The sequence below is a fragment of the Rutidosis leptorrhynchoides genome, chromosome 1, assembly GCF_046630445.1.
Source record: "Rutidosis leptorrhynchoides isolate AG116_Rl617_1_P2 chromosome 1, CSIRO_AGI_Rlap_v1, whole genome shotgun sequence".
Lineage (NCBI taxonomy): Eukaryota > Viridiplantae > Streptophyta > Magnoliopsida > Asterales > Asteraceae > Rutidosis > Rutidosis leptorrhynchoides.
Genome location: NC_092333.1, coordinates 77,305,644 through 77,449,822, shown reverse-complemented (window position 1 = coordinate 77,449,822; position 144,179 = coordinate 77,305,644).

Below are 144,179 nucleotides of genomic sequence, written 5' to 3'. Positions count from 1 at the left end.
ACTCGTACGAGTCATCCATCACACGTACGAGTTGGCTTCATCAGCCGTACGGGTGATCACTCACTCGTGTCTTCTCATTCAGGTTATAATTATGACTTAGCTCAGCATCAACCGTGCGTATGAGCCTGTCAGCCGTACGAGTGATGCTTCACTCGTATGTCTAACTAAGTCTAACATAGTCAAACATCCGTATCGCGTTCCTGCAGTACCTGTAACCACATACAAACACAGATAGGATAATAACAAGTGATCATGGTATCCCATAAACTGAAGTACTAATCACAAACGTAGGCAAGATGTCTAGGGACTTACAGATCATGCATCAACAACTCCCCCTAGGACCTAGAACATCGATTACAATAAAGTAAACGTTCGTGAAATACACATAAGTCCAAAAGTAGTATCAGTCTAATATCAATTACATATCCAGATTCTCTCTCTCACTCCAAAATACATCATCATCAAAAACAAAAACAAACAAAAATTACTAACTAGCATCACAGTACTCGACACACATCAGCTGGCTTGAACTTGGTTTGAGCTTTGAGCATCACTTTCTCTGTTGAGGTATGCATAGAGGACATCAATCACACGTTGATATCTCATAGCTTCCTCTTTTCGATCATCTCTGAATGTAATGTGATGGCGGTGAAGAGTCTCCACATCAAATCTCGACAAGTTCCTCAGCCACATAGGATCTAGAATCCTTACATTGTCGAACTGTATGCTTCCATCATCCTTCTCAATTACAGTCAAGATCACTGCTTCTTCCGACAACTCATCATAGAACCACCATCTGAAGTTCTTACAGATATCCTTGGGTAATGGCATCAAGGGAGATTGTTTCATATACTTAGCTGGACGGAACTTAACAACACGGATAGGTCCTCCCTTAGAATTTTTCTTTGTCGGGTGTATGGAAAACCTAGCGGCCGTTGACTTAAAGATGTCCCATTTCCCTGTCTTATACTCATATCTGAGTTTTCTTTGAAACAACCTGGAAAGGTTACAATCCTCAGCGTTCAACATCTTCAGCTTAGCAAGTTGCATAATCTCGAAGTACGGTAGAGTTTTGAAGTGACTTGGACGTGCCATATAATCAACTCCTCCTTCCCTCTTGATCGCAAAACAATTTATCTCCTTGAAATAGCCCCAACTAAAAATTTTACCCTTGGAGTACTTCTTGGTTCTTTTACCTTTCTCATAGAAACTGACAAACTGCGGCTCGAGTTCTGGCTTATCTATTTGATCAGGGTTAACAATGTTCTGTCTCCATCAACTCTGGCGATCTTCATCTTCCTTAACGTTTCTATTCACTTTAACCCTATCACTTTTGAACCATTCATTAATCTCATTCCATGTCTCGGCTTTAGCTTGTTCGGCTCGGAGTTTCTTATCTTTCAATTCAGTTTCTTTTCTTTCTTTCTCAACGAGCAGTTTCTCATGTCGGATCTTCTTGTTCCTTTCTAACATAACATCCACTTCTTTTACTTGTTCTTTGTATACCTTCCTCGCCTTTTCTAACTCAATTAAGTTCTTTCTTTTCTCCTCACAACTCAGATTGAAGAAGTCACTTAAGGTGTTGAGTGACGGATGCGAGTACGGCTCAAGCGAAGGCATAACAATCTCAACTTCTTCTTCTTCTTGTTCTTCTTCATCATCATCAGATTCTGTCACAAATTCGTCTTCAGACTCAATAATCACATCCTCTTTAATGCTATCTTCACCAACAGAATCTTCACTCTTCTCATCAGCAAACAAATTATCAAAATCACTTAAGTTGATATTTTGGATTGATTCAGGAGGGATACTTGACAATGACTCTTCTTGTGGAGCCTTGTTTTTAGCTTCAACTGACTCTGCATTCTCCGTATCATTTTTGCTGTCATATGCCAGAACAGCAAGCTGTTCCATCGGAAACTCACTTGGTGGAACGTCCCTCTTTTCTGCATCATTAAAAACATTTGAATAATTCATATAATATTCAGCAGTAAAGATCTCACCATATTCATTAAAACTTCGAATAGGTATCACTAACGGTATATCAAAAGAGGGTCCTCCAGTTCCAGCATCTTCTTCATCATCTTTTTCATCATCTTATCCCAAATCAGAAGAATACTCTTCTTCTCTCTCCTTAATCAACTTGGTTTTACCAGAGGTAATCTGTTCAATCTTTTCATTCAACTTTTTCATCTTCTCCCTGTTCGCACTCTTAATCGCCAAAAACTTCTTCTTCAACTTATCTGTCCTTTCTTTCTGACGGTCCAGTCTATCAGATAACCTCTTGTTCTCTTCCACCAACGATTCAATCTTAGCATTACTGATCTTCTTCTCCTCAGTAGCTTGATTCTCAAGATTGGTTATTTTCGTGACCAAAGACATCAACAGATTTTGCTAAGTCTTATATTCATCTGACGTGACCTGAGGTGTTGTTGTGGCAGGTTTTGGTGAGGTAACAGCAGCCCTTGCATCCTTCATGAAACCGGATGGCTTTCTCTGAGCTTGTTGCCTTGAACCTCCCTGTGATGATTTCTGAGGTGACTCATAAGAATACTTCATTCTTTTCTCCTTCTTCTTGAGTTGTTCTGCGGTCATAGGATCCTTTCCTTTCCTTTTTCTCTGAATTAAGCTGGCATCCTCCTCTGTCGCTTTATCATCACCTTCGATAATCTCATCATCAACATTACCTCCTCCTTGAGCATTACCAGCAGCTTTCTGATTATCACACTCACCTTCCTCATCGGTAACTTCGTAGTTAGAGTCTGAATCCTCATTTCTCCAAGCATTACCTGCTGGGCATCGATAGTTCTCCTTAATAAGATGACAAATGAGCTTTCTATTAAAGTCAGGCTTTAAATCAGCAATCCTTGTCTCTTCCATTCTGTGAAAAGTAATCGGATTCATCGGCTTCAGGTGGATAATATCCTCTTCAAGCTTAGGTAGATCAGGTGCAGCGTCATTAATGATTAATTGAAGAAAGCGGGCATAGATCAGGTATCTCTGAGAAGAACTGAAGTGGTTTGCCTTGAAATAGTAGAAAACAAAACCCGAAAAATCATATGGAGCCTTAAGAACAAGTGCCACAAACATACTCTGCACTTTCTCATTCAGCTTATCAAAGCCAGATTTGTGTCCACTCAAACAATGCATGATTACATGAGCAAGATATCTAAACTGTGGTGGCAGACATGTCTTCACCAGCTCAGATTTGCCAACAAGGTAACCAGAATAAGCACATCTTCTGAAACAACCATGGATTCGTTCTCTACTGATAGTCATATGGGAGCAGTTCTCGTCATTGAAACCCAAAATCCTTCTAATCACATCCTTAGAAACAGTAATATCATGACCTTGAATCTTACTAACAAGCTTATCTTGATCAACATCCAACACAGCATTTCTTCAGAATTCTCTCTGATGACTGTAGTAAGTAGTGCATTCAGTAGAAATAGCAGTGTGTATCCTTGATCTCTTAAGAAACTCGACAATCTCCTTAAAGTGAGAACCGCTTTCAAGAGTAGTATCATAAAGAGCGACTTGATTATTCAGTTTTCCCATTTCTAACGGAATCTCTTGTTGAGCAGGTGGATTGATAGGATTAGCTTGAGGATTAGCTTGTGGATTAACTTGTTGCTCCCCCTGTCCTTCAACGTTATCAACTGGAACGTTTACTTGTTGTTCTGCCATCTGATGATATCTAAACAGAAACTGAAACATTTACAGAACAGTTAGATATATAAATCAATCAACATAAAGCATTAAAACATTTGCATCAAAGTGTCATAAACATGTTAAACAGGATGAAACATACGAGTGACAGTGTCACACGTGCAGCTGAGAGATCAACCATGCGAGTGATATAGTCACTCGTGTCACTATTGACACGTTTGAGCAGTAATATGGTTTTAGACAAAGTACACGGTTGAGGCAAAAATTCTAAGCGAGTGAGTCAACTGTGTGGTGACTCGTGCGGTTAATCACACGTGTCAGCTCTTACAGACGAGTGATCAATAAAATTAAGACAAACGAGTGAGCTCAAAGGTCCACACGATTGATCATCAACCGTGCACTGACTCGTGCGAGTCATGTCTCACGCGTGCGAGTGACGTCACTTTTAATGGCCCCGTCAAAACACTTAACGGCTCCGTCACTTGGTCCTACAGCTTGATCGAACTTAAATGAATTTAATAAATGACATTGCATTCTTTTATATCAAAAGTTTTCCAAAAAGGAAAGCATACCAAAATATGTAGTTTAAAGGTAACCCAACATATTAATAATCCAAAGTTGACACAAAAACATTGTCAATAACCCACAAGTATTAATTATTCAAAAACCGAATGCAAGCCAAAGTTTCATAAATTGTTTCATAAAAATCTGCCCAAATGCATGCAGACTCTTCTAAACACAACGGAAGCATCACATAAACTCAAGTACCTGTGAAAACATGGGAGTAAACTGTCAACACAAAGGTTGAGTGAATTATAGGTTTAAATAATTGAATAAACTTTAGACAACAAGATTTAAAAATGTTAGAAAACATTAAACATTATTCATTATCAATGAGCCACCTGGTAACCACTTAACCCTTTATTTACCCTTGCCAAACACAATAAAAATATACACTGGACAGTGTATCTACAACAAAATACGAAGTACTAAACATTCCGATTATAAATTGCTAGCGCGACTAGCTCGAAATGGGGTTGTCAAACCCAATAGATCTATCCGTAGGATTCGCGTTCACCGGTAGAAACCAATGATTACAGTTACCAGACTAGGGAATATTTTTGTCCAACTCACAATGAATAATTTAAATTTAATTGTCACTTGTGTCTAAACGTGAAATAAAATGCATGTAATCATATCCCAAAAATATACTTTGAAAAGTATGTAAAAATGGGACTATAACTCACCTTAATAGTAATGAAGTAACCAACACAATTAAGCGAATAGCAAATGTAGTACAGTGATCAGGAATGATCACAACGCCGACCTATAAATAAAGCAGGTCGATATAAATAACTAACTTAGGTCAAGTCTTAGTATGATAGCTATTGTACATGTTGCAAGTAGTCATAGAACAATACTCAATATGCATCGGTTTGATTGGAACAGCTTACGGACACACACGTTCTATTTTTAGAAAGTTTCTATTTTTAGCAGGTTTCCATTTTTGGAAAGTTTCTATTTTTGGAAAGTTTCTATTTTTGGAAAGTTTCCAAATTTAGAAAGTTGCTATTTTAGGAAAGTTTATAAGTTAGGAAAGTTTCCTTAATTAGAAAGTCAACAAAAGTCAACTGAAAGTCAAAGTCAACCGAAAGTCAACTCAAAAGTCAACCTTGGTCAAACATGGTCAACATAAATTTTAAAAGTATAATTTATAGTAATAATATAAGTTATAACGTTTATTAAAGTTAAATATGTCTAATTATGTCATAACATAAGTTTAATTAAATTAAAATAAATTATTAAAGTAAATATAAGTTTAAATGATATAATTAATATAACATAAGTATTTAATTAATTAATTAAATATTAGTCATAATATAAATATTATTAATTAATAATAAAATTTAAATCATATCATAAGTATTATTAATTAATAATGAATTATTAATCATATCATAAGTTTCTAATTATAATTATTAAATCATAAGTATTTAATAATTAAATTATAATTAAATAATAACTAAGCCTTATAATAATTAAATAATTAATTAATCCTTATTATAAGTCTTATTATAATAATCTCATAATATAAGTTTAATACTTATCATAAGTATTTTTCCATTAATAATGAAGTATTATTAATCATATGTTTAATTAAAATGTTTAATTAAATCATAAGTATTATTAAAATGATATAATAAATATATATATCATAAGTTGTAAATAATAATTACTTTTTTTTATCATAAGTAATTAAATTATAATGAAATCCATTATTTATATCCTAAGTTTAATAATTAATCAAAAGTTTTAAATCAAAAGTTCATCGGGTCGTATCCTGAGCCCCGGGTGTCGGTTTTCGGCGAGCCTTACATATATCTCTGCCTAAGTAAACCACCCGACACTTTGGTACACTCAAGAACACCCCAAGAACAGTCCACAAGTCGTGTTATATAGCCAATACACCACTTGGACTTCAATTCAATCAAAAACGTGTTTTGGACGTAACGGGTGATTCGTGGCTCGGATTGAGATGACCCGAACATGAAAGTTCATCCCACCATCAGTCCTAACACACTAACACACCCTAAAGTCACCAAATATGGTCACAAAGTCGGACAAAACCTAGTTCATACCAAAATCACATTTCAATCTTAACAAAATACCATTTTGATCATAATTAGGGTTCCGGGAATCGAAACGACATGAATCAGGAGTCTAAAATTAATGTCTTGATGAGAGGAACTCATTTATATACTTTATTTTATGATCAAAATCAGTTACAATATCAGAAACACACGAAAAATCTGCTGTCCAAATTATATCAAACCGAAAACATATGTAAACGAGCAATTCTACGCATACAAACATCATTACAATAATCCACAAACATCATACTACTAAATAATCATCAAAATACAGAAAAATAATGAAAAATTGAAAGTTCTAGGGTTAGGGTTTATACCCTAATCAAGAAACGAGAAGTATAATCGCGTAGAGAACGGAACGAGGAACGCGTTGATGTATAACAATCCATGATCCAAGCTATGAAAATTGATGAAGATGATGATGTTATGGTGATGGTTGGTGACGGCAAAGAGGGAGAGGAGAGGGAGAGGAGAGGGAGAGAGCACCAAAAATAGAAAATTAGGTTTAATAAAAAGTGGGATGGAAATAATACTCCAAAAATAAAAATCAAGGGAGTTTTACTCCCCCCCCCCTTGGTGTCTCGGCTGAATGAGGGGTCATGGGGTGGGCCCCATGGCCCAATCTTTCTAAATGTGTAAAAGCTTGTGGCCCGAAAGCCCGAACAAGTCCCGAAACGCGAAAACGCACTTACGCGATTAAAAATTCGGAAAGATAACAAACGCGCGACGAAAAATAAATATAAATACACTATATAATTATATGACCTTAAATTATCATTTTTAAAATAAATAGGATTTAAATATCCCAAAAACGCGACCGTTGGTTTGAAAACCGAAAAGATTCGCCGGACAGAAATCCGCGATTCGTATAAACGTACGTTTTAAAATATGAATAAATATATTCACATAACACATAATAATTAATATATTATTACTAAAATAATAATATAGGTCATGAAATGACGTAATCCAATTAATAGTTAACGGTCGTTAAATAATTAACGGTAAAAGATAACGGAAAAAGTAGGGTCGTGACAGTACCTTCCCGTGACGGAAATTTCGTCCCGAAATTTAAGCAGGTGCATGGGTTAACTCAGCATCTGGGAACAAATGCGGGTACTTCTGCTTCATCTGATCTTCACGCTCCCAAGTGAACTCGGGACCGCGTCTGGCGTTCCATCTAACCCGGACAATAGGAATTCGGCTCTGCTTAAGAGTCTTAACTTCTCGATCCATAATTTCAATAGGTTCCTCAATAAAGTGTAGTTGCTTATCAACATGAAGTTCTTCCAAAGGAATAGTCTTGTCGGCTTCGGCCAAACACTTCTTTAAGTTCGATACATGAAAAACATCGTGAACAACACTGAGTTCTTGTGGAAACTTCAAACGATAAGCCGCCGGTCCAACTCTCTCAACAATCTCAAACGGTCCAACAAAGTGAGGACTTAGCTTTCCCCTTTTACCAAAATGGATCACACCCTTCCAAGGTGAAACCTTTAACATAACACGATCACCAACTTGAAATTCCACATCTCAACAATCTTCTCGGTAGTCTCGTGAATAATTTCTGGACCTGTGAGTTGAGCATCCCCAACCTCATTCCAACAGACAGGAGACCTACACTTCCTACCGTACAGAGCTTCAAACGGTGCGGCTTGAATACTTGCGTGATAACTGTTGTTATAAGAAAATTCAGCTAGCGGCAAATATTTATCCCACCCATTACCAAAATTAATAACACACGCTCGTAACATATCCTCCAATGTCTGAATGGTCCTTTCACTCTGACCATCCGTTTGAGGATGATAAGCAGTGCTCATATCTAATCTAGTTCCCAAGGCTTCCTGCAAAGATCACCAAAACCTCGATACAAATCGACTGTCTCGGTCCGAAATAATGGATACAGGAACACCATGCCTAGAAACAATCTCCTTTAAGTACAAACGAGTGAGCTTCTCCATTGAATCTGTTTCCCTAATCGGCAAAGAGTGAGCCGACTTAGTGAGTCGATCTACAATCACCCAAATAGTGTCATAGCCACCCGCAACTCTCGGTAACTTAGTAATAAAATCCATCGTAATTCCTTCCCACTTCCACTCGAGAATCTCGGGTTGTACCAACAGTCCAGACGGTTTTTGATGTTCAGCTTTAACCTTAGCACAGGTCACACACTTAGCCACATATGTAGCCACATCACCTTTCAAATTTGGCCACCAATACAACTCCTTAAGATCATGATACATCTTTCCTGAACCAGGATGAATAGAGTACCTAGACTTATGAGCCTCATCCAAAATAAGTTGTCGCAGTTCACCAAACTTCAGAACCCAAAGACGTCCTGCAAAGTACCTAGTACCATCTGCTAGAATCTCAAATTTCTTAGCCATACCTCTTATGTTCTCTTTCACAAAATTCTCTTCCTTTAAGGCTTCTTGTTGTGCCTCAAGAATCTGCCTTGCGAGGTTTGTTCTAATTGTCATATTCAAGGCTCTAAACCTGCGAGGTTCAGCCCTTTCTTTACGACTCAACGCATCAGCCACAACATTGGCCTTACCCGGATGATACAAAAGTTCACAATCGTAATCGATCAACGTCTCAATCCATCTTCGTTGTCTCATTTTCAACTGTTTCTGATCGAGGATATGTTGAAGACTTTTGTGATCTGTGTACACAGTACTCTTGACCCCATACAAATAATGTCTCCAAATCTTAAGTGCAAAAACAACGGCCCCTAACTCTAAATCATGAGTTGTATAGTTCTGCTCGTGAATCTTCAACTGACGTGATGCGTACGCAATAACTTTCTTTCGTTGCATCAAAACACAACCAAAGCCTTGACGCGAAGCATCACAATAAACAACAAAATCATCATTACCCTCAGGTAGTGACAATATCGGAGCGGTAGTCAACTTCTTCTTTAAAATCTGAAAAGCAGTCTCTTGTTCATCCTTCCACTCATATTTCTTCCCTTTATGCGTTAAAGCTGTCAAAGGTTTTACGATACGAGAGAAATCTTGAATGAACCTTCGATAGTAACCTGCTAATCCTAGGAACTGACGAATCTGGGTAGGAGTTTTCGGAGTTTCCCACTTTTCAATCGCCTCAATCTTAGCAGGATCAACTTGTATCCCTTGTTTACTAACAATGTGTCCAAGGAATTGAACTTCTCGTAACCAGAATGCACACTTAGAGAACTTAGCGTACAATTCTTCTTTTCTCAACAGATCAAGCACTAACTTCAAATGTTCCTCGTGCTCTTCATCACTCTTCGAATAAATAAGGATGTCGTCGATAAACACAATAACGAACTTGTCCAGATAGGGTCTACACACACGGTTCATGAGGTCCATGAACACAGCAGGTGCATTCGTCAATCCGAACGGCATAACAAGAAACTCAAAGTGACCGTAACGGGTGCGAAAAGCAGTTTTCGAAACATCAGATTCTTTAACACGCAACTGATGATAGCCGGAACGAAGATTGATTTTTGAATAAACAGATGAACCCTGAAGTTGATCGAACAGATCATCAATTCTCGAAAGAGGATAACGGTTTTTAATAGTAAGCTTGTTCAACTCACGATAATCAATGCACAAACGGAAAGAACCATCCTTCTTCTTAACAAACGGAACAGGAGCTCCCCAAGGGGATGAACTAGGACGAATAAAACCTTTGTCTAACAACTCACGGAGTTGACTTGACAATTCTTGAAGTTCAGAAGGCGCAAGACGATAAGAAGCACGTGTTACGGGAGCAGCACTGGGAACAAGATCAATTTGAAATTCTACCGCGCGTTGCGGCGGAAGGCCAGGTAAATCTTTGGGAAATACCTCGGGAAAATCTCTAACAATATGAACATCTCCAACACTCTTCGTTTCTCTTTCGGAATCAACAACATGGGCTAGAATAGCATGACAGCCTTTGCGAAGATGTTTAAGAACCCTCAGACAGCTAATAAGATTTAACTGTCGGCACCTCTTATCTCCAAAAATCATCAGCGGCTCTCCAACCACATTAGTAATACGAATAGCTTTATCATAACACACGATCTCAGCACGATTCGCAGATAACCAATCCATTCCAATAACAACATCAAAACTACCAAGTTCAATCGGTACCAAATCTATCTCAAAATCTCTACCAGCTAAACTAATGTTACACTTACGATGCACAGTCTTAGCAGTGAGTACCTTACCATTATCTATTTCAACAACGTAAGTATTGTCTAAAGGAGTTAACGGTGTTTTGATTTTTGGACTTAATTTACTCGACACAAAACTCAAATCAGCCCCTGAATCAAATAGTACATAAACTGATAAATTGTTGACCGAGAACGTACCAGTAACAAGTTTAGGATCTTCCTCAGCATCCCTAGCATTAATGTTGAACGCTCTACCATGCGCAGTCTCTGTAGTCTTCTTGTTGGGACAGGCATCACTGAAATGCCCAGGCTTTCCACACTCGTAACAAACTCTCGGATTACCACCATTATTCGACTTTCCATTACCATTACCATTACCATTACCATTACCACCTCTATTACCAGCATTATTACCATTATTACCACCTGCAGCAGGAGTAGTAGAACCCGGCAGAAGCACCGTACAATCCTTAGCAATGTGTCCCTGTTTGGAACACCTCTTGCAAGTCACGGTACAGAAACCATCATGAGCCTTGTAACAACGTGGAGACACACGCTGACTGCGGTTATTCGAACCAGAAGTATCCTGCTTTTTCTGCTGATTCTGGTTTTGATTGCGGTTATTATCCCACTTTCTCTTCCCATTATCAGCTTTCTTAACAGCCTCTTCACTGGGTTCGGTTACAGCAGCCTTGCTTCTTCTCAAGATTTTTTCATTCAACTTATGAGCCATCGACATCGTGGCCTCAATAGTCTGGGGCTCACTAGATTCAACTCCATGTTCAATTTTCTCGGATAGCCCATCAATGTAAGCTTCGATCTTAAGATTCTCATCGGCATAAACATTAGGGCACAACAAAGTCAACTCAAAGAATCTCTGCTCGTAGGCATCTAATTCGGTGCCCTTCATTTTCAAGTTTTTAAGTTCAACCTCTAACTTCTTAAGCTCACCCCTAGGACGGTAGCGGGTGATCATTCTTTCCTTGAAATTATTCCAAGTTAAACCATAAGCCACATCATTTCCCAAACTGTTAACTAAGTTATTCCACCAGGTCAATGCACTATCCTTCAAAGTGCAGCTAGCAAAACTAACCTTGTCCTCCTCTCGGACTCGACTAACCCTGAAAATAGACTCAATTTTCTCGAACCAGCGGGTAAGTCCTATGGGTCCTTCTGTACCACTGAATTCCTGTGGGCGACTAGCCATGAACGTTTTGTGGGAGCATCCCACCTGATTGTTGTTCGCATTAGCATTTGCATTTGCATTTGCATTCGCTGCTATAGCAGCAGCTATCCCTTCGGTAACAAGACGTTAGATACGGGCTTCGTTGGACTCTCTAGGAGGCATGATCTTCAAAACAGAATAACACAACTGTTAGTACTAAGAATAATACCAGTGTTATAAAGGAATAGATCGAACACGAAAAGATTAACCATTAAAATAATAGTCAGTAACCACTATGAGTAATAACATGACAGTTATGATTGTTATAGAAATAACCACCACATGCATACATATTTTATGATAACATCATACAACATACATAGAACCTAACATACATGATCTACATTACGCATAATATAACATGCCAAGAGTCACAACATCAGAAATAAAATGTGATAATGATAATAGATGTCATAAAAATAACCATCCATACATAATGAAAAACATCCCATAACAAAATCTTAATAAAATCCTCGGCAAAATGCCGTAAATAACCCAAAAATGTATGTATGAAAGGACATTAAGTTTTATGAAATAAGTAATCAATCATGAATCATCATATCACATCAGCTTAGAGCGGGTGTGATAAGCTGGGCCAGCATGAGTCTCAGCAGAAGGCTCATACTTCCGCAACTTTCCTTTCACTTCTTCCAACTCTTCCTTCAAACCACGAACTGTGCTCTCTAGAGCCTCAAACCTAGCATCAACTTCACGGTTATGCTTACGACTCTCGATCCCAACATTGTTCTTGAAGCTACCAAACGAATCCATACTTGCTCGTATCTGGTCCATCATCTCGTTATGTGGCAAAGTACGCATACAATCACTGAGAGCATTAATACGCGTCACTTCATTGTAAGCCCTGTTCATATGGGTAAAGGTGGAAAAGTAGTAGTGAACCAGATCATCGATCTCCAGTTGATCAGCACGGCGTCTGGCAGCAGCCGGAGGAGCAGGAGCAGCAACTGAGTTATCGCTCGAAGTCGACATCTGCAAACAGTAAAACCGCAAACCATATACCAAAAGATATAAATGCTAATGATATAACACATCCGAAGTGAAATGCATAATAATGCTATAGCAAAAGGGTCGGGTTGTAGACTAGACTCTAATGCACCCTAAGAACCATGGGTTGACCACATTAAGACCGCCTAGTTCCCTACAACCAGAGCTCTGATACCAACTGTGATGGCCCCGTCAAAACACTTAACGGCTCCGTTACTTGGTCCCATAGCTTGATCGAACTTAAATGAATTTAATAAATGACATTGCATTCTTTTATATCAAAAGTTTCCCAAAAAGGAAAGCATACCAAAATATGTAGTTTAAAAGTAACCCAACATATTAATAATCCAAAGTTGACACAAAAACAATGTCAACAACCCACAAGTATTAATTATTCAAAAACCGAATGCAAGCCAAAGTTTCATAAATTGTTTCATAAAAATCTGCCCAAATGCATGCAGACTCTTGTAAACACAGTGGAAGCATCACATAAACTCAAGTACCTGTGAAAACATGCGAGTAAACTGTCAACACAAAGGTTGAGTGAATTATAGATTTAAATAATTGAATAAACTTTAGACCACAAGATTTAAAAATGTTAGAAAACATTAAACATTATTCCATTATCAATGAGCCACCTGGTAACCACTTAACCCTTTATTTACCCTTGCCAAACACAATAAAAATATACACTGGACAGTGTATCTACAACAAAATACGAAGTATTAAACATTCCGATTATAAATTGCTAGCGCGACTAGCTCGAAATGGGGTTGTCAAACCCGATAGATCTATCCGTAAGATTCGCGTTCACCGGTAGAAACCAATGATTACAGTTACCAGACTAGGAAATATTTTTGTCCAACTCACAATGAATAATTTAAATTTAATTGTCACTTGTGTCTAAACATGAAATAAAATGCATGTAATCACATTCCAAAAATATACTTTGAAAAGTATGTAAAAACGGCACTATAACTCACCTTAATAGTAATGAAGTAACCAACACAATTAAGCAAACAGCAAATCTAGTACAGTGATCAGGAATGATCACAACGCCGACCTATAAATAAAGCAGGTCGATATAAATAACTAGCTTAGGTCAAGTAAACCACCCGACACCCGGGTGTCGGTTTTCGGCGAGCCTTACATATATCTCGGCCTAAGTAAACCACCCGACACTTTGGTACACTCAAGAACACCCCAAGAACAGTCCACAAGTTGTGTTATACAGACAATACACCACTTGGACTTCAATTCAATCAAAAACATGTTTTGGACGTAACGGGTGATTCGTGGCTCGGATTGAGATGACCCGTATAGTGACCCGAACTTTTCCATGTTTATATATATTAATTGAGATTGATATTTACATAATTAAATGTTTCCAACATGTTAAGCAATCAAACTTGTTAAGACTTGATTAATTGAAATATGTTTCATATAGACAATTGACCACCCAAGTTGACCGGTGATTCACGAACGTTAAAACTTGTAAAAACTATATGATGACATATATATGGATATATATATAGTTAACATGATACTATGATAAGTAAACATATCATTAAGTATATTAACAATGAACTACATATGTAAAAACAAGACTAATAACTTAATGATTTTTAAACGAGACATATATGTAACGATTATCGTTATAAAGACATTTAATGTATATATATCATATTAAGAGATATTCATACATGATAATATAATAATTTAAAATCTCATTTGATATTATAAACATTGGGTTAACAACATTTAACAAGATCGTTAACCTAAAGGTTTCAAAACAACACTTACATGTAACGACTAACGATGACTTAACGACTCAGTTAAAATGTATATACATGTAGTGTTTTAATATGTATTTATACACTTTTGAAAGACTTCAATACACTTATCAAAATACTTATACTTAACAAAAATGCTTACAATTACATCCTCGTTCAGTTTCATCAACAATTCTACTCGTATGCACCCGTATTCGTACTCGTACAATACACAGCTTTTAGATGTATGTACTATTGGTATATACACTCCAATGATCAGCTCTTAGCAGCCCATGTGAGTCACCTAACACATGTGAGAACCATCATTTGGCAACTAGCATGAAATATCTCATAAAATTACAAAAATATGAGTAATCATTCATGACTTATTTACATGAAAACAAAATTACATATCCTTTATATCTAATCCATACACCAACGACCAAAAACACCTACAAACACTTTCATTCTTCAATTTTCTTCATCTAATTGATCTCTCTCAAGTTCTATCTTCAAGTTCTAAGTGTTCTTGATACATTCTACAAGTTCTAGTTACATAAAATCAAGAATACTTTCAAGTTTGCTAGCTCACTTCCAATCTTGTAAGGTGATCATCCAACCTCAAGAAATCTTTGTTTCTTACAGTAGGTTATCATTTTAATACAAGGTAATAATCATATTCAAACTTTGGTTCAATTTCTATAACTATAACAATCTTATTTCAAGTGATGATCTTACTTGAACTTGTTTTCGTGTCATGATTCTGCTTCAAGAACTTCGAGCCATCCAAGGATCCGTTGAAGCTAGATCCATTTTTCTCTTTTCCAGTAGGTTTATCCAAGGAACTTAAGGTAGTAATGATGTTCATAACATCATTCGATTCATACATATAAAGCTATCTTATTCGAAGGTTTAAACATGTAATCACTAGAACATAGTTTAGTTAATTCTAAACTTGTTCGCAAACAAAAGTTAATCCTTCTAACTTGACTTTTAAAATCAACTAAACACATGTTCTATATCTATATGATATGCTAACTTAATGATTTAAAACCTGGAAACACGAAAAACATCGTAAAACCGGATTTACGCCGTCGTAGTAACACCACGGGCTGTTTTGGGTTAGTTAATTAAAAACTATGATAAACTTTGATTTAAAAGTTGTTATTCTGAGAAAATGATTTTTATTATGAACATGAAACTATATCCAAAAATTATGGTTAAACTCAAAGTGGAAGTATGTTTTCTAAAATGGTCATCTAGACGTCGTTCTTTCGACTGAAATGACTACCTTTACAAAAACGACTTGTAAATTATTTTTCCGACTATAAACCTATACTTTTTCTGTTTAGATTCATAAAATAGAGAAAAACCATAGCAATTTGATTCACTCAAAACGGATTTAAAATGAAGAAGTTATGGGTAAAACAAGATTGGATAATTTTTCTCATTTTAGCTACGTGAAAATTGGTAACAAATCTAATCCAACAATAACTTAATCAACTTGTATTGTATATTATGTAATCTTGAGATACCATAGACACGTATACAATGTTTCGACCTATCATGTCGACACATCTATATATATTTCGGAACAACCATAGACACTCTATATGTGAATGTTGGAGTTAGCTATACAGGGTTGAGGTTGATTCCAAAATATATATAGTTTGAGTTGTGATCAATACCGAGATACGTATACACTGGGTCCTGGATTGATTCAAGATAATATTTATCGATTTATTTCTGTACATCTAACTGTGGACAACTAGTTGTAGGTTACTAACGAGGACAGCTAACTTAATAAACTTAAAACATCAAAATATATTAAAAGTGTTGTAAATATATTTTGAACATACTTTGATATATATGTATATATTGTTATAGGTTCGTGAATCAACCAGTGGCCAAGTCTTACTTCCCGACGAAGTAAAAATCTGTGAAAGTGTGTTATAGTCCCACTTTTAAAATCTAATATTTTTGGGATGAGAATACATGCAGGTTTTATAAATGATTTACAAAATAGACACAAGTACGTGAAACTACATTCTATGGTTGAATTATCGAAATCGAATATGCCCCTTTTTATTAAGTCTGGTAATCTAAGAATTAGGGAACAGACACCCTAATTGACGCGAATCCTAAAGATAGATCTATTGGGCCTAACAAACCCCATCCAAAGTACCGGATGCTTTAGTACTTCGAAATTTATATCATATCCGAAGGGTGTCCCGGAATGATGGGGATATTCTTATATATGCATCTTGTTAATGTCGGTTACCAGGTGTTCACCATATGAATGATTTTTATCTCTATGTATGGGATGTGTATTGAAATATGAAATCTTGTGGTCTATTATTATGATTTGATATATATAGGTTAAACCTATAACTCACCAACATTTTTGTTGACGTTTTAAGCATGTTTATTCTCAGGTGATTATTAAGAGCTTCCGCTGTCGCATACTTAAATAAGGACGAGATTTGGAGTCCATGCTTGTATGATATTGTGTAAAAACTGCATTCAAGAAACTTATTTCGTTGTAACATATTTGTATTGTAAACCATTATGTAATGGTCGCGTGTAAACAGGATATTTTAGATTATCATTATTTGATAATCTACGTAAAGCTTTTTAAACCTTTATTGATGAAATAAAGGTTATGGTTTGTTTTAAAAATGAATGCAGTCTTTGAAAAACGTCTCATATAGAGGTCAAAACCTCGCAACGAAATCAATTAATATGGAACGTTTTTAATCAATAAGAACGGGACATTTCAGTTGGTATCCGAGCGTTGGTCTTAGAGAACCAGAATTTTGCATTAGTGTATCTTATCGAGTTTGTTAGGATGCATTAGTGAGTCTGGACTTCGACCGTGTTTACTTGAAAAATGATTGCTTAACAAATTTTGTTGGAAACTATATATTTTTAACATGTGAATATTATGTGATATATTAATCTCTTAACGCGTTTGATATTATGTGATAGATGTCTACCTCTAGAACAAGTCCCATTGACTCACCTAATAATAATGAAGAGTCAAATGTAATTTGGAATGATTCGTGGACTGATTCACAAGTTCCCGAAGAGGAACCGGAAGAAGAGTCGGAACCGGAAGAAGAATCGGAACCGGAAGAAGAATCGGAACCGGATGAAGAAATAGAACCGGTGGGGGAAATAATAAAACGGTTAAGTAAAAGAAAATCCTCAACCAACCAACCAAGGTTAATTATGGTCAATGGTGTTTCCGCCAAGGAAGCAAAATATTGGGAGGATTACCAATTCTCCGATGAATCGGATTCCGACGAGAATTCCGATGATGTTATAGAAATTACCCCAACTGAATTTAAAAAGGCAAAAGAAAATAATAAGGAAAAGGGCATAAAAATAGAGAAATCTAATTCTAACCCCGATGAACTTTATATGTATCGTCAACCCCCGAAGTCCTTAAGTTGTAACAATGACCCAGGAACCTCTAAACCACCAGGTTTTTCTAAACCAATGTGGAAAACGACGGCTCGTATTAGGGGAACATCATATATCCCTAGAAACTTGGCAAAACGAACCAAAACCGAAGAAGAAGAAACAAGCGAGTCAGAATAAGATAGTTGTATTCGTGTGGTGTAATATATGTAATATAGTGTGCTTATGCTTTATGATATATGTAAAAATTGCTTGTATTAATAAGTATTTTTTTTATGAATCTAACTCTTGTCTATTTTACAGTATAAAAACACAAAATGGATAGACAACCCAATATTTTAAGAGACCTACCCGGAGACATGATTGATGAAATCTTGTTTAGAGTCGGTCAGAATTCTTCGGCACAACTATTTAAGGCGAGATCAGTTTGTAAGACATTTGAAGAACGTTCCAAGAATGTCTTGGTTTATAAGAGACTTTCGTTTGAAAGATGGGGGATATCACATTGGGAAACCCATAAGTTATGATGTGTTTACTTTGACGCATATATTGCGGGGAACCCAAATGCTATTTTACGCAATGGGTTAAGAAATTATTTTGACTCAATATATCCGAATATTGGACTTCGTGATTTAGAAAAAGCGGCTAACATGGAACATAAAGAAGCATGTTATGCTTACGGATTAGTAATGTTCGCTTCTCACCAAAGTGAGAACAAGAACATCGGGCTACAACTATTAAACAAAACGTTCTCACAAGTGACGGAGTCGGTAATTGGGGTAAGAAATGAGGTTTTTAGATTGTTACGGGACTGTTGGACATTACGTAACCCTCGTCCCTTTGACGACGTTACAACACGCTGTCTTATCAACGGCCATAACGGTTATGTTCCACAAGACCAAGGATGGGAAGTAATCCTAGTAAAACCAGAATGCATGACTTGTTTCTGGACGTATGAATTACGTGTCTTTATTGCCTTTGCTGAACGACTTGTGTACTAGCTATAATAATCTTCACAACCATCTTGTATCAAATTTATTGTGTGCTATATTTCATGCTATATGTAAAATAAGCGGTATTGTAAGTTTGTAAAATATTGTGTAAAAGTTTGAACGCGAAATATTATTATAATCAGTTTTTCATATAGAATTGTAGTAGTTGAATTGTATATTAGCTACTAAGTATGAACTTAACGGGTAGGTACTACCCGAATTTAAACTTATAAAACGCTAATATGAAGAAAAAGCTTTTATAAATGAGTTCATATTATGCTACGAAATACTATTAACTACTCTTAATATTCTGTATGATTAACTTGTTCCATTTGACTATTTTGAAGGAAATGGCACCGACTACTCGACACACCGTGAATATGAATGAAGAGGAATTCCGTACTTTTCTAGCTTCAAACATAGCCGCAGTACAGGCTGCGCTACATACCAACAATAACATTGGATCTAGCAGTACAGGAAATCGTGTAGGATGCACCTACAAAGAATTCACTGCCTGCAAACCTTTGGAATTTGATGGAACCGAAGGACCGATTGGATTGAAACGGTGGACCGAGAAGGTCGAATCGGTGTTTGCCATAAGTAAGTGTACTGAAGAGGAAAAAGTGAAGTACGCTACGCATACCTTCACAGGTTCTGCGTTAACATGGTGGAATACCTATCTAGAGCAAGTGGGACAAGACGATGCGTACGCACTACCGTGGTCAGCATTCAAGCACTTGATGAACGAGAAGTACCATCCCAGAACCGAGGTCAATAAGCTCAAGACAGAACTTAGAGGGTTACGAACCCAAGGATTTGATATTACCACGTACGAAAGACGATTAACAGAATTGTGCCTATTGTGTCCGGGAGCATTCGAAGACGAGGAAGAGAAGATCGACGCGTTTGTGAAAGGATTACTGGAAAGAATCCAAGAAGATATAAGTTCACACGAGCCCGCCTCCATACAACAGGCATGTAGAATGGCTCACAAACTAGTGAACCAGATTGAAGAAAGAATTAAAGAACAGACTGCTGAAGAGGCCAATAGGAAGCAAGTCAAAAGAAAGTGGGAGGAAAACGGTGATAAGAATCACCAATACAACAACAACAGCAATTACAACAATAATCGCAACAATTATCCCAACAATCGCAACATCAATCGCAACTACAACAAACGGCCCAACAACAACAACAACAACAACAACAACAACAACAACAACAACAGCAGCAAATACAACAATCATCCCAACAACAATAATAACCGCAACAACAACAACAATCAGAAGCAGCTATGCCAAAGGTGTGAAAAGTATCACTCGGGGTTCTGCACCAAATTTTACAACAAGTGTAAAAGAAATGGTCATAGCGCGGCGAAGTGTGAGGTCTACGGACCAGGGGTTAATAGAACGAAAGGAACAAATGGTGTCGGAACGAGTAATGGCGGAGCAAGTAGTGTCGGAGCAAGTTATGCCAATGTAGTTTGTTATAAATGTGGAAAACCGGGCCACATTATTAGAAATTTCCTAAACCAGGAGAACACGTATGGACAAGGCCGCAGAAGAGTTTTCAATATTAATGCGGCAGAGGCACAGGAAGACCCGGAGCTTGTTACGGGTACGTTTCTTATTGACAATAAATCTGCTTACGTTTTATTTGATTCGGGTGCGAATAGAAGCTATATGAGTAGAGATTTTTGTGCTAAATTAAGTTGTCCATTGACGCCTTTGGATAGTAAATTTTTACTCGAATTAGCAAATGGTAAATTAATTTCAGCAGATAATATATGTCGGAATCGAGAAATTAAACTGGTTAGCGAAACATTTAAGATTGATTTGATACCAGTAGAGTTAGGGAGTTTTGATGTGATAATCGGTATGGACTGGTTGAAAGAAGTGAAAGCAGAGATCGTTTGTTACAAAAATGCAATTCACATTATACGAGAAAAAGGAAAACCCTTAATGGTGTACGGAGAAAAGGGCAACACGAAGCTACATCTTATTAGTAATTTGAAGGCACAAAAACTAATAAGAAAAGGTTGCTATGCTGTTCTAGCACACGTCGAGAAAGTACAAACTGAAGAAAAGAGCATCAATGATGTTCCCATTGCAAAAGAATTTCCCGATGTATTCCCGAAAGAATTACCAGGATTACCCCCACATCGATCTGTTGAATTTCAAATAGATCTTGTACCAGGAGCTGCACCAATAGCTCGTGCTCCTTACAGACTCGCACCCAGCGAGATGAAAGAACTGCAAAGCCAATTACAAGAACTTTTAGAGCGTGGTTTCATTCGACCAAGCACATCACCGTGGGGAGCTCCTATTTTGTTTGTCAAGAAGAAAGATGGTACATTCAGGTTGTGTATCGACTACCGAGAGTTGAACAAACTTACCATCAAGAACCGCTACCCACTACCGAGAATCGATGACTTATTTGATCAACTACAAGGCTCGTCTGTTTATTCAAAGATTGACTTACGTTCCGGGAATCATCAAATGCGGGTGAAAGAAGATGATATTCCAAAGACTGCTTTCAGAACACGTTACGGTCATTACGAGTTTATGGTCATGCCGTTTGGTTTAACTAATGCACCAGCTGTGTTCATGGACCTTATGAACCGAGTGTGTGGACCATACCTTGACAAGTTTGTCATTGTTTTCATTGATGACATACTTATTTACTCAAAGAATGACCAAGAACACGGTGAACATTTGAGAAAGGTGTTAGAAGTATTGAGGAAGGAAGAATTGTACGATAAGTTTTCAAAGTGTGCATTTTGGTTGGAAGAAGTTCAATTCCTCGGTCACATAGTGAACAAAGAAGGTATTAAGGTGGATCCGGCAAAGATAGAAACTGTTGAAAAGTGGGAAACCCCGAAAACTCCGAAACACATACGCCAGTTTTTAGGACTAGCTGGTTACTACAGAAGGTTCATCCAAGACTTTTCCAGAATAGCAAAACCCTTGACTGCATTAACGCATAAAGGGAAGAAATTTGAATGGAATGATGAACAAGAGAAAGCGTTTCAGTTATTGAAGAAAAAGCTAACTACGGCACCTATATTGTCATTGCCTGAAGGGAATGATGATTTTGTGATTTATTGTGACGCATCAAAGCAAGGTCTTGGTTGTGTATTAACGCAACGAACGAAGGTGATTGCTTATGCGTCTAGACAATTGAAGATTCACGAACAAAATTATACGACGCATGATTTGGAATTAGGCGCGGTTGTTTTTGCATTAAAGACTTGGAGGCACTACTTATATGGGGTCAAAAATTATTATATATACCGACCACAAAAGTCTTCAACACATATTTAATCAGAAACAACTGAATATGAGGCAGCGTAGGTGGATTGAATTATTGAATGATTACGACTTTGAGATTCGTTACCACCTGGGGAAGGCAAATGTGGTAGCCAATGCCTTGAGCAGGAAGGACATAGAAACCATTCGAGTAAAATCTATGAATATAATGATTCATAATAACCTTACTACTCAAATAAAGGAGGCACAACCAGGAGTTTTAAAAGAGGGAAATTTAAAGGATGAAATACCCAAAGGATCGGAGAAGCATCTTAATATTTGGGAAGACGGAACCCGGTATAGGGCTGAAAGGATTTGGGTACCAAAATTTGGAGATATGAGAGAAATGGTACTTAGAGAAGCTCATAAAACCAGATACTCAATACATCCTGGAACGGGGAAGATGTACAAGGATCTCAAGAAACATTTTTGGTGGCCGGGTATGAAAGCCGATGTTGCTAAATACGTAGGAGAATGTTTGACGTGTTCTAAGGTCAAAGCTGAGCATCAGAAACCATCAGGTCTACTTCAACAACCCGAAATGGAAATGGGAAAACATTACCATGGATTTCATCACTAAATTACCAAGGACTGCTAAAAGGACCCGTTCATACACATTATAAACGATTCACAATAGTTGATTACATCGCAAGGTATTTGACCTCTATATGATACATTTTACAAACATTGCATTCGTTTTTGAAAGACAAACTTTCTTTACAATGAAAGTTGACGGCATGCACACTATTTCATAATACATCCAACTATAATTGGCTTAATAATAATCTTGATGAACTCAATGACTCGAATGCAACGTCTTTCAAAATATGCCATGAATGACTCCAAGTAATATCCTTAAAATGAGCTAATGCACAGCAGAAGATTTCTTTAATACCTGAGAATAAACATGCTTTAAAGTGTCAACCAAAAGGTTGGCGAGTTCATAGATTTATCATAACAATCATTTCAATATATTAATAGACCACAAGATTTCCGTTTATAAATATATGTACACTCGCAAGTGTATAAAAGTATTCTATAAGTTGTAGGCACCCGGTAACAAGCCTTAACGTTCATGTTTTACCCTCTGAAGTACACCAGATCAGGTGTGTTTAAAATAACCTCGAAGTACTAAAGCATCCCATAGTCAGGATGGGGTTTGTCAGGCCCAATAGATCTATCTTTAGGATTCGCGCCTACCGTACATAGATAAATAGTTTAATGTTACCAAGCTAAGGGTATATTTCTGGTTTAAACCCACATAGAATTAGTTTTAGTACTTGTGCCTACTTCGTAAAACATTTATAAAACAGCGCATGTATTCTCAGCCCAAAAATATATATTTTTAAAGCAATTAAAAAGGGAGCAAATGAAACTCACAATACTGTATTTCGTAGTAAAAATACATATAACGTCATTTAACAAGTGCAAGGTTGGACTCGGATTCACGAACGTATCAATATTGAGATTCAATATTGCAGGAAAGTACGTAGACGCAACGGAGATGATAAACACTAGATTGACCTCACGAGCATAACCATGAACCATACCCATCACCTCCATAGCTATAACCCATAATTTCCTTAGCTTCGACTCATTCAAAAAAAACTATTTTGAAATCACTCGGACAGCACTCCGTCGTAATATTTTATGTATACTAAGAATATCTTGAAATAATACAGAGCAAATATATATATATATATATATATATATATATATATATATATATATATATATATATATATATATATATATATATATATATATATATATATATATATATATATATATAAATCGATTGAGAGAGTTTAGAGAAATATATTTTCAAGTTTCTATGAAATAATGAAACCTATTGAATTCTATTTATAATAGATTTTTGAATTATTAAAATGAATTATTAAAGTATGAATTATTAAAGTGAATTATTAAAGTGAATTATTAAAGTATGAATTATTAAAGTGAATTATTAAAGTATGAATTATTAAAGTGAATTATTAAAGTATGAATTATTAAAGTGAATTATTAAAGTATAAATTATTAAAGTAAATTATTAAAGTATGAATTATTAAAGTGAATTATTAAAGTATGAATTATTAAAGTTAAAGTAATGTAAAAGTAAAGTAAAGGTAAAGTTAAAGTATAGTAAAAGTATAAAAACTATGTATGTATAATACGCGTATAAATATATATATAATATCAATTTAAATCGTTATATATATTTAATGAAATAAAATATAAATATCGTTATATTTATTATACTGGTTAAGTAATGAGTTGTCAAAAGTGATTCTAGATATTTATAAAAGTTATATACATTTTAATAATAAAGTTCTTTTTAAACTGAAAACGTCTTTGTACGTTTGAAAATAGATTAATAGAATATTATGGAAACCAATTCTCCACTAACTTTTGTCTAACTTTCGTAAATGACACTTTTTGTTTTTATTTATAAATAGCTTTACAAATTATTCTGAATATCGTTAAGAGGAGTAGATTTTCTAAAATCATAGTGGACCTCTCAACAGAGACTTGTAATCATAATTCAATGTTTCTGATAATTCAATCATTTAATATATTTTTTTAATTTCATCGAAAATCATATTGAAACAAATACGTTCGTGTAAAGTATTATACGTTTAATACTTTATTAATATTCTCAAGTTATAATATATATATATATACATATACATATCTATTTATATATAACGGTTCGTGAATCGTCGAAATTTGGTCGAGGTTATAATGAATGTAAGAACACAGTTTAAAATTCTTGAGATTTAACTTAACAAACTTTGCTTATCGTGTCGGAATAATATAAAGATTTTAAAGTTTAAATTTGGTCGGAAATTTCCGGGTCGTCACAGTACCTACCCGTTAAAGAAATTTCGTCCCCGAAATTTGATAGAGGTCGTCATGACTAACAATGAGAATGTTATTATAACGATTATAGAGTTTTATCATGTTCAAGAAGAATGGATAAAATAATTCGATTACTCGAAGTGTGTGAGTGAAGTTATCGTAAATGAATGAAATAAGATAATAGTGATTCGTCGTATCTTTTGACGTCATCACGATTGATCTCCGAAAAGAAAATCTTTGTAATCTATATTGGATTTGATTATTCGGCGATTAAGGAAATTATGATCCTCTTCGAATTAATGCGATAATCCATTTTGATTTCTCTGTCGGATATTTCACTATAAATCCACCTCATTTGTTTTCTTACAACTCACACCTTCTCAACTCATATTTTAAAGTATTTGTCAATATGCTTCATCCAGTGCTGATTCTTGATATACTCCTCACTTTCATATCTGTTGCTCTTCTTTTTCATCTGCCTCCGGAAGAATCTATTTACTTCTACTATACTCTTGGTTTTATAGTGTTTTTAGTTCTCCCGTGTCTTTATATTGCTATATGCATTGATATATACGGTTTGTGATTTCTGGGTTGTTGTTGGGTTTTATATCTTCCCTTATATTTCAAAGTCCTTGCTTCTTCTATAATCATTGTCATCCACAGTTAATGCTCTATTCTATTTGCTATGATTTATACTCCCATTTCTAGTTCGGAGCTTTGTCCATTCGTTTCTTCTTCTTGCGATTAAGCACCGCTTGTAATGGTCCAGAATTCACAGATATAAATTTCGGAATGAACATTGTTAATGTTCTAGGAAGGAAATTGTAATGGCACGATCTTGACTTGTCAAATTACCAGAATACCTCGAAAAAGCCCGAATCATCAAGAAATATTTTCTTGATATTTAGAGATCAAAGAGAATACAAGAGTCATGTAACATAGCACATGATGACGTTATGATCTGTGAATCATCATGTTCCATTTAGAAACTCATCATGAATTACTGTAATATAATCACGTTGATCAAGTGTCATTATTTATACTAACTCATGCTTCAGCTCCCAACACTTCTTCAAGAATATTCCTATTTTAAACTCGAATGTTTCAGAATTTAGAAACTAAAATAGTTTCTTTTATGATATAATACAGATAGCGCGAAGAGGTAAATGATTTTAGATAAGAATAATTATAAAAATATCTTCAGAAGTATGGATGATATTTATAATGAAAGATGCGATGATATCTTAGAATGTCTAATATCAGAGGATGATGAAGGATATTGTCCGCAGGGGTTTAGAGTCAGGAGCAAGGTATTCGTTAATGACTTCAGCAAGTACTGAATCATTTGGATTCTTTGAAGGCAGGTTCAGCCTTTGTGATTTGTCCACAGCCTCCTTCATACTTTGCTCAATCCGTTTTCCAGTTCCAAATCTTCTCTTTTTCCGAGCTTTGCCAATATACTATCCTTTATCATCCAACTTTTTACTGTTAAGGTCGTTTACAGTTTTTGCTGCTTCATCAGCATTTTTCAAAATTTCGAGAACTGGTTCGCAGTTTAGGGTGTTTTTCAGAAATTTCTCATTCAAAGAATGTAAGTCTTGGAGGTAGACGTTGTGTGTATATGTAATTGTTGATGTAGACATGCTGCGAGGTTTCAAAATACTGATTGCTGATTCTCAATAATTGGTATGGCAATTCTTGTTATAAGGTACGAATGAGTATATGATAGGGTTTCGATAATTATAATGATTTTTTTTTTTGAAAGTCAAAGATCAGTGATGTCATAACCCGTCCTTAACCATAAGAACGAGTTAGATAACGTATGATTTCATTGCGAGGTATTGACCTCTATATGCGACATTTTTAAAAGAACAACTGCATTTATTTTACATTACAAACCATAACTCTTATTTTAATACAAGCTTTAGACAATAAAAAGATGATTATCGTTTAGCGATAATCTTAGACTTACAAACTTTACATGTGATGATAACAATACGATTTCTAGCATATTTTACATTACAAATCCTCCGATATGCAGTTTTATTTTTGACACAAATATGCATACTCAAGATCTTGTTTAAATTCAACATGTTGCAGCGGAAGCTTCTAATTATCACCTGAGAATAGACATGTTTAAAACGTCAACATAAAGTTGGTGAGATATAGGTTTAATGCCGGCAGCAATATATATATAGACCACAAGATTTCATATATAAACGTTTTAATAAAAATATTCTAAGTGGTTGAGCACTTGGTAACCATACTTAACATTTAATCACGTCGCATATTCCCTTTATTATGAAATCTTACTACACCGTACCAAGTGTAGTCACGAAACGAAGTACTGTGCAACCGTTGAATACTGGTCGTCCAGTCCGGTTGGGGTTGTCAGGCCCGATAGATCTATCAACAGGATTCGCGTTTACAATACCGCTATAAATAACAGTTACCAAGCTACAGGGAAGTATGCCAGTGGTACAACTCAACGTAGAATATATTTTTCAGTTACTTGTGTCCATATCGTAAAACATAAAATACATGTATTCTCATCCCGAAATATTTAGAGTTTAAAAGTGGGACTATATACTCACTTTCGTCTTGAAGATATATATAATTTGACTTGGTCTCTGGTTGATATCACGAACCTATCCATATATAATATATCAATACCTTTTCTTTTTAAACAACGTCACATATATATACTTGTTATACTTTTAATACTTTTAATAATTCCTTAGTCCGTAGTTAGCAGTTCGTTGTTAGTAATTCAATTTTAATGGTTCATTTTTAGATGTTTAATAAACCCCAAACGAAATAAATAAAACCCCCAACGTATATGTATTGGTCGAGATTAATCTTAACCCACGGTACCGGTGTTGTCAAATGACGTGTTGCGTACATAAAGTACCGGTGTTGTCAAATGACGTGTTGCGTACAAACATGGGATCTTATGATTAATCTTCTCGTATTGTTTACGGGTGATCCTGAACCATATAAAATTGAATTATGAGTACATATATATAAAATATCATGTTATCTTAGAAAGATGTGATTTTATTTAATTTTTCCCAATTATTTTCGTGGCTAAACTAGTCTTGGATATCCGATTTTGTTTCGGTCATAGTTTCTTCGTTACAACTCCGTTTTCGTTGATTCAACTTGCCATCTCCTTGGATCGAGTCCCTCTTTAAGTCTATGAACTGTAAATACCTTAGTTTGTATTCAAAATCACACGGCATAGGTGAAACTTTAGTGAAACTTATGAAGTTAAACATTTTTGTTACAAAAATATCATTTAATGACCATTTTTCTAAAAATACTTATACTTTGAATTAAATCATGAAATTTTTATGTGTTATCATATTCATAGTAAAAATCATTTTTCCAGAACATAAACCTCCAATTCAAAGTTTAAGATGGTTTTTAATTATCCAACCCAAAACAGTCCCCGGTTACATTCCGACGTCGTAAAAACAGTTTTTAAGGTATTCTTTGAAAAACCAAGTTTTACCTTGTTAAGTTAGCATATATTTAAGTTATATTACAGGTCTTGAAGTATTTTAAAAGTTAAGTTAGAAGGATCTATTTAGTTTGCAAACAAGTTTGAAAACTTTCAAACTATGTTCTTGTTGTTAAATTTTTATACCACAAAATAAGATAGCTATATATATATGAATCGAATAAGGTTATGAACATAGATTCTACCTCAAGTTCCTTGGACAAGGTTGCTGTAAAAGAGGAGTAAGAACCTAGAACTAAAAGGGTGATGGAATTGGATGAAAGATTGGAAGTAAGTTTGTGTTCTTGGAAGGATTTCTTGAAGTGTTTTTGTCAGGTTTTCTTATGAGGTTTAAGTGTTGTTTTTGAAGCTAAATGATGGGGAAAATGCTTGGAGATGATCAAGTATGAAGTTAAGAGTATTTTGAGAGAGAAATAGAAGTGTAAGTATGAGAAAATGGGGTGAAGAAATGGTGTGCATGCATAAAAACGTTTTTAGGTTATAAAGGAAAAAAAAAGATACCTAACTTTGTTTTCTTGCTAAATAATTCATGCTACTTGACAAATGGTTGGTTCCACATGTTTCTTAATCATTTAAGGCTGCTAAGGAGCAGATTTTTATTGGTATATACCAATAGTAAATACATCTAGAAGCTGCGTATGATACGGGTACATATACCCTAGGTATACGTATAGAAATCTTTGAGGAAACGGAACGAGGATTCAAATATAGCTATCTTTTGTAAATATACTTATATGGTTTTATGTATTTAAGTTCTTAAAAGTGATTAAATACATTACTTATACGATATATGTATAAACATTATAAGTCTTAAGTATTTATGTCAAATAACGTTACGTATGGTTATCGTTTTGAAAACTTAAGTTAGTAGTTTCAAAATATACTTATAACTTATTGTTATTAATACAAAATGAGATATTAAAACATTCTTTAATCATGTTAAATATGTATATATACATATATATACACAAACGTATAATTATCATATATTGTATAGTTCGTGATATCATCGGTCAAACTAGACGGTCAAACGTTGTGTAAAACTCATTTCAAAAACATAAGTCTCAACAATTTGGATTGCTTATCATGTTGGTAAGGTTTAATTTATGTAAATATTAATCTTATAAGTATAGAACGATCGAAAAAGTGCGGGTCGTTACATTACCTCCCCGTTAAATAAATTTCGTCCCGAAATTTTAAAATTGTACCTATTTTGCGTCATTGAGAAACAAGTGTGGATACTTTTGTTTCATCTGATCCTCTCGTTCCCACGTAAACTCGGGACCCCTTCGAGCATTCCAACGAACCTTAACGATCGGTATGTTACTCTGCTTGAGCTGTTTAACTTCACGGTCCATGATTTCGATTGGTTCTTCGATGAATTGTAGTTTCTCATCGACATGGATTTCTTCAAGAGGAATGGTGAGATCTTCCTTTGCTAGACACTTCTTAAGGTTTGAGACGTGAAATGTATTATGTACTCCGGCGAGTTGTTGCGGTAACTCGAATCGATAAGCTACCGGTCTAATGCGTTCGATGATCTTGAACGGGCCTACATATCTTGGGTTCAGTTTACCCCTTTTTCCAAAACGTATTACACCTTTCCATGGTGACACCTTTAACATAACCATGTCACCGATCTGAAACTCTAATGGTTTCCTTCGGACATCGGCGTAACTCTTTTGGCGACTACGGGCTGTTTTCAATCTCTCCTTGATTTGTACTATCTTTTCAGTAGTTTCATGTATGATCTCGGGACCAGTTAATTGTCGATCTCCTACTTCATTCCAACAGATAGGAGATCTACACTTCCTTCCATACAGTGCTTCGAATGGTGCAGCTTTAATGCTCGCATGATAACTATTATTATACGAGAATTCTGCTAACGGTAAATACTTATCCCATCCGTTTCCAAAATCGATCACACATGCCCTAAGCATGTCTTCAAGAGTCTGAATTGTTCTTTCACTCTGCCCGTCATTTTGCGGATGATATGCGGTACTCATATCCAAACGAGTTCCTAGGGCCTCCTGTAGTGATTGCCAGAACTTTGATGTAAATCTACTATCACGATCGGATATAATGGAAATAGGTATTCCATGCCTTGAAACTATTTCCTTTATATATAATCGTAATAATTTCTCCATTCTATCTGTTTCCTTTATAGGCAAGAAATGTGCAGATTTGGTAAGACGATCAACAATTACCCAAATGGTGTCATATCCCCAGGCAGTCTTTGGTAACTTCGTGATGAAATCCATGGTAATACCGTCCCATTTCCATTCTGGAATTTCTGGTTGTTGAAGTAACCCTGACGGCTTCTGGTGTTCTGCTTTGACTTTGGAACAAGTTAAACATTCCCCAACATATGTTGCAACGTCTGTCTTCAAATTAGGCCACCAATAATGCTTCTTAAGATCTTGGTACATCTTTCCAACTCCAGGATGTATCGAATATCTTGTCTTATGTGCCTCGTTCAATATCAACTTCCTTAATCCACCCAACTTCGGTACCCAAATACGATTTGCAAAATATCGAATTCCATCTTCCCGCATAACGAGTTGCTTCTCATACTTCTTCATTATTTCATTTCCTATATTTTCTTTAGTAAGTGCTTCTCGTTGAACTTCTTTGATTTGTGAGTTGAGATTCATGCGAATTTTTATGTTCATCGCTCGTACTCGAATTGGTTCTCGTTCCTTTCTGCTTAGAGCGTCGGCCACCACGTTCGCTTTCCCGGGATGATAACGAATTTCACAATCATAGTCATTTATTAACTCAACCCACCTACGTTGCCTCATGTTCAGATGTTTTTGATCGAAAATATGTTGAAGGCTTTTATGATCAGTAAACACAGTGCATTTAACCCCATACAAGTAGTGTCTCCACATCTTCAATGCAAACACGACTGCTCCCAATTCTAGATCATGCGTCGTATAATTCCGCTCGTGAATCTTCAATTGTCGGGATGCGTATGCAATAACTTTCTTCCGTTGCATAAGAACGCAACCAAAACCTTGTCGCGAAGCGTCACAATATATTTCAAAATCATCGTTCCCTTCTGGTAACGATAATATAGGCGCGGTAGTTAACTTCTTCTTCAGTATTTGAAATGCGTTCTCCTGCTCCGAGGTCCATTCATATTTCTTCCCTTTTTGCGTTAACATTGTCAACAGCTTAGCTATTCGGGAAAAATCTTGAATAAACCTTCTATAATAACCGGCTAAACCCAAAAATTGGCGTATCTGCGTTGGTGTCTTAGGAGTCTCCCATTTTTCAATGGCTTCAGTTTTTGCTGGATCAACCTGAATTCCTTTGCTACTAACAACGTGGCCAAGAAATTGCACTTCTTTCAACCAGAAAGCACATTTAGAAAATTTAGCATATAGTTGTTCTTTTCTCAACAACTCTAATATCAACCTTAAATGCTCTTCATGCTCTTGCTCACTCTTGGAATAGATAAGAATATCATCAATGAAAACGATAACAAGCTTATCTAAATACGGACTACAAACTCGATTCATGAGGTCCATGAATACAGCTGGCGCATTCGTCAATCCAAACGGCATGACTAAAAATTCGTAATGACCATAACGTGTCCGAAAAGCAGTTTTCGGAATGTCCTCTTCTTTGACGCGTAGTTGATGATAACCCGATCTTAGGTCGATTTTCGAATAAACACATGATCCTTGCAATTGATCAAATAAGTCATCAATTCTCGGTAGTGGATACCGATTCTTGATAGTTAACTTATTTAATTCACGATAGTCTATACACATCCTAAAAGATCCATCTTTCTTCTTAACAAATAAAATTGGAGCTCCCCATGGTGAAGTACTTGGTCGTATGAATCCATGATCCAGTAATTCTTTTAACTGACTCTGAAGTTCTTTTAACTCGGACGGTGCAAGTCTATATGGAGCACGAGCCACTGGTGCAGCTCCTGGTACTAAATCTATTTGAAATTCTACAGATCTAAATGGAGGTAATCCCGGCAACTCTTCCGGAAAGACTTCAGGAAAATCTCTTGCCACAGGCACGTCATTGATGCTCTTCACTTTTTCCTTCGTTTCGACTTTATTAACATGTGCTAAGATAGCATAGCACCCTTTCTTCAAGCACTTTTGAGCTTTCAAATAACTAATGAGTTTAGCCTTTGAGTTACCCTTCTCTCCATAAATCATTACTGGCGTTTTATCCTTACGAGGAATGCGAATTGCCTTCTTGGTGCACACAACTTCAGCTCCTATTTTAGACATCCAGTCCATGCCAACTATTACGTCAAAACTTCCTAATTCTACGGGTATCAAGTCAATTTTAAACGTTTCTCCGGCTAAATTTATTTTACAATCACGGCAAATTTTATCGGCTTTAATTAGTTTACCATTAGCTAACTCAATCATGTACTTAGCATCTAGAGATAATGATGAACAATTCAATTTAGCGTAAAAGCCTCTACTCACGTAACTTCTATCGGCACCAGTATCAAATATAATAGATGCGGATAAGTTATTAATGGTAAACGTACCCGTAACAAGCTCCGGGTCTTCACACGCCTCTCTAGCATTAATAACAAATGCTCTCCCACGTGCAGGTCCGATATTCTTCTCTGGATTCGGGCACTAGCTCTTATAGTGACCTTGTTTTCCACACCCATAACAAGTAATGGTAGCCAAAGCAGTTCTATTTGCATTGGTGGCAGGAGTCTTGGTACCATTTGTATTTGTAACGAGAGCCCTACAATCTTCAGCAAGATGACCCTTTCGATTACATTTGTTGCATACCACATTACAGTAGCCAGAGTGATGTTTGTGGCATCGGTTGCATAAAGGATTTTGTCCTTTGTAACCAAAGCTTGAACCACTACCTGCACCTTGCGTAGTTTCTTGTTTCTTAAAAGATTGTTGTTGGTTACCTCGATCATAATTTCCATTCCACTTTCTTTTGTTACCTGATACCTTCACATCAGTATTGGATGCTTTCTTATCCATGATGACCTGATCCATTAGCTCGTTTGCCATGGTTATAGCTTCATGAATTGTCTTAGGTTTCGATGCTGTAACATTTGCCTTGACCTTTTTGGGCAAACCATCTTTGTACATTTCAATCTTCCGTTCTTCGGTTGGAACCAATTCAGTACATAGCAAAACTAATTCCATGAATCGCTGATTGTAGTTGGTGATTTCAGTACCAATAACCTTCAGACTTCGTAACTCATCTTCCAACTTCCTAACCTCGTTCCTTGGACAATATTCGTTGATTAACATTGTTTTGAATTCTTCCCACGGAGTATCATAAGCTACATCTCCTCCTACAGCCTTCACATAATTTTTCCACCACGTGAGTGCACTATCTTGTAAAGTGCACGATGCATACTTGGTCATGTCCTTTTCAACACAACCACTGATTTTAAACACAGTCTCCATCTTTTCTATCCACCGGGTTAAACCGATTGGTCCTTCTGTTCCACTGAATGATGAGGGCTTGCAAGCTTGAAAAGTTTTGTAAGTGCACCCCACACGAGGATTTGGGTTAACTGCAGCACCTCTTGCAGCCTCGACCCATAACATTCTGTCGTTCACTCGCTGATTGATGAGTTCCTGGATTTCTTGTTCCGTCATTCGGTTCAATCGCGCCATATTCTTCTATAAGAATGAAAAGAAAATAATTATTCACATGGAATATTATAGATGTAGTGTATATTTACAGTACATTATAGCTTATTAATAATATGAACCAGGTATTATTATAAAAGCCTTTTCTTCTTATTAGCGTTTTATAATTATATCTAGGGTAGTACCTACCCGTTAATGTCCATACTTAATAGCTTAGTACAGAATCAATTACTACCATCTAAATAATACTTAACCATGGAAAATTATTGCATTTCACACTTCACTATTTTACATATGCTTATCTTACATCGAACATTAAGCAAACCACACTAATAATATTATACAAAACATTATATGATCCCATGGTTTAATACGGCAGCGCATCGTTTGGTCTATTTTCTAGGACGTTTAGGTTCAAAGAATCGCTTAACGCTTATCCTGGCTGTCTGCCTATATTTTAGCTGTGGGACTGAAGAACTGGATGCCGGGATAGAACGAATAGGAATAGCGGGAATAGGGGTGGTAGTGTCTAGTGGAGTTGGTGCCACATCATTCTCACTAAACTCGGGATTTGAATTTTCTAATTCATTAGCCTTTCGTTTCTTTCCTAGTTCGAACTCGTCTTTTGTAATTTCCTGTATTTCTTCCTCGGGTTCACTTTCCTCCTCGGGTTCACTTTCCGGGTTCTCTATAGTTGGTTCATCCGGAATTTGTGAGTCTTCCCCAAAGATATCATTTTCGTCATCGGATAGGTTAATGACTGGAACACCATCTGAAGATTCTGGTTCGGAGTCGCTGAATGTGATAACAAGTTTTGAGCCCGACATCTATCATACAACAACTAACCCATTAGTACTACATAATATTTACATATAAATTTTAACCAACAATGATAAGCAATGGTTTTTAAATCAGACCCGGTCAAAGTCCAGACTTACTAATGTATCCTAACGACTTATCGGTTAGACACACTAATGCAAACCTGGTTCGCTAAGACCACCGCTCTGATACCACATGTCATAACCCGTCCTTAACCATAAGAACGAGTTAGATAACGTATGATTTCATTGCGAGGTATTGACCTCTATATGCGACATTTTTAAAAGAACAACTGCATTTATTTTACATTACAAACCATAACTCTTATTTTAATACAAGCTTTAGACAATAAAAAGATGATTATCGTTTAGCGATAATCTTAGACTTACAAACTTTACATGTGATGATAACAATACGATTTCTAGCATATTTTACATTACAAATCCTCCGATATGCAGTTTTATTTTTGACACAAATATGCATACTCAAGATCTTGTTTAAATTCAACATGTTGCAGTGGAAGCTTCTAATTATCACCTGAGAATAGACATGTTTAAAACGTCAACATAAAGTTGGTGAGATATAGGTTTAATGCCGGCAGCAATATATATATAGACCACAAGATTTCATATATAAACGTTTTAATAAAAATATTCTAAGTGGTTGAGCACTTGGTAACCATACTTAACATTTAATCACGTCGCATATTCCCTTTATTATGAAATCTTACTACACCCTACCAAGTGTAGTCACGAAACGAAGTACTGTGCAACCGTTGAATACTGGTCGTCCAGTCCGGTTGGGGTTGTCAGGCCCGATAGATCTATCAACAGGATTCGCGTTTACAATACCGCTATAAATAACAGTTACCAAGCTACAGGGAAGTATGCCAGTGGTACAACTCAACGTAGAATATATTTTTCAGTTACTTGTGTCCATATCGTAAAACATAAAATACATGTATTCTCATCCCGAAATATTTAGAGTTTAAAAGTGGGACTATATACTCACTTTCGTCTTGAAGATATATATAATTTGACTTGGTCTCCGGTTGATATCACGAACCTATCCATATATAATATATCAATACCTTTTCTTTTTAAACAACGTCACATATATATACTTGTTATACTTTTAATACTTTTAATAATTCCTTAGTCCGTAGTTAGCAGTTCGTTGTTAGTAATTCAATTTTAATGGTTCATTTTTAGATGTTTAATAAACCCCAAACGAAATAAATAAAACCCCCAACGTATATGTATTGGTCGAGATTAATCTTGACCCACGGTACCGGTGTTGTCAAATGACGTGTTGCGTACATAAAGTACCGGTGTTGTCAAATGACGTGTTGCGTACAAACATGGGATCTTATGATTAATCTTCTCGTATTGTTTACGGGTGATCCCGAACCATATAAAATTGAATTATGAGTACATATATATAAAATATCATGTTATCTTAGAAAGATGTGATTTTATTTAATTTTTCCCAATTATTTTCGTGGCTAAACTAGTCTTGGATATCCGATTTTGTTTCGGTCATAGTTTCTTCGTTACAACTCCGTTTTCGTTGATTCAACTTGCCATCTCCTTGGATCGAGTCCCTCTTTAAGTCTATGAACTGTAAATACCTTAGTTTGTATTCAAAATCACACGGTATAGGTGAAACTTTAGTGAAACTTATGAAGTTAAACATTTTTGTTACAAAAATATCATTTAATGACCATTTTTCTAAAAATACTTATACTTTGAATTAAATCATGAAATTTTTATGTGTTATCATATTCATAGTAAAAATCATTTTTCCAGAACATAAACCTCCAATTCAAAGTTTAAGATGGTTTTTAATTATCCAACCCAAAACAGTCCCCGGTTACACTCCGACGTCGTAAAAACAGTTTTTAAGGTATTCTTTGAAAAACCAAGTTTTACCTTGTTAAGTTAGCATATATTTAAGTTATATTACAGGTCTTGAAGTATTTTAAAAGTTAAGTTAGAAGGATCTATTTAGTTTGCAAACAAGTTTGAAAACTTTCAAACTATGTTCTTGTTGTTAAATTTTTATACCACAAAATAAGATAGCTATATATATATGAATCGAATAAGGTTATGAACATAGATTCTACCTCAAGTTCCTTGGACAAGGTTGCTGTAAAAGAGGAGTAAGAACCTAGAACTAAAAGGGTGATGGAATTGGATGAAAGATTGGAAGTAAGTTTGTGTTCTTGGAAGGATTTCTTGAAGTGTTTTTGTCAGGTTTTCTTATGAGGTTTAAGTGTTGTTTTTGAAGCTAAATGATGGGGAAAATGCTTGGAGATGATCAAGTATGAAGTTAAGAGTATTTTGAGAGAGAAATAGAAGTGTAAGTATGAGAAAATGGGGTGAAGAAATGGTGTGCATGCATAAAAACGTTTTTAGGTTATAAAGGAAAAAAAAAGATACCTAACTTTGTTTTCTTGCTAAATAATTCATGCTACTTGACAAATGGTTGGTTCCACATGTTTCTTAATCATTTAAGGCTGCTAAGGAGCAGATTTTTATTGGTATATACCAATAGTAAATACATCTAGAGGTTGCGTATGATACGGGTACATATACCCTAGGTATACGTATAGAAATCTTTGAGGAAACGGAACGAGGATTCAAATATAGCTATCTTTTGTAAATATACTTATATGGTTTTATGTATTTAAGTTCTTAAAAGTGATTAAATACATTACTTATACGATATATGTATAAACATTATAAGTCTTAAGTATTTATGTCAAATAACGTTACGTATGGTTATCGTTTTGAAAACTTAAGTTAGTAGTTTCAAAATATACTTATAACTTATTGTTATTAATACAAAATGAGATATTAAAACATTCTTTAATCATGTTAAATATGTATATATACATATATATACACAAACGTATAATTATCATATATTGTATAGTTCGTGATATCATCGGTCAAACTAGACGGTCAAACGTTGTGTAAAACTCATTTCAAAAACATAAGTCTCAACAATTTGGATTGCTTATCATGTTGGTAAGGTTTAATTTATGTAAATATTAATCTTATAAGTATAGAACGATCGAAAAAGTGCGGGTCGTTACAAGTGAAGTTGTTGGTAAGTTTATTGCTAATGTGGTGAATATAAACGATTCCCCGGTAACGTTGGCGAAAGGGCAACGTATCTATCGAGGTTATAATAAGACTGTTTTGATTGAGAAGTCGAAGTTGACTTGCTGGAGCTGTGACAAAACTGTCTATTTTGAAACGGAATTGAAAAGTTATTTTAGCTAGTAAATGCTAAAGGGTCTAACACGGATACGTGTCGAACTATGACTTGGGTTTTGAGAGTTTTTCATGTGTATAACTGTGGGTAACATGTGGTTGGATCATCATCTCGATTGTTCCTTAGTTGAAGTGTCTTCAGGAATTTCGAAGGGTTTGAGCACATATTGTAATCGTTAATACATATGATGTTCTAACACAGTTTTGAAGTCAAAGTATAGCTTTGAAAGATATAGGAATCTAAGAGTGATGATACTGGTTATATTTCGAATTGAATTATGCGATTTCAAAATCAGAATATGTAATTGAATTTGAATGAGTATGATTGTTTTGATTTATATGAAAGAATGGATATTGTTGTGAAAGTAGGGAGTATAGTTGATGATTGCTGAATTAGTTTCGAAAAATGTAATATATTAATTGTGAATTTATATATCTCTCGGGTATTACCTACCCGTTAAAAAAATTTTCCCAATTAATATTTTGTACAAAAGAAGTTTATTACAGTCTTTATGAAAATATATGTGTATATTTTCTTTAGATGTAATATAGATTTAATGAGTTAATATTAAATTAAACTCATTTGTTTTATGGTTGGAACTAGAATTGAGTAAACCCTAAAACTTTATAAATTGCATAAGTATTTCTTCAATAATATTGAAATTATGAATCATTACTTTGTTATTTGTTGGTTTTCGTGAAATTCTTGTGAACTTCGCAAGGTGCGAATGATGTTATTTGAAAAGTTTCGAGTACATCGATGATAAAGTGTAAAATCAAACATATATTCGAATAATACACTTGATTTATTATGAATTGGATTTTTATTGAATTGAGACAGAGATTGTAATTAACGATGGTTAAGTTGCGGACGAAGGACGTACATCATTGCATATTTATAATATGAATTAACTGAGTAGTTAAGATTCACACATAATAGCTTAGTACGGGAAGATTTATTATGGTTTAAAAATTTATACATATAAAATATACATATAAATCTTTCGATTGGAAATGAGTTAATACTTCATAACTCGTTGATACAATATATTTGTTGTTGATTCGTAATGATTCCACAATGAGTCTTGAACTGACAGAGTTTGTGATGTTACAGGTGCTATTGATTCTGACGATACTGACGGCACTGACTGTGTTGATGATGCTACGGTCCTGTTGATGCTGTTGGTAAAACAATTCTAGCTTGTAAATCGTACACCATTTTCGATCAAAGTTTCTACTCTACCATCTCCGTTCACTCATCCGATTTACGGTCAGAATTAAATAATCTCTAAGATTTTGGAGATTACATAACTGCCGCAGAGATATCTCTTCAATGAAGTTTATGAATTAATACTTCATCGTTTGTTGTTATTAATATTCCTGGATATTTACAGGGCATATGACGTTGATGTTTGAGATATAGATTGTGATGTTGCGGTGTGGGATGTGGATGTTGTTGTTGGTGGTGGTGATGGTACTGTTGGTGTTGCTGATGGTGGTACTGTTTATGCTGCTGGTGCTGTTGCTGGTGTTTGTAACCTTTGCACCATATTCTCCAAAGCCACTACCCGAGCGCGAAGCTCGTTGACTTCTTCTATTACACCGGGGTGATTGTCGGTTCGGACGAGCGGATAAATAAAATCTAGAATTTGGTGTAGTATGTAATCGTGACGAGATACTCTAGAAATAAGAGAGAAAATGGTGTTTCGGATAGGTTCGCCGGTAAGTGCTTCAGGTTCTTCGCCAAGAGGGAAATGTGGTGGATGGAAGGGATCACCTTCTTCTTGTCTTCAATGATTAAGGAGGCTACGAACCCATCCCCAATTCATCCAGAATAGATGATGACTAATTGGTTGATCCATTCCGGTCACACTGCTTTCGGAACTTGAGTGGGATTCCATTTCAGAATCCGAGGGACTTGGACTAAAGACAAATTCCATTTCGTACGATTGAATATAGAATTTTTCGATATGAAATGATTTTCCGGCTATCGGGTGGTATTCTAATTATATAGAGCAAAAGATTTCGTAGATTACGGAGGAATTTACGGAATATGTCAGGAAAAGTTTACAGTAACAGATACGCTAAGATATGAATTAGCAGACACGCTAAGATATGAATTTTGTCTATACACTATTCATGCAATCAATGCAATAAGATGTGTCTAGACTAAGAATGATAAGCAGATAATTTCTGACAAAAATGATGAGCAAAACTTTTGACATGCAGACACGGTCGAAGTCCAGACTCACTAATGCATCCTAACGACTATCAGTTAGACACACTAATGCAGACCTGGTTCGCTAAGACCACCGCTCTGATACCAACTAAAAGGACCCGTTCATACACATTATAAACGATTCACAATAGTTGATTACATCACAAGGTATTTGACCTCTATATGATACATTTTACAAACATTGCATTCGTTTTTGAAAGACAAACTTTCTTTACAACGAAAGTTGACGGCATGCACACTATTTCATAATACATCCAACTATAATTGGCTTAATAATAATCTTGATGAACTCAATGACTCGAATGCAACGTCTTTCAAAATATGCCATGAATGACTCCAAGTAATATCCTTAAAATGAGCTAATGCACAGCAGAAGATTTCTTTAATACCTGAGAATAAACATGCTTTAAAGTGTCAACCAAAAGGTTGGTGAGTTCATAGATTTATCATAACAATCATTTCAATATATTAATAGACCACAAGATTTCCGTTTATAAATATATGTACACTCGCAAGTGTATAAAAGTATTCTATAAGTTGTAGGCACCCGGTAACAAGCCTTAACGTTCATGTTTTACCCTCTGAAGTACACCAGATCAGGTGTGTTTAAAATAACCTCGAAGTACTAAAGCATCCCATAGTCAGGATGGGGTTTGTCAGGCCCAATAGATCTATCTTTAGGATTCGCGCCTACCGTACATAGACAAATAGTTTAATGTTACCAAGCTAAGGGTATATTTCTGGTTTAAACCCACATAGAGTTAGTTTTAGTACTTGTGCCTACTTCGTAAAACATTTATAAAACAGCGCATGTATTCTCAGCCCAAAAATATATATTGCAAAAGCAATTAAAAAGGGAGCAAATGAAACTCACAATACTGTATTTCATAGTAAAATACATATAACGTCATTTAACAAGTGCAAGGTTGGACTCGGATTCACGAACGTATCAATATTGAGATTCAATATTGCAGGAAAGTACGTAGACGCAACGGAGATGATAAACACTAGATTGACCTCACGAGCATACCCATGAACCATACCCATCACCTCCATAGCTATAACCCATAATTTCCTTAGCTTCGACTCATTCAAAAAAAACTATTTTGAAATCACTCGGACAGCACTCCGTCGTAATATTTTATGTATACTAATAATATCTTGAAATAATACAGAGCAAATATATATATATATATATATATATATATATATATATATATATATAAATCGATTGAGAGAGTTTAGAGAAATATATTTTCAAGTTTCTATGAAATAATGAAACCTATTGAATTCTATTTATAATAGATTTTTGAATTATTAAAATGAATTATTAAAGTATGAATTATTAAAGTGAATTATTAAAGTGAATTATTAAAGTATGAATTATTAAAGTGAATTATTAAAGTATGAATTATTAAAGTGAATTATTAAAGTATGAATTATTAAAGTGAATTATTAAAGTATGAATTATTAAAGTGAATTATTAAAGTATAAATTATTAAAGTAAATTATTAAAGTATGAATTATTAAAGTTAAAGTAATGTAAAAGTAAAGTAAAGGTAAAGTTAGAGTATAGTAAAAGTATAAAAACTATGTATGTATAATACGCGTATAAATATATATAATATTAATTTAAATCGTTATATATATTTAATGAAATAAAATAAAAATATCGTTATATTTATTATACTGGTTAAGTAATGAGTTGTCAAAAGTGATTCTAGATATTTATAAAAGTTATATACATTTTAATAATAAAGTTCTTTTTAAACTGAAAACGTCTTTGTACGTTTGAAAATAGATTAATAGAATATTATGGAAACCAATTCTCCACTAACTTTTGTCTAACTTTCATAAATGACACTTTTTATTTTTATTTATAAATAGCTTTACAAAGTATTCTGAATATCGTTAAGAGGAATAGATTTTCTAAAATCATAGTGGACCTCTCAACAGAGACTTGTAATCATAATTCAATGTTTCTGATAATTCAATCATTTAATATATTTTTTTAATTTCATCGAAAATCATATTGAAACAAATACATTCGTGTAAAGTATTATACGTTTAATACTTTATTAATATTCTCAAGTTATAATATATATATATATATATATATATACATATACATATCTATTTATATATAACGGTTCGTGAATCGTCGAAATTTGGTCGAGGTTATAATGAATGTATGAACACAGTTTAAAATTCTTGAGATTTAACTTAACAAACTTTGCTTATCGTGTCGGAATAATATAAAGATTTTAAAGTTTAAATTTGGTCGGAAATTTCCGGGTCGTCACAACTGCAAGTGGTTTTGATACTATTTGGGTAATAGTTGATCGTCTCACCAAATCAGCACACTTCCTGCCAATAAGAGAAGATGACAAGATGGAGAAGTTAGCATAACTGTATTTGAAGGAAGTCGTCTCCAGACATGGAATACCAATCTCTATTATCTCTGATAGGGATGGCAGATTTATTTCAAGATTCTGGCAGACATTACAGCAAGCATTAGGAACTCGTCTAGACATGAGTACTGCCTATCATCCACAAACTGATGGGCAGAGTGAAAGGATGATACAAACGCTTGAAGACATGCTACGAGCATGTGTTATTGATTTCGGAAACAGTTGGGATCGACATCTACCGTTAACAGAATTTTCCTACAACAACAGCTACCATTCAAGCATTGAGATGGCGCCGTTTGAAGCACTTTATGGTAGAAAGTGCAGGTCTCCGATTTGTTGGAGTGAAGTGGGGGATAGACAGATTACGGGTCCGGAGATTATACAAGAAACTACCGAGAAGATTATCCAAATTCAACAACGGTTGAAAACCGCCCAAAGTCGACAAAAGAGCTACGCTGACATTAAAAAAAAAGATATAGAATTTGAAATTGGAGAGATGGTCATGCTTAAAGTTGCACCTTGGAAAGGCGTTGTTCGATTTGGTAAATGAGGGAAATTAAATCCAAGGTATATTGGACCATTTAAGATTATTGATCGTGTCGGACCAGTAGCTTACCGACTTGAGTTACCTCAACAATTCGCAGCTGTACATAACACTTTCCTCGTCTCGAATTTGAAGAAATGTTTTGCTAAAGAAGATCTCACTATTCCGTTAGATGAAATCCAAATCAACGAAAAACTTCAATTCATCGAAGAACCCGTCGAAATAATGGATCGTGAGGTTAAAAGACTTAAGCAAAACAAGATACCAATTGTTAAGGTTCAATGGAATGCTCCTAGAGGACCCGAGTTCACCTGGGAGCGTGAAGATCAGATGAAGAAGAAATACCCGCATCTATTTCCAGAAGATTCGTCAACACCTTCAACAGCTTAAAATTTCGGGACGAAATTTATTTAACGGGTAGGTACTGTAGTGACCCGAACTTTTCCACGTTTATATATATTAATTGAGATTGATATTTACATAATTAAATGTTTCCAACATGTTAAGCAATCAAACTTGTTAAGACTTGATTAATTGAAATATGTTTCATATAGACAATTGACCACCCAAGTTGACCGGTGATTCACGAACGTTAAAACTTGTAAAAACTATATGATGACATATATATGGATATATATATAGTTAGCTTGATACTATGATAAGTAAACATATCATTAAGTATATTAACAATGAACTACATATGTAAAAACAAGACTAATAACTTAATGATTTTTAAACGAGACATATATGTAACGATTATCGTTATAAAGACATTTAATGTATATATATCATATTAAGAGATATTCATACATGATAATATCATGATAATATAATAATTTAAAATCTCATTTGATATTATAAACATTGGGTTAACAACATTTAACAAGATCGTTAACCTAAAGGTTTCAAAACAACACTTACATGTAACGACTAACGATGACTTAACGACTCAGTTAAAATGTATATACATGTAGTGTTTTAATATGTATTTATACACTTTTGAAAGACTTCAATACACTTATCAAAATACTTCTACTTAACAAAAATGCTTACAATTACATCCTCGTTCAGTTTCATCAACAATTCTACTCGTATGCACCCGTATTCGTACACGTACAATACACAGCTTTTAGATGTATGTACTATTGGTATATACACTCCAATGATCAGCTCTTAGCAGCCCATGTGAGTCACCTAATACATGTGGGAACCATCATTTGGCAACTAGCATGAAATATCTCATAAAATTACAAAAATATGAGTAATCATTCATGACTTATTTACATGAAAACAAAATTACATATCCTTTATATCTAATCCATACACCAACGACCAAAAACACCTAAAAAAACTTTCATTCTTAAATTTTCTTCATCTAATTGATCTCTCTCAAGTTCTGTCTTCAAGTTCTAAGTGTTCTTCATACATTCTACAAGTTCTAGTTACATAAAATCAAGAATACTTTCAAGTTTGCTAGCTCACTTCCAATCTTGTAAGGTGATCATCCAACCTCAAGAAATCTTTGTTTCTTACAGTAGGTTATCATTCTAATATAAGGTAATAATCATATTCAAACTTTGGTTCAATTTCTATAACTATAACAATCTTATTTCAAGTGATGATCTTACTTGAACTTGTTTTCGTGTCATGATTCTGCTTCAAGAACTTCGAGCCATCCAAGGATCCGTTGAAGCTAGATCCATTTTTCTCTTTTCCAGAAGGTTTATCCAAGGAACTTAAGGTAGTAATGATGTTCATAACATCATTCGATTCATACATATAAAGCTATCTAATTCGAAGGTTTAAACATGTAATCACTAGAACATAGTTTAGTTAATTCTAAACTTGTTCGCAAACAAAAGTTAATCCTTCTAACTTGACTTTTAAAATCAACTAAACACATGTTCTATATCTATATGATATGCTAACTTAATGATTTAAAACCTGGAAACACGAAAAACACCGTAAAACCGGATTTACGCCGTCGTAGTAACACCGCGGGCTGTTTTGGGTTAGTTAATTAAAAACTATGATAAACTTTGATTTAAAAGTTGTTATTCTGAGAAAATGATTTTTATTATGAACATGAAACTATATCCAAAAATTATGGTTAAACTCAAAGTGGAAGTATGTTTTCTAAAATGGTCATCTAGACGTCGTTCTTTCGACTGAAATGACTACCTTTACAAAAACGACTTGTAACTTATTTTTCCGACTATAAACCTATACTTTTTCTATTTAGATTCATAAAATAGAGTTCAATATGAAACCATAGAAATTTGATTCACTCAAAACGGATTTAAAATGAAGAAGTTATGGGTAAAACAAGATTGGATAATTTTTCTCATTTTAGCTATGTGAAAATTGGTAACAAATCTATTCCAACCATAACTTAATCAACTTGTATTGTATATTATGTAATCTTGAGATACCATAGACATGTATACAATGTTTCGACCTATCATGTCGACACATCTATATATATTTCGGAACAACCATAGACACTCTATATGTGAATGTTGGAGTTAGCTATACAGGGTTGAGGTTGATTCCAAAATATATATAGTTTGAGTTGTGATCAATACTGAGATACGTATACACTGGGTCGTGGATTGATTCAAGATAATATTTATCGATTTATTTCTGTACATCTAACTGTGGACAACTAGTTGTAGGTTACTAACGAGGACAGCTGACTTAATAAACTTAAAACATCAAAATATATTAAAAGTGTTGTAAATATATTTTGAACATACTTTGATATATATGTATATATTGTTATAGGTTCGTGAATCAACCAGTGGCCAAGTCTTACTTCCCGACGAAGTAAAAATCTGTGAAAGTGAGTTATAGTCCCACTTTTAAAATCTAATATTTTTGGGATGAGAATACATGCAGGTTTTATAAATGATTTACAAAATAGACACAAGTACGTGAAACTACATTCTATGGTTGAATTATCGAAATTGAATATGCCCCTTTTTATTAAGTCTGGTAATCTAAGAATTAGGGAACAGACACCCTAATTGACGCGAATCCTAAAGATAGATCTATTGGGCCTAACAAACCCCATCCAAAGTACCGGATGCTTTAGTACTTCGAAATTTATATCATATCCGAAGGGTGTCCCGGAATGATGGGGATATTCTTATATATGCATCTTGTTAATGTCGGTTACCAGGTGTTCACCATATGAATGATTTTTATCTCTATGTATGGGATTTGTATTGAAATATGAAATCTTGTGGTCTATTATTATAATTTGATATATATAGGTTACACCTATAACTCACCAACATTTTTGTTGACGTTTTAAGCATGTTTATTCTCAGGTGATTATTAAGAGCTTCCGCTGTCGCATACTTAAATAAGGACGAGATTTGGAGTCCATGCTTGTATGATATTGTGTAAAAACTGCATTCAAGAAACTTATTTCGTTGTAACATATTTGTATTGTAAACCATTATGTAATGGTCGCGTGTAAACAGGATATTTTAGATTATCATTATTTGATAATCTATGTAAAGCTTTTTAAACCTTTATTGATGAAATAAAGGTTATGGTTTGTTTTAAAAATGAATGCATTCTTTGAAAAACGTCTCATATAGAGGTCAAAAACTCGCAACGAAATCAATTAATATGGAACGTTTTTAATCAATAAGAACGGGACATTTCAACCCGAACATGAAAGTTCGTCCCACCATCAGTCCTAACACACTAACACACCCTAAAGTCACCAAATATGGTCACAAAGTCGGACCAAACCTGGTTCATACCAAAATCACATTTCAATCTTAACAAAATACCATTTTGATCATAATTAGGGTTCCGGGAATCGAAACGACATGAATCCGGAGTCTAAAATTAATTTCTTGATGAGAGGAACTCATTTATATACTTTATTTTATGATCAACATCAGTTACAATATCAGAAACACACGAAAAATCTGCTGTCCAAATTATATCAAACCGAAAACATATGTAAAGGAGCAATTCTACGCATACAAACATCATTACAATAATCCACAAACATCATACTACTAAATAATCATCAAAATACAGAAAAATAATGAAAAATTGAATGTTCTAGGGTTAGGGTTTATACCCTAATCAAGAAACGAGAAGTATAATCGCGTAGAGAACGGAACGAGGAACGCGTTGATGTATAACAATCCTTGATCCAAGCTATGAAAATTGATGAAGATGATGATGTTATGCTGATGGTTGGCGACGGAAAAGAGGGATAGGAGAGGGAGAGGAGAGGGAGAGAGCACCAAAAATAGAAAATTAGGTTTAATAAAAAGTGGGATGGAAATAATACTCCAAAAAATAAAAATCAAGGGAGTTTTACTCCCCCCCCCCCTTGGTGTCTCGGCCGAATGTGTAGTGACCTGAACTTTTCCATGTTTATATATATTAATTGAGATTGATATTTACATGATTAAATGTTTCCAACATGTTAAGCAATCAAACTTGTTAAGACTTGATTAATTGAAATATGTTTCATATAGACAATTGACCACCCAAGTTGACTGGTGATTCACGAACGTTAAAACTTGTAAAAACTACATGATGACATATATATGGATATATATATATAGTTAACATGATACTATGATAAGTAAACATATCATTAAGTATATTAACAATGAACTACATATGTAAAAAACAAGACTACTAACTTAATGATTTTTAAACGAGACATATATGTAACGATTATCGTTGTAAAGACATTTAATGTATATATATCATATTAAGAGATATTCATACATGATAATATCATGATAATATAATAATTTAAAATCTCATTTGATATTATAAACATTGGGTTAACAACATTTAACAAGATCGTTAACCTAAAGGTTACAAAACAACACTTACATGTAACGACTAACGATGACTTAACGATTCAGTTAAAATGTATATACCTGTAGTGTTTTAATATGTATTTATACACTTTTTAAAGAATTCAATACACTTATCAAAATACTTCTACTTAACAAAAATGCTTACAATTACATCCTCGTTCAGTTTCATCAACAATTCTACTCGTATGCACCCGTATTCGTACTCGTACAATACACAGCTTTTAGATGTATGTACTATTAGTGTATACACTCCAATGATCAGCTCTTAGCAGCCCATGTGAGTCACCTAACACATGTGGGAACCATCATTTGGCAACTAGCATGAAATATCTCATAAAATTACAAAAATATGAGTAATCATTCATGACTTATTTACATGAAAACAAAATTACATATCCTTTATATCTAATCCATACACCAAAGACCAAAAACACCTACAAACACTTTCATTCTTAAATTTTCTTCATCTAATTGATCTCTCTCAAGTTCTATCTTCAAGTTCTAAGTGTTCTTCATATATTCTACAAGTTCTAGTTACATAAAATCAAGAATACTTTCAAGTTTGCTAGCTCACTTCCAATCTTGTAAGGTGATCATCCAACCTCAAGAAATCTTTATTTCTTACAGTAGGTTATCATTCTAATACAAGGTAATAATCATATTCAAACTTTGGTTCAATTTCTATAACTATAACAATCTTATTTCAAGTGATGATCTTACTTGAACTTGTTTTCATGTCATGATTCTGCTTCAAGAACTTCGAGCCATCCAAGGATCCGTTGAAGCTAGATCCATTTTTCTATTTTCCAGTAGGTTTATCCAAGGAACTTAAGGTAGTAATGATGCTCATAACATCATTCGATTCATATATATAAAGCTATCTTATTCGAAGGTTTAAACTTGTAATCACTAGAACATAGTTTAGTTAATTCTAAACTTGTTCGCAAACAAAAGTTAATCCTTCTAACTTGACTTTTAAAATCAAATAAACACATTTTCTATATCTATATGATATGCTAACTTAATGATTTAAAACCTGGAAACACGAAAAACACCGTAAAACCGGATTTACGCCGTCGTAGTAACACCGCGGGCTGTTTTGGGTTAGTTAATTAAAAACTATGATAAACTTTGATTTAAAAGTTGTTATTCTGAGAAAATGATTTTTATTATGAACATGAAACTATATCCAAAAATTATGGTTAAACTCAAAGTGGAAGTATGTTTTCTAAAATGGTTATCTAGACGTCGTTCTTTCGACTGAAATGACTACCTTTAAAAAAATGACTTTTAACTGATTTTTCTGACTATAAACCTATACTTTTTCTGTTTAGATTCATAAAATAGAGTTCAATATGAAACCATAGCAATTTGATTCACTCAAAACGGATTTAAAATGAAGAAGTTATGGGTAAAACAAGACTGGATAATTTTTCTCATTTTAGCTACGTGAAAATTGGTAACAAATCTATTACAACCATAACTTAATCAACTTGTATTGTATATTATGTAATCTTGAGATACCATAGACACGTATACAATGTTTCGACCTATCATATCGACACATCTATATATATTTCGGAACAACCATAGACACTCTATATGTGAATGTTGGAGTTAGCTATACAGGGTTGAGGTTGATTCCAAAATATATATAGTTTGAGTTGTGATCAATACTGAAATGCGTATACACTGGGTCGTGGATTGATTCAAGATAATATTTATCGATTTATTTCTGTACATCTAACTGTGGACAACTAGTTGTAGGTTACTAACGAGGACAGCTGACTTAATAAACTTAAAACATCAAAATATATTAAAAGTGTTGTAAATATATTTTGAACATACTTTGATATATATGTATATATTGTTATAGGTTCGTGAATCAACCAGTGGCCAAGTCTTACTTCCCGACGAAGTAAAAATTTGTGAAAGTGAGTTATAGTCCCACTTTTAAAATCTAATATTTTTGGGATGAGAATACATGCAGGTTTTATAAATGATTTATAAAATAGACACAAGTACGTGAAACTACATTCTATGGTTGAATTATCGAAATCGAATATGCCCCTTTTTATTAAGTCTGGTAATCTAAGAATTAGGGAACAGACACCCTAATTGATGCGAATCCTAAAGATAGATCTATTGGGCCTAACAAACCCCATCCAAAGTACCGGATGCTTTAGTACTTCGAAATTTATATCATATCCGAAGGGTGTCCCGGAATGATGGGGATATTCTTATATATGCATCTTGTTAATGTCGGTTACCAGGTGTTCACCATATGAATGATTTTTATCTCTATGTATGGGATGTGTATTGAAATATGAAATCTTGTGGTCTATTATTATGATTTGATATATATAGGTTACACCTATAACTCACCAACATTTTTGTTGACGTTTTAAGCATGTTTATTCTCAGGTGATTATTAAGAGCTTCCGCTGTCGCATACTTAAATAAGGACGAGATTTGGAGTCCATGCTTGTATGATATTGTGTAAAAACTGCATTCAAGAAACTTATTTTGTTGTAACATATTTGTATTGTAAACCATTATGTAATGGTCGTGTGTAAACAGGATATTTTAGATTATCATTATTTGATAATCTACGTAAAGATTTTTAAACCTTTATTGATGAAATAAAGGTTATGGTTTTTTTTAAAATGAATGCAGTCTTTGAAAAACGTCTCATATAGAGGTCAAAACCTCGCAACGAAATCAATTAATATGGAAGGTTTTTAATCAATAAGAACGGGACATTTCAGTTGGTATCAGAGCGTTGGTCTTAGAGAACCAGAATTTTGCATTAGTGTATCTTATCGAGTTTGTTAGGATGCATTAGTGAGTCTGGACTTCGACCGTGTTTACTTGAAAAATGATTGCTTAACAAATTTTGTTGGAAACTATATATTTTTAACATGTGAATATTATGTGATATATTAATCTCTTAACGCATTTGATATTATGTGATAGATGTCTACCTCTAGAACAAGTCCCATTGACTCACCTAATAATAATGAAGAGTCAAATATAAATTGGAATGATTCGTGGACTGATTCACAAGTTCCCGAAGAGGAACCGGAAGAAGAGTCGGAACCGGAAGAAGAATCGGAACCGGAAGAAGAATCGGAACCGGATGAAGAAATAGAACCGGTGGGGGAAATAATAAAACGGTTAAGTAAAAGAAAATCCTCAACCAACTGACCAAGGTTAATTATGGTCAATGGTGTTTCCGCCAAGGAAGCAAAATATTGGGAGGATTACCAATTCTCCGATGAATCGGATTCCGACGAGAATTCCGATGATGTTATAGAAATTACCCCAACTGAATTTAAAAAGGCAAAAGAAAATAATAAGGGAAAGGGCATAAAAATAGAGAAATCTAATTCCAACCCCGGTGAACTTTATATGTATCGTCAACCCCCGAAGTCCTTAAGTTGTAACAATGACCCGGGAACCTCTAAACCACCAGGTTTTTCTAAACCAATGTGGAAAACGACGGCTCGTATTAGGGGAACATCATATATCCCTAGAAACTTGGCAAAACGAACCAAAACCGAAGAAGAAGAAACAAGCGAGTCGGAATAAGATAGTTGTATTCGTGTGGTGTAATATATGTAATATAGTGTGCTTATGCTTTATGATATATGTAAAAATTGCTTGTATTAATAAGTATTTTTTTTTATGAATCTAACTCTTGTCTATTTTACAGTATAAAAACACAAAATGGATAGACAACCCAATATTTTAAGAGACCTACCCGGAGACATGATTGATGAAATCTTGTCTAGAGTCGGTCAGAATTCTTCGGCACAACTATTTAAGGCGAGATCAGTTTGTAAGACATTCGAAGAACGTTCCAAGAATGCCTTGGTTTATAAAAGGCTTTCGTTCGAAAGATGGGGGATATCACATTGGGAAACCCATAAGTTACGATGTGTTTACTTTGACGCATATATTGCGGGGAACCCAAATGCTATTTTACGCAATGGGTTAAGAAATTATTTTGACTCAATATATCCGAATATTGGACTTCGTGATTTAGAAAAAGCGGCTAACATGCAACATAAAGAAGCATGTTATGCTTACGGATTAGTAATGTTCGCTTCTCACCAAAGTGAGAACAAGAACATCGGGCTACAACTATTAAACAAAACGTTCCCACAAGTGACGGAGTCAGTAATTGGGGTAAGAAATGAGGTTTTTAGATTGTTACGGGACTGTTGGACATTACGTAACCCTCGTCCCTTTGACGACGTTACAACACGCTGTCTTATCAACGGCCATAACGGTTATGTTCCACAAGACCAAGGATGGGAAGTAATCCTAGTAAAACCAGAATGCATGACTTGTTTCTGGACGTATGAATTACATGTCTTTATTGCCTTTGCTGAACGACTTGTGTACTAGCTAGAATTATCTTCACAACCATCTTGTATCAAATTTATTGTGTGCTATATTTCATGCTATATGTAAAATAATCGGTATTGTAAGTTTGTAAAATATTGTGTAAAAGTTTGAACGCGAAATATTATTATAATCAGTTTTTCATATAGAATTGTAGTAGTTGAATTGTATATTAGCTACTAAGTATGAACTTAACGGGTAGGTACTACCCGAATTTAAACTTATAAAACGCTAATATGAAGAAAAAGCTTTTATAAATGATTTCATATTATGCTACGAAATACTATTAACTACTCTTAATATTCTGTATGATTAACTTGTTTCATTTGACTATTTTGAAGGAAATGGCACTGACTACTCGACACACCGTGAATATGAATGAAGAGGAATTTCGTACTTTTCTAGCTTCAAACATAGCCGCAGTACAGGCTGTGCTACATACCAACAATAACCTTGGATCTAGCAGTACAGGAAATCGTGTAGGATGCACCTACAAAGAATTCACTGCCTGCAAACCTTTGGAATTTGATGGAACCGAAGGACCGATCGGATTGAAATGGTGGACCGAGAAGGTCGAATCGGTGTTTGCCATAAGTAAGTGTACTGAAGAGAACAAAGTGAAGTACGCTGCGCATACCTTCACAGGTTCTGCGTTAACATGGTGGAATACCTATCTAGAGCGAGTGGGACAAGACGATGCGTACGCACTACCGTGGTCAGCATTCAAGCACTTGATGAACGAGAAGTACCGTCTCAGAACCGAGGTCAATAAGCTCAAGACAGAACTTAGAGGGTTACGAACCCAAGGATTTGATATTACCACGTATGAAAGACGATTCACAGAATTGTGCCTATTGTGTCCGGGAGAATTCGAAGATGAGGAAGAGAAGATCGACGCGTTTGTGAAAGGATTACCGGAAAGAATCCAAGAAGATATAAGTTCACACGAGCCCGCCTCCATACAACAGGCATGTAGAATGGCTCACAAACTAGTGAACCAGATTGAAGAAAGAATTAAAGAACAGACTGCTGAAGAGGCCAATGTGAAGCAAGTCAAAAGAAAGTGGGAGGAAAACGGTGATAAGAATCACCAATACAACAACAACAGCAATTACAACAATAATCGCAACAATTATCCCAACAATCGCAACATCAATCGCAACTACAACAAACGGCCCAACAACAACAATAACAGCAACTACAACAATCATCCCAACAACAATAATAACCGCAACAACAACAATAATCAGAAGCAGCTATGCCAAAGGTGTGAAAAGTATCACTCGGGGTTCTGCACCAAATTTTGCAACAAGTGTAAAAGAAATGGTCATAGCGCGGCGAAGTGTGAGGTCTACGGACCAGGGGTTAATAGAACGAAAGGAACAAATGGTGTCGGAACGAGTAATGGCGGAGCAAGTAGTGTCGGAGCAAGTTATGCCAATGTAGTTTGTTATAAATGTGGAAAACTGGGCCACATTATTAGAAATTGCCCGAACCAGGAGAACACGAATGGACAAGGCCGCGGAAGAGTTTTCAATATTAATGTGGCAGAGGCACAGGAAGACCCGGAGCTTGTTACGGGTACGTTTCTTATTGACAATAAATTTGCTTACGTTTTATTTGATTCGGGTGCGGATAGAAGCTATATGAGTAGAGATTTTTGTGCTAAATTAAGTTGTCCATTGACGCCTTTGGATAGTAAATTTTTACTCGAATTAGCAAATGGTAAATTAATTTCAGCAGATAATATATGTCAGAATCGAGAAATTAAACTGGTTAGCGAAACATTTAAGATTGATTTGATACCAGTAGAGTTAGGGAGTTTTGATGTGATAATCGGTATGGACTGGTTGAAAGAAGTGAAAGCAGAGATCGTTTGTTATAAAAATGCAATTCGCATTATACGAGAAAAAGGAAAACCCTTAATGGTGTACGGAGAAAAGGGCAACACGAAGCTACATCTTATTAGTAATTTGAAGGCACAAAAACTAATAAGAAAAGGTTGCTATGCTGTTCTAGCACACGTTGAGAAAGTACAAACTGAAGAAAAGAGCATCAATGATGTTCCCATTGCAAAAGAATTTCCCGATGTATTTCCGAAAGAATTACCGGGATTACCCCCACATCGATCCGTTGAATTTCAAATAGATCTTGTACCAGAAGCTGCACCAATAGCTCGTGCTCCTTACAGACTCGCACCCAGCGAGATGAAAGAACTGCAAAGCCAATTACAAGAACTTTTAGAGCTTGGTTTCATTCGACCAAGCACATCATCGTGGGGAGCTCCTGTTTTGTTTGTCAAGAAGAAAGATGGTACATTCAGGTTGTGTATCGACTACCGAGAGTTGAACAAACTTACCATCAAGAACCGCTACCCACTACCGAGAATCGATGACTTATTTGATCAACTACAAGGCTCGTCTGTTTATTCAAAGATTGACTTACGTTCCGGGAATCATCAAATGCGGGTGAAAGAAGATGATATTCCAAAGACTGCTTTCAGAACACGTTACGGTCATTACGAGTTTATGTTCATGCTGTTTGGTTTAACTAATGCACCAGCTGTGTTCATGGACCTTATGAACCGAGTGTGTGGACCATACCTTGACAAGTTTGTCATTGTTTTCATTGATGACATACTTATTTACTCAAAGAATGACCAAGAACACGGTGAACATTTGAGAAAGGTGTTAGAAGTATTGAGGAAGGAAGAATTGTAAGCTAAGTTTTCAAAGTGTGCATTTTGGTTGGAAGAAGTTCAATTCCTCGGTCACATAGTGAACAAAGAAGGTATTAAGGTGGATCCGACAAAGATAGAAACTGTTGAAAAGTGGGAAACCCCGAAAACTCTGAAACACATACGCCAGTTTTTAGGACTAGCTGGTTACTACAGAAGGTTCATCCAAGACTTTTCCAGAATAGCAAAACCCTTGACTGCAGTAACGCATAAAGGGAAGAAATTTGAATGGAATGATGAACAGGAGAAAGCGTTTCGGTTATTGAAGAAAAAGCTAACTACGGCACCTATATTGTCATTGCCTGAAGGGAATGATGATTTTGTGATTTATTGTGACGCATCAAAGCAAGGTCTCGGTTGTGTATTAATGCAACGAACGCAGGTGATTGCTTATGCGTCTAGACAATTGAAGATTCACGAACAAAATTATACGACGCATGATTTGGAATTAGGCGCGGTTGTTTTTGCATTAAAGACTTGGAGGCACTACTTATATGGGGTCAAAAGTATTATATATACCGAACACAAAAGTCTTCAACACATATTTAATCAGAAACAACTGAATATGAGGCAGCGTAGGTGGATTGAATTATTGAATGATTACGACTTTGAGATTCGTTACCACCCGGGGAAGGCAAATGTGGTAGCCGATGACTTGAGCAGGAAGGACAGATAACCCATTCGAGTAAAATCTATGAATATAATGATTCATAATAACCTTACTACTCAAATAAAGGAGGCGCAACAAGGAGTTTTAAAAGAGGGAAATTTAAGGGATGAAATACCCAAAGGATCGGAGAAGCATCTTAGTATTCGGGAAGACAGAACCCGGTATAGGGCTGAAAGGATTTGGGTACCAAAATTTGGAGATATGAGAGAAATGGTACTTAGAGAAGCTCATAAAACCAGATACTCAATACATCCTGGAACGGGGAAGATGTACAAGGATCTCAAGAAACATTTTTGGTGGTCGGGTATGAAAGCGGATGTTGCTAAATACGTAAGAGAATGTTTGACGTGTTCTAAGGTCAAAGCTGAGCATCAGAAACCATCAGGTCTACTTCAACAACCCGAAATCCCGGAATGGAAATGGGAAAACATTACCATGGATTTCATCACTAAATTACCAAGGACTGCAAGTGGTTTTGATACTATTTGGGTAATAGTTGACCGTATCACCAAATCAGCACACTTCCTGCAAATAAGAGAAGATGACAAGATGGAGAAGTTAGCACGACTGTATTTGAAGGAAGTCATCTCCAGACATGGAATACCAATCTCTATTATCTCTGATAGGGATGGCAGATTTATTTCAAGATTCTGGCAGACATTACAGCAAGCATTAGGAACTCGTCTAGACATGAGTACTGCCTATCATCCATAAACTGATGGACAGAGCGAAAGGACGATACAAACGCTTGAAGACATGCTACGAGCATGTGTTATTAATTTCGGAAACAGTTGGGATCGACATCTACCGTTAGCAGAATTTTCCTACAACAACAGCTACCATTCAAGCATTGAGATGGTGCCGTTTGAAGCACTTTATGGTAGAAAGTGCAGGTCTCCGATTTGTTGGAGTGAAGTGGGGGATAGACAGATTACGGGTCCGGAGATTATACAAGAAACTACCGAGAAGATCATCCAAATTCAACAACGGTTGAAAACTGCCCAAAGTCGACAAAAGAGCTACGCTGACATTAAAAGAAAAGATATAGAATTTGAAATTAGAGAGATGGTCATGCTTAAAGTTGCACCTTGGAAAGGCGTTGTTCGATTTGGTAAACGAGGGAAATTAAATCCAAGGTATATTGGACCATTCAAGATTATTGATCGTGTCGGACCAGTAGCTTACCGACTTGAGTTACCTCAACAACTCGCGGCTGTACATAACACTTTCCACGTCTCGAATTTGAAGAAATGTTTTGCTAAAGAAGATCTCACTATTCCGTTAGATGAAATCCAAATCAACAAAAAACTTCAATTCATCGAAGAACCCGTCGAAATAATGGATCGCGAGGTTAAAAGACTTAAGCAAAACAAGATACCAATTGTTAAGGTTCGATGGAATGCTCGTAGAGGACCCGAGTTCACCTGAGAGCGTGAAGATTAGATGAAGAAGAAATACCCGCATCTATTTCCAGAAGATTCGTCAACACCTTCAACAGCTTAAAATTTCGGGACGAAATTTATTTAACGGGTAGGTACTGTAGTGACCCGAACTTTTCCATGTTTATATATATTAATTGAGATTGATATTTACATGATTAAATGTTTCCAACATGTTAAGCAATCAAACTTGTTAAGACTTGATTAATTGAAATATGTTTCATATAGACAATTGACCACCCAAGTTGACTGGTGATTCACGAACGTTAAAACTTGTAAAAACTACATGATGACATATATATGGATATATATATATAGTTAACATGATACTATGATAAGTAAACATATCATTAAGTATATTAACAATGAACTACATATGTAAAAAACAAGACTACTAACTTAATGATTTTTAAACGAGACATATATGTAACGATTATCGTTGTAAAGACATTTAATGTATATATATCATATTAAGAGATATTCATACATGATAATATCATGATAATATAATAATTTAAAATCTCATTTGATATTATAAACATTGGGTTAACAACATTTAACAAGATCGTTAACCTAAAGGTTACAAAACAACACTTACATGTAACGACTAACGATGACTTAACGATTCAGTTAAAATGTATATACATGTAGTGTTTTAATATGTATTTACACACTTTTGAAAGACTTCAATACACTTATCAAAATACTTCTACTTAACAAAAATGCTTACAATTACATCCTCATTCAGTTTCATCAACAATTCTACTCGTATGCACCCGTATTCGTACTCGTACAATACACAGCTTTTAGATGTATGTACTATTGGTGTATACACTCCAATGATTAGCTCTTAGCAGCCCATGTGAGTCACCTAACACATGTGGGAACCATCATTTGGCAACTAGCATGAAATATCTCATAAAATTACAAAAATATGAGTAATCATTCATGACTTATTTACATGAAAACAAAATTACATATCCTTTATATATAATCCATACACCAACGACCAAAAACACCTACAAATACTTTCATTCTTCAATTTTCTTCATCTAATTGATCTCTCTCAAGTTCTATCTTCAATTTCTAAGTGTTCTTCATATATTCTACAAGTTCTAGTTACATAAAATCAAGAATACTTTCAAGTTTGCTAGCTCACTTCCAATCTTGTAAGGTGATCATCCAACCTCAAGAAATCTTTATTTTTTACAGTAGGTTATCATTCTAATACAAGGTAATAATCATATTCAAACTTTGGTTCAATTTCTATAACTATAACAATCTTATTTCAAGTGATGATCTTACTTGAACTTGTTTTCGTGTCATGATTCTGCTTCAAGAACTTTGAGCCATCCAAGGATCCGTTGAAGCTAGATCTATTTTTCTCTTTTCCAGTTGGTTTATATAAGGAACTTAAGGTAGTAATGATGTTCATAACATCATTCGATTCATATATATAAAGCTATCTTATTCAAAGGTTTAAACTTGTAATCACTAGAACATAGTTTAGTTAATTCTAAACTTGTTCGCAAACAAAAGTTAATCCTTCTAACTTGACTTTTAAAATCAACTAAACACATATTATATATCTATATGATATGCTAACTTAATGATTTAAAACCTGGAAACACGAAAAACACCGTAAAACCGGATTTACGCCGTCGTAGTAACACCGCGGGCTGTTTTGGTTTAGTTAATTAAAAACTATGATAAACTTTGATTTAAAAGTTGTTATTCTGAGAAAATGATTTTTATTATGAACATGAAACTATATCCAAAAATTATGGTTAAACTCAAAGTGGAAGTATGTTTTCTAAAATGGTCATCTAGACGTCGTTCTTTCGACTAAAATGACTACCTTTACAAAAACGACTTGTAACCTATTTTTCTGACTATAAACCTATACTTTTTCTGTTTAGATTCATAAAATAGAGTTCAATATGAAACCATAGCAATTTGATTCACTCAAAACGGATTTAAATTGAAGAAGTTATGGGTAAAACAAGATTGGATAATTTTTCTCATTTTAGCTACGTGAAAATTGGTAACAAATCTATTCCAACCATAACTTAATCAACTTGTATTGTATATTATGTAATCTTGAGATACCATAGACACGTATACAATGTTTCGACCTATCATGTCGACACATCTATATATATTTCGGAACAACCATAGACACTCTATATGTGAATGTTGGAGTTAGCTATACGGGGTTGAGGTTGATTACAAAATATATATAGTTTGAGTTGTGATCAATACTGAGATGCGTATACACTGGGTTGTGGATTGATTCAAGATAATATTTATCGATTTATTTCTGTACATCTAACTGTGGATAACTAGTTGTAGGTTACTAACGAGGACAACTGACTTAATAAACTTAAAACATCAAAATATATTAAAAGTGTTGTAAATATATTTTGAACATACTTTGATATATATGTATATATTGTTATAGGTTCGTGAATCAACCAGTGGCCAAGTCTTACTTCCCGACAAAGTAAAAATCTGTGAAAGTGAGTTATAGTCCCACTTTTAAAATCTAATATTTTTGGGATGAGAATACATGCAGGTTTTATAAATGATTTACAAAATAGACACAAGTACGTGAAACTACATTCTATGGTTGAATTATTGAAATCGAATATGCCCCTTTTTATTAAGTCTGGTAATTTAAGAATTAGGGAACAGACACCCTAATTGACGCGAATCCTAAAGATAGATCTATTGGGCCTAACAAACCCCATCCAAAGTACCGGATGCTTTAGTACTTCGAAATTTATATCATATCCGAAGGGTGTCCCGGAATGATGGGGATATTCTTATATATGCATCTTGTTAATGTCGGTTACCAGGTGTTCACCATATGAATGATTTTTATCTCTATGTATGGGATGTGTATTGAAATATGAAATCTTGTGGTCTATTATTATGATTTGATATATATAGGTTAAACCTATAACTCACCAACATTTTTGTTGACGTTTTAAGCATGTTTATTCTTAGGTGATTATTAAGAGCTTCCGCTGTCGCATACTTAAATAAGGACGAGATTTGGAGTCCATGCTTGTATGATATTGTGTAAAAACTGCATTCAAGAAACTTATTTTGTTGTAACATATTTATATTGTAATCCATTATGTAATGGTCGTGTGTAAACAGGATATTTTAGATTATCATTATTTAATAATCTACGTAAAGCTTTTTAAACCTTTATTGATGAAATAAAGGTTATGGTTTGTTTTAAAATGAATGCAGTCTTTGAAAAAAGTCTCATATAGAGGTCAAAACCTCGCAACGAAATCAATTAATATGGAACGTTTTTAATCAATAAGAACGGAACATTTCAGAATGAGGGGTCATGGGGTGGGCCCCATCGTCCAATCTTGCTAAATGTGTAAAAGCTTGTGGCCCGAAAGCCCGAACGAGTCCCGAAACGCGAAAACGCACTTACGCGATTAAAAATTCGGAAAGATAACAAACGCGCGACGAAAAATAAATACAAATACACTATATAATTATATGACCTTAAATTATCATATTTAAAATAAATAGGATTTAAATATCCCAAAAACGCGACCGTTGGTTTGAAAACCGAAAAGATTCGCCGGACAGAAATCCGCGATTCGTATAAACGTACGTTTTAAAATATGAATACGTATATATTCACATAACACATAATAATTAATATATTATTACTAAAATAATAATATAGGTCATGAAATGACGTAATCCAATTAACAGTTAATGGTCGTTAAATAATTAACGGTAAAAGATAACGGAAAAAGTAGGGTCGTGACATCACTCGTGCATGTTTGATGAAACCGAATATTAAATGCCTTTTTCAAATCAACAAAATCACATAATTGTGCATTTTATGGACCGATTTACATCAAGATAGCATTATAAGGTACCGTAAAACACAAAACAATTACAGATACACATCAAAACAACCTTCAATTTCATGAAATTCGAGTTGTACACACTTAGGGTTTCGACTCATTAAAACAACAAATTAAGGTACTAAAACTCGGTGAAATCATACCTAATAAGTGGCGCTGGAATCGTCTAAAGATGCTTAACGTTCGATGCAAAGGAAAGCTTGATCGGTGATGATCGAATTTAGAGAGAGAAAACGAGTTGGGTGCACAAGTGTGAGCTGTTGAGCTCATCACCCCTATTTATACTCTCGTGATCAACCGTGTGGTTGATCACACGATCCACCATCAAACGCGCGTCTTACCTAAATCACACGTGCGTGTGACCTAATTGTCTTAGGACAAGATTGATCAGGGTCATCCTTACGGTTAACCTCAAACATGTGGTCAATCGTACGGTTCACACATCAAGCGTGCGAGTGAGCACTTAAGCAATTTCAAAACTTCAAAATTTTACAACCTTAGGATTTCGACTCGTTCGGAAATCTTTGATCTAACAAGCACTTTTAACTTGAGTCTAAAATCACTAAACCTTCAAGAAATGATCATTAACACTTAGGCAGATAAAATCCTAACATAAACAAGGTTATTACTCTAATCATTCCGTGATCCAAGAGTAAATCCTATAGTGTAATGTCAACTTAAGTTCAATATGTTAGGACCCCGAAGTTGTATAGTGTTAATGTGAATTAAGCTTAAATGAAGGTTCCTTAGAAGAGGGCTATATAAGGAACCTAAGTAGTCCTAATTAGATAGCTATTGTATTGTAACTGAGTTCTAGAAGCTGTGGAATGTAATTTTACCGATTCTCTCTCATACCTAGTCTTCTTCCTACATACCGAATCTCACTCTATCTTATCATTTCTCTCAATATCATCATGATCTGACCTATCATTTGGTATCAGAGCTTCCAAGAAGTGATTCTACATCACTATATCGATCCAGAGATTGTAGATTACAGAATCTGAATACTCTCGGTAAAATGAATCAGATTCGGTATTATCGAATTTGATAATCTGACGTTCAGATTCTTGTGATAAGTTCAGCGAAGGTGTATTAGGTCTATTAGAAAGAGTTTCGATCATCATTACAGCTTATTAACTTCAATTATGGAGAATCAAGTTGATTTTTAGAGTTTGTGGCTTAAACTCTCGGTATTGCTTAATTCAAGCTTGATTCTGGATTTTTGTGAAGATTTAAAGATTCAGTTGTGTTCGTGAGGTGTTAAATCACATTTCTGTCGGTTCAATTTCTTCAATTCTTCAAGTTTTGAAGATTTGATCAACATTAGGTATCAAAACCGTCATACCGAGTCTGCTTCATTACTGAAAATTCATCTTAAGTGTTGCAGATTGTGGTGTGTTTGTGATTCTATCACATTCGGTTTGAGTATACGCAGCTAATTGGTGTGGTTTGAGAAAGGATTCTGTTATATTTCTAAGTTTTAGACTTAGACTCGGTATTGTCAACTGCTACAGTTGACATTCAGTATCCTGAATCTTCGGTATCATTGATATTCTGTTTGTTACTAACTAATTTTCTTGTTCAGCAAGGTTACTGAATCTAATTCAAGGGAATTGGATTGAGTTTACACATAATATTTTACATAATTTGACTACCGAGTCATTTACCGAATCAGAATCTCGGTTTCACTTAATTCTTTGGTTTTAAGTATTCTGAGGCTTTAAGTTGTGTGGTTACCGAATCCATACCGAATTTAGGTGTGTTACTTGTGATTCTTATCAGTTTCTGATACAGAATCTGGTTTACCGAATTGTTACCGAATCTGCTACAATACCGAACCACTTACCGAATCTGCTACTGTACCGAATCTTTACCGAATCTGATATTCTTGTTAGATTTTATACTGAACCCTGATCATAGATTGTGTTTAATATCGAATCTATACCGAATCTACCTTAATTTAAGATGTCTACTCAAGATACTCTTATCATTGGATCAGATTCCCGACCTCCAGTGTTGTTTGATGGCAAGTACACTCAGTAGCTTCATCGTATCACTCAGTACATAGACTATAAGGGTGAGAAAGCTAAACATATATGGGCTTCTCTGAGAGATGGTCTAGTTGTTGATTTTATTCCAGATACTGGTATGCCAATTCCAGTCTATGAACTTTCTGGTGATAAACGTGAAAGAGCTCAGGGTGACATAGAGGCTAAGAATATTGTCATGCAAGCTATCCCATATGAGCTATTTGAAAATGTTGATAGCAACACTACTGCAAAAGATATATGGGATGAGATCAAACGACAACAAGAAGGTTATGACATGTCAGACGTTACTAAATTGAATAAGGCTCTGGGATTGTATGAAGATTTCAAGCAGGAACCAGAAGAACTACTCAAGGACGCCTACCATCATTTCAATGGTGTTCTCAATGAGTTGAAAATGTGTAAGATTGTAAAAGTACATGCTGAAGTCAACATGAAATTCCTCAAAAAGCTCAATGCTTATTGGCTTCCTTATGGAACCATTGTTCGATCTACCAAAGAGATTGACAAGTTAACTATTCATGAGCTTATTGGAGTTCTTATGCATTACCAACCTGAGGTGTCTAAAATTCAAGAAGGAAGGAAAGAGTCTTCTCCGAGCGATCCTCTTGCTCTAATTGCCAAAAAGAATAGCAAATCATTTTCCAAAAGCTTGTCCAAGAAAGTGCTTGTTGAAGAATCAACTGATTCTGAAGAGTTGAATCTTTCTGATGTTGATGATTCTCACCTTGAATTAGTCAAGATGGCAGCCATGTTCACAAACGCCTTGAACAAACACAAGTTTAAAGGAAAATCAAGCAATCAATGCAAACACTCATCATTTTCCTCGTACTACAAGAAAGCTGATCAATCCAAACAACAACGTGCTGATGATTCTAAGAAGGAAGATTCAATCTGTTTCAATTGTGGCAAAGCTGGTCATTACTCTCATGAGTGCAAGATGCCTAAGAAGAAGGACGCAGCTTACTACAAGAAGAAAATGTTGATGGCTAAGATTGTGGAAACTGGGGGAGAGCTGAAACCGGTTGATGATACTTGGTTTAACTGGACTGATGATTCAGACTCAGAGGTGGAACATGCAAATGTTTTCAAGGTAACTAAGCTCATCAAAGCTAAGGAAGCATTGGAGAATTCTGACTCAACATCTGACGATGATGAGGTACAATCAACTGAAATCTCACCTGATTTTATAAAAATGCAAAATGACTTGATGAAGAATCTGGTCTCAATGTCAAAAGAAGTCAAAGGCTTAAAATCTGAAAACAAGATTTTAAAAGATAAAATCAAACTAAATGAGACCAGACCTTCCTCATCCAAATTGCAAATGGATGTGCAACAATTGACTCTCCAACTCAACTCTACGGAAACTGAGTTGGAAGATCTTAAGAAGACAATTCATCCGATTAGAGTCGAACGAACTGATTATCGTTTAAAATCTGAACGACTTGCAGAAAAAGTTCAATTCTTAGAAAAAGATCTTTCTGATTTAAAAAACCAACATGAACCCGCACTTTCAAAGCTAAACAAGAAAATTATTCATTTGGAAAATGCCATAATTGAAAAAGACACTGAAATTTCTTCGTTGTCAAAAGAGTCTGTTCTAATGAAAGCTCAACTTGCTCGATATGAGGAAAAACTCTATCGTACAGAGCAATCTAAAGCTATCATTGATTTAGAACTTTCAAAACAAACAATATTCATGAACAGACCAAAAACGATTCATGGTGAAAAGTGGGGGTTGGGTTTTGAAGATCCTAAGATCTTAGATGGAGCTTCCAAAAAGATTCCAGGATTATATCATTCTGATTACTTTCAAGCTGGTTTACCATCGCATTTTGTGCATTCTTCTGATGCTGATTTTGATGATATTATTGTTAATCGCAAATCTAAAAAATACCATCAAATTAGCTTAATGTATGAGAAAATTAATGCAAAAATGGGTAAATCAAATCCTGATTTTTTGAAGGAACTTGTTGCAACTGAAAAGAATGTGCAATGTGCTAATTATGTGCCGACACGTAGATTGGTTTACATTCCTACACTCATGCTAGAGAAATACATTTTAATGCTTGAGAATGAAGTGTTTAACAAACCTAGTTCTAGCATTGTTAACATAGATGAGGTGTTTGATGATTCAACTTTTGATGTGAAACCAATTCTACCTGCTTTACCTGCATGTTCTGATAATGTTTTCCGTGAAGACCTAGCACATGAACTAACTGTTTTCTTTAAGACAGAATCTCTAGGTCAAAATTCTTTAGATGAAAAAATAGAACCTCATAATGAACCGATCATTGAACCTTTGATAGATTTTGAAAGTCAACTTGATCCTTTGCACGATTATTATTTGCATTTACCTGCTGTACGTAATTTGAATCGTATAGTAGCTCAACTAGAAAAGGATAAAATTGACTTGCAACTTAAGTGCCAATCATTAGAACAAATGCTTGCTTTGTGTGATAAATTGCCTTCACTGCCTAAGAAAGAATGTACCTATGCTTTTAAGGAGGGTGAAGTGATAGTTTCTGCTGAAGAATTATGTCTTGAGGTTAAAAACTTAAAACAAAAGATAATTCAACTGAAACAGGCCAACACACTTAAGCAATTGTCTAATGTTGAAACCAATGTGCTTGAATGTATTGGTGGGATTACTAAGAAGGGGAAGGGAACAACAACATCTAAGGATGTAAAACCCATTACTATTCTTAAAAATCCTCTACGTTCTCAATTTGGCAATCGTGGTTCAAAAGTTGTTTCTACAACTCAATTTGTTGTCAAAAAGGTTCATTCTCCCGATGGTTCTGTGTCAACTGAAAAGATTCCTATGATTCCAATGATAAAAACTTCAAAAGCGAGTCTTCTAACGACATCAGTTAAGTCCACACAACACACAAGTCCTAAACCTGATTTAAGTGAGTATGATGCAAAAGAACGTAAAATCAAATTGGAAATTTTGCAAAATCAATCATCTCATGTGTCAACTGAAAAGTTTGGATGTCTAACTAACAAAGGTGTTTTTCGTGTCACAGGTCATAATCCAAGCTTGAATTACAAATCTGTATGGGTTCCTAAGTCCACGACTAAGAAATTAGCAACCAAACCAACACAATCTGCTAGTCGGCTTAGGAAATCATCTCATGTTTTTCAATTTTCGTCTGTGAACAAAACATCTACTTGGAATAAGTTGTGTGTTAAGACTTCTGATAACGATGTAAAACTTGATATTGCGTATGATGCTTCATGTAATGTGGTTTTAAATGATGCTTTATTGTCTAAACTGCATGATGCTTTACGTGATTATCTTGTCGTTGATCCAAAATTTATTGTTGGTACTAACCGTAGAGGACCCAAGAAACTTTGGGTACCTAAACTCTAGGAAATTTACATTTACCGGGTTTCGACGTCTGTGTTTGGTATATCGATTCCGGTTGTTCTCGACACATGACGGGCGATAAATCCTTGCTTGTCAACTTCATTGACAAATTCCTAGGAACGGTTACTTTTGGAAATGATGAAATTGCAGCGATAACGGGTTACGGATATTATGTGCAAAATGTCATAACAATCAAATGGGTTTCATATGTTGAAGGTTTGGGGTGCAGTTTATTTAGTGTGAGTCAATTCTGCGATGGAGATATTAAAGTTCTGTTTAAACATCGACAATGCTCAGTGCAATCCACCGAAGGAAATGATCTTCTTGTTGGTAAACGTTGTGCTTCACTATACACTATTGACCTCCATAATGCACCTTCTCATGTAACCATGTGTTTGGCTACTCGTTCTACCAAAGAAAATTCATGGTTATGGCATCATCGGATGTCACACCTGAATTACAAGGGTATCAATCGACTAGTCTCTAAAGACTTAGTTGATGGTATTCCAACCGTTCACTATGATAAGCATCATGTGTGTCCATCATGTGCGATGGGTAAGCTGAAACGGAATAATCATCCGCTTAAGCAAAACCCCAGTACTTCATCGTCTTTGCAGTTATTGCATATGGACTTATGTGGACCCATGCGTATTTCTAGCCTCGATGGCAAGAAACATGTGCTTGTCATTGTCGATGACTATACCCGGTTTACATGGATTTTTCTTTTGCGAACTAAGTCAGAAACCCCCGCCATTATCATTGAGTTCATTAAAAAGACTCAACGCTCTTTTAACAAACATGTTAAGAGCATTAGAACTGATAATGGGACGGAATTTAAGAATGCCCTGCTTGATAGTTATTTGAAAGACCAAGGCATTGAACATCAATTCTCTGCTGCTCGGACCCCCAATAGAATGGAGTAGTTGAACAACGTAATCGTACATTGTGCGAAGCAGCTCGAACGATGCTTGCTTACTCCAAACTACCTCTAAAAATGTGGGGGGAGGCCAATTCAACTGCATGCTATACCCAAAATCGTTGTATTGTTAATAAACGTTTTGATAAAACTCCATATGAGTTATTATATGGTAGATGCCTGAATATCAAATATTTTCGTGTCTTTGGTTGTATATGCTATGTGCTTAACGATTTTGACAGTCTCGGAAAGTTTGATCCAAATGGCGATCAAGCCAGATTTCTCGGTTATTCTTCGAACAAAATTGCTTATCGGGTTTATCACAAACGGACAAAATTGATTAAAGAGAGCATAAATGTCAAGTTCAATGAATTTTCGGGAATGGCTTTTGAACAACTCAGTTCAAAACCCGATCCTAACCTGGCTACTACTTCATCCGCGCAAAATTCAATTTTCTCGACCAAGGGTGTTCCTACGGTTACATCAGAGGAACTGGATATCTTGTTTGATAGTCTTTATGCTCCTCAACGGAATTCAAATGTTCAAGCCGTACCGGTTACACCATCACAGTCAACTACTGTAGAGACTCAACAAAGTCTTTTTGATGAAGATATAACACTAACTGATTCACCTGTTGCTTCTTCATCCTCCCTACCACCTCCTGTTACTGATAATCTTGAACCAATTTAAGATTCATCAGTTGATACAACTCCAGCTGTTTCTCCATATACTCAATTGAATCCATTAGATAATGTTACATCAGATCAAGCGAATCAAGGCTCAACGTCAACAACGGTTGATGTTCCAATGGATACCACTGATGTACAACCTCTTCCACACAATCGATGGACTAAAAGTCATCCAATAGATCTTATTATTGGTGATGCATCTTCTCCAGTCTCAACTCGAAGGGCTACTTGGAATATGTGTCTATACACTGCCTTTCTCAGTAAGATTGAACCAACAACAGTTGCTCAAGCTTTACTAGATCCGAACTGGGTGGTTGCAATGCAAGAAGAGATCAATCAATTTGAACGGTTGAAAGTATGGCGATTAGTTCCAAGACCAACTGGTCAACGACCAATAGGGGTTAAGTGGATTTTTAAGAACAAGAAGGATTCTGATAGAATTGTGGTTCGGAATAAGGCACGTCTTGTGGCCAAGGGATATCGACAACAAGAGGTTATTGATTATGACGAAACGTTTGCTCCGGTTGCTAGGATTGAGGCTATTCGTCTTTTCCTTGCCTTTGCTTCTATTTTGAAGTTTACGGTGTTTCAAATGGAAGTCAAAACTGCTTTTCTGAACGGTCATCTTCAAGAGGAAGTCTATGTCGATCAACCAGAAGGCTTTGTCGATCCCATTCATCCAAATCACATATACTACTTGGAAAAGGCTTTGTATGATCTGAAGCAAGCACCGCGTGCATGGTACGAGACCTTAACAAAGTATTTGCTGGACAATGGCTTTTCTCGTGGAACGATTGATACAACGCTGTTCATCCTTAAAAACCACGGTCACATTCTCTTGGTTCAAATTTATGTTGATGACATTATTTTTGGTTCCACGTCCCCAGCCTTATGCAAAGAATTTGGTGACCTTATGGCCAACAAATTCGAAATGAGCATGCTTGACCAGTTAAATTTCTTTTTGGGGTTACAAGTAAAACAATTACGAAACGGGATTTTTCTCAGTCAAACAAAGTATATCAATGATATGCTAAAATGTTTTAAAATGACTGCTTTAAAACCAATGACAACCCCAATGAGGACTTTACTGGATGCTGATACTAATGGGGAACCCTTTGATATTACGCTTTATCGAAGCATGGTTGGTTCTTTAATGTATCTGACTGCAAGTCGACCTGACATTACACTTGCTGTAACTGTCTTTGTCCGCTTTCAGTCAAACCCTAAGAAATCTCATTCCAAAGCGGTCGTTAGGATTTTTTAGTACCTTAAAGGTACACCTAACCTTGGGATCTGGTATCCTCATAGATCCGATTTCAATCTCACTGCTTACACTGATGCGGATCATGGTGGTTGCCATGTTGATAGAAAAAGCACATCTGGATCAATTCAGATGTTGGGGAATAGGCTAGTTGGTTGGTCATCCAAAAAGCAGAACTGTGTGTCTTTATCAACAGCTGAGTCTGAGTACATTGCTGCAGCTCATTGTTGTTCACAAGTTTTGTGGATGCAAATTCAACTTTCAGACTATGGCTTTAAGTTTTCTAAGACCCCGATTTACTGTGATTCACAAAGTGCTATTGCAATAACAAGCAACCCGGTCCAGCATTCTAAGACTAAACACATAGATATTCGCTATCATTTCATTAAGGACTATGTAGAGAAAGGGGATGTAGAGTTATACTTTGTGCCTACCAAAGTGCAATTAGCTGACGTGTTCACTAAGCCCTTAGATGAACTTAGGCTAAAGTTCTTGATCAAAGAGATTGGCATGGTAGAGTATAGTGCTTGATATTCCTTAGATCTGTTGGGACTTATTCTTGGGATCTTGTGTTTAGGGGGAGTAGATACTTTCTAGGGGGAGCAACTACTTTTATATGCTTTGGATCTCATCTTTTAAGGGGGAGCCTTTAGATTTATGATAACTTCCTGGATATAATTGTTCAATGGTTACGTAAGGGGAGGTAACTCATTGATATCATATTTCAAGGGGGAGTTAATTCATTTTCTAGGGAATTTTATCAAAATGCTGATTTACATTCTTGTATATCACATTTTGAGGGGGAGAAAATGAGAAAATTACTAAAAAATATTGTTTTTAAAAAGTGAATTCATAAATTCTTTGTTTTATATCTGAAATAATTCACTAAGGCTTGTATACATCTCAGTATGCAACCCGTTTTAACAATTGGTATCACTGAAGATTTGTACTTTGTTCACTAATTTAAAGTTCTTTTAAGTACAAATCTTATTTTGAAAAATTCATAAAAATTAGAAAAGATAAAATCCAAAAAAAAATATTTGATTTTTACTGAATAAATGCTATTTTAAGCATTATACCAAATCTGACATCCAACAGTACAGATTCGGTAAGTTCAAAGTTTTCAAAAAATTGTCTCAGAATTGTTTACCATGAAAAGATTGAAATGAATTTTAATAGGAAAAATCAATTTGTCAAGATTTTGAAGTTAAATTGATAAAGTGGACTGTATTCGGTAAAATAGGCCCATTCGGTAAAGCCCATTCGGTATTTTATCTTCGGTATCTATAAAAGGAGGGTCAAAGTCAAACTAACTCTCTTACTGTGCTTAATTACCTACCGAGACTAATTGAACATACTGAATCTGCCTAATCTACCGAATCCGTTCTTCTGTTTCTTCAAATCTTTGGTATAATTTCATTTTAATCATTGCTTTAGATACATTCGTGTAGATCTGAGATAATTAAATGTTTTTTCAACCAGAAAAGATCAAAATAACTGGATTGTGACTCTCAATTTTGAAATTCTGTTGATTATACCGAGTCTGAGTCGTATTCTACTAATCTTTGATTAAACTCAATTGATTTGGTTAATTAACATGAATTCTTGTCTACTCTGAGTTATATTAATTGATCTATCATTTGACCAAGTTTGATTACATGTTTAATTGATTGTTTGATGGATTCTATATCTACCGAATATGTTCTGTCTACTGTACCGAGTCTGTTCATACGATTAACATGTTGATCTGCTTCTAATTGAGTGGTTAATTGATTATGATTGTGATTTTACATGATAGAATATGCATGTTTGAGTGACTTTATGTTAATTTTGGAGATACCGAATCTGTTCTTCTCTTGATACCGAGTCTGACTTTTGGTACCTTGAAACTTTTTGATTTTTATCTTCAAACACTTAACATGTTTATTTTATATCTTTCTGATCTGAAAACTCAAGCTTATTTGGTTACAGAATCTCAAGTTTTCATGACTACTGAATCTGCTTGAATTGTGTTTAAAAATTGACTAAGTGTTGTTCTGAATCTTTGTGTTATATAATTGACTTTGCATGATGAATTTGTATTGTGATGAATATCATATGAATGTCATGATTGCCAATTACTTGTTCATATTTGAGAATAAAGGATTTTTTATATCTTTGAAAAAACATAAAAATCATAAAATATAAAAGATAAAACATATACAAAGGATTTCAAAGGCAAATAAGAATAGAGATATATGCTTTATGTTAAATATCTTGTGGTCTTCTATTTCTTATTTATACAGCTAAATGACGAACAATCACTTCATCAACTCTGAAACCAACATTCCCTGCAACTACTGGACTGCAATTCTAGAGAGGCACACTCTGTGGCCTGCTCTAAACTCTACAGTCAGTGTAACTGTAACAGATCTGGAGCTACTTAACAGAACAATTAGGTTTGTGGAAGCTACACAACCTACTGCTGAAAATCCAGAGGGAACACAAGCTCGTTTTGAATTTCAACTGAGAGGAGTTCAAGGGAGGAGGAGTATCACTAAGGCTGATTTCAGGAGGATATTCAGACTTCCTGTTGTGCAGAATGCTCCTGCTTTTCCTACTACTCAGCAGATGATGTCATCTGTCTTTGATCTTGGTTATGTTGGAGCCCGCAATGTTCCTCCGGCTAAGTTTCAGAAGAAATATCTGCACTCAAGGTGGTATGTGATCTTCTCTATCATCAACAGATGCTTGCTGATGAGAGGGAGTGGATCCGACAGCCTGACTGTACCAATGCTGAAGTTGTTCTACTCTTTCATAAGAGTAGAAGCTCCTGACTATGCAGAACTAATATGGGATTTGGTTCAAGCTCAAGTTGATAAGCCAAGGGGTTTATACATCCCTTGCGAAAGGTTTTTCTGTATCTTTATCAATGATGCTATAAATGCTTGTAGAAATACAAATATATTTGTACCAGGTACACATGGATTACAGATGAAATGATTTGGGGAGCTGAAGATGAATACCCTGATGGTATCTGATAATCAATTCACTTCGCCGATTCCAAATTAGCTAGTGAGGCTAGCTGAACCTCAAGACGCTCGTATGCGTTCTTATTTTGAGGCTGTAGGAATACCTCTTCCGAACCCGGTACAACAAGAAAAAGTTGAACCCACCGCGGTTCCAGCCCCAGAGGTTGTAGAGGAACCCGTAGTACAACCACCTGGACCAGCTAATCCTCCACTTAAGGTGAACCTTAAATGATCTAGGGCAGCACACCAAGCACAACCCGTGAGGATCAGGGAACCTAGTCCAACTAGGATTGAACCAACCCTTTCCACAACACCCGAAGTGAGCAGTGACACCGACACTTCAGCAACAGCATCTGAATCGTCTCCCGAACATTCTCCTAAGAGAACTCGATATATACCTGATGAGATGATTCAGACTCCGCCAACCCAACGAGTAACTAGATCTAGGACTTCGACACCTATCGTCCGCCAAACATTTACTACAACCATTGGTGATACGGACCAAGACCTAGAAACAATTAGGTCACCCTCACCCATTTCCGTATCACATCCAATAATAACAGTAAGCCCTACGCTAAATGAAGCGCAAGCTTTGGTAGGCAAGAGATTTAAACGCACGGATGGTACAAAGACCACTAAGCCCATCCAATTCAAACAGGACTTAAGAATAAATCCTACAAAGCAAGGTGCTTCGGCATCTAAGGAAGTAAAGTCTTCCTCTGCAGTAAAGTCTGCGTTGACTCATTCGATTGAGGAAACTCAATCATTGAAGTCCAGAACGGTCGAAGGGGAGCCAAAAAATCTTGAAAAGGCACCCTGCGTATCGGCTGGAAATCCTCCTGTGCCTCAACGTACAACAGGGTCTCGAGGTCCGGCTTATCTTAATGAGGGAGATCTGCAATGTCCCATGGAAACGAGTCAACATGACAATCCTTCGGGATATTTATCAGACTTCCAGCAGACTGATCCCTTGGTTCATGAAAGTGATCCATTGGATCAAACCACTTCTCTTCCGGATTCTGAATCTCAGGGTCAAGAGGAAGAGTCTTTAACTGAAAGAGATTTGCCACCTCATGGTATATCAATGATTTCAGGAGTTGGAGATAGCAATATCTCTGCGAGAGGTAAACCGACGGGTAGTTCTGCTACTCTGTCAGAGTTCCATGAGACTAAAGTCATGGAGGCGGATGCTTCGAAAGAAACTTCGCCGGTGACAACTCCGGTTGTTACCCAACCTCCATCAGAAGGGGATATCACGAATCTGACTAGTAGTATGTACAGCCCTACATATAAGAATAATACCGCACAATAATCCTTACCTACCCTCACGGCAACTCAAACACTTCCATCGACATCGCCTTCAACAGGTACTGCTGATGCTGCTATTGTTCATGGTTACACCGTTGTTTCACTAACTGGGTCACCTTCTCGAATTTCAAATAGATATGGATTACAGTATCTCTCTGATAATGAGGTGGAGGAGCTCTATCTTGCTGAGTTTGCTAAATGGACTGATCTTGATGAAGTTCGCGAGACTATGATGATTTATCTTGAGCAAGCAAAGATAGTGTATCCTTTCTCTCCATGCAATTCACCTGGACCAATTCACATGCCTGATCATGATGATTTCGATCCCGACGATCTTCATGAGGGGGAGAATAGACAAAGTGGTCATCGGTCCAGTGGTTATGAAGCTGGTGCATCTAGTCAACAGAAGGATAAAGATGTTGTTGATATATCTGATTCCGGTAGTGATGAAATTGAGGAAATTCACTGTGAAAGTTTTCTAGATGAATCAGAAAGTCAGAGAGAGGGTGACTCAGGGATGTTAATGATTATGGATACAGCTGATCAATCAGAGAATAAGTCATCTCAAGAGAACAATCAACATTTTGACAACATTGAAGATATTTTGAAGGGGTCATCGAGTATCGCCAATGAATTCAATAATCATCAATTTGTTAACTTGACATCTCCAACTAATGAATTTGGAATACACTTCGAAAAGGAGATTTTCTCTAATGGCAAAGAAGATACTACGACTCCTCTTGTTTTGAATGTTCCATTTTAAACTGCAGAGATTGTTCTTGAGCGTGATGCTGATTACCAACTTAGTGAGGAAGAAGAGAAAATGATTCTTCGTTCACCATTCATTGAACAACAAGCGTATAGAATCTATGGTGATTCTGATCTTGTCCTTTCTGCATCAATGAGTGTTCTGGGTGCATGGAAATATCATAAGAAGCCAGAATATCTCAAAGCTTATCTGAGTGTTCGCAATCAATTCAAATTGAAGAATGAAGAGAAACTTCAAATTCAGCGGAATTCAGAGATCAAAAGCATAAATAAGATTTTGATGATTAATAAGGATGAAGTGAAGATGCCATTGTTTCAAGTTATAAGAATGGATGATGAGGATTATCAGTTTTTAGAAGCAGATTTTGATAAACTGAAGATGGACGACATTATTTTCATTTACAATTATTTGATTAACTTGAATGAATCTGCAACAACTTATCATGCTACTGCAATGAAGGTAGTCTACAGGTATATTCTTGATTCGATGAGATGGATGTCTGTTCATGATTTTCAAATGGGATTGGAATCTGGACACAAAAAGCTCGGAATCAAACCGCCAAATCAAGTGATTGAAGAGCTAAGATACATGTCCTTACTTGAAGTGAGCGACTGTCCATATGGGTTTGTATTTGTCAATTCTCACTATACAAAGATCTTCATCAGAGTCTCAGATTTCAGAAGATACTCAGATGGAACGTTGATGTATGCTTTCAAATACATGAGATGGAGACTGATCAATAACTGTTATTCAACTGAAGATAATGAGATTGTCAAGTACATTCTCACAAGATTGAAAAATCGTCTCAAAACAAGGGTGAATATACGAAGATATGAGAATCCCAAGGGATTCAAATCTAAAGTTCACTTCAGAGGAACAAAGTTCCTTTAGATGTTTTCGATAGGATTATATTGTAAAGTTCACATTTAACACTAAGGGGGATATTGTTAGGACCCCGAAGTTGTATAGTGTTAATGTGAATTAAGCTTAAATGAAGGTTCCTTAGAAGAGGGCTATATAAGGAACCTAAGTAGTCCTAATTAGATAGCCATTGTATTGTAACTGAGTTCTAGAAGCTGTGGAATGTAATTTTACCGATTCTCTCTCATGCCGAGTCTTCTTCCTACATACCGAATCTCACTCTATCTTATCATTTCTCTCAATCTCATCATGATCTGACCTATCACAATAGCAATCTAAAACACCAATGTCCTTCAAACTGAAATGTCCCGTTCTTATTGATTAAAAACGTTCCATATTAATTGATTTCGTTGCGAGGTTTTGACCTCTATATGAGACGTTTTTCAAAGACTGCATTCATTTTAAAACAAACCATAACCTTTATTTCATCAATAAAGGTTTAAAAAGCTTTACGTAGATTATCAAATAATGATAATCTAGAATATCCTGTTTACACACGACCATTACATAATGGTTTACAATACAAATATGTTACAACAAAATAAGTTTCTTGAATGCAGTTTTTACACAATATCATACAAGCATGGACTCCAAATCTCGTCCTTATTTAAGTATGCGACAGCGGAAGCTCTTAATAATCACCTGAGAATAAACATGCTTAAAACGTCAACAAAAATGTTGGTGAGTTATAGGTTTAACCTATATATATATCAAATCATAATAATAGACCACAAGATTTCATATTTCAATACACATCCCATACATAGAGATAAAAATCATTCATATGGTGAACACCTGGTAACCGACATTAACAAGATGCATATATAAGAATATCCCCATCATTCCGGGACACCCTTCGGATATGATATAAATTTCGAAGTACTAAAGCATCCGGTACTTTGGATGGGGTTTGTTAGGCCCAATAGATCTATCTTTAGGATTCGCGTCAATTAGGGTGTCTGTTCCCTAATTCTTAGATTACCAGACTTAATAAAAAGGGGCATATTCGATTTCGATAATTCAACCATAGAATGTAGTTTCACGTACTTGTGTCTATTTTGTAAATCATTTATAAAACCTGCATGTATTCTCATCCCAAAAATATTAGATTTTAAAAGTGGGACTATAACTCACTTTCACAGATTTTTACTTCGTCGGGAAGTAAGACTTGGCCACTGGTTGATTCACGAACCTATAACAATATATACATATATATCAAAGTATGTTCAAAATATATTTACAACACTTTTAATATATTTTGATGTTTTAAGTTTATTAAGTCAGCTGTCCTCGTTAGTAACCTACAACTAGTTGTCCACAGTTAGATGTACAGAAATAGAATAAATCGATAAATATTATCTTGAATCAATCCACGACCCAGTGTATACGTATCTCAGTATTGATCACAACTCAAACTATATATATTTTGGAATCAACCTCAACCCTGTATAGCTAACTCCAACATTCACATATAGAGTGTCTATGGTTGTTCCGAAATATATATAGATGTGTCGACATGATAGGTCGAAACATTGTATACGTGTCTATGGTATCTCAAGATTACATAATATACAATACAAGTTGATTAAGTTATGGTTGGAATAGATTTGTTACCAATTTTCACGTAGCTAAAATGAGAAAAATTATACAATCTTGTTTTACCCATAACTTCTTCATTTTAAATCCGTTTTGAGTGAATCAAATTGCTATGGTTTTATATTGAACTCTATTTTATGAATCTAAACAGAAAAAGTATAGGTTTATAGTCGGAAAAATAAGTTACAAGTCGTTTTTGTAATGGTAGTCATTTCAGTCGAAAGAACGACGTCTAGATGACCATTTTAGAAAACATACTTCCACTTTGAGTTTAACCATAATTTTTGGATATAGTTTCATGTTCATAATAAAAATCATTTTCTCAGAATAACAACTTTTAAATCAAAGTTTATCATAGTTTTTAATTAACTAACCCAAAACAGCCCGCGGTGTTACTACGACGGCGTAAATCCGGTTTTACGGTGTTTTTTGTGTTTTCAAGTTTTAAATCATTAAGTTAGCATATCATATAGATATAGAACATGTGTTTAGCTGATTTTAAAAGTCAAGTTATAAGGATTAACTTTTGTTTGCGAACAAGTTTAGAATTAACTAAACTATGTTCTAGTGATTACAAGTTTAAACCTTCGAATAAGATAGCTTTATATGTATGAATCGAATGATGTTATGAACATCATTACTACCTTAAGTTCCTTGGATAAACCTACTGGAAAAGAGAAAAATAGATCTAGCTTCAACGGATCCTTGGATGGCTCGAAGTTCTTGAAGCAGAATCATGACACGAAAACAAGTTCAAGTAAGATCATCACTTGAAATAAGATTGTTATAGTTATAGAAATTGAACCAAAGTTTGAATATGATTATTACCTTGTATTAGAATGATAACCTACTGTAAGAAACAAAGATTTCCTGAGGTTGGATGATCACCTTACAAGATTGGAAGTGAGCTAGCAAACTTGAAAGTATTCTTGATTTTATGTAACTAGAACTTGTAGAATTTATGAAGAACACTTAGAACTTGAAGATAGAACTTGAGAGAGATCAATTAGATGAAGAAAATTGAAGAATGAAAGTGTTTGTAGGTGTTTTTGGTCGTTGGTGTATGGATTAGATATAAAGGATATGTAATTTTGTTTTCATGTAAATAAGTCATGAATGATTACTCATATTTTTGTAATTTTATGAGATATTTCATGCTAGTTGCCAAATGATGGTTCCCACATGTGTTAGGTGACTCACATGGGATGCTAAGAGCTGATCATTGGAGTGTATATACTAATAGTACATACATCTAAAAGCTGTGTATTGTACAAGTACGAATACGGGTGCATACGAGTAGAATTGTTGATGAAACTGAACGAGGATGTAATTGTAAGAATTTTTGTTAAGTAGAAGTATTTTGATAAGTGTATTGAAGTCTTTCAAAAGTGTATAAATACATATTAAAACACTACATGTATATACATTTTAACTGAGTCGTTAAGTCATCGTTAGTCGTTACATGTAAGTGTTGTTTTGAAACCTTTAGGTTAACGATCTTGTTAAATGTTGTTAACCCAATGTTTATAATATCAAATGAGATTTTAAATTATTATATTATCATGATATTATCATGTATGAATATCTCTTAATATGATATATATACATTAAATGTCTTTACAACGATAATCGTTACATATATGTCTCGTTTAAAATCATTAAGTTAGTAGTCTTGTTTTTACATATGTAGTTCATTGTTAATATACTTAATGATATGTTTACTTATCATAGTATCATGTTAACTATATATATATCCATATATATGTCATCATATAGGTTTTACAAGTTTTAACGTTCGTGAATCACCGGTCAACTTGGGTGGTCAATTGTCTATATGAAACATATTTCAATTAATCAAGTTTTAACAAGTTTGATTGCTTAACATGTTGGAAACATTTAATCATGTAAATATCAATCTCAATTAATATATATAAACATGGAAAAGTTCGGGTCACTACACAAACAGTCACAAACTCTACGAACTTCTATCTCATGGATTTGGTGGCTCAATATCTTGATCTCAACAAAGTTCTTTTAGATGTCGTTATGCACTCAGGGGATAATTAGAAAAACAAGGAAATGATTAAATCTTTATGAATTTTCTGATGTAAGAAGTCATGCAACTAAAATTATGCAAATGAAAGACATTCTATCATGAAATGCAATAACATGCAAACCAAAATCTTTTTGTTGTTTTATAGAATACAATGCAAACAAAATAACAGAACAGATATATAAGACATACAAATCTACATTCTTTTTGTGAGCAAGATGATTAACTATTTTAAAAATTGATCAAAACTGACATATTGAATCAATTTCTGTTGTTCATTCCTAATTATTCAGTCTATGTCTATTGTCATGTAATTACTGATATCAATCCTCATTAAACATGGACATATTCATTCCGGACATGTCGACAATCATGTTGGCATTAATTACTTGAACACTATAAAGCAATGATTTTTGAGATCACGCTAAGTTCATTAATACTTGATTCTTCCATCACTTATGATTGTGCATTTTTATTAGGTTGTCAATTCATTACAAGTAACTTTCCGTTATCTCTTTCCATGTACTTCATTCAAATTGAACAGGATGGTTCTCACGGCATTTTGAATAACCCTGTCAGCCTTTGGCTTCTACCAATGTGTTGACAATCTTCAATCTAGTTGGCTCGGCTGATCTCAGAGTATATTGGATTATCCGAATAGGCGCACTATTTACCACGGGGATTGGTCTACAGTTAAAGCAGACTTGCCTGATGACCAGTCGTCACACGAAATAAATCTCGAGGCCCTTAACTTCTTTATGTTCAAGTTGTCATGGAAAACGGAATCGGAAGTTAAACTTTCATAAATATGTATTAGAGTATATCTAGGTAAGTATCTTTCCAACTTACAGTCTTAATGGATATAACTCTATATTGCAGACGACAAGAGTCTTGATAGTTCAGTGTGAACGTCGTAATTAAAAAATTCAAGCTGCGCGGGGGCGTCACACTAAGAATTATCTGAGTTCTTTATGAGCACATCATGAATCAACATTCTTCATACTTTTTAGGACTTTGCCATCTTGATACGCCAATTTTATTGACATTGATTTTCTTTTGATTTTTTATTTTTCAGCATATCACTGTCTTTTGATATATTTATTTTGAACGCCATCATGAATGGATTTTCCATTTTTATGCATGAACTCATGTTTCTTTGTTGTGTGCTCAGATCACTCGAAGGTGTTCTCCCTTAAATGCATGAACGGTCCACAATAAGGAATTATACTTTTCGACCTTAAGCGAGAAGGGACACTTACTTTCGAAATAAACTAATTTTCTCTGTATTTTCATTGTTTAGTTTCGATTATTAAGTCTCAGGCCCATGACAACGTGGTATGCACCAACCAAACAGATAATCCTCAACCCCTTAAATGATCTATTGAATGTCCCATTCATAGCTGTGAAGCTGAATTGGTAGAGCAACATTGAATATTGATTGGGGACATCCAACACCAACTTTCTCTAACGATTATCAATTATGATAGGGGATACCCTTGAAGTGCCCCGTCCTAATCCATCCGGACGAAGTCCGTATCGATTATAAATGATTCACAATAGTTGATTACATCGCGAGGTACTTGACCTCTATATGATAAATTTTACAAACATTGCATTCGTTTTTGAAAAGACAATATTTCATTACATCGAAAGTTGACGACATGCATACCATTTCATAATATATTTAACTATGATTGACTTAATATTAATCTTGATGAACTCAACGACTCGAATGCAACGTCTTTTGAAATATGTCATGAATGACTCCAAGTAATATCCCTAAAATGAGCAAATACACAGCGGAAGAGTAAAGAGTTAATATATCCATATTTGTTAATATTTATATAGTTAATATATCCATATTTGTATACACACTTGTTTAATGTTATATTTAAAAGAGTCGATAGTTTGTTATATGAAAGTATTTATATAAGTAATTTTAGTAGTTTTTGATATATATAAATAGGTGATATTTTAATATAATTTTAATATATGTAAAAAGTATATTTCGTGTACAAAATATTTATTTGTTTAAAAAAATAGTTTTTGATTTTGAAAATAATAATATTTATAATCATACTACTTACTAGCGATACTTATATTGATATTAATATTATTAATAACAATAACAATAATAATAATAATAATAATAATAATAATAATAATAATAATAATAATTATTATTATATTTGTAATTAAGGTTATGATAATAATAATAATACCAATATTATTTTATGATATTACCTAATAATAATAATACTATTAACAAAATTTTCAATACTTGATAATAATAATATTAATAACAATAATATTAGTAGTCCTTAATAATATCATTAATAATAATATCAATAACTAAAAATAATAATAATAATGTTTACTAATACTAACAATAATAATAATAATAATAATAATAATAATAATAATAATAATAATAATAATAATAATAATAATAATAATAATAATAATAATAATAATACCTCATATAAAAGACTCCGTGTTTTAATGGCTGCTCTCAAAACAGATTGAAGTAGAAACAAAAAAAAATGATGCAGAGACTAGGTATCATCATCGATTTATCATCAGCAATCAACAATCATCCTCATTATCAGCCACCGATTTGTCATCAGTAATCATCGACGACTCGCAGGTCCATCAATTTGTCATCGTCGGTTTTCTTCATCATCGTTAATCGTCATCTCTCCCTAATCGGTCGATTCATCAATTGATGAGGCATGGTATCTGTTTCTTAAATATTCTTAATTTCCTGTATTTTAATTAGATTGAACACGGTCTGTAACAGTAGGAAGGTTTTCAAACGGTGTTGATGATGAATCGTGGTTTTTTTTTTTTAAATAGGTGGTGATGGCGATTGATTGGAAGGTTTTGATTGAATGAAAATCCTAAATAGAAGCAGTAAGCGTGCAGCAGCAACATATGATTTCAACAACCAGAGCAGATCGAATGCAAAACCCAGAAATCATTAATTAAACCGAGAGGTACGGTTCTTGATGATCTCCATAAATTAATACGTGGTGTTTGTTGAATTTTTATCATGATGGACAATACAAGTAACACATGTAGTGTTTATTGATGAGTCTTGTTTCGAACAACAGAATCACAATCATAGTAACAGATAGCAGGAACAAAATTGGATAGCAATTTGGTTCAGTTTCTCTTTTTTTCAATTATTCCTTCACTTATTTATTTATTTAATTTTTATTATTATCATTGTTAAAACATAAACGAATAGCAACAACATCATATATATCGGTTTATGGATTGCAGGTGTGTTCTAGGGTGGTGATTCAAATGACAAAATAGCAGCTGTAGCCCTTGTTCAAAATAGAAACACAGCAACAGCAACATTATCTTTAATGATGTTTTGCTAATGGTGATTGTCTATGGTGGTGCTCCGGTGATGGATTGAATAGAAACAGAAACAATGTATGGTGATAGTAGCTGCAGTAGTGTGGTGGTGGTTTGGTGATTCAAACAAATAGAAATATAAAGGTATAGCAGCTGCGTTTTTATACTCTAAGTGTTGTGATTATTCGTCAATTGAAAATAAAAATCTTAAACACTTACGGTTATATGTGGTGGGTTTTGCTGATCGAAACAGAAATTGTTGCAGCTGTAGAGGTGATCTTGTGTGGGATTTTGATGATGGTGTTCGACAAGGATGATCATGCTTGTGGTTAATCCGACAGTGTTCTTGGTAACAAGGAAATATGAGTGTTGGTGATGCGAATGGGTCTGTGGTTGGTTTTAATCATGAAAAGAACTCGGATTTAATAACAACATAAGTGAGCTTGGTTATGTTGGTTGCTATGGTAGCCAAAGGTGAGTTGAGGTCGAGTATGGGGATGAAGAAAATGGTGATTGGTTTGATGTTACACATTTGGTGGTGACACAGATGCAGGAATGGGAGAGAGATATGGAGAAAGATAAGATGGTGGTGGATTAGTATTCGGACAGTAGTAGATAGATAGGAGTTGTTTAGGAGTATTTGTAATTGATATTGATGGAAAAAATCAACTCACTTTATTCTCTAATTTCATATAATCGATTAGTTATATATTGAGTGGGAGTTGTTGAGTTCACAAGTAGAATAGAAAAGAAATAAGGAAGACAGCGATTTTAAACATAATATACTTATCTTATTTATATTTAATTAATACTAATAACTAATAAATATAATTCTGTTAATAATAATAGTACTTTAATATTATTAATAATATTAAAAGTAATAATAATAATACTTTTATAATAAGAATAATGGCAATAATGTTAATAATAATATTGATAAAGAAAGAAGAAAAAAATATATACATATATTAAGTTTACTAACAATTCATAATTCTTTTAAATGTAAATTATAATTTTAATCATTCTTTATGACTTTTATGTCTATAATCATAACTGTAATAAAGTTATTTAAAATCTTAATTTTTATACTATTAATCTAAGAAATTACGCGTATCAAATTTCATATCTATATATATACATTTTAATATATGCATATTTATTTACACATAATAGTATCGGGAGTCGTCGGAAAAAGTCATAGGTCAAATGTATACATGAACACAGTTCAATGTTTTTGAGACTTCACAGTACAGACTTTGCTTGTCGTGTCGATTATAGCTTAAGATGAAGTTTAAATTTGGTCGGAAATTTTTGGGTCGTCACAGTACCTACCCGTTAAAGAAATTTCGTCCCGAAATTTGAGTGAGGTGGTCATGGTTAACAATAAAAATGTTTTCATGATGAATATGAGTTGATAAATAGAGTTTTATCATCGTTGAGTAATATGGATAAAATGATTCGATTAATCGAAGCGTATGAATGAAGCTATCACAAAAGATCGAGATGAAGGAATGAAGATTTTCCATAACTTTTGACGTGGTCGCGATTGAATTTAGAAAGTAAGGTGAGCCTTAACTTTTGGCGTAGGGGGTTGAATTCCGGAATTCAAGGGATTTAAAAGAAAATCTAGGAAATCTATAAGATATAATTCTTCAGCGAATAAGAAAATTAAGATCTCTCTAATTAGATACGGTGACCTACCTCAATTACTCTGTCTGATATTTCCATTATAAATTAAACTGTTCTGTTCCATTATTTTCACCATTCCTATACTTTCTTTCTTAGTTCATTCATCCAAAAGATTGTGAAAATGCTTAATCCAGTTCTAATCCTTGATATTTTCCTAATTATCATTTCTATCATCCTTCTTTTCAATCTTCCGCCAGAAGAATCTGTTTACTTCTACTATTACCTTGGGGTTATAGTGCTTTTAATTTCTCCCGTGTCTTTATGTTGCGATGAACATCGATATTAACGGTTTGTAATTTATGCGTTGTTATCGGGCTTTATATCTCCCCTTATATTTTAATGTCCATATTTCTGTTTCCTATAATCATTGTCATCCATAGTTAATACTCCCTCCTATTTGCTGCAATTTATACTCCAATTTCTATTTCGGAGCTTTGTCCCTTCGTTTATTCTTCTTGCGATTGGGCATCTCTTGTAATGGTCCAGAATTTTCAGATATAGAGTTTCGAATGATTATAATGTTCTAGACAGGAAGGAACGTGATAGTACGATTTGATTTGTTAAATTACCTGAATCACTGAGAATAGAACTTGATATGTTCAGAAGTTAATCAGAATGAAAGAGTTATGTAACATGACACATGATGACGTTATAATCTATGAATCATCATGTTCCATTTAGAAACTCAGCATGACTTACTGTAATATAATCACGTTGATCAAGTGTCATTATATTATACTAACTCATGCATCAATTTCCAATACTACTTCAAAAGCATTCTTATTTTAAGCTCGAAAGTTTACAGAATATATAAACTAACAGTTTCTATATGATGTAACACTGATAGCACGAAGAGATTAATGATTTCAGATAAGATTAGTTATGAAAATATATTCAGAAATATCGAGGATATTTATAATGAAAGATACGATAATATCTCGGAATATCTAAGATCAGAGGATGATAGAAACTATTGTCCGCAAGGGTTTAGAGTAAAGAGTAAGATATTCGCTAAAGACTTTAGCAGGCATTGAATCATTTGGATTCTTTGAAGTCAAACTTATTCTTTGTGATTTGTCCAAGGCTTCCTTCATAGTTTCGCATAATCCGCTTTTCGGTACTAAATTTTCTATTGAATGTTTTCCAATACTCCATTCTTTATCATCAAACTTTCGACGGTTAAGGTCGTGTACAGTTTTTGCCGCTATATTCAGCTTTTTCAGAATTTCAGAATGGAAGATCATAATTCTAAGAGATAAATGTTATATGTTTGCATATAACTGTTGATGTAGACATGCTACGAGATTTAAAAAAAATTGATTGCTAATTCTCGGTGTTTGGTACGGCAATTCTCGTTATCAGATGCAGATGAGTAGATGATAGGATTTCAATGAATATAATAACTTTTCATAAAGTCAAAGATCAATGATGTTGCTGGTAAGTTTACTACTAATGTAGTTAGATATAAACAGTTTTCCGGTATCGATGACGAAAGGCAACTTATATATCAGGATTATAATAAGCTAATCCGAGTGAAAAGTCGAAGTTGACTTGTTGGAGCTGTGACAAAATTGGCTACATTGAAAGGGATTACCAAGTTATTTTGGGTAAATATAACACTATAGGAATTAGCACAGCTACGTGTTAAACGTTTTCTCAGGTTCCGAGTGTTTTCAGGTGCATAACTATATGTATCAATCTTTTCTTCCGTAGATGAAGTGCGGTTGGTTCATCCACTCGTTTGAGGTGTTTTCAAGAATCATGAAAGGTTTAAACGCAGATTGTAATCGTCAAAATACAAATGAGGTTTAAGATGAAATCAAGTGGCAAACTTGAAGAAATGTTTAGTTTCATATGTTATAATCAATATTTTAATTCATTTTTAATTGTCCAATGTTATTAGTCCACAGTCGATAGTCCACAGTTAATAGTCCAATAATTCATATATAGTTTAATATATAATATTCGAATTAATTAATACGTATTGTGACCCGTGTACATATCTCAGACTCGATCACAACTCAAAGTATATATATTATTGTAGAATCAACCTCAACCCTGTATAGCTAACTCCCGCATTACTGCATATAGAGTGTCTATGGTTATTCCAAATAATATATATATATATATATATATATATATATATATATATATATATATATATATATATATATATATATATATATATATATATATATATGCGTCGATATGATATGTCAAAACCTTGTATACGTGTCCCGATATTTAAAGTGCGTAAAATAAATAACAGAAAAATAAATGACGATAAATAAAGTGCGTAAAGTAAATAACAGAAATTAAATGACGATAAATAAAATTGTGATAATTAAATTGCGATAAACAAACTGCGATAAATAAAATGTAATCAGTTAGGGTGGATTCTTAACAAAATTTCAATTAGTTAATACGTTTGTTTTTAACAAATTTTATTTTGTCCAATGTTTTCTTCATTATGCCACTTGTTGGATTCTGAGAAGTCAAAACCCAAATATAAAATTGAATGAAAATGGTTATTTTGTGGTGAACAACTTCGTATATCGGTGGATGTAAGTAGGATAGCAAATGACTATTGAATCAGATTCGAAGTATGTACAGTGTAACTGATTAATGTGAAGTCTAAATATTCCTCGGGTATTACCTACCCGTTAAAATATTTTTACCATTAACAGTTTGTACAAAAGAATTTTTAATTACAATCTTTATGAAAATGTACTTGTATATATATTTTCTTCAGATGTAATCATGGATTTAGTGAGTTAATATGATATTAAACTCATTTAATTTACCGTTAGAACTAGAATACATAATCTCTAAAACATTTAGAGATTACTTAATCGCCATGAAGAACGAATATAATTGATGTAGAACGATACGTAGAACGATGATTATACTCTAGGTACAGAATGAGATGTTGAGGCATGGATTGTTGATGGTACTGGTGCTGTTACTGATGGTACTGTTGGCACCGGTGATGTTGTTGAAGCTGGTAAATTTTGCACCATATTTTCCAAAACTATTACTCGAGCGCGAAGTTCGTTGACTTCTTCTATTATTTCAGAATGATTGTCGGTCGGAACGAGCGGATGAATAAGGTTTAGAATTTTAGATAGAATATAATCGTGGCGAGATACTCTGGAAATGAATGTGAGAATGGTGTTTCGAACAGGTTCGCCGGTAAGTGTTTCAGGTTCTTCGCCAAGAGGGAAATTTAGTTGGTGGAAAAGATCGCCTTCTTCGCGTCTCCATTAATTAAGTCGACTACTAACTCATCAGATGAATTGGGGATGGCTGATTGGTTGATTCATTCCAGTGACACTGCTTTCGGAGCTTGAGTGAAACTCTATGTCGGAATAGCTGTCGGAATAACTATCGGAATAGTTATCGGAATCTAAGGGACTCGAACTGGTTGAGGGACTCATCTCGTACGATCAGATGAAGGATTTTTGATAAGGAATAGAATAGGATGTAGATTAGTACCCTGCAATACATAATTTACATATGCATATATAATACTAAAATCTCATAAGTTACGGAGGAATCTACGGAAGCTGTCAGGCAAAGGTAACAATAACAGATACGCTAAGATATGAATTTATCTATACACTATCTATGCAATAGAGGTAGTAAGACGTGTCTAGACTTTTAAGGATGATAAGCAAATAATTTTTGACACTAATGATAAGCAAAACTTTTGACATGCAGACCCGGTCGAAGTCCAGACTCACTAATGCATCCTAACGACTTATCAGGTTATACACACTAATGCAGACCTGGTTCGCTAAGACCACCGCTCTGATACCAACTGAAGTGCCCCCTCCTAATCCATCCGGACAAAGTCTGTATCGATTATAAACGATTCATAATAGTTGATTACATCGCGAGGTACTTGACCTCTATATGATACATTTTACAAACATTGCATTCGTTTTTGAAAAGACAATATTTCATTACATCGAAAGTTGACAACATGCATACCATTTCATAATATATTTAACTATGATTAACTTAATATTAATCTTGATGAACTCAACGACTCGAATGAAACGTCTTTTGAAATATGTCATGAATGACACCAAGTAATATCCCTAAAATGAGCAAATGCACAGCGGAAGATTTCTTTCGTACCTGAGAATAAACATGCTTTAAAGTGTCAACCAAAAGGTTGGTGAGTTCATTAATTTAACATAAATAACCATTTCCATCAATTTAATAGACCACAAGATTTGCATTTCCATTTCTCACAAATATACGTCCCATGCATAGAGACAAAAATAATCATTCATATGGATTGAACACCTGGTAACCGACATTCACAATATGCATATAAGAATATCCCCATCATTCCGGGATCCTCCTTCGGACATGATATAAATTTCGAAGTACTAAAGCATCCGGTACTTTGGATGGGGCTTGTTGGGCCCGATAGATCTATCTTTAGAATTCGCGTCAATTAGGGTGTCTGTTTCCTAATTCTTAGATTACCAGACTAAAAAAGGGCATATTCGATTTCGATCATTCAACCATATAATGTAGTTTTAATTACTTGTGTCTATTTCGTAAAACAGTTATAAAAATTACGCATGTATTCTCAGCCCAAAAATATAAAGGGTAAAAAGGCAAATGAAACTCACCTAATGTATTTTGTAGTAAAAATACATATGACTATATTGAACAATGCAGGGTTGGCCTCGGATTCACGAACCTATATCATTTGTATTTTCATCAATACATATAATTGGAATTGAATAAATTTATTTATTATATCTTAATTTATATATTATATATTTAATTTGGGTATATATATATATATATATATATATATTTAAAATGGTTAATATTTATATAGTTAATATATCCATATTTGTATACATACTTGTTTAATGTTATATTTAAAAGAGTCGATAGTTTGTTATATGAAAGTATTTATATAAGTAATTTTAGTAGTTTTTGATATATATAAATAGGTGATATTTTAATATAATTTTAATATATGTAAAAAGTATATTTCGTGTACAAAATATTTATTTGTTTAAAAAAATAGTTTTTGATTTTGAAAATAATAATATTTATAATCATATTACTTACTAGCGATACTTATATTGATATTAATATTATTAATAACAATAATAATAATAATAATAATAATTATATTTGCAATTAAGGTTATGATAATAATAATAATACCAATATTATTTTATGATATTACCTAATAATAACCTTAATAATAATAATAATACTATTAACCAAAATTTTCAATACTTGATAATAATAATATTAATAACAATAATATTAGTAGTCCTTAATAATATCATTAATAATAATATCAACAACTAAAAGTAATATATATATATATATATATATATATATATATATATATATATATATATATATATATATATATATATATATAATATATATAATAATAATAATAATAATAATAATAATAATAATAATAATAATAATAATAATAATAATAATAATAATAATAATAATAATAATAATAATAATAATAATAATAATAATACGTCATATAAAAGACTCCGCGTTTTAATGGCTGCTCTCAAAACAGATCGAAGTAGAAACAAAAAAAAAATGATGCAGAGACTAGGTATCATCATCGATTTATCATCAGCAATCAACAATCATCCTCATTATCAGCCACCGATTTGCCATCAGTAATCATCGATGACTCGCAGGTCCATCAATTTGTCATCATCGGATTTCTTCATCATCGTTAATCGTCATCTCTCCCTAATCGATCGATTCATCAATTGATGAGGTATGGTATATGTTTCTTAAATATTCTTAATTTCCTGTATTTTAATTACATTGAATACGGTCTGTAACAGTAGGAAGGTTTTCAAACGGTGTTGATGATGAATCGTGGTTTTTTTTTTAAATAGGTGGTGATGGAGATTGATTGGAAGGTTTTGATTGAATGAAAATCCTAAATAGAAGCAGTAAGCGTGCAGCAGCAACATATGATTTCAACAACCAGAGCAGATCGAATGCAAAACCCAGAAATCATTAATTAAACCTAGAGGTACGGTTCTTGATGATCTCCATAAATTAATACGTGGTGTTTGTTGAATTTTTATCGTGATGGACAACACAAGTAACACATGTAGTGTTTATTGATGAGTCTTGTTTCGAACAACAGAATCACAATCATAGTAACAGATAACAGGAACAAAATTGGATAGCAATTTGGTTCAGTTTATCTTTTTTTCAATTATTCCTTCACTTATTTATTTATTTATTTAATTTTTATTATTATCATTGTTAAAACATAAACGAATAGCAACAACATCATATATATCGGTTTATGGGTTGCAGGTGTGTTCTAGGGTGGTGATTCGAATGACAAAATAGCAGCTGTAGCCCTTGTTCAAAACAGAAACACAGCAACAGCAACATTATCTTTAATGATGTTTTGCTAATGGTGATTGTCTATGGTGGTGCTCCGGTGATGGATTGAATAGAAACAGAAACAATGTATGGTGATAGTAGCTGCAGTAGCGTGGTGGTGGTTTGGTGATTCAAACAAATAGAAATATAAAGGTATAGCAGCTGCGTTTTTATGCTCTAAGTTTTGTGATTATTGGTCAATTGAAAATAGAAATCTTAAACACTTACGGTTATATGTGGTGGGTTTTGCTGATCGAAACAGAAATTGTTGCAGCTGTAGAGGTGATCTTGTGTGGGATTTTGATGATGGTGTTCGACAAGGATGATCATGCTTGTGGTTAATCCGACAGTGTTCTTGGCAACAAGGGAATATGAGTGTTGGTGATGTGAATGGGTCTGTGGTGGGTTTTAATCATGAAAAGAACTCGGATTTAATAACAACATAAGTGAGCTTGGTTATGTTGGTTGCTATGGTAGCCAAAGGTGAGTTGAGGTCGAGTATGGGGATGAAGAAAATGGTGATTGGTTTGATGTTACACATTTGGTGGTGAAACAGATGCAGGAATGGGAGAGAGATATAGAGAAAAATAAGATGGTGGTGGATTAGTATCCGGACAGTAGTAGATAGATAGGAGTTGTTTAAGAGTATTTGTAATTGATATTGATGGAAAAAATCAACTGACTTTATTCTCTAATTTCATATAATCGATTAGTTATATATTGAGTGGGAGTTGTTGAGTTCACAAGTAGAATAGAAAAGAAATAAGGAAGACAGTGATTTTAAACATAATATACTTATCTTATTTATATTTAATTAATACTAATAACTAATAAATATAATTATGTTAATAATAATAGTACTTTAATATTATTAATAATATTAAAAGTAATAATAATAATACTTTTATAATAAGAATAATGGCAATAATGTTAATAATAATATTGATAAAGAAAGAAGAAAAAAATATATACATATATTAAGTTTACTAACAATTCATAATTCTTTTAAATGTAAATTATAATTTTAATCATTCTTTATGACTTTTATGTCTATAATCATAACTGTAATAAAGTTATTTAAAATCTTAATTTTTATACTATTAATCTAAGAAATTACGCGTATCAAATTTCATATCTATATATATACATTTTAATATATGCATATTTATTTACACATAATAGTATCGGGAGTCGTCGGAAAAAGTCATAGGTCAAATGTATACATGAACACAGTTCATTGTTTTTGAGACTTCACAGTACAGACTTTGCTTATCGTGTCGATTATAGCTTAAGATGAAGTTTAAATTTGGTCGAAAATTTTTGGGTCGTCACAACCCTCAATCGACTGTTGAGTTCCTCAACAACTATCATTTCATACAGTTTCGGAGATAATTAGGTGATTACCTTCAAACGCTACAGATCGTCCATGACTTCTGAATCTTAGATGATCTTTATTCTTATTATGATTGTCTAATGCCAAGAATTCATAAGTCACATCTATCAGTACATCACACAACAGATAGACATTAACGTTCAAATCAGTCCTTACTAATCAAATATATCAATTCTCAGTACAGTAATTTCTTCATGTCCAACATATTAATCAAAACAAGCTCATTTTTTGATTTTTCTACTTTTTAAGACTTTCTGGTGAGGCATTTTTCACTTTTTAGGTATTTTTTGCTGATAACATATTCACTTTTTAGGTATTTTCTGCTGATAACATATACTCCCCCAAAAATGCTGAAATATAAAATCTTTTTGTGTTTTAGCATTTTAACCAAACAGAAAATAACTACAGACTAGCATGCAAACATAAAATAAATCATGCAAAGGAATGCAGACAGAAAGCAAAAATATGCAATACAGATAATTAACAACCAAAAATCTACATGTCATGCATCCTACATGCAACGTCTAACAGCTTGACTAACCCTCGCATACAACATCCGAAATTACTTTGCCTCGATCAACAATGCCATTCATCTCAAGTAGGAGTAAGAACCTAGGTTTATCAAAAGCCTTAGTGAATAGGTCAGCCCTTTGGTCCTTAGTACCTATTCTCTTAACCTCAATAATCTTTTTCTCATGGCAATCCCTAAGAAAATGATATTTAACACCTATGTGTTTAGTCTTAGAATGTTGCACAGGATTCTTAGTAATTGCTATAGCAGCAGTATTATCAATATATAGAGGAGAGAAAGAGATTCTTAGCCCGTAATCGTGAAGTTGTTGTTGGATCCAAACAACTTGCGAACAACAACTAGCAGCAGCTATATATTCAGCTTCACACGTGGAAAGAGCAACTACAGTTTGTTTCTTGCATTGCCCGGTCACCAGCCTTTCACCTAGAAATTGACATCCTCCTGATGTAGACTTGTTGTTGATTTTGCAACCAGCATAATCTGAATCGCTATAAGCTACAAGATCAAACTTCTCATCGTTCGAATACCAGATGCCGAGATTTGGCGAATGCAACAGATAGCGTAGAATTCTTTTAGCAACTGTAAGATGAACAGTATTCGTATTAACTTGATAACGAGCACACAGACATGTTGCGAACATAATATCTGGCCTGGACGCAGTGAGATACATGAGCGATCCGATGATTGCTCGATAATATGTAGGATCAAAAGGTTCTCCTTCGCACTCTAGCGAAATACCATGATTGATGTTAAAGCGAAGGGGTACAAAATAGTAGTATTTTTACAAGGAAATACTATTAAATACGATACAATTTTACACAAGATATTTATTTATTTATAGAATGGATATACCTAAACCTTGCTACAACACTTATAGGCAGTGTACCTAATCGTACAGTAGTGTAGTTTTTAGTAAGTCTGGTTCGTTCCACAGGGATCTTTAGCCAAGTTTAACGCTATATTTTTAACTTATAATTGTAAAAATACAAAAATATATATAAGTAGTATTATTATTATAAAAGGGGGTTTTTACCGTTTAATGACCGGTTTGTCGATTTTAAAACTTTAGTCGCAGTTAAAACCTATTGTAAAATATTAAAAATAAATATAACTTAATTTAAAGCGTAAAGTAAATAATGATAATGAAATTGCGATAAATAAAAATGCAATAAATAAAATAACGGTAAATAAAATTGCGATAATTAAAAGTGCAATTAAATATGAAATAAAGGAAATTAAATATGAAATAAAGGAATTATGCTTATTTAAACGTCCGTAATCATGATGTTCGACGTGTTGTTTTTAGTTTATTACCATGGGTTAATTGTCCTTTGTCCTGGATTATTTGATATGTCCATACGGATTTGTCCATAATAGTCCATCAGTCATAATCATAAAGTGCGAAAGTCTTCGTCAAATTATTCTTATTCCCGAAGTCAAATATTCCAACTAATTGGGGATTCGAATTGTAACAAGGTCTTAATACTTTGTTTAATGAATACTATTGCTCCTACAAAGGATAGTAATTGCGTCCGACACGTTATAGACCATAATTAAAAGCATGTCAGGGGACATTGCCTTAACAGTTGCTTGTTCAACTCTTTCCTTTACAACCGAACGGTAGTTTACCGAAAGGTAATATACGGAGCAAGTATACTGGACGTGTTGCTTTCCTAATACAAGGTTAGCAAGTGGGTGACACAAAACCATAAGTTTTGAGCCAAAATTTTCAAATCTGAAACCCACAAAACCCACAAAAACATTTTGCAAACACCGGTAAAGGGTTATTCCGAAAAACTTATCTAGGGTAAAAGCTAGATTTAATTTTTAAAAGATCAAATGTTTTCATAAAGATCCAATTTCCTTAATGGATCTAAATTTTTATAGTCATGTGGGACTGTAAACCACATCGTTACTATCATTGTTTATACCGCCATATCAAAATCACTGATGTTCAAAGTGTGAAGAATAAAGAAGTGATTCGTGTGATGTATTATATTATTTCAAGTTATGTATTGCTTGAGGATAAGCAACGTTCAAGTGTGGGGATATTTGATAGTGCTCCAAATGAACATATATTTAGTAGCAATATCCTCCCAATATGTAAATTATTTAGTTGTAATTGTTCTATTTTAAATTGTAATCGTTTATATTAAATAAGTGCGAAGACAAAAGGCGAAAACGATGATTTGAAGACGCAAACCTCCAAAAAGCTCAAATGTACAAGATACAATCCAAGTGGTTCAACTTATTGATAAGAAACGTCTAAAAATGACAAAAGTACAAGTTGCGAAATGCAAAGTACAAGATATTAAATTATACGAAAAGGCGTTCGAAAATCCGGAACCGGTACCCGAGCCAACTATCAACGCCCGACGCAACGGACTAAAAATTACAAGTCAACTATGCACAAGAATATAATATAATATATAAATAATTATATTAATTATTTATATTTTATATTTATATATAAATTATGTCGACAAGCAAGGTTCCAAAATTGTGTGAGCTGGATTTTCAAACTCCACGACTCACGGAGTTTGTAGGCTTAAAACTCCATGACTCGCGGAGCTGCAAAAATCAGAAATGCCTATAAAAGGCCATGCATTCTGCCGAGTTTAAAAACATAAATAATAATAATAATACTCTGTAATAAATAAATAAATATATATATAATATATATATATATATAGTATAGGGTAGTTTTATATTAGATTAGTTCGGGTTATGTAAAGGTTATTTTACGGGTTTTTGAAGTCGGAACTCTGTCCGTGTAACACTACGCGTTAAATAATCAATGTAAGTTATGTTCTCCCTTTTTAAATTAATGTCTCGTAGCTAAGCCATTATTATGCTTATTTAATCCGAAGTAATCATGATGTTGGGCTAAAACTATCTAAAATTGGGTAATTGGGCTTTGTACCATAATTGGGGTTTGGACAAAAGACCGACACTTGTGAAAATTAGACTATGGGCTATTAATGGGCTTTATATTTGTTTAGCTAAATGATAGTTTGTTAATTTTAATATAAAGATTTACAATTGGACGTACCTATAAATAACCATTTACACTCGATCGAACACGATGGGCGGGATATTTAATTGTACGAATAATCGTTCATTTAACCGGACACGGGAATGAATTAATAGTCTATGGAATTATTAAAACAAGGGTGAAATTATGTACAAGGACACTTGGCATAATTGATAACAAAGCATTAAAACCTTGGGTTACACGTAGTCGACATCCTGGTGTAATTATTAAACAAAGTATTAAAACCTTGTTACAGTTTAAGTCCCCAATTAGTTGGAATATTTGACTTCAAGTATAAGGATAATTTGACGAGGACACTCGCACTTTAAATTTATGACCGATGGACTGTTATGGACAAAAACCAGACGGACATATTAAATAATCCAGGACAAAGGACAATTAACCCATGGGCATAAAACTAAAATCAACACATCAAACATCATGATTACAGAAGTCTAAATAAGCATAATTATTTTATTTTATATTTCATCGCACCTTTAATTATTCGTCATTTATATTTTTTGTTATTTATTTTATTTTGTTAATTAAATTTACTTTACGCTTCGTTTAAAATATAAAATCGATAAACCGGTCATTAAACTGTAAACCCCCCTTTTATATATATTATATATATATATATATATATATATATATATATATATATATATATATATATATATATATATATATATATATATATATATTTATAATATATTTTGTACAAATATAATTGTTTAAAAATATAGTGTGCAATAAGCCCGCTCCCTGTGGAACAAACCGGACTTACTAAAAACTATACTACTCTAAGATTAGGTACACTACCTATAGTGTTGTAGCAAGGTTTAGGTATATCCCATTTGTAAATAAATAATTAAAACTTGTGTAATTTTTCATAGTATTTCGTTGTAAAATTTAATAGTATTTTATACCCCTTAGCTTTAACATCAAGTTTTTGGCGCCGCTGCCGGGGAACTCGGCGAAACACTATATTTTTAATTTATTTTTGTATAAATATATTTATATATCATTTTAGAAAAACAATATAAAATTTAAAAAAAAAACAAAAAAACACGTTTTTCAATCTCCGCGACTTGCGAAGGTTTTCTGGTATGGATCACCGCGACTCGCGGAGCCGCCCTGGCAGACCTGACCACGGAACCCTAATCGCATTTAATACGGAGTATATTAATTATTATTATTTTTATAACCCTAATTAGTTTAATTAATTTAATATTTAGTTTTAATTTTAATTAATTAGTAATAATTAATTTTAATTAGTTTTATTTATATATAAAAATTAATACTATTATAAAATAAATATAAAAATAATATTTTTATAAAAATAAGTAATTTTATCACTTTTTATTTCTTTTTATATTTTGTATCCTTTTATTTAGTTTTTTTTCCGTAATATTTAATTTTTATCGTTCGTAATCCTAGTTTTAAGTTTAGTTTGCCGTAGATTATTTTTATTTCTAGATTTTTTAGGCTTTGCCGTAAAATCTCTTAAATGCTTTTTCTTTATATTAAGATTTAGACGATTTAGAATTTTGCGACGCCGTTTTTAGATTTTAGTGCCTAATTAAGTTATTGCCGTTTTGGATATAGAATTCCTTTAAGCTTTAATACCTTTAGGCGTAACTTTTTAGATTTAATTTTTAGACTTTTAAGTTACGATGCGCTATTTTCTTATTTTTATTTTTCGACGTTTTTCGACGCGCATTCTTTTTCTTTCTTATTTCTCGACGCTTTAGTTTTTAGGACTTAGAAATTTTCTCTATTTCTTATCTAATATCTCAAACGGAAAGAAAAATTATTTAAGTGGTTAAATTAATGGACGTTGACAATTTTCTGCTTCGTAGTAATAGTTGAATTTGTTAGTGGCTGAGTTGTGAGCTTCCGATTTAAAGGGTTCTGGCTCCCTGCTGCATCTTTTGGCTATTCGACACGTGGGCAAAAGCAGAAAAGTCTATTAATTGGACAACTTATATAAGTTTTTCTATTTTTATAACTAATAGGATAATTAGTAAATGCACCACATTGTAGCTAAAATTTGGCCATCGCAATAAAATGGAAAATTTTGAAAACAAGGCTATGGAAACTCTTTTTGATATCCAAAATCAATTAAATCAATACTCTCAAACGGGTGTTGATGACAATTCGTTCGGTCAATCTTGGATCATGAATGACGAAACAATAACTGGTTGTGAAATCTGTGGAGATTATCACTCAACATGGGAATGTTATTATTACGTTCCTATGGAAAATTACGCACCCACGGAACCTGAATGGAATGATTATGAAGAATACAATTCAAATTGGGATTATTCCCAAGAATATTTCCAAACTCAACAACCAGTAGACGAGGAAAATTACGTGTCTGAAAATTTATTAGACAATATGAAAATCAAACTCGAAGAACTCAATGCTCAAAATGAACAAATGAGAGAGTTTGTAAACCGGCAAGCTGAAACTCTATCAGACTACACACCTGTTGATCTGAGGAGTATTGTGCAAGAAAATCTCATATCATCGAATTTTGATGAATTCGAGAGCTCCGAAATCACCAATTATCCCGATGATACTTTTTATTCAGTTTTACCAATTTCACAACATATCGACACATTAGCCTCTACCAACGAAATCATCGATCCATCAATGGATGAAGAAGAAGTAAGGGTGACAAATTGGTACTCTTGGGAAAACAATAACGTTGAAAATTTTACCCTCGAGACCAAAATGGTGGGACGAATAAGTACCATTAATGAAGAAGAATTTGCTTCGATCCCGAAATTCACCATTCCACAACCTTCCAACTCAATATTCTCAATAGACGATTCATCTACCGAAGATGAACTACAAGCTGTAATAGATAATGACACCTCGGATTTCACCCAATTGGGTAATAGAGGTGAAAAATTTGATCTCGAGAATAAAAGGAAGGAAACGTTAGAAATTGTCCACCCTATAATATGTATGTCGGTGTATATCGATCCATTTGACCAAGAATCAGAAAAGAGACATATCCATTTACTAAAAGCTACACTTAAAAAGAATTAAGTAGTGACGATCGGGTGAGTCTAAACTTTAAACCCATTGATATATTATACACCACCCGAGATGTAAATAACTGGCTCACTATTTTAATTCGTGGAACTTATTCTACTGACTTCACATGTCGTCAGCTAAGTGTGGAGAAGTCTAACCTCACTTAACGTTAAATTCGGGGTTCGGGTTAATGCATAACTCCTTAATAAAAATGCATGATAAGTTAGGGTAAAAGACGCATTTTCAAAAATTATCAAACAGTTCAGAAAAGCAACCGTTTTTGAAGAAAAACATGTGTGATAAAACAAGAAGGAATGAACGATGAGGTGCACCATCTATCATCCTGCAATTTTATGGTATCTTTAACTACTTTCTACACTAATCACCCTCATGAATTTATAATTATAATCTGATTTCATGCAAATGAGGGCATTGCATGATTTTAAGTGTGGGGAAGGGTTATAAATTCTCTCGGGTTTACACTTGGTTTATTTGCCAAATTTTGTGAAAATTTGAAAAATTTTCAACTAAATGAATTCAAAATCATGTTTATACATATTTATGAACGATGAAAACTAGGTGTTAATACCGAAATTATCGTTACCTCGGAAAGGACATAAATTGAGAAACAACTAAAACGCTTGAATTTATTTATTAGGATATAAAAAGAAGCATGAAAAAAGCCAAGTGTGGGGAGAATGTACCAAGTTATTCAATTAAAAAACTATCTATCACATGTTTCTGTAAAGTTTATTGCAGGTGCTTTTGTTTTGGACTAAATTAACTGTTTTACCCGATTTACTGTAATGAAAGATGGATCTACACGATGAATCAATTCCATCATTAAAAGGAAGTAAAGTTTTCTGAAAAAGACACGCGCTTCTTGATTTAGGTCCGGAAGTTGTCGTCCAGACCAGCTGTAGGTTAACGAAAAATCTAGAAAAGTCATCACTAAAATCAGCAGGAAATCCACGGACCTCAGCATCAAACAGGGTCGCCAAGTGGTCAGACTTATCCTAAATGGGGAGGGCACCGTGCAAATTAGCTAGATAAGACTAATGAATCAGATCCCCAGAAAGGATAATCTCCTTAAAAGATCAAAAATCAGCTTTTAAGACTGATATTACTCAATCCTAGAGATTGACTTTAAAGATTGAGAATTACAAACTCATGGAATTCGATGATATCTAAACTCGAGCTTGAACGAGAAAATATTTTGATCAAAATTTCAAACCGATTTTTTTTCTGAAAACCCATTTTCAATGCGTTCATTACCATTGAACATAAAATCCTAGGAATTCACCTGGAATTCATTAGGTCACCTGAACCAAATCGGATGTCAACCGTAAGAACAGTGGTTGCATAGCATGGTCGAAGACAGGACCTTGTGCCAGACCGAAAAATTATAAGGGTGAGCTTTACTTTTGCTCCTACAAAGGATAGTAATTGCGTCCGACACGTTATAGACCATAATTAAAAGCATGTCAGGGGACATTGCCTTAACAGTTGCTTGTTCAACGCTTTCCTTTACAATCGGACGGTAGTTTACCGAAAGGTAATATACGGAGCAAGTATACTGGACGTGTTGCTTTCCTAATACAAGGTTAGCAAGTGGGTGACACAAAACCATAAGTTTTGAGCCAAAATTTTCAAATCTGAAACCCACAAAACCCACAAAAACATTTTGCAAACACCGGTAAAGGGTTATTCCAGAAAACTTATCTAGGGTAAAAGCTAGATTTAATTTTCAAAAGATCAAATGTTTTCATAAAGATCCAATTTCCTTAATGGATCTAAATTTTTATAGTCATGTGGGACTGTAAACCACATCGTTACTATCATTGTTTATACCGCCATATCAAAATCACTGATGTACAAAGTGTGAAGAATAAAGAAGTGATTCGTGTGATGTATTATATTATTTCAAGTTATGTATTGCTTGAGGACAAGCAACGTTCAAGTGTGGGGATATTTGATAGTGCTCCAAATGAACATATATTTAGTAGCAATATCCTCCCAATATGTAAATTATTTAGTTGCAATTGTTCTATTTTAAATTGTAATCGTTTATATTAAATAAGTGCGAAGACAAAAGGCAAAAACGACGATTTGAAGACGCAAATGTCCAAAAAGCTCAAATGTACAAGATACAATCCAAGTGGTTCAACTTATTGATAAGAAACATCTAAAAATGACAAAAGTACAAGTTGCGGAACGCAAAGTACAAGATATTAAATTATACGAAAAGGCGTTCGAAAATCCGGAACCGGTACCCGAGCCAACTATCAACGCCCGACGCAACGGACTAAAAATTACAAGTCTACTATGCACAAGAATATAATATAATATATAAATAATTATATTAATTATTTATATTTTATATTTATATATAAATTATGTCGACAAGCAAGGTTCCAAAATTGTGTGAGCTGGATTTTCAAACTCCACGACTCGCGGAGTTTGCAGGCTTAAAACTCCACGACTCGCGGAGCTGCAAAAATCAGAAATGCCTATAAAAGGCCATGCATTCTGCCGAGTTTAAAAACATAAATAATAATAATAATACTCTGTAATAAATAAATAAATATATAATATATATATATATATATATATATATATATATTAATATATATATATATATATATATATATATATATATATATATATATATATATATAGTATAGGGTAGTTTTATATTAGATTAGTTCGGGTTATGTAAAGGTTATTTTACGGGTTTTTGAAGTCGGAACTCTGTCCGTGTAACACTACGCGTTAAATAATCAATGTAAGTTATGTTCTCCCTTTTTAAATTAATATCTCGTAGCTAAGCCGTTATTATGCTTATTTAATCCGAAGTAATCATGACGTTGGGCCAAATATATCTAAAATTGGGTAATTGGGCTTTGTACCATAATTGGGGTTTGGACAAAAGACCGACACTTATGGAAATTAGACTATGGGCTATTAATGGGCTTTATATTTGTTTAACTAAATGATAGTTTGTTAATTTTAATATAAAGATTTACAATTGGACGTACCTATAAATAACCATTTACACTCGATCGGACACGATGGACGGGATATTTAATTGTACGAATAATCGTTCATTTAACCGGACACGGGAATGAATTAATAGTCTATGGAATTATTAAAACAGGGGTGAAATTATGTACAAGGACACTTGGCATAATTGATAACAAAGTATTAAAACCTTGGGTTACACGCAGTCGACATCCTGGTGTAATTATTAAACAAAGTATTAAAACCTTGTTACAGTTTAAGTCCCCAATTAGTTGGAATATTTGACTTCGAGTATAAGGATAATTTGACGAGGACACTCGCACTTTAAATTTATGATCGATGGACTGTTATGGACAAAATCTAGACGGACATATTAAATAATCCAGGATAAAGGACAATTAACCCATGGGCATAAAACTAAAATTAACACATCAAACATCATGATTACGGAAGTTTAAATAAGCATAATTATTTTATTTTATATTTCATCGCACCTTTAATTATTCGTCATTTATATTTTTTGTTATTTATTTTATTTTGTTAATTAAATTTACTTTACGCTTCGTTTAAAATATAAAATCGACAAACCGGTCATTAAACGGTAAACCCCCCTTTTATATATTTTATATATATATATATATATATATATATATATATATATATATATATATATATATATATATATATATATATATATATATATATAAAATATATTTTGTACAAATATAATTGTTTAAAAATATAGTGTGCAATAAGCCCGCTCCCTGTGGAACGAACCGGACTTACTAAAAACTATACTACTCTACGATTAGGTACACTACCTATAGTGTTGTAGCAAGGTTAGGTATATCCCATTTGTAAATAAATAATTAAAACTTGTGTAATTTTTAATAGTATTTCGTTGTAAAATTTAATAGTATTTTATACCCCTTAGCTTTAACATCACCCTTCACCGGTATTTGCAAATTGTTTTTGTGGGTTTGGCAGGTTTCACATTTTAAAATTTTAGCTCAAAACTTGCGGTTTTGTGTCACCCACTCGCTAACCTTGTATTGGGAAAGCAACACGTCCAGTATACTTATTTCGTATATTACCTTTCGGTAAACTACCGTCCGGTTGTAAAGGAAAGCGTTGAACAAGCAACTGTTGAGGTAATGTCCCCTGACATGCTTTTAATTATGGTCTATAACGTGTCGGATGCAATTACTATCCTTTGTAGGAGCAATAGTAAAGCTCACCCTTATGATTTTTTTCGGTCTGGCACAAGGTCCTGTCTTCGACCATGCTATGCAACCACCGTTCTTACGGTTGACACCCGATTTGGTTCAGGTGACCTAATGAATTCCAGGTAAATTCCTAGGATTTTACGTTCAATGGTAATGAACGCATTAAAAATGGGTTTTCAGAAAACAAATCGGTTTGTAATTTGATCAAAATATTTTCTCGTTCAAGCTCGAGTTTAGATATCATCGAATTTCATGAGTTTGTAATTCTCAATCTTTAAAGTCAATCTCTAGGATTGAGTAATATCAGGCTTAATAGCTGATTTTTAATCTTTAAGGAGATTATCCTTTTCTGGGGGTCTGATTCATTAGTCTTATCAAGCTAATTTTCACGGAGCCCTCCCCATTTTACGAGACAGATCCTCTCATGGTTAGGATAAGTCTGACCACTTGGCGACCCTGTTTGATGCTGAGGTCCGTGGATTTCCAGCTGATTTTCGTGATGACTTTTCTAGATTTTTCGTCAACCTACAGCTGGTCTGGACGACAACTTCCTGACCTAAATCAAGAAGCGCGTTTCTTTTTCGGAAGACTTTACTTCCTTTTAATGATGGAATTGATTCATCGTGTAGCTCCATCTTTCTTTCAAATATATTACAAGAAATTGGGTAAAACTGATTAGTTTAGTCCAAAGCAAAAGTATCTTCAATTATTTGTTACAAAAATATGTGATATATGTTTTAAATAACTTGGTAAATTTTTCCCACACTTGGCTTTTATTTTCCTTTCTTTGCCTTTTTATTGTCCTCTATTCCATTTTAAATGAATTCTAACATTTTTGGTTTGTTTCTCAATTTATGTCCTTTCCGAGGTAACAATAATTTCGGTGTTAACACCTAGTTTTATCGTTCATAAATATGTATAAACATGATTTTGAATTCATTTAATTGAAAATTTTGAAAATTTTACTAGAATTGGGTAGTCAGTATATAAGACTAGGGCTGTTCTTTATTATCAGAGAGCGCTAGATTCTAATACAACTACTGCGTTACTAGTATTTTTAATGGTAACCAAGTGTATAAGTTAAAATTTTAAAAATCCGAAAGAATTTAACCCCTTCCCACACTTAAGATCTTGCAATGCCCTCATTTGCAAGAAATCAGTACAATTTAAATTATTGAGGGTGATTAGCGTAGAAAAATGATTAAATTTTACCAAAGTTTCCAAATATATTGGCGTTTGTTTTAAAAGCAAAGATTTTTGGGTTTTTTAATGTTTTTGGCTTACTTTAATTCAATAAGATTAAAAATAATGATAATAAAAGTTCTCGTCCCTCCCTTGGGTAGAGCAATTTCGGTTCAACGACCTAGTTTTCAACTCACGACGAAATTTAAAAATCATATTTTTAACTTAGTGAAATAAAGTAAATTTTGTTTTTGTATTCACACCAAACTTAAATTTAAAATGCATAAAATTAAAAATTCATATTAAAATTAAAAATTCACACCAAACTTATATTATATTTTTATTTTTATACATACAAACTTTATATTAAAAATTTTGTTTTTAAACATACGAACTTATATTAAAAATATTAATTTATCAATTATTTACAAACTTAAATATATATTAATTTTAAAAAGTTTATAATAATAATTTAATATTAATTTTAAAAAAACAAAGTAAAAATAAAATTAAAAATCTTTTTGGTCTTTTATCTCACTTTAATCAATCAAATATTATCAAAAATATACGCCCCTCTTTTCGGTAAAGTAATTTCGGCTATATTACCTAGTTTTACTCCTGATGAATTTCTGAAATATTTTGGGTTGATTGATTAAAGATATTTATACCTTAAGAATAAACGGTAAATTTCGCAGTGATGTAATAAATTTTTGTATGATATCAATAATTTCGGTCGCAAAACCTAATTTTATTGAGTATCAATTTAATACTTTATAGTGAACGATTTAGCGTTTATTATCAAAAGGCTAAAAACAATAAAATAAAAATAAAAACTGTACATACTTACCTGTGAGATAGAATTCTCAGTGACCTGCTTTAGCCCACTCATAAGATAGTCGGACTAATTGGTTTTCCATAGCTACATAGGCATAACCTCGAGCATTCAACGATTTTTCTTCGAAACATATGAATGGTCCTTCTCTGCATAAAGTAACAAATTCGGTATTTGAATATGTTTGATTCGTCGAGCATTTTCCTTCGTGTGACCATTTTCCGCATTTGTGACATCTTTCAAGGTGTCGTGCTCTTCTTTTCGCTGTGGATTTTGATTTTCCTTTACCAAAATGTAACTTATTATGATCGTTTCTGAGTTCTTTTCTTACTCCGTCCAATTTAGCTCTTATTACTGATACCAGGTCACTCGGGAGTGTGTTATTATTACGTTTAGTGATCAAAGCGTGTAGCATTAGACCATGGTTTAGTTCACAGGAATTCTTCATCTCGTAAAACCTAAAAAAAATAAAAATTCAGAATGGGGGGAGAAGACTAGTTCTTTAGGGTCTGCTAGGGAAAAACAATTCGGATTCCATTCTCGAGAACTACACGAAAACAGAATATCTAACTCTAACAGAAATATATATTACCCTAAAAAGATTCAAACCTCCCCACACTTAGTCAGATGTGGTGTTGAAATTGTGATTAACTTCATTGTCAACTTCCATCGGACCATGTATGTAATGTTTAACTCTGTGACCATTAACTTTAAATTCAATCCCATTTGAATTTATTAACTCTATTGTTCCGTATGGGAAAACTCTTTTGATGATGAATGGTCCAGACCATCTTCATTTCAATTTTCCAGGAAATAGCTTGAATCGTGAATTGAAAAGAAGAACTCCGTCTCCTTCTTTAAATTCTTTTAAACTTTTGATTCTTTTATCATGCCATTTCTTCGTTCTTTCTTTATAGATTAACGAATTTTCATATGCCTCAAGTCTTAATTCTTCTAATTCTTTTAATTGACTTAACCATAGACGTCCAGCTTCATGTAAATCAAGATTACATGTCTTCAAAGCCCAAAATGCTTTGTGTTCAATTTCTACTGGAAGATGACATGCTTTTCTGTAAACGAGTTTAAAAGGTGTGGTTCCAATTGGAGTTTTGTAGGCTGTTCTAAAAGCCCAGAGTGCATCCTCCAATTTTATGGACCATTCCTTCGGATTTGATCCTACGGTTTTCTCTAGAATACGTTTTAAAGCTCGGTTGGTATTTTCAACTTGTCCACTGTTTGTGGATGATAAGCAGTGGAGATTTTATGAGTTACTCCATATCTTTTAAGAACTTTCTCAAGTTGATTATTACAAAAATGAGTACCCCGATCACTTATTAAAGCTTTCGGTGTTCCAAACCTAGCAAAAAGACATTTTAAAAAGTTGACTACAACTCGTGCATCATTAGTTGGGAGAGCTTGTGCTTCCGCCCATTTAGATACATAATCAATGGCAACGAGAATATAGAGATTATTATGAGATTTTGGAAATAGACCCATAAAGTCAATACCTCAAATGTCAAATACTTCACATACTTGAATGACATTTGGTGGCATTTCATCACGTTGACTTATTTTTTCGGCCCTTTGACAAGCATCACAGGATTTGTAAAGAAGGTGTGCGTCTTTGAAAATTGTAGGCCAATAGAATCCAGCATCGTAAACTTTTCTTGCTGTAAGTTGAGGCCCATAATGCCCTCCTGTTGGTCCTGTGTGACAATGGTTTAATATTTGACTAGCTTCTTCTCCGAATACACGTCGGCGTATTATTCCATTGAGACAACTTTTAAACAGATGTGGATCTTCCCAGAAATAGTGTTTTATATTATTAAAGAATTTCTTTCGTTTTTGGTATGACAATCCTTTTTCGAGGAATCCACATACTAAGTAGTTTGCATAGTCTGCAAACCATGAAATTTCATTATAATATATCTTCAATAGATATTCATCAGGGAAGTTGTCATGTATGGCCGATTCATTTAGAACTTCTAATTCAGGATTTTCAAGACGAGAAAGATGATCAGCTGCGAGATTTTCTGCTCCCTTTTTGTCTTGAATTTTAACATCGAACTCTTGTAAGAGTAAGATCCAACGGATTAATCTTGGTTTAGCATCTTGTTTTGAAAATAGGTATCTAAGAGCAGAATGGTCAGTATAGACCACCGTTTTAGCTAGAACGAGATATGAACGAAATTTGTCAAAAGCAAAGACAATAGCAAGGAGTTCTTTTTCAGCAGTTATGTAATTCGTTTGTGCTCCTTGTAATGTCTTACTAGCATAATATATAGGTTGAAATTGTTTTTCAATCCTTTGTCCTAAAACGGCTCCCATTGAAAAATCACTTGCATCGCATATTAGTTCAAACGGTAGATTCCAATTTGGAGTTATCATGATCGGCGCATTAGTGAGTTTTTCTTTAAGAATATTAAAAGATTTGATGCATTCATCTGAAAAGATGAATGGAGCATCCTTTTCTAGGAGTTTATTCATAGGAGTGGCAATTTTAGAAAAATCTTTTATAAAACATCGGTAAAAACCGGCATGCCCTAGAAAACTCCTAACTCCTCTAACATTGGTGGGATGTGGAAGTTTAACAATTACATATACTTTAGCTCTATCCACTTCAGTTCCTTCCTTTGAAATTTTATGACCAAGAATGATGCCTTCTTTAACCATGAAATGGCATTTCTCCCAATTAAGTACTAGATTTGATTGTTCGCATCTAATAAGCATTCGTTCAAGATTAACTAGACATGATTCAAATGTATCACCGAAGACTAAAAAATCATCCATGAAAACTTCCATGCATTCTTCTATCATGTCGTGAAAAATCGCCATCATGCACCTTTGAAAGGTTGCAGGGGCATTGCAAAGTCCAAATGGCATGCGTTTGTAAGCAAAAGTACCATAAGGGCACGTGAATGTAGTTTTCTCTTGGTCCTCGGGTGCTATTGGAATTTAAAAATATCCGGAAGAACCATCAAGAAAACAATAGTAACTATTTCTGGCTAATCTTTCCAACATTTGATCAATGAAAGGTAAGAGAAAATGATCTTTTCTGGTGGCGTCATTTAATTTTCTATACTCAATACAAACACGCCATCCTGTTACAGTCCTAGTAGGAATAAGCTCATTTTTCTCATTTGTGATGACAGTCATGCCACCCTTCTTAGGTACGCATTGAACTGGGCTTACCCATGGACTATCAGAGATTGGATAAATTAAACCTACAGCTAGCAGTTTAATAATTTCTTTCTTAACAACATCTTGCATATTAGGATTTAGTCTTCTTTGGCATTGCACATACGTTTTATGACCTTCTTCCATAAGAATTTTATGTGTGCAATACGAAGGACTTATTCCTTTAATGTCATGAATTTTCCATGCAATAGCTGGTTTATGAGCTTTTAGCACAGAAATGAGTTGAGATTTTTCATTTTCAGTAAGAGAAGACGACATTATTACAGGTAATTCAGATTCACCATGTAAATAAGCGTATTCCAAATGGTTTGGAAGTGGCTTTAGCTCTAATTTTGGTGGTTCTTCTATCGATGATTTATATCGATATCTGTCTTCCTTTTTTAGCATTTGAATTTCTTCTGTTGTTGGTTCATATCCATTAGCCATAAGTGTAGCTAACATTTCAGTTTCATCAATTGGTTCAGTTCCTTCTCCTAAAGAACATTCTCCTGTCCTTGTAATTCTGGAAATTCTTCTAACAATTCTGCATGTGAACCTATAGTTTGAATATAATAACTGTATCATCTGCAGATTACGGTTGTTGCATTGCTCTATCAACTGAAAAGGTAACACTCTCGTCCTCTATACTTAGGGTCAATTTCTTACCAAACACGTCTATTATTGCTTTAGCCGTGTTTAAGAATGGTCTTCCTAATATGAGAGGAACTCGAGAATCTTCTTCCATATCCAGAATAACAAAATCTACTGGAAATACTAAAGTACCAACTTTAACTAGCATGTTCTCCATTATCCCTCTAGGATATTTTACTGATCGATTGGCTAGTTGTATACTTATTCGTGTTGGTTTCAATTCTCCAAGGTCTAGTTTAGTGTATAGTGAATACGGCATTAAATTTATACTAGCACCTAAGTCTGCCAATGCTTCTATTGAACTAAGACTACCCAGAAAACATGGAATTATGAAACTTCCTGGATCAGATAGTTTTTCTGGTATTATATTCAACAGCACTGCAGAACAATTAGCATTCATAGTAACAGGCGAGAGTTCTTCCATTTTCTTTCTATTTGTGATTAAATCTTTCAGAAATTTAGCATATCTAGGCATTCCTGAAATCACATCAATGAAAGGAAGATTGAAATTTATTTGTTTAAACATATCCAAGAATTTGGATTGCTCGGCTTCAAGTCTCTCTTTTCTCATTTTACTTGGGTAAGGAAGTGGTGGTTGGTATGGTTTAACATAAGGTTTAGCCTTAACTATGTTATCTTCATTAACCTTTTCAACTACCGGTTCTATTTCCTTATCTTGTTCAGACTGTGGTTCTTGTGGAGTAGGAATAGCTTCATCAGAAATTACAGGCATTTCAGGTGGTTTAAGTGTAATACCACTTCTTGTGGTAATGGCTTTAGTTGTTTCATTCCGGGGGTTAGCATTTGTATCGCTAGGTAGACTTCCCGGTTTTCTTTCACCTATCAACCTTGCTAGGTTGCTTACTTCTTGTTCCAGATTTTGAATAGAAACTTGTTGATTTCTAAATGCTTGAGCATTTTGTTCATTCGTTTGTTTCTGAGATGTGAAAAATTGAGTTTGAGATTCAACTAGCTTCGACATCATATCTTCTAAATTTGGCTTTTTATCATCGGTTTGTGGTGGTTTGTTTTGAAAAATAGGTCTTTGCTGGTTGTAAGTATTATTGGATACTTGTTAATTACTAGGACGTTGTTGGTTGTTGTATGGAACATTTCGGTTATAATTCTAATTTTGATTGTAAATTGGTCTTGGCGGTTGATAATTATTCTGATAATTATTTCCAGGCCTTTGATTTATGTATGAAACATTCTCTCTTTGTTCCATTGTTAGTTCAATACTGAGACAATCTTTTGTTAAATGTGGTCCTCCACACTGCTCACAACTAATTCGTATTGAGTGGATATCCTTAGTCATCTTTTCCATTCGTCTCTCGACAGCATCTATCTTTGCAGAAATGGAATCGAAGTCATGGCTAGAATCGGCTCTAGCTGCTTTAGATGATCTAACGATATCTTTTTCTTGGTGCCACTCATGTGAGTGGGAAGCAGTGTTATCAATAATTTTATAAGCGTCAGTTGCTGTTTTCTTCATAATGGAACCACCAGCTGCTATATCTATGTCTTTTCTTGTAGTGATGTCGCATCCTTGGTAGAATATTTGTACTATTTGACAGGTGTCTAAACCATGTTGCGGACATCCTCTCAATAACTTTCCAAATCTGGTCCACGCCTCATATAGAGTTTCATTTGGCTTTTGTGTGAATGTAACAATTTCTCCTTGAAGTCTTATGGCTTTAGATGTCGGAAAGAATTGTTTAAGAAATTTTTCAACTAAAACATCCCATGTATCAATCGCCCCTTCAGGTAACGATTCTAACCAATCTTTGGCTTCTCCCTTTAAAGTCCAGGGAAATAACATGAGATATATCTATTCATCCTCCACTTCTCTTATTTTGAATAAAGTACAAATCCTGTTAAAGGTACGAAGATGTTCGTTTAGATCTTCCTTCGGCGCACCACTAAATTGGCATTGATTTGTTACCATGTGTAGAATTTGTCCTTTGATTTCATAATCTGGCGCATTAATGTCTGGTTGAGTAATTGTGTGACCTTAGCCAGTGCGTTTAGCTCGCATTCGGTCTTCCATACTTAGAGGTTCCAGATTCTCCATGATTGAATTTGTTGAATCTGAATCACTAAAGGATTCTGATTTAATGGTTGGTTCCTCGACAATCTCTGTTTGAATGATTGGTGGTTCCGGAGAAAAGATTAATGGTTCAGGATCTCTAAATTGTCCCTGAAGATCCTCCGGATTCTCAATTGTGAGGTCGGGTTCAAAAAATGGATTATCGAAAATTTGAATTGGAGTACTTGGTCGACTGGATGACGATTCTAAAGAAAAATCAACGGCGACAATATTTGCTAGATGTCTTGATCGAGTTACAGGTGGTGAACGTACAAAAGGTGGTGAACGTTTTGCTCGGTGCATTCACTGAATACCATATTAGTTATAAAAATAAAAGTTATATAAGTTATCAAATTAATAGACGTTTCTGCTTTTGCCCACGTTTCGAATAGCCAAAAGATGTAGCAGGGAGCCAGAACCCTTTAAATCGAAAGCTCACAACTAAGCCACTAACAAATCCAACTATTACTACGAAGCAGAAAATTTAGGATGTCTATCAATTTAACCACTTAAAATAATTTTTCGTTGAAATTTAAAGAATTTTAGAGAAGAAATAGAAAATTCTATGTCCTAAAAACTAGAGCGTTGAGAAATAAGAAAGAAAAATAGCGCGTCGAAAAACGTCGAAAAAAATAAAAAGTCGAAAAAAATAATAGGCGTCGAAAAATAAAAATAAGAAAGTAGCGCGTCAATACTTAAAAAGGTACTAAAATATAAAAAACGGCGTTGCAAAATTCTAAAGCACTTAAATCTTAGTCTAAAGAAAAAGCACTTAAGGAATTTTACGGCAAAGCCTAAAAATCTAGAAATAAAAATAACTACGGCAAAAACTATGACTTAAAACTAAATACGAGCGAAAAATACAAATATTACGCTAAAACGAATAAAAAGGATACAAAATATAAAAATAAACTTAAAGTTGTAAAAAGTATAATTTTTATAAAAATATTATTTTTATATTATTTATTTTATAAAAATATTAATTTTATATATTAATAAAACTAATTAAACTTAATAATACAAAATAAATAAAAAACTAAACTAAATAATATAAATTAATTAACTAATAAACCCTAATTAGGGTTTTAATAATAATAATTAAAATACACTCCGTAATTAATGCAGTTGCAGAGTCAAACCTGGCGTGTCAGACAGCCTCATGCGGTCGCATGAGTTCTACGCCTCTGGGCCATGCGATCGCATGGCTCTTGGATCCGGTTCAGTTGTTGGGCTGCTACAGTGTAGTGGCCCGTAAACTTTTATATTTTTTTTCCTGTTTTCTGTTTATATAAAATATAAATATGACTAAAATAAAAATTTAATTTTAAAAACTAAAATAAAAATACTTTTTAACTTTATATATTTTTAACAACTCTTAAAAACAAATATATAGATTGTTTTTTATATTTTCTTTTTATATTTTCGTAATTTTTTTTAAAAAACGTATATTTTTAATAAAAACTTAATAAAACTCTAATAAAATCTTTTTATATATATATATATATAGCGTTGCGCTTCCGGCGTTTAAGTAACAAGTCCCCGGCAGCGGCGCCAAAAATACTTGATGTTAAAGCTAAGGGGTACAAAATAGTAGTATTTTTACAAGGAAATACTATTAAATACGATACAATTTTACACAAGATATTTATTTATTTATAGAATGGATATACCTAAACCTTGCTACAACACTTATAGGCAGTGTACCTAATCGTACAGTAGTGTAGTTTTTAGTAAGTCCGGTTCGTTCCACAGGGATCTTTAGCCAAGTTTAACGCTATATTTTTAACTTATAATTGTAAAAATACAAAAATATATATAAGTAGTATTATTATTATAAAAGGGAGTTTTTACCTTTTAATGACCGGTTTGTCGATTTTAAAACTTTAGTCGCAGTTAAAACCTAATGTAAAATATTAAAAATAAATATAACTTAATTTAAAGCGTAAAGTAAATAATGATAATGAAATTGCGATAAATAAAAATGCGATAAATAAAATAACGGTAAATAAAATTTCGATAATTAAAAGTGCAATTAAATATGAAATAAAGGAAATTAAATATGAAATAAAGGAATTATGCTTATTTAAACTTCCGTAATCATGATGTTTGACGTGTTGTTTTTAGTTTATTACCATGGGTTAATTGTCCTTTGTCCTGGATTATTCAATATGTCCATACGGATTTGTCCATAATAGTCCATCAGTCATAATCATAAAGTACGAAAGTCTTCGTCAAATTATTCTTATTCCCGAAGTCAAATATTCCAACTAATTGGGGATTCGAATTGTAACAAGGTCTTAATACTTTGTTTAATGAATACACCAGGTTATTGACTGCGTGTAGACCAAGGTTTTACTACTTTATTAACAATTACACCAATTACCCTTGAATGTAATCCACCCATGTTTTAACTAGTCCATTAACTATTAATCCAGTTCCGTGTCCGGTAAAATGAACAATTATTGGTATTTATAGATATACCGCCCACCGTGCCCAGTCAAGCGTATGTGGTTATATATAAATACATCAAATTATAAGTCTATATATTAAATTAACGAGGTATCGTTTAGTTAATATAAAGCCCATTAATAGCCCATAGTCTAATTTCCACAAGTGTCGTTCTTTTGTCCAAACTCCAATTATGGTACAAAGCCCAATTACCCAATTTTAATATTTAGCCCAACATCACGATTACTTCGACATTAAATAAGCATAATAATAACTTAGCTACGAGACATTAGTTTAAAAAGGTTGAACATAACTTACAATGATTAAAAATAGCGTAGCGTTACACGGACAGAATTTCGACTTACACCCTTACAACATTCGCTAACATACCCTTATTATTAGAATTTTAAAATTAAATTTAAAATTAAATTTAAAATTAAAATTAATATATATATATATATATATATATATATATATATATATATATATATATATATATATATATATATATATATATATATATACGTTGAGATTGAGGAGAATAAAGATATGTTTTATGTTGCTCAAAACTGCGAAATTTATAGACATGTGGCCTGGTACCTACTGCCATGCGATCGCATGGATTTCTCTCATCCAGGCCATGCGATCGCATGGCCTGCTTTTCCAGGTCACATGTCTTTGTTTGCATTCTGCCGACGGTTTATAAATATATATATAATAAATAAATAATTTTAAGAATTATTTAAATATTATATTATATTTATGTGCATAGTTGACTTGTAATTTTTAGTCCGTTGCGTCGAGCTTTGAGAGATGACTTTGGTCCCGGTTCCGGATTTTCGAATGTCCTTGCATACAATTTAATATCTTGTATTTTGCGTTTCGCGTCTTATACTCTTGTAATTTTGAGACGTTTCTCATCAATAATTTGAACCGCTTTGATTGTAATTTGTACTTTTGAGCTTTTTGGTCGTTTACGTCTTCAATTCGTCGAATCTGTCTTTTGTCTTCACCTTTTATTATTTAAACGAATATTACTTGTAAATAGAACAATTGCAACTAAAAGCTTGTCTTTCTTGAGGGATAATGCTATGAAATATATGTTCGTTTTTAGCATTATCAATGATTCACAGCTAACGGAGTTGACACGGACGTTCTTGAGTCATACTGAATCGTTCTAGTATATCATTTACATACTTTGCTTGATGAAGAAAAATACCATTACTAGTCTGTTCGACTTGTAAACCAAGAAAGTAGTGTAAGAGACCCAATTTACTCATTTCAAACTCGTCCTTCATCACCTGTTCGAACTCATCAACGAGTTCCTGCTTAGTAGCACCGAAGATAATATCGTCAACATAAATCTGGACTAAAATAATGTCGTCATCTTGAACTTTTGTGAACAGAGTATAGTCTACCGTGCCCATTTGATATCCTTTTTCAATCAGATAACTCGATAACCGTCCGTACCAAGCTCTAGGAGCTTGATGTAAACCATAAAGGGCTCGATGTAATCGGTAAACTTTGTCAGGATGAAGATGATCTTCAAAACCCAGAGGTTGACTTACATATACTCTTTCATTTAGCTTGCCATAAAGAAATGCACTCTTAACATCCATTTGATAAACTTTAAACTTCATAAAAGACGCGAAAGTCAAGAAAATGCGAATCGCTTCCAATCTGGCAACAGGAGCGAAAACTTCATCATAATCAAATTCAGGATCTTGTTGATAACCTTTAGCAACTAATCTTGCTTTGTTACGGGTAACATTGCCATCTTCGTCGAATTTGCACTTCCAAACCCATTTGAGGTCGATTACTTTCGCACCATGCAGCTTAGTAACTAACTTCCAAATATCTAGACGATGGAATTGCTGAATTTCTTCTTGCATAGCCATGACCCAATCAACATGCTTCAAAGCTTCTTTTGTTGTCTTTGGCTCTATTCTAGAAATATGACATGAGTACTCATAATATGCAGCAGCGGCTGTCATATGAGAATCAACTTGACCATCAAACTGAACTTGTCTTCTTGTCCTAACGCATGCATTCGGATCTCCAATTATATTTTCTCTGGGATGAGCAGCTGTAGATCTGGGAACTGGGTGTGCGGGAACATGTATTTCTCGATGTAGATTCGTGGTATCTCCATTTTCAGGATTATCAGAATTGTCACTCGAAATATCAGATCCGCAGGTATCGTACACTGGATCAACATCTTGTTCTGAATCTTGTGCTGGTTCAACGATAGTAGGTAATGGAGTTGGAGTAGGTGCAGACACTTCTGGCTCGTTCTGTAAATCAAAAAGCATTTGTAACTCTACTTCATTCTCCGTCTGATCTGGAGCAAGATTAAATGAATCAATCAGCTCATCATAGTTGTAGATCCAAGGATGACTTTTGGTAGCAGTCTGTGTGTAATTCTGTTAGACGTCAACTTCAGACCATTCTTCAACACATCTCGTCTCATTGTTGAAAACCCTCTTGTTAGGCAAACTGTAACCGAGAAACACTCCAGTAACCACTTTTAAATCAAACTTACTTCCTGGTTTTCTATTAAAAATGGTACACGGGGCACCAAATGGTTCTAGATGCTTCAATGATGGTTTTCTCCCATGTAACAACTCATAGCAACTCTTACCCAGTCGTTTAATAGTTAATACCCGATTCATAGTGTAACAAGCATTTGCAACAGCTTCACCCCAAAAATGAATAGGTAAAGATGAATCAGCTAGCATAGTTCTAGCCGTCTCAATCAAAACCCTATTCTTTCTTTCAGCAACACCATTCATCTGTGGAGCGTATGCAGAACTGAACTGCATATTGATACCTTTTTCAATACAGAAACCTGCAAGAAACTGATTCTTGAATTCTGTACTGTTGTCGCAACGAATCTTTCTAACTTTCAAATTAAAACCTGTCTCTAATCGATTGATTAGCACTTTCAAGTTCTCAAACGTATCAGACTTCTCTTTCAAAAACATTACCCAAGAGAATCTTGAATAATCATCAGTTACCACCAGACAATACTTACTTCCATCATTGCTTTCAAAACGGATTGGACCGAAAAGATCCATATGTAATAATTCAAGTGGAGCAGAGATAGGATTGTACTTCACCAACTTATGAGCTTTCTTGCTCTGCTTACCCTTCTTACATGGAACACATGTTCCTGGTATCTGAAAAGATCGAAGATCAATACCTTCTACAAGATTGTTGTGAACCAGATGGTTCATCTTCCGAAAACTTAAATGACCCATGCGTTTGTGCCATGTAATAGAATCTTGTTCAGTTGCTTTAGAAACAAAAGCTTGATGATGTTCAGCAGTTAAAGTAGCAACATTCATATCTAGCATGTATAAATCAGCTTGTCTAGGAGCCTTCATCAAAATCATTTCTGGAGGAATCACAAACTCTGGTTTCAAAATGTAGCTGAAATTGTCATCAAATGCTACTTTGAAGGATTTTTCACAAATTTGTGAAACCGACAACAAATTGTTTGCAAGCTCTTGACAGTAGTTTACTTTGTCGAAACTAACTTTATCATTCTTCAATAAACCTTGAGCTGAAATGTGACCTCCTTTATCTCCAGCAAATGCAACATAACCTCCCTTAATTGGGTGTACATCCGAGAGAAGAGATAGCTATCCAGTCATATGCCTCGAAGCGCCGCTATCCACTATCCAGGTGTTGTTTGCAGGTAGCCTGGTTCCCTGCATATCACATTAAAAGAATTAATTGATAATGGGAACCCACGCCCGGACGGTAGTAGGTTGTCCATTAACACCCATAGCTTGAACTTCCATCCATTTCCCATTTGAGTCAGGTGGAATCTCATCGTCTGAAATCATAAACTTAGAAAGTTTAGAAGAAGCAACATTGCTCTTCTAGTTTTTCACATTTTGCTCATCTTCAGAGCGATTCACTCGTGGTCTGGTACGTGAAAAATATTTCCTACGACTTGCTTTTTGTGAAGGTGATCGAGCCTTAAATTCATAGGCTTTACCTCGATCACTTGATTCGGAAACTCTTGCCTCGGTATCCTTCTTAGGAACCTTCATCGTCACAGGTGAAATTGACCTATTGAATTTCTTTCTCTTATAGTCTCCATAGACAACATTTGTCGTATGTCTTCTAGTACGAACTTCATCACGAACAGGTGAACCTGTTCTGTGAGCATGTGGTGATCGGTGATCATCATATGTGAGGTCAATCTTACGTCTTGGTGTTCTATACCTTGTAGGACAGTTAGCAGCAATGTGTCCAAACACACCACAACTAAAACATTGTCGAAATTCTCTATATCCTCTAGATTGATATTGATTATTAGAGTTAGAGGAAGAGGGATCTTGTGTTTTTGCAAACACAGGAGAATCGTTTGAACTCTTTCTAGGAACAGATTTAGATACAGGTTTAGGTGTAACTGGTGGAACCACTCTATTAGCAAACTTTGAATTTTTCATAATCCGAATTGGCTCATCAGGTGTTATCACCTTCCTTTTCTCCGACTTATCTCCTAAACCAGTTTTCTTAACTTCCTCATGATCTAAAGATCCTTCAGTGGTATCATCAGAAGGTGCATTCTCAGTTGAGCTACACTTTTTGTTCTTCTCAACATAGTCCTCATAACTAGGTGAAATACATTCTTCTGGTCGTCCATCAATAACATCTGCATTAACAAATTTATTCTGAAACGGTAGAGCTGCGGCCTTTAATCCAATACCCTTTCCCTTTGTGCCATTTAATTCCACCATTAATGCATTCCATTGTGACGTACTTGCCCATTATTTCATCTTAATTGACATAGCTTCTAAATCAGCTTTAACACATTCATTTTCTTTCTTCAATTCGTTTATTGTATCAACACGTTTAACTAAAGCTTGATTTATATCAAAGTTATAACATTTCAGATCGTGAAGTTGTTTTTTATAAACTTTGATTTGCTCTTTCAACTCATTTTCAACCTTAGTGGTCACATGGTCAGCATGCCATTTTTCTTTCATTTCCGCATATGCCTTAGTTAAATTATCTATTGTTACCTTAGATTCAGCACATTTAACACATTCAATAACAGTAGATGGATCAGAAGATACCAGTTGGGCATTATTTGATGAGGAAGTCTTAGCCATAAATGCAAAGAAATCTGTCTTCTTCCCATCATCGAGCTCATCTTCTGATTCTGACGAGTTTGTAAGAAACTCTGAAGTATCGGCATCTTTACCCAAATGAATCTGCTCAAGTTTATCCCATATATCCTTAGCTCTTGTCAAACCGAAAACCTTTTCAAGATCACTAGCTCATAAACACATCTTCAATAAGTCTACTACTTGCTTGTTCAATGCTTCAAAATCAGTTTGATCTATCCCAGTACGGTCAGCTTTATCTTCAACCTCTGATTCTGACGTCTTGTCCGAATCATTAATTTCTGAATTTACACTCTATAGATGTAATGACCCGGAAATTTCCGATCAAATTTAAACTTAAATCTTTATATGTTCCGACACGATAAGCAAAAGTTGTTAAGTTAAATCTCAAGAATTTTAAACTGTTTCATATATTCAATTGACCTTTGACCATGCCCGACGATTCACGAACAGTAGTTTGCGATTAGATAAACATACATACATATAATAATTTGCAAAACAATTATAAAGTATTAATCGATATACTATGAGATAATTGTATCAATACATGATTAATATATTTAGCTACTTGATAATTAAAACATAATTATAAATCTATATTAGTTTAGTTATATACATATTTAGAATTACAAGTTATAATATAAATACATTACATTAATAATAGGATTGTTATCATTTTTATTATTATTAGTATCAAGATTTCATAATGTTATTATTATTATTATTTGTAACATTAAAAGTATTATTATAGTTATAATTATTAACTAACGAGATAAACCATAATTCATAAATACATATATATACATATAGATATATAAATACATATATGTATATATACATGTACATAAAATCAGATATATATACACTGATATATATTCAGATACAATATATAAATCAATATTATTGTATTTATAATATAATTATATATATATATAAATTATTAATTTTATAAACTCACAAAATAATTAAGATTTTGTATCAATTAAATCTGTAAAGTTTTAATTCTGTCTTTTATCAGTTTTCCACGTAAATACAAATCAAGGAATGAATAATAAGTCTTTTATTACAAAATAATTCAGTTCCATGTCCCTATCTACTGTATCTTTCTGTTTTATTTTCTTTGGAACGAATATTATGTCGACCAGTTTGTTACCAGTCGGTTTCAATCGATCAAGTCACGTACTATCTCGTATAGTCGATTACTATCCTTACATAATGCTAACTCCTCCTACAATTGAAAAGGAAATAAAGAAAACACAGAAAATATAAATAAAGTGCTCGATATCCTCTGTTCTATCTCATTTTTCAAATATCTCAATTACAAATTAAACTTCAAAATGTAAGAATGCAATTGTGTTAGGAATTCATTAGTTAATCTTTCTGCAAAGTTTCAAAAACTAATTCCTCATATAGAGTTCTAATTTCGAAGTCAAACACGTTTTTCTAAAAGTCAAACAGCGTGTTCATCACAAAAATTCAAAATTTGTGTTATGTTTAAAGCTCAATTAAGGTTACAAAAAGTTTTTAGTAGTAATTTGCAACATATTTTGTGTTGTAATCTTTTCCTAAAACTATCCAAAAATCAAAATCGATTGTGGAGTTCAAAATCTTTTTTTTTCTTTTTGGCGTACCAGCAGGTTCTGATTTCGTTTTATTTTAAATCTTTTTGTGTTGTTAATTAAAAAAATCACATGTTATAATATGTTCTGTGTTAGTAACGATATTAAATAAAACTATGATTTTGGTTATAAACTGATTCTGGGTCGATTGATCTTGAGGAAGATGAAAAAGATAGAACTTGAGTTATGACATAAATAAATACGGGTAGATAAGCATTACAGAAAAGCTGCTTTGGTCGAGTGGTTGGGTTTATATTCAAGGATTCAAGAGGTTTTGGGTTCAATCCCTGCAGGGTGCAATTTTTTTTTAATTGAGCTTATGAGGTAGTTATTTTTCATTTATTATTCCTATTATTATTATTATTATTATTATTATTATTATTATTATTATTATTATTATTATTATTATTATTATTATTATTATTATTGTTATTATTATTATTATTATTAGTATTATTATAAGTAGTAATTATGATATTATTATTATTATAACTTTAATATTATTATCATGAATATGTTTAATTATGATTATTATGAAGATAATACAAATTATTAGTATTTTTAGTATTAGTAACTTTTTATAAATAATAGAATTGTTAGTATCAAAATAAATATTATCATTAAGATTATTATGAGTATTATTTATATGATGATTAAAATCATTATCATAACTATCAATAAAAAATAAAATTTATATTTTTATATGTATTGTTATTAATATCACTATTATTATTATTATTATTATTATTATTATTATTATTATTATTATTATTATTATTATTATTATTAATATTAATTACTATGATTATTATTAACATTATTATATTTATTTGTAATATTAAGTATTACTAATATTAACATTTTACCATGACAAATATTATTTTACTATTATTATAAATACTAGTTTCAATAAAAAATATATATATATATATATATATATATATATATATATATATATATATCTATATATATATATATATATATATATATATATATATATATATATATATATATATATTGAATGAAAATATAAAAATGAAACTTATGAAATAAAAAAAAAATAATAACAATTACATCACCAATAATATATATATATATATATATATATATATATATATATATATATATATATACTCAATTACAATCATATATTAATGAATATACAAATTATATAGGTTCGTGAATCCGAGGGCAACCCTACACTTGTTCAATGATGTTATATGTATTTTTACTACAAAATACAGTATGGTGAGTATATAGTCCCACTTTTAAACTCTAAATATTTCGGGATGAGAATACATGCATTTTATGATTTACGTTATGGACACAAGTGATTAAAAATATATATTCTACGTTGAGTTGTACCACTGGCATACTTCCATGTAACTTGGTAACTACTATTTACATGAGGTATTGTAAATGCGAATCCTGTTGATAGATCTATCGGGCCTGACAACCCCAACTGGACTGGACGACCAGTATTCAACGGTTGCACAGTACTTCGTTTCGGTGACTACACTTGGTACGGTGTAGGGAGATTTCATAATAAAGGGAATATGCGACGTTGATTAAATGTTAAGTATGGTTGCCAAGTGCTCAACAACTTAGAATATTTTTATTAAAATGTTTGTGAATATGAAATCTTGTGGTCTATAGTTATAACGCGGCTAGCATCAAACCTATATCTCACCAACTTTATGTTGACGTTTTAAAGCATGTTTATTCTCAGGAAATAAAGAAACCTTCCGATGTGCATTAGCTCATATTAAGGATATTACTTGGGGCCATTCATGCTATATTTCAAAAAGACGTTGCATTCGAGTCATTGAAGTTCAATAGAGATTATTATTAAATAAAATACAGATTAGGTCATTTGGATATTATGAAATGGTAGGCGTACATGTCAATTTCCGATGTAATGAAAGATTGTCTTTTAAAAAAAATGCAACGTTTGTAAAATGTATCATATAGAGGTCAAGTACCTCGCGATGTAATTAACTATTGTAATTCGTTTGTAATCGATATGGACATCGTCCGGATGGATTAGGACGGGTTATTAGAGTTGGTATCAGAGCGGTGGTCTTAGCGAACTAGGTCTTGCATTAGTGTGTCTAACTAGTAGTCGTTAGGATGCATTAATGAGTCTGGACTTTGACCGTGTCTGCATGTCAAGGGTTTTGCTTATCATTTCTAGTCGGAAATCATCTGCTTATCATCCTTAGGAAATTACCTGCTTATCATCCTTAAAGTCTAGACACGTCTTACTGCATTTAGTGCATCGATAGTGTATAGACAAAATTCATATCTTAGCGTATCTGTTATTGTTACCTTTGACTAATATTTTTTTCAAAGATTCTCCGTAATTTGTGGGATTTTGGTATTATATATACATATGTAAATTATGTATGAAAGAATACCAAACCTAACTCCTACAATCTATTCCACACCAAAAATTCATTTCTCCGATTATACAAGATGGATTCCGCATCTAGTTCGAATTCCTCAGACTCCGACAGCTACGCCGATATGGATTTCCAGTCGGGCTCCGAAAGCAGCATCACCGGAATGGATCAACCAATTTCCCATCATCTATTTTGGATGAATTGGGGATGGGTTCATAATATACTAAATCACTGGAGACAAGAAGAAGGTGATCCATTCCATCCACCGAATTGCCCTCTTGGTGATGAACCTCAAGCACTTACCGGCGAACCTGTTCAAGAAACCATTTTCTTTCTTATTTCTAGAGTATCTCGTCACGATTATATACTATCCCATATTTCGAATCTTATTCATCCGCTCGCTCCAACCGCCAATCATCCCGGTATAATAGAAGAAGTCAACGAGCTTCGCGCTCGGGTAGTGGCTTTAGAGAATATGGTGCGAAGGTTACAAACACCAGCAGCAGCACCAGCAGCATAATCAGCACCACCATCATCAACGCCAACAGTACCCTTATCACCCTCAACCACAACCGCGTCGTAAACCTCAACATCACAATCTGTACATCGGATATCAACCTCACACGCTTCAAAATCACCATCTGTACTTCGAGTATGATCTTCGTTCTTCATATCGATTATCTTCGCTTTACGTATCGTTCTACCTCATTTATCTTCGTTCGACATGGCGATTATGTAATCTTTAATGTTTTAGAGATCATGTAATCAAGTACTAACGATAAATCAAATGAGTTTAATATCTTATTGACTCATTAGATCCATGATTACATCCGAAGAAAATATATATACAAGTATATTTTCATAAAGAATGTAATTAAAAATTCTTTCATACAAACTGTTAATGGTGAAAATATTTTAACGGGTAGATAGTACCCGAGGAATATTTAGATTTCGCATTAATAAGTTACACTGTACATTCTTCAAATCTGATTCAACAGTCATTTCCTATCCTACTTACATCCCCAGAGATACAAATCTGTTCACCACAGAATAACCAATTTCATTCAATTTCATATTCGGATTTTGATCTATCAGAATCCAACAAGTGGCATAATGAAGAAAACATTGGACAAAATAAAATTTGTTAGAAATAAATAAATTAATTATGAGAAATTTTGTTAAGGTTCCACGCTAACTGTACCTAGCTAACTGTTCCTAGCTAACTGGTTACATTTTATTTACCGCAATTTACCTTCTCGCAATTTTATTTATCGTCTTTTAATTTCTGTTATTTACTTTTACACACTTTAAATCGGGACACATGTACACAATACGTTGGATTAATTCTGAGACAATAAGTTGTACACGGGTCATGATACATATTTATTTATTTTATGCACTTTAAATGACGGGACACGTATACAAGGTTTTGACATATCATATTGACCCATCTATATATATATATATATATATATATATATATATATATATATATATATATATATATATATATCTTGAAACAACCATAGACACTCTATATGCAAATATCGGAGTTAGCTATACAGGGTTGAGGTTGATTCCAAAATATATATATAGTTTGAGTTGTGATCAATACTGAGACCGGTACACGGGTCACGATACGTAATAATTAATTCGAATATTATATATTAAACTGTATATGAATCATTGGACTATTGGACTATTGGACTGCTAACTTTGGACAATTAAAATAAATTAAAATATTGATTATAACATATGTGAAAGGACCCGTTCATATACATTATAAACGATTCACAATAGTTGATTACATCGCGAGGTATTTGACCTCTATATGATAAGTTTTACAAACATTGCATTCGTTTTTAAAAGACAAACTTTCTTTACATCAAAAATTGACGGCATGCATACCATTTCATATTACATCCAACTATAATTGACTTAATATTAATCTTGATGAACTCAACGACTCGAATGCAACGTCTTTCAAAGTATGTCATGAATGACTCCAGGTAATATCCTTAAAATGAGCTAATGCACAGCGGAAGATTTCTTTAATACCTGAGAATAAACATGCTTTAAAGTGTTAACCAAAAGGTTGGTGAGTTCATTAGTTTATCATAATTAATCATTTCCGTAATAGTAATAGACCACAAGATTTCAGTTTCCATAAATATTCGTACACTCGCAAGTGTATAAAAGTATTCTATAAGTTGTAGGCACCCGGTAACAAGCCTTAACGTTCATGTTTTACCCTCTGAAGTACACTAGAGCAGGTGTGTTTAAAATAATCTCGAAGTACTAAAGCATCCCATAGTCAGGATGGGGTTTGTCAGGCCCAATAGATCTATCTTTAGGATTCGCGCCTACCGTACATAGACAAGTAGTTTAATGTTACCAAGCTAAGGGTATATTTCTGGTTTAAACCCACATAGAATTAGTTTTAGTACTTGTGCCTATTTCGTAAAACATTTATAAAACAGCGCATGTATTCTCAGCCCAAAAATATATATAAAAAGGGAGTAATGAAACTCACAATACTGTATTTCGTAGCAATTATGTATATGACAGCACTGAACAAGTGCAGGGTTTGTCTCGAATTCACGAACATATCAATATTGTGATTCAATATTGTAGGAAAGTACGTAGACGCAACGAAAATGATAAACGTTAGGTTGACCTCACGAGCAATACCCTCGATCAATACCCATAACCTCCATAGCTATAACCCATAATTTCCTCAGGTCTATCCCGTTTGAAAACTTATTTTGAAATCGTCTGAATATAACTCCGTCGTACTATTTTATGTATACTAATAATATCTTGAAATAATACAAAGAAAATATTTATATGTAATTCGATTGAGAGAGTTCAGAGAAATATATTTTCAAGTTTCTATGAAATAATGAAACCTATTGAATTCTATTTATAATAGATTTTTGAATTATTAAAGTGAATTATTAAAGTATGAATTATTAAAGTGAATTATTAAAGTATGAATTATTAAAGTGAATTATTAAAGTATGAATTATTAAAGTTAAAGTAAAGTAAAAGTAAAGTAAAGGTAAAGTTAAAGTATAGTAAAAGTATAAAACTATGTACGTATACTACGCGTATAAATATATATAATATTAATTTAAATTGTTATATATATTTAATAAAATAAAATATAAATATCGTTATCTTTATCATATTGGTTAAGTAATGAGTTGTCAAAAGTGGTTCTAGATATTTATAAAAGATATATACGTTTTAATAATAAAGTTCTTTTTAAACTGAAAACGTTTTTTTTTTACTTTTGAAACTAAATCAAATAAATATGATAATTTTGTTTTCCAAAACTAAATATATTTAAAAATCATTTTGTTAAAAGGTTAAAATAATGAAAATCGTTATATCATAAAACATTTTAGAAAAGTAGAATTATATATATTCATAATAGGTTTCAAGTTTTTAAATTACGGTCTGTTGGTGAAGCATGAGATAAAGTCCAAAGGTTAAATAAACGTATGAAATCATCTTAATGAAAAATGTCGAGTTACTTAACTTGTCGATATCCAACATCTAAGTTATTTACACTCCACGTTCTTATTTTCATATTAAATAAAATGAAAGTTAACATAGTTATCTTATCAAGGTCACGAGGAAAATATTATAAAACATGCCTTGGAAATTATACAGGAATTTCCACTAACCCTTGTCTAGTTCCCGTTAATTGACACATTTGTTCTTACTTATAAATCACTTTACCATTTTCCAAATGTTGTCAAAAAGAATAGATTTCTTAAATCACAGTGGACCTCATAACATAGGCCCGTAATCATATCATAATGTATCTGATAATTCAATCATTTGATATTATCTCTTAATTCTGTCGATAAATATATCGAAACAAATACGTTCATGTAAAGTATCATATATCTAATACTTTGTTAATGTTTTCAGTTAATATTATATATTATATATACATATCTATATACTCATAATTGTTCGTGAATCGTCGAACACGGTCAAAGGGTAATTGATTACATGAATGTAGTTCCAAACTTTTTTGAGATTCAACATTACAAATTCTACTTATCGTGTCGGAAACATATAAAGGTTAAGTTTAAATTTGGTCGGAAATTTTCGGGTCGTCACAGTACCTACCCGTTAAAGAAATTTCGTCCCGAAATTTGATCGAGGTCGTCATGGCTAACTATAAAAATGTTTTCATGACGAATATGAGTTGATAAATAGAGTTTTATCATCATTGAGTAATATAGATAAAACAATTTGATTACGCGAAGAGTATAAGTGAAGCTATCGCAAGAGAGTGAAATGAGTAAACGTATATTTGTTTTTAACCAATGACGTAGTTATGATTGATTTCCGGAATTCATGGGATTTAAAGAAAATCTTTGCAATAAGATTTGGTTCTTCGGCGATTAAGAAAATCATGATCTTCTTTAATTAAATGCGATAATCTGTCTCGATTTCTCTGTCTGATATTTTACTATAAATCCACCCTCTTCGTTTCTTTATTTCCACAGCTCACACCTTCTAGTCTTTCTCTCCAATTCATACTTTAAAGCATTCGATAATATGCTTCATCCAGTATTGATTCTTGATATACTCTTAACTTTCATATCTGTCATTCTTCTTTTTCATCTACCACCGGAGGAAGTTATTTTCTTTTACCATTACCTTGGGGTTATTGTGTTTTTCATTCTCCCGTGTCTTTGTATTGCTATACGTGTTGATATACACGGTTTGTAATTTCGGGGTTGTTATTGGGCTTTATATTCTCCATTATATTTCGGAGCTTCATGCTTTCGTTTTCTCTTCCCGGCCTTAAGTCAAGCGGATAATGGTCCAGGATTCGTAAATATGAATTTTTGGATGAACATAGTTAATGTTCCAAGAAGAAAATCGTAATGGCACGATCTTGATTTGGAAAATTACCAGAATATCCGAAAATATAGAGCTATCAAGATGATATGTTCTTAATATGTTTGGAAATTGGGTAGAATGTAAGAGTCGTGTAAATAGTACATGATGACGGTATGTTCTGTGAATCATCACGTTCCATTAGAAACTCAGCATGACTTACTGTAATATAATCACGTTGATCAAGTGTCATTATATTATACTAACTCATGCTTCAGTTCCCAACACTACTTTAAAAACATTCCTATTTTTTAAATTCGAAATTTTTTTTTTCAGAATTTAGAAACTAACACAGTTTCTTTTTATGTTGTAACGCAGATATTGCGAAGAGATAAAAGATTTCGGATAAGAATAGTTGTGAAAATATCTTCAGGAATATCGAAGATATTTATAATAAAAGATACTATAATATCTTAGAATTCTTAACATAGATGGATGATGAAGAAGATTTATCTGTGAAGGTTTAGAATAAGAAGTAAGGTGTTTGCTAACGATTTCAGTAGACACTGAATCATTTGGATCCTTTGAAGGCAGGTTTAGTCTTTGTGATTTGTCCACAGCCTCCTTCATGGTCTGCTCAATCCGTTTTCCAGTTTCAAACCTTCTCTTTTTCTCAGCTTTACCACCATACTATTCTTTATCATCAAACTTTTGACTGTTAAAGTCGTTTACAGTTTTTGCTGCTTCATCAGCATTTTTTCAATTTCGGAGAACTAGTTCATAGTTTGGGATGTTTTTCAGAAAATTCACATTCGAAGTATGTAAGTCTAGGAGATTTACGTTATATGTATACATATAACTTTTGACATAAAATTGTCGCGAAATTCAAAATACTGATTGCTAATTCCCAGTAGTTGGTGTGACAATTATTGTTACAGGATGTAGGTGAGTACATGATGGGGTTTTAATGAATAAGTATAGTGGCTTTTCGGAGAGGCTTAAGTCGAAGGTTAATGAAGTTGTTGATAAGTTTACTGCTAATGTGGCGAGATATGAAAGGTTCCCCGGTAACCATGATGAAGGGTTTATTCGTATAAACAAATGAAGGTGATTTGCTGGAGCTGTGACAAAACTGTCTATTTTGAAAAGAGATTGAAAAATTATATTTGGTTATAAATATCAAAGGATCTGACACGGATACGTGTTAAACTATAACTTTGGTTTCGAGAGCTTTTCAGGTGCATGACAGTGGGTAATGTGTGGTTGGATCATCATCTCGCATGTCTTTAGGAATTTCGAAGTGTTTGAACACATATTGTAATTGTTAATATACATATGATGTTCTAAGATTTTGAATGATACAAATATTTTTGTGAGTTTCATGAATAGAAATGAGGTTCTAGGACAGTTTTGAAGTCAAAGTATAGTTTTGAAAGATGTAGGAATCTAAGAGTGATGATTTCGGTTATATCTTGAATCGAATTCTGAGATTTCAAAATCAGAATATGTAATTAGATTTTGAATGAGTATGGTTATTTTGATTTCTATAAAAGAATGTATATTGTTGTGAAAGTAGGGAGTATAATGGATGACTTGCTGAATCAGATTCGAAGAATGTAACATATTAATTGTGAATTTATATATCTCTCGGGTATTACCTACCCGTAAAAAAAAATTACAATTAATATTTTGTACAAAAGAATTTTATTACAGTCTTTATGGAAATATATATGTGTATATTTCTTCAGATGTAATATAGATTTAATGAGTTAATATTAAATTAAACTCATTTGATTTATGGTTAAGGTTAGGATAGATAATTTCTAAACTTTGAAAATTACATAATCGTCGTAGAATGTTTCCCCAAAAAAGTAATGAATCAATACTTCATCGTTGTGGTATTCCTTGGTATCTACATGGCGTTTGACATCGATGCTCGTGGGGCAGATTGTGAAATTGAGGTTTGCGATGCGGTTGTTGTTGGTGGTGGTAATGGTACTGTTGATGTTGTTGATGGTGATACTGGTTATGCTGCTGGTGCTGCTGCTGGTGTTTGTAACCTTTGCACTATATTCTCCAAAGCCACTATCCGAGCGCGAAGCTCGTTGACTTCTTCTATTACACCGGGGTGATTGTCGGTTCGAACGAATGGATAAATAAGATCTAGAATTTGGTGTAGTATATAATCATGACGAGATACTCTGGAAATGAGAGAGAAAATGGTGTTTCGGACAGGTTTGCCGGTAAGTGCTTCAGGTTCATTGCCAAGAGGGCAATGTGGTGGATGAAAGGGATCACCTTCTTCTTGTCATCAATGGTTAAGTAGATTACGAACCCATCCCCAATTCATCCAGATTAGATGATGGCTAATTGGTTGATCCATTCCGGTCACGCTGCTTTCGGAGCTCATGTGGAAATCCATATCGGCATAGCTGTCGGAATCCGAGGAACTCGAACTGGTTGAGGGATCCATCTTGTATGATCAAGGAAAGAACTTTTTTTGTATGAAATAGATTGTAGAATTTAGATTTGGTATTCTTCAATACATAATTTACATATGTATATATAATACCAAAATCCCATAAATTACGGAGGAATCTTTGAAAGATGTCAGTCAAAGTTCACAGTAACAGATATGCTAAGATAAGAATTCGTCTATACACTATTATGCAATAAATGTAGGAAAACGCGTCTAGACTTAAGAATGATAAGCAGGTAATTTCCTAAGGATGGTAAGTAAATGATTTCCGACTAAAAATGATAAGAAAAACTTTTGACATGCAGACACGGTCGAAGTCCAGACTCACTAATGCATCTTAACAACTATCAGTTAGACACACTAATGCAAGACCTGGTTCGCTAAGACCACCGCTCTGATACCAACTGAAAGGACCCGTTCATATACATTATAAACGATTCACAATAGTTGATTACATCGCGAGGTATTTGACCTCTATATGATACGTTTTACAAACATTGCATTCGTTTTTAAAAGACAAACTTTCTTTACATCAAAAATTGACGGCATGCATACCATTTCATATTACATCCAACTATAATTGACTTAATATTAATCTTGATGAACTCAACGACTCGAATGCAACGTCTTTCAAAGTATGTCATGAATGACTCCAGGTAATATCCTTAAAATGAGCTAATGCACAGCGGAAGATTTCTTTAATACTTGAGAATAAACATGCTTTAAAGTGTCAACCAAAAGGTTGGTGAGTTCATTAGTTTATCATAATCAATCATTTTCGTAATAGTAATAGACCACAATATTTCAGTTTCCATAAATATCCGTACACTCACAAGTGTATAAAAGTATTCTATAAGTTGTAGGCACCCGGTAACAAGCCTTAACGTTCATGTTTTACCCTCTGAAGTACACCAGAGCAGGTGTGTTTAAAATAACCTCGAAGTACTAAAGCATCCCATAGTCAGGATGGGGTTTGTCAGGCCCAATAGATCTATCTTTAGGATTCGCGCCTACCGTACATAGACAAGTAGTTTAATGTTACCAAGCTAAGGGTATATTTCTGGTTTAAACCCACATAGAATTAGTTTTAGTACTTGTGCCTATTTCGTAAAACATTTATAAAACAGCGCATGTATTCTCAGCCCAAAAATATATATAAAAAGGGAGTAATGAAACTCACAATACTGTATTTCGTAGCAATTATGTATATGATGGCACTGAACAAGTGCATGGTTTGTCTCGAATTCACGAACGTATCAATATTGTGATTCAATATTGCAGGAAAGTACGTAGACGCAACGAAAATGATAAACGTTAGGTTGACCTCACGAGCAATACCCTCGATCAATACCCATAACCTCCATAGCTATAACCCATAATTTCCTCAGGTCTATCCCGTTTGAAAACTTATTTTGAAATCGTCTGAATATAACTCCGTCGTAGTATTTTATGTATACTAATAATATCTTGAAATAATACAAAGAAAATATTTATATGTAATTCGATTGAGAGAGTTTAGAGAAATATATTTTTAAGTTTCTATGAAATAATGAAACCTATTGAATTCTATTTATAATAGATTTTTGAATTATTAAAGTGAATTATTAAAGTATGAATTATTAAAGTGAATTATTAAAGTATGAATTATTAAAGTGAATTATTAAAGTATGAATTATTAAAGTTAAAGTAAAGTAAAAGTAAAGTAAAGGTAAAGTTAAAGTATAGTAAAAGTATAAAACTATGTACGTATATTACGCGTATAAATATATATAATATTAATTTAAATCGTTATATATATTTAATAAAATAAAATATAAATATCATTATCTTTATCATACTGGTTAAGTAATGAGTTATAAAAAATGGTTCTAGATATTTATAAAAGATATATACGTTTTAATAATAAAGTTCTTTTTAAACTGAAAACGTTTTTTTTTTACTTTTGAAACTAAATCAAATAAATATGATAATTTTGTTTTCCAAAACTAAATATATTTAAGAATCATTTTGTTAAAAGGTTAAAATAATGAAAATCGTTATATCATAAAACATTTTAGAAAAGTAGAATTATATATATTCATAATAGGTTTCAAGTTTTTAAATTACGGTCTGTTGGTGAAGCATGGGATAAAGTCTAAAGGTTAAATAAACGTATGAAATCATCTTAATGAAAAATGTCGAGTTACTTAACTTGTCGATATCCAACATCTAAGTTATTTACACTCCACGTTCTTATTTTCATATTAAATAAAATGAAAGTTAACATAGTTATCTTATCAAGGTCACGAGGAAAATATTATAAAACATGCCTTGGAAATTAAACAGAAATTTCCACTAACCCTTGTCTAGTTCCCGTTAATTGACACATTTGTTCTTACTTATAAATCACTTTACCATTTTCCAAATGTTGTCAAAAAGAATAGATTTCTTAAATCACAGTGGACCTCATAACATAGGCCCGTAATCATATCATAATGTATCTGATAATTCAATCATTTGATATTATCTCTTAATTCTGTCGATAAATATATCGAAACAAATACGTTCATGTAAAGTATCATATATCTAATACTTTGTTAATGTTTTTAGTTAATATTATATATTATATATACATATCTATATACTCATAATTGTTCGTGAATCGTCGAACACGGTCAAAGGGTAATTGATTACATGAATGTAGTTCCAAACTTTTTTGAGATTCAACATTACAAATTCTGCTTATCGTGTCGGAAACATATAAAGGTTAAGTTTAAATTTGGTCGGAAATTTTCGGGTCGTCACAATATGAAACTAAACACTTCTTCAAGCTTGCCACTTGAATTCATCTTAAATCTCATTTGTATCTTGACAATTACAATCCGCGTTCAAACCTTTCATGATTCTTGAAAATACCACAATCGAGAGGTTGAACCAACTGCACTTGATCTACGGAAGAAAAGATTTACGCACCTGAAAAACTCTCGAACCCAAAGTCATAGTTTAACACGTACCGCGTCGAATTCTTTATCATTTATTAGCAAAAACAACCTTATGACTCCTTTTCAAAGTAGCCAATTTTGTCACAGCTCCAGCAAGTTAACTTTAACTTCCTAGTAAGACTAGTCTTACTTTAACCTCGATATATATACGTTGTCCTTTTGCCGTCGTTACCGGAGAACCTTTTACATTCCACGACATCTTCAGCAGATGTACCAGCAGCTTGTCATCTCTTTGGCGGAATCCGCAATCAGTATTTCAAAAATCTCGCAGAACTTCTCTAGTTATACCTATAACGTCTATCCCTAAGAATTACATACTTCGAATGTGAAGTTTCTGAAAAACACCCTGAACTACGGACTAGTTCTTGAAATGCTGATGAAGCAGCAAAAACTGTAAACGACCTTAATAGTCAAAAGTATGATGATAAAGTACAGTGTGTTGGTAAAGCTCAGAAAAAGAAAAGGTTTGGAACTAGAAAACGGATTGAGCAAAGTATGAAAGAGGCTGTGGATAAATCACAAAGACTGAACCTGCCTTCAAAGGATCCAAATGATTCAGTACCTGCTGAAACTGTTAGTAAGAACCCTACTCCTTATCCTAAACCTTCACAGACAAATATTCTTCATTATCATATCTTGAACATTCTAAGATATCATCGTATCTTTCTTTATAAATATCCTTGATATTTCTGAAGATATTTTCATAAGTGTTCTTATCTGAAATCATTTATCTCTTAGCAATACCTGCGATTCAACACAAAAGAAACGATGATAGTTTCTAAATTCTGAAAAATTCAAATTCTAATATATGAATGTTTGAAGTGGTGTTGGGAGCTGAAGCATGAGTTAGTATGATATAATGACACTTGATCAACGTCATTATATTACAGTAATTTATGTTGAGTTTCTAATGGAATGTAATGATTCACAGTACCATCATCATATGCCAAGTTACACGACTCTTACATTCTATCTAATCTCTAAACATATCAAGAAAATATTTTTCTTGATGACTCGGTCTTTTCCAGGGTATTCTGGTAATTTGACAAATCAAAATCGCGCCATTACCATTTCCTTCTTAGAGCACTAGCTATGCTCATTCCGAATTTCATAACTACGAATTCCGGACCATTACTCGCTTGACTCGAGAACGGGAAAAGGAAACGAAAGAATGAAGCTCCAAAATAGAAATTGGAGTATAAATCGCAGCAAATAGGATAGAGTATTAACTGTGGATGACAAGGATTATAGAAGACAGAAGCAGGGACATCGAAGTATAAGGAAAGATATAAAACCCAATAACCACCCAGAAACTACAAACCGTGTATATCTGTGACGACCCGTCCAAATCCACTTGGACGAATACATCATTCATTGATTTCATAGTGAGGTTTTGACCTCTATATGATACGTTTTGTAAACATTGCATTCTTTTCAAAAGGTACACAATAAATGAATATCAATTTCTAAGGTTTTCAACGTTTGATGATTTCTACATATAGACAATCACCATAAATAATAGTTTACCATAATACATCTGTTGACAATGCAGTCAAAATAAGATACACGGTGATGATTTTGTGAATGCAAAGTTTTCTTGAATAAAGCATGTATGACTCCATGCACATAGCTTGTATCACATATAAGCAAACAGCGGAAGACTTCTAGAAACCTGAGAATAAACATGCTTAAAAGTGTCAACACAAAGGTTGGTGAGTTCATAGTTTTAATGTTGCGCATAATCTGTATATAAAGGTGAATCACAAGTTTTCAGTTGTTTCATCCAGAAACGTTTATCAAAATATTCTACGAAATTGAGCACCCTGGTAACTAAACTTAACGTATATATAATTTGTACCCTTTGTATAATCATCTTAATAAATACACGCAAACCAACGTGTACGCTTCTCAAATAGCATACGTCCGTTAAAAGGCTAGTGCTCTAGCTCGGACGGGGATATCAAGCCCTATGGATCCATATACAACTACTCGCGCCCACCAGTTCTTATAACTGGCAGTTACTAGTTACCAAAGCTAAGGGATTTTCGGTTCAAACTCAGTGTAGAATTTAGTATGTACTTGTATCCATTGCATTTAAAATAAAGTGCATGTATTCTCAGCCCAAAAATATATATTGCAAAAGCAATTAAAAAGGGAGCAAATGAAACTCACGCATATAAATATTATATATCGGTTAATAAAGCATTTGCATGTATTCTCAGCCCAAAAACGTAAAGAGTAAAAAGGGCAAATGAAACTCACGCATATAAATATTGTATATCGGTTAATAAAGCATTTGCATGTATTCTCAGCCCAAAAATGTAGAGAGTAAAAGGGATCATATGAAACTCACGCATATAAATATTGTATATCGGTTAATAAAGCATTTGCATGTATTCTCAGCCCAAAAATGTAGAGAGTAAAAGGGATCATATGAAACTCACCTTAGCAGCATATAAAGTCGTTCACCAAAATATGACCGAAACTCGGATTACCAAATAACCGTAGATCTCAACCTAGAGAACATATGTTGGTCAATAAATGTCTATCAAGCTAGGTCTGGTCATAGTGTATCACAATCCTAATGCTCGAGATCGACATACAAAAGTTATCCAAAGTCGTTTCAAAAAGTCAATTTTGACAATAGTTCAACAAAACGAGACATATCTTATATAAGGAGTCATTTACTCGGTTGGTAATATTCAAAAATCCATTTTATCAATCTCGTAAACAATTTGTTTAAATCTTAATTGCAGATTCAAAAGCAATTTCAATTAACGTTAATCATAATTCAGTTGATCATATCTCTTAATCCGTTCATCGAAACTATTCGATATCTAAATGAAAAGTCATTGATTTTTCGCCAGCTTTCCAAAAACATGCATATCATATACCTTTTACCAGTAACATATGTATTTAATTCGTGATTCATCATAAACTGTTTAACGACGAAATTTAGCATACAAGCATGTATAAATATATATACTCGAGCACTAGACATGGATACACAATTAATATATAAAAGATAAAATATGAGTGCTTACGTATCAATATTGAGATTCAATATTGTAGGAAAGTACGTAGACGCAACAGAGATGATAAACACTAGGTTTGATTCACAAATATACCCCCGAACATTACCCATAACCTCCTTAGCAATAACCCATAATTTCCTTAGCTCTATCCCGCTTGAAAACCATTTTGAAAGTGACACGCTCATAACCTCGTCGTAGTATTTTATGTATAATACTAATTATTAATATTAATAATAATAAGATTAATAATAAGATTAATCTCAATAATAATAATAATAATAATAATAATAATAATAATAATAATAATAATAATAATAATAATAATAATAATTTATATAATATATATATGAGAGAAGAGGTCGAGAGATAGATTGAGTAAAAAAAATGGCAGAAACGATCGAGCTTTATAATGTGGCCTGATATCAGACCCCATGCGATCGCATGGGGAATGTGAGGGAATTCCATGCGATCGCATGGATCCCTTTTCCAGTTCACATTTTTTGATTTCTTCCTCGTCGACATAATATTATAATATTATGATACGTAAATCAAGTTTAAAATTTTAAAAAGTCGTATTTATTAAATACTTCAGGGGTATTCTATGTAACTTATAATTAATAATTTCTATCATGTCGTTTTCATGTGAATAGTAAATGAATTAATTTAAATTCAACTATTTAAGCTACACGTTGTACGTTGTGCTTTATAAATTGTACATTATTAATTTAACTTCGTTTCTTAAAAAAAATACAAAAATTATATCATAAAAATAAAATGACTTTATACGTAAAATTTTTAATTTGAAATAGCATCGTTTAATAGTAAATTTTTAATCATTTCATATATAAATATTATTCGCATGATTCCGTATATATCAAAAACTCTTATATTTATTAAAATATGTATATAATACATGTTATGACGTTCGTGAATCATTGGAGAAACAGGGTGGTCAACCGTTATATAAAAAAATCATTTTCAAAAGTTTTAAAACTTGTCAAAATTCATTGCTTATCATGTCGAAAATATTAAATCATATAGAGAATTGGTTTAAATAAGTCGAAATTTTCCGGGTCATCATAGTACCTCCCCGTTAAAGAAATTTCGTCCCGAAATTTGAGTGAGGTCGTCATGGTTAACAATAAAAATGTTTTTATGACGAATATGAGTTGATAAATAGAATTTCTATCACCGTTGAATAATATGGATAAAACAATCCAATTACTCGAAGCGTATGAGGGAAGTTATCGTAAAAGAGTGAAATGAAGAATAGAGATGCATCTTATCTCTTGACGTAGTAACGATTGATTTTCGGAATTTAAAGAATAGAAAATCTTCATAATCTAAATAAGATTTGATTCTTCGGTAATTGCGAAAATTAGGATTTCCTTTGATTAAATGCGTAATCTGCCTCGATTGCTATGTCTGATATTTCGCTATAAATTAACCACTTCCGTTTCATTATTTTCACCACTCCTACATCTTCTTCCTTATTTCATACTTCCAAAAGATTATGAAATGCTTAATCCAGTTCTGATTCTTGATATACTCCTAACTTTTATATCTGTCATTCTTCTTTTTCATCTACCACCAGAGGAAGTTATTTTCTTCTACCATTACCTTGGGTTTATAGTGTTTTTCATTCTCCCGTGTCTTTATATTGCTATACGCATTGATATACACGGTTTGTAATTTTGAGGTTGTTATCGGGCTTTATATTCTCCATTATATTTCGGAGCTTCATGCTTTCATTTTCTCTTCCCGACCTTAAGTCAAGCGAATAATGGTCCAGAATTCGTAGGTATGAAGTTTTGGATGAACATAGTTAATGTTCTGAGAAGGTAATCGTAATGGCACGATCTTGATTTTTCAAATTACCAGAATATCCGGAAAAGACCGAATCATCAAGAAAAATATTTTCTTGATATGTTTAGAGGTTAAATAGAATAAAAGAGTTATGTAACATGGTTCATGATGAGGGTGTGATCTGTGAACCTTTATCACGTTTCATTAGAAACTCGGCATGACTTAATGTAATATAATCACGTTGATCAAGTGTCATTATATTATACTAACTCATGCTTCAGCTCCCAACACTACTTCAAAAATATTCATATTTTAAACTCGAAGGTTTCAGAATTTAGAAACTAAAATAGTTTCTTTTATGATGTAACACAGATATCATAAGGAGAAAATTGATTTCCGATAAGAATGATTATGGAATTATCTCCAGAAATATGGATGATATTTATAATGAAAGATACGATGATATCTTAGAATTTCTAATATCAGAGGATGATGAAGAATATTGTCCGCAAGGGTTTAGATTCGGAAGCAAGGTATTCGTTAATGACTTCAGCAGATACTGAATCATTTGGATTCTTTGAAGGTAGGTTTAGTCTTTGTGATTTGTCCACCGCCTCCTTCATTGTTTGCTCAATCCGTTTTCCAGTTCCAAACCTTATCTTTTTCTGAGCTTTGCCAACACACTATTCTTTATTATCAAACTTTTGACTGTTAAGGTCGTTTACAGTTTTTGCGGCTTCATCAGCATTCAAAGTTATCATAACCGAATCGTTGGTTATCAATTCGAGGTGTTTTTAAAAGTTTGAAGGGTTTGCATGAAGGTTGTATTTGTCAAGATACATATGATATTCTAGAATTTTGAATGACACAAATATTTTTCTGGGTTTTATGAATAAAAGTGATGTTCTAGAACAGTTTTGAAGTCAAAGTATAGCTTCGAAAGATATAGGAATCTAAGAATGATGATATCGGTTATATCTCGACTTGGATTCTGATATGTTAAAATCAGAATATGTAATTGAATTTAAATGAGTATGGTTGTTTTGTTTTCTATGAAAGAATATATCTCGTTATGAAAGTAGTTGTAGTGACCCGAACTTTTCCATGTTTATATATATTAATTGAGATTGATATTTACATGATTAAATGTTTCCAACATGTTAAGCAATCAAACTTGTTAAGACTTGATTAATTGAAATATGTTTCATATAGACAATTGACCACCCAAGTTGATCGGTGATTCACGAACGTTAAAACTTGTAAAAACTATATGATGACATATATATGGATATATATATATAGTTAACATGATACTATGATAAGAAAACATATCATAAAGTATATTAACAATGAACTACATATGTAAAAACAAGACTACTAACTTAATGATTTTTGAACGAGACATATATGTAACGATTATCGTTGTAAAGACATTTAATGTATATATATCATATTAAGAGATATTCATACATGATAATATCATGATAATATAATAATTTAAAATCTCATTTGATATTATAAACATTGGGTTAACAACATTTAACAAGATCGTTAACCTAAAGGTTTCAAAACAACACTTACATGTAACGACTAACGATGACTTAACGACTCAGTTAAAATGTATATACATGTAGTGTTTTAATATGTATTTATACACTTTTGAAAGACTTCAATACACTTATCAAAATACTTCTACTTAACAAAAATGCTTACAATTACATCCTCGTTCAGTTTCATCAACAATTCTACTCGTATGCACCCGTATTCGTACTCGTACAATACACAGCTTTTAGATGTATGTACTATTGGTATATACACTCCAATGATCAGCTCTTAGCAGCCCATGTGAGTCACCTAACACATGTGGGAACCATCATTTGGCAACTAGCATGAAATATCTCATAAAATTACAAAAATATGAGTAATCATTCATGACTTATTTACATGAAAATAAAATTACATATCCTTTATATCTAATCCATACACCAACGACCAAAAACACCTACAAACACTTTCATTCTTCAATTTTCTTCATCTAATTGATCTCTCTCAAGTTCTATCTTCAAGTTCTAAGTGTTCTTCATAAATTCCAAAAGTTCTAGTTTCATAAAATCAAGAATACTTTCAAGTTTGCTAGCTCACTTCCAATCTTGTAAGGTGATCATCCAACCTCAAGAAATCTTTGTTTCTTACAGTAGGTTATCATTCTAATACAAGGTAATAATCATATTCAAACTTTGGTTCAATTTCTATAACTATAACAATCTTATTTCAAGTGATGATCTTACTTGAACTTGTTTTCGTGTCATGATTCTGCTTCAAGAACTTCGAGCCATCCAAGGATCCATTGAAGCTAGATCCATTTTTCTCTTTTCCAGTAGGTTTATCCAAGGAAATTAAGGTAGTAATGATGTTCATAATATCATTCGATTCATACATATAAAGCTATCTTATTCGAAGGTTTAAACTTGTAATCACTAGAACATAGTTTAGTTAATTCTAAACTTGTTCGCAAACAAAAGTTAATCCTTCTAACTTGACTTTTAAAATCAACAAAACACATGTTCTATATCTATATGATATGCTAACTTAATGATTTAAAACCTGGAAACACGAAAAACACTGTAAAACCGGATTTACGCCGTCGTAGTAACACCGCGGGCTGTTTTGGGTTAATTAATTAAAAACTATGATAAACTTTGATTTAAAAGTTGTTATTCTGAGAAAATGATTTTTATTATGAACATGAAACTATATCCAAAAATTATGGTTAAACTCAAAGTGGAAGTATGTTTTCTAAAATGGTCATCTAGACGTCGTTCTTTCGACTGAAATGACTACCTTTACAAAAACGACTTATAACTTATTTTTCCGACTATAAACCTATACTTTTTCTATTTAGATTCATAAAATAGAGTTCAATATGAAACCATAGCAATTTGATTCACTCAAAACGGATTTAAAATGAAGAAGTTATGGGTAAAACAAGATTGGATAATTTTTCTCATTTTAGCTACGTGAAAATTGATAACAAATCTATTCCAACCATAAATTAATCAACTTGTATTGTATATTATGTAATCTTGAGATACCATAGACACGTATACAATGTTTCGACCTATCATGTCGACACATCTATATATATTTCAGAACAACCATAGACACTCTATATGTGAATGTTGGAGTTAGCTATACAGGGTTGAGGTTGATTCCAAAATATATATAGTTTGAGTTGTGATCAATACTGAGATACGTATATACTGGGTCGTGGATTGATTCAAGATAATATTTATCGATTTATTTCTGTACATCTAACTGTGAACAACTAGTTATAGGTTACTAACGAGGACAGCTGACTTAATAAACTTAAAACATCAAAATATATTAAAAGTGTTGTAAATATATTTTGAACATACTTTAATATATATGTATATATTGTTATAGGTTCGTGAATCAACAGTGGCCAAGTCTTACTTCCCGACGAAGTAAAAATCTGTGAAAGTGAGTTATAGTCCCACTTTTAAAATCTAATATTTTTGGGATGAGAATACATGCAGGTTTTATAAATGATTTACAAAATAGACACAAGTACGTGAAACTACATTCTATGGTTGAATTATCGAAATCGAATATGCCCCTTTTTATTAAGTCTGGTAATCTAAGAATTAGGGAACAGACACCCTAATTGACGCGAATCCTAAAGATAGATCTATTGGGCCTAACAAACCCCATCCAAAGTACCGGATGCTTTAGTACTTCGAAATTTATATCATATCCGAAGGGTGTCCCGGAATGATGGGGATATTCTTATATATGCATCTTGTCATTGTCGGTTACCAGGTGTTCACCATATGAATGATTTTTATCTCTATGTATGGGATGTGTATTGAAATATGAAATCTTGTGGTCTATTATTATGATTTGATATATATAGGTTAAACCTATAACTCACCAACATTTTTGTTGACGTTTTAAGCATGTTTATTCTCAGGTGATTATTAAGAGCTTCCGCTATCGCATACTTAAATAAGGACGAGATTTGGAGTCCATGCTTGTATGATATTGTGTAAAAACTGCATTCAAGGAACTTATTTTGTTGTAACATATTTGTATTGTAAACCATTATGTAATGATCGTGTGTAAACAGGATATTTTAGATTATCATTATTTGATAATCTACGTAAAGCTTTTTAAACCTTTATTGATGAAATAAAGGTTATGGTTTGTTTTAAAATGAATGCAGTCTTTGAAAAACGTCTCATATAGAGGTCAAAACCTCGCAACGAAATCAATTAATATGGAACGTTTTTAATCAATAAGAACGGGACATTTCAGTTGGTATCAGAGCGTTGGTCTTAGAGAACCAGAAAATTTGCATTAGTGTGTCTTATCGAGTTTGTTAGGATGCATTAGTGAGTCTGGACTTCGACCGTGTTTTCTTTAAAAATGATTGCTTAACATTTTTGTTGGAAACTATATATTTTTAACATATGAATATTATGTGATATATTAATCTCTTAACGTGTTTGATATTATGTGATAGATGTCTACCTCTAGAACAAGTCCCATTGACTCACCTAATAATAATGAAGAGTCAAATGTAAATTGGAATGATTTGTGGACTGATTCACAAGTTCCCGAAGAGGAACCAGAAGAAGAGTCGGAACCGGAAGAAGAATCGGAACCAGAAGAAGAATCGGAACCGGATGAAGAAATAGAACCGGTGGGGGAAATAATAAAACGGTTAAGTAAAAGAAAATCCTCAACCAACGGACCAAAGTTAATTATGGTCAATGGTGTTTCCGCCAAGGAAGCAAAATATTGGGAGGATTACCAATTCTCCGATGAATCGGATTCCGACGAGAATTTCGATGATGTTATAGAAATTACCCCAACTGAATTTAAAAAGGCAAAAGAAAATAATAAGGGAAAGGGCATAAAAATAGAGAAATCTAATTCCAACCCCGATGAACTTTATATGTATCGTCAACCCCCGAAGTCCTTAAGTGGTAACAATGACCCGGGAACCTCTAAACCACCAGGTTTTTCTAAACCAAGTGGACAACGACGGCTCGTATTAGGGGAACATCATATATCCCTAGAAACTTGGCAAAACGAACCAAAACCGAAGAAGAAGAAACGAGTGAGTCGGAATAAGATAGTTGTATTCGTGTGGTGTAATATATGGAATATAGTGTTCTTATGCTTTATGATATATGTAAAAATTGCTTGTATTAATAAGTATTTTTTTATGAATCTAACTCTTGTCTATTTTACAGTTTAAAAACACAAAATGGATAGACAACCCAATATTTTAAGAGACCTACCCGGAGACATGATTGATGAAATCTTGTCTAGAGTCGGCCAGAATTCTTCGGCACAACTATTTAAGGCGAGATCAGTTTGTAAGACATTCAAAGAACGTTCCAAGAATATCTTGGTTTATAAGAGACTTTCGTTTGAAAGATGGGGGATATCACATTGGGAAACCCATAAGTTACGATGTGTTTACTTTGACGCATATATTGCGGGGAACCCAAATGCTATTTTACGCAACGGGTTAAGAAATTATTTTGACTCAATATATCCGAATATTGGACTTCGTGATTTAGAAAAAGAGGCTAACATGCAACATAAAGAAGCATGTTATGCTTATGGATTAGTAATGTTCGCTTCTCACCAAAGTGAGAACAAGAACATCGGGCTACAACTATTAAACAAAACGTTTCCACAAGTGACGGAGTCGGTAAGTGGGGTAAGAAATGAGGTTTTTAGATTATTACGGGACTGTTGGACATTACGTAACCCTCGTCCCTTTGATGACGTTACAACACGCTGTCTTATCAACGGCCATAACGGTTATGTTGCACAAGACCAAGGATGGGAAGTAGTCCTAGTAAAACCAGAATGCATGACTTGTTTCTGGACGTATGAATTACGTGTCTTTATTGCCTTTGCTGAACGACTTGTGTACTAGCTAGAATTGTCTTCACAACTATCTTGTATCAAAATTATTGTGTGCTATATTTCATGCTTTATGTAAAATAAGCGGTATTGTAAGTTTGTAAAATATTGTATAAAAGTTTGAACGCGAAATATTATTATAATCAGTTTTTCATATAGAATTGTAGTAGTTGAATTGTATATTAGCTACTAAGTATGAACTTAACGGGTAGGTACTACCCGAATTTAAACTTATAAAACGCTAATATGAAGAAAAAGCTTTTATAAATGAGTTCATATTATGCTACGAAATACTATTAACTACTCTTAATATTCTGTATG